This window comes from Pelobates fuscus, chromosome 8 (genome assembly GCF_036172605.1).
Source record: "Pelobates fuscus isolate aPelFus1 chromosome 8, aPelFus1.pri, whole genome shotgun sequence".
Classification (NCBI taxonomy): domain Eukaryota; kingdom Metazoa; phylum Chordata; class Amphibia; order Anura; family Pelobatidae; genus Pelobates; species Pelobates fuscus.
In genome coordinates this window covers 172482743-172612820 of record NC_086324.1, presented here as the reverse complement: position 1 = coordinate 172612820, position 130078 = coordinate 172482743, and the positions used below count along the sequence as shown (strand labels likewise).

The window sequence follows — 130078 nt, the reverse complement described above, 5'->3', positions numbered from 1 at the left end:
AGGAACATGCACACTGTGACCCTCTCTCTTTAATGTAAGGGACATGCACACTGTGAGCTACACTGTATCCTTGGCTGTCAGTCTCCTGTTTACCCCTTATTTAAAGGGGCAGTGCCTTGGCTCTATCTGTATAAGATCAGTCCCTTGAAGTATTACTTACCATTGTCCAGATTAAGTTTCCTATGGAGATCACGTAACAGTGTGATGTCGTGAGCTGTGTGTCTGTAGCCAATGTTTGCAGTTAATATGCCAAGTTCTGTTCATCGAAATTTAAGCTGAGTCTCTTCTCATTCGAGCCGCACCTCATCCAGGATTATTGAACTTGTATTATCTGGATATTCCGTGTGCTTACTCTGGGTGCTTACACTTTCAGTTTCAGAATTACGAAGAGCAGATCTGTTATTATTAACTGAGGCAGTCTGATAGTCTCACGGTGAATGCCCTGAGATAGTTAACAAGGAACTCCTCACCCAACTCAGAGCTCACGTGGTCTATGGACCTTAATGAAGTGATTACGGTTGCAAAGAACCTGTCCATTTCTATTTGACAACAATAAACATTGCTGTTTCTAAGAAATAACAAGTGATTACATTAAATCAAAACCATACCAAGCAGGGTGACAAACACCAGGGGTGACAACTGGCATCACATTTTTATTCTTTATTTACAGAGTTTTTTTGAAACTATTTATTATTTTTTTAAATAGACAGAACATCAGAAAAACATGATTAATTAGCGGAACTTAATGATTTCTTAAATTATGTAATATTGATTATTAGGAGAAATGTTCGCTTTTTGTCTGTCCTTATGTGAAGGACAAACTCACACATACACAACTTCACCTGCTCACTCCCATACAAACATACACAATCACACACATTCACATATACACACATACACAACTTCACCTGCACACTCCTATACAAACATACAGGTCCCCTACATTAGATATATACCCAGCGCTGTCTCAGCCTCTCCTGATAACGTGCAGTCAGATCCCCTACATTAGATATAAACCCAGCGCTGTCTGAGCCTGTCCTGATAACGTGCAGTCAGATCCCCTACATTAGATATAAAGCCAGCGCTGTCTGAGCCTGTCCTGATAATGTGCGGTCAGATCCCCTACATTAGATATAAGCCCAGCGCTGTCTGAGCCTGTCCTGATAACGTGCAGTCAGATCCCCTACATTACATATAAACCCAGCGCTGTCTGAGCCTGTCCTGATAACGTGCGATCTGATCCCCTACATTAGATATAATCCCAGCACTGTCTCAGCCTGTCCTGATAAGGTGCGGTCAGATCCCCTATATTAGATATAAACCCAACGCTCTCTAAGCCTGTCCTGATAACGTGCAGTCAGATCCCCTACATTAGATATAAACCCAGCGCTGTCTGAGCCTGTCCTGATAACGTGTGGTCTGATCCCCTACATTAGATATAAACCCAGCGCTGTCTGAGCCTGTCCTGATAACGTGCAGTCAGATCCCCTACATTAGATATAAACCCAGCGCTGTCTGAGCCTGTCCTGATAACGTGCAGTCAGATCCCCTACATTAGATATAAACCCAGCGCTGTCTGAGCCTGTCCTGATAACGTGCAGTCAGATCCCCTACATTAGATATAAAGCCAGCGCTGTCTGAGCCTGTCCTGATAACGTGCAGTCAGATCCCCTACATTAGATATAAGCCCAGCGCTGTCTGAGCCTGTCCTGATAATGTGCAGTCAGATCCCCTACATTAGATATAAACCCAGCGCTGTCTGAGCCTGTCCTGATAACGTGCAGTCAGATCCCCTACATTATATATAAACCCAGCGCTGTCTGAGCCTGTCCTGATAACGTGCAGTCAGATCCCCTACATTAGATATGAACCCAGCGCTGTCTGAGCCTGTCCTGATAATGTGCAGTCAGATCCCCTACATTAGAAATAAACCCAGCGCTGTCTGAGCCTGTCCTGATAACGTGCATTCAGATCCCCTACATTAGATATAAACCCAGCGCTGTCTGAGCCTGTCCTGATAACGTGCAGTCAGATCCCCTACCTTAGATATAAACCCAGCGCTGTCTGAGCCTGTCCTGATAACGTGCGGTCAGATCCCCTACATTAGATATAAACCCAACGCTGCCTGAGCCTGTCCTGATAACGTGCAGTCAGATCCCCTACATTAGATATAAACCCAGCGCTGACTGAGCCTGTCCTGATAACGTACAGTCAGATCCCCTACATTAGATATAAACCCAGCACTGTCTGAGCCTGTCCTGATAATATGCAATCAGATCCCCTACATTAGATATAAACCCAGCGCTGTCTAAGCCTGTCCTGATAACGTGCGGTCAGATCCCCTACATTAGATATAAACCCAGCGCTGTCTGAGCCTGTCCTGATAACGTGCGGTCAGATCCCCAACATTAGATATAAGCCCAGCACTGTCTGAGCCTGTCCTGATAACATGCAGTCAGATCCCCTACCTTAGATATAAACCCAGCACTGTCTGAGCCTGTCCTGATAACGTGCAGTCAGATCCCCTACATTAGATATGAACCAAGCGCTGTCTGAGCCTGTCCTGATAATGTGCGGTCAGATCCCCTACATTAGATATAAACCCAGCGCTGTCTGAGCCTGTCCTGATAACGTGCGGTCAGATCCCCTACATTAGATATAAACCCAGCGCTGTCTGAGTCTGTCCTGATAATGTACAGTCAGATCCCCTGCATTAGATATAAACCCACGGCTGTGTGAGCCTGTCCTGATAACGTGTGGTCAGATCCCCTACATTAGATATAAACCCAGCGCTGTCTGAGCCTGTCCTGATAACGTACAGTCAGATCCCCTACATTAGACATAAACCCAGCGCTGTCTGAGCCTGTCCTGATAACCTGTAGTCAGGTCCCCTACATTAGATATAAACCGAGCGCTGTCTGAGCCTGTCCTGATAACGTTCAGTCAGATCCCGTACATTAGCTATGATCCAGCATTGTCTGAGCCTGTCCTGATGTTCGCTTTTTGTCTGTCCTTATGTGAAGGACAAACTCACACATACACAACTTCACCTGCTCACTCCCATACAAACATACACAATCACACACATTCACATATATACACATACACAACTTCACCTGCACACTCCCATACAAACATACACAATCACACACATTCACAGATACACACACACACACACACAACTTCACCTGCACACTCCCATACAAACATACACAATCACACACATTCATAGATATACCTCAAAACAGAATGCAGCTGTCATGGTTGATGAATATTTCCTACCTGTTCCATGTTAAATTTTGTATATATTGTATATTAATATTGTTTTTGTATTTTATTGTACCCTATTGTATCAATACAATGTTTTGTGGACCCAGGACATACTTGAAAACGAGAGAAATCTCAATGTATCTTTCCTGGTAAAATATTTTATAAATAAATAAATAATATACACACACATACACAACATCACCTGCTCACTCCAATACAAACATACACAATCACACACATTCACAGATACACACATATACACAACTTCACCTGCTCACTCCCATACAAACATACACAATCACACACATTCACAGATACACACACACAGCTTCACCTGCTCACTCCCATACAAACATACACAATCACACACATTCACAGATACACACATATACACAACTTCACCTGCTCACTCCCATACAAACATACACAATCACACACATTCACAGATACACACAGCTTCACCTGCTCACTCCCATACAAACATACACAATCACACACATTCACAGATACATACACACAACTTCACCTGCTCGCTCATATACAAACATACACAATCACACACATTCACAGATACACACACACAGCTTCACCTGCTCACTCCCATACAAACATACATAATCACACACATTCACAGATACACACATATACACAACTTCACCTGCTCACTCCCATACAAACATACACAATCACACACATTCACATATACACACATATACACAACTTCACCTGCTCACTCCCATACAAACATACACAATCACACACATTCACAGATACACACAGCTTCACCTGCTCACTCCCATACAAACATACACAATCACACACATTCACAGATACATACACACAACTTCACCTGCTCGCTCATATACAAACATACACAATCACACACATTCACAGGTACACACACACACAGCTTCACCTGCTAACTCCCATACAAACATACACAATCACACACATTCACAGATACATACAATTTTATTAAAGACACGGAGGCTCATATTATGCATAACTCTTTCTTTATTTCCTCAGCAGCAAAGATAGAGGAATATAAATATTGTCAAAAATGAAAGAAAAACTGTATAGGCATAACGGGTAGCCAAACACATGGTAGAGGAAGTGGCTATATAAGTCCTGTGTCTCCCACAATCCCCCTCTTTCTTTGCTGCTTCCTCAGACAGATAAGTGCTTTTGCTTCTCTCTGACTCAATTTTGATAATCGTTTACTTGTATTGATTTTTCGTTTGTATACTGTTTATAGCTTGTACGGTTTTTTTACCTGTTACCGCTAGCGTTCCCCCTGGGACCCCTTAGTGCTCTTCTCCCTCCCGGGGAGTCCTGTAGCCTGCCCTTCCCTCCTCGTGCTTCCGCACGGCTCCCGGCTCTGTGCCTTGCCGCGACCGCTCTATTTTCGGCCGCGGCTGCACACACATTCTTCCCCGCTCGCGGGCGGGCTCGGCGGGTCGGGTGCACGAGCCCCTTCCCCCGCCGAGTGCCTGGTCGCGTGCGCCTTCCCTCACGTGCGGCGGCCATCTTGGGCGGACCTCGATCCTTCCCCTGTGCTGCCGTGCGGTCACCTTTGCTTTGCCGGGTCCCCTGGGAACGCTAGACGGTCTGTGTGTATCGCTTTCTGTGGGTTACTCAACCCTTTGCTATCCTTTATTCACCTTAGTGTCATTTAGCGGTTTATTTTCTTTAGCTGCCCACTACAGATTTGCATCATGCAGGATAGGGAGGATGGGCCTACAGGTCCCCCTGGGGATTTTCACTCAGACAGTGCTGAGGGTGCTATGGCCTCCCAAGAGTTTCAGGCCATGCTGGAAGCCACTATGGCCTCCTCCATTCAGAAGGCTATTGCCTCGGCCATGGGGGCTGTTACTACCTCTTTTTCGCAATCCATGCACTCCCTGGTTTTGCCTGCTCTGGCCTCCCCCGCCCCTACGGGTGTGGGGTCCCCCTCCCCTGCTCAGACTGTGCCTGGAGCCCGTAAGGCAAAGGCCAAGTCCAAACATGTCGGCTCCCACTCCTCGATGCAGGTTCTACCTGCCATGACTGACACGCTTGAGGCGGTCACAGATGGCGCGCACCCCACGCGCAAAAGAGCCCCTGGCCGGGCTAAAAAGGCTAGATTATGGAAACGGGCTAGAGCCCTTGATGATGGGTCGGATACCGACCGGAGTGTGGAGGAGGAATCCGACTATATGGAGTATGACTCCTTTGATGATGATGATGTATCTGGAGAGGATTTGCCCCTTACGGGCGTTAACCCATCAGAATCCTCCGCCAAGGCCCGGGGTCCAGTATTAGGCCCCTCTGGGGATGACAAAACGATCCTTGATCCTCAGGGTAATCCCCTGTTCGACCCAGACGACCTGCGTCACCCCCGGTCCGCTGAATGGGTTCCCCCGGATCATATTGCCCAGTATGTGGCCAAACGTATCCGCACACCCCTTTCCAGAGAAGGCCGCAATAAGCTACGGGCCGAATGCCCACGCCCTTCTCTCCCGGGCGCTGCGGGCAAAACCCCAGATATTGACCCACAGATTGCCCAGTTCCTGGGTAAGTCGGGCTGGAAGCCCAAAAAGGGTCTTGACAATTCCCTGAAGGGATGCCAGGACAAGATCCTGGATACACTGGGACCCCTCTCGAAACTCTATGAGCTTCTAGATGCTGCTAAAGCTGGGGATTCAGTTTTGGACGTAGACGTGGCCATAGGTTGGGTCCAACGGGCCATATGCTTGCTGGGGAATGCCAATACGGCGATGTCTGCGGAAAGGCGCAAGGCGATATTATTAAAAATAGACCCTAAGCTGGCCACTATGACTGTGGCGGAACCTGACCCGACAGAAGAGGGTTTACTGTTTGGTACCTCCTTCGTGAAAGACATGGGGTCGTATGTCAAGACCTTCACGGCAATTGACAAGGCGCAGGCGAGCATGAAACGCGTGTTCGCGCCTAAGGTTTTCGGAGGGGCCGGGCGTAGCAGGAACCGTCCACCCGGCCGGGGTTTCCGAGGCGCATTCCGCGCCACCAGAGGTTCCTTTTTTTCCCTCCCGGGGATTTCAAGACCAAAGGACCCCTCCCTTCTTCCCAGCCAGAGGTCGAGCTTGGGGCTCCAGATACCCCCGCAGTGGTATCACCAGCAGACGTCCTTACGGTGAGTACCCTTTCTTTCCCTCCCGTTCAGGTAGCAGGGAGGCTGGCCTTATTTTACCGAGAGTGGACGAAGCTCACCTCGGATGCTTGGGTTCTGCAGTGTGTAAAGGGGTATCGCCTAGATTTTGTTTCAGTGCCTGTCCAGTTTTATTCCCCCAGAGAACTGTCCCTTCCACGGGAACAAGACGAGATGATCTCCGCGGAGGTCGGAGAGATGCTCTCCAAGGGCGCTATAGAGGAACTGCCGTTCGCCGCCAAGGGCTTTACGAGCAATCTGTTCCTGGTGCCCAAGAAAGGAGGCGGAGTTCGCCCTGTAATAAATCTTCATCCCCTCAACGCCTTCCTGCGTTACCAGCACTTCCAGATGGAAGGTATACACTGCCTCAGGGACCTTCTGCGCCAGTCGGACTGGCTGGCCAAACTAGACCTGAAGGACGCTTACTTCACGGTCCCCATTGCTCTAGAATTCAGAGATTATCTCCATTTCACATGGCACGGGCGGCGTTGGCGTTTCCCCTGCCTGCCTTTCGGTCTCTCTTCGGCTCCCTGGTGCTTCACCAAGCTTCTGAAGCCTGTGGTGGCGTTCCTCCGTACCCGAGGGGTTCGCCTCATTGTTTACCTGGACAACATTCTGATTTTGTCCCAATCGAAGGAGGATCTCCTTCTACACCTGGAATGGACTACCGCCCTGCTACAGAAGTTGGGTTTTCTGATCAACTGGGACAAATCGGTCCTGGTTCCCGCCCAGTCCATAGAGTTCCTGGGGTTCAGAGTGGACTCCGTCCAACAGTTCCTGTTTCTACCGAGTTCCAAGGTGAAGGCCATTCAGAAGGAGATTCGAAGAGCTCTGCGTGTCGCAGACTTGTCCATCAGACAGCTGGCGAGAATAATTGGCCTTCTCGCGGCCTCTATTCAGGCGATCTTCCCGGGCCCACTACACTACCGGGCCCTCCAGCGACTCAAAGGGTCACACCTTCGGTCAGGTCACTCCTACGAGTCTCGGATACGCTTGGACGCAGAGTCCAGAGACGAGCTGGTGTGGTGGTTAGCACACATGGAGGCGTGGAATGGGAGAGCCATCTTCGGCTCCATCCCGGACGTAGTGATCGAATCAGATGCCAGCTTGCACGGCTGGGGTGCTCGTTGTGGCGACGTTTCCACAGGAGGCAGATGGTCCGACGTGGAGAAATCGTTGCACATCAACTGCCTGGAACTCCTGGCTGGGGCTTTCGCGATCCGCAGCCTTACCCCAGGACGGGCGAATTGCTGCGTTCTCCTCAAGATGGACAACGTATCAGCGGTCCGCTACATAAACCACCTGGGGGGTACGAAGTCCAAGATGTTGGCAATTCTGGCGAAAGATTTCTGGCAATTCTGCCTCTTCAACAACGTTTCGGTAACAGCGGAACACATTCCGGGACTAGACAATTCGGGAGCGGATTGGAATTCCAGACACTTAAGAGACTCTGGAGATTGGCGTCTACACACTTCGGTGTTCCAGAGCCTGGACATGCTGTGGGGAAAGTTCCAGATGGATCTGTTCGCATCTCGACTGAACACTCAACTGCCGAAGTTCTTCAGTTGGAGGCCGGATCCGGCAGCGGTGGCGACCGATGCCTTCCTTCAAGAATGGCCGCGGGGTCTGCTATACGCATTCCCTCCATTCAACATGATAGCGCGCACGATCTCGAAACTGGTTCGCCACGACTGTCGTGTAGCGCTAATCACCCCGCTTTGGAGATCTCGACCATGGTTTCCCCGCTTGATGGAGTTGTCGATCGATTATCCTCGGTTGATTCCAATCTTCCAGGACCTCCTTCTAGACCCGGATGGGAACCCACACGGGCTAGTATTACAACACCAGCTACCCCTGATAGCGTGGTTCCTTTCAGGGGACCTTGGATTGTCCCAGACGTTCCGCAGACAACTCTCCTACTCCTCGATAATGCCTGGGCCCCAGGCACACGAACTGCCTATCGAACTTCATGGAGATCGTGGTCTGGTTGGTGCATGGAACGGGCAGTGGATCCCGTATCTGCCCCTTTGCCTTTGATCCTGGAATTCCTCACGTCCCTGTTTGACTCAGGCAAGGCGTACCGCACGATTAACCTCTCCCGCTCGGCTATCTCGGCCGGACACAGGGGTTTGGATGGTTCCCCTGTCGGCAGGCATCCTTTTGTATGTCGTCTTCTCAAGGGTATCCGCCTTGCTCGTCTTCCTCTGCCTCGCTTCTCTGCCTTTTGGGACGTTAACATGATGTTGCAGTTCCTCTCCTCATGGTACCCTAATCAGGAGCTGACTTTGAAACGACTGTCATCCAAGTTGGTAATGTTACTCTGTTTGATCTCTTGCAAAAGGGTCTCTGACGTCAGGGCCATGGATTGGGACGCCGTTGCATTCACCCCAGAAGGTGTTACTTTTGATATATCCAGGAGGACTAAATCTGCATCCAAGTCTTTTTCGTATCCCAGGTTTTCTGGCTGTCCGGCGCTCTGTCCGGTGGATTGCCTCAGAGTTTATCTGGATGTCACGAGTTCCCTTCGCTCTGCCGATCTACACGATTTGTTCATATCTTTCAAGTCGCCTCATCGACCGGTTTCTACACCTACCCTGGCACGTTGGATACGTGAACTATTATCCTCTGCGGGTATAGACACCTCTGTGTTTACGCCCCATTCTGTACGAGGGGCGATGGCTTCTAAAGCCTCCTCAGTCGGGTGTCGTCTGGAGGATATCATGCGGGCGGCAGATTGGTCCAGAGAATCGACTTTTAGAGACTTCTATTTCAGACCTATTGAACACATCGCATCTCGAGTAGTTGCACAGCTTTGAACTTGCATAATATGAGCCTCCGTGTCTTTAATAAAATTCCTAGATTTTACTAGTAACATGACGTAAAGTCATGATTTTATTAAAGACACGGAGGCGAGTATTATTCCCTCCCGCCCTCCCGGTGTGGAATGGGGATACGAGATGCTTGAGACTCTACGGGTTTTTACTGTTCAATTAGGTATGTATTGATTATATATGTTTATTTATATGATTGGATGGTTTGGTACGTCTTATTATGTTTACTAATTATTTATCTTTTGTATTTCAGAATCCAGTTTATTGTTTGTGACTCCTTACAATGCTGTTTGGTAAGTCTACAGTTTTGAGTCTGGAAATTACCATATTTCTCTGTCTTTTTTAGCTTGATGTTGTCGCATTGTTCCTGTTTCCTGTGCTGATCAAGTAGGACATCGTTCTTCTTACCTGGTCTTCGGTTTTCGCAAGAAAGAGGGGGATTGTGGGAGACACAGGACTTATATAGCCACTTCCTCTACCATGTGATTGGCTACCCGTTATGCCTATACAGTTTTTCTTTCATTTTTGACAATATTTATATTCCTCTATCTTTGCTGCTGAGGAAATAAAGAAAGAGTTATGCATAATACTCGCCTCCGTGTCTTTAATAAAATCATGACTTTACGTCATGTTACTAGTAAAATCTGGGAATTTCACACCATCAGATGGAGCGATGGAAATATAAATAAACTTGGACCTATAAAGGCATCAGAATATATACAATCTCTGTGCTAAATATAGGGGAAAGGCAATATATATAGTGCAATATGTCCAATGAATGTGCTGGGGGAGAGAATAAATAGATCTCACATTGCTACGAGCCAAAAGCAGGACTGGCTCTGGGTATTACTGCTGGTTTTCCAACTAAAGGGGGCAAACATTTGTTCAGGAGATGGATGAAATGTGCAGCCAGAAGGACATGAAGGTCCCAATAGAGATCAGTTAATAAAAAAAAATAAAAAATAGAATAAAATACGATAATAAATGTCCACAGGCTTGCTTGCAGTGTTCGAGACGCTTTCGCCCAACACTTGGGCTTTCTCAATCAGTAATGTGTCTATATTACTCCTCCCCTTTAAATGCCAGATTTGCATTTGATTGGTTGCTGTGCCCGCTTTCCACCCAATTGCGATAGTGACACACACTAAGATTTACCCTAATATTATTATTTTATTATTTATATAGCGTCAGCAAATTCCGTAGCGCTGTACAATGGGTATAGACTGACACTTCCACACGCGCTCACTTTGTGGCCTCTGCCTCTATACAGAGAAACACGACTGAAATCAAGTTGGAGAAAAGAATATGTACAGAATATATAAATATATGTAAATCCACATTAGTAAGTACCCAAAGTACCTTGTGTTTTGTCAGGGGCCCCAACATTTCTGGTGGCGGCCCTGTGTGTCGGTGCATGTGGACAAGTGTACATGGTGTGTGTTGGTAGGTGGGGGAGGGGATCAGTGTGTATGGTGTGTGTTGGTAGGTGGGGGAGGGGATCAGTGTACATGGTGTATGTTGGTAGGTGGTGGAGAAGATCAGTGTGTATGGTGTATGTTGGTAGGTGTGGGAGGGGATCAGGGTACATGGTGTGTGTTGGTAGGTGGGAGAGGGGATCAGTGTACATGATGTGTGTTGGTAGGTGGGGGAGGGGATCATGGTACATGGTGTGTGTTGTTAGGTGGGGAGGGGATCATTGTGTATGGTGTGTGTTGGTAGGTGGGGGAGGGGATCAGTGTACATGGTGTGTGTTGGTAGGTGGGGGAGAGGATCAGTGTGTATGGTGTGTGTTGGTAGGTGGGGGAGGGGATCAGTGTGTATGGTGTGTGTTGGTAGGTGGGGGAGGGGATCAGTGTGTATGGTGTGTGTTGGTAGGTGGGGGAGGGGGTCAATGTGTATGGTGTGTATGTTGGTAGATGGGGGAGGGGATCAGTGTGTATGGTGTATGTTGGTAGGTGTGGGAGGGGATCAGGGTACATGGTGTATGTTGGTAGGTGGGAGAGGGGATCAGTGTGTATGGTGTGTTTTGGTAGGTGGGGGAGGGGATCAGTGTGTATGGGTGTGTGTTGGTAGGTGGGGAGGGGATCAGTGTGTATGGTGTGTGTTGGTAGGTGGGGGAGGGGGTCAGTGTGTAAGGTGTGTGTTGGTAGGTGGGGGAGGGGATCAGTGTACATGGTGTGTGTTGGTAGCTGGGGAGGGGATCAGTGTGTATGGTGTATGTTGGTGGGTGGGGAGGGGATCAGTGTGTATGGTGTGTGTTGGTAGCTGGGGGAGGGGATCAGTGTGTATAGTGTGTGTTGGTAGGTGTGGGAGGGGATCAGGGTACATGGTGTGTGTTGGTAGGTGGGGGAGGGGATCAGTGTGTATGGTGTGTGTTGGTAGGTGGGGGATGGGGTCAATGTGTATGGTGTGTGTGTTGGTAGGTGGGGGAGGGGATCAGTGTGTAAGGTGTGTGTTGGTAGGTGGGGGAGGGGATCCGTGTACATGGTGTGTGTTGGTAGCTGGGGGAGGGGATCAGTGTGTATGGTGGGAGAAGGGATCAGTGTGTATGGTGTGTGTTGGTAGGTGGGGGAGGGGATCAGTGTGTATGGTGTGTGTCAGTAGGTGGGGGGATCAGTGTGTATGGTGTGTGTTGGTAGGTGGGGGAGGGAGGGGATCAGTGTGTATGGTGTGTGTTGGTAGGTGGGGGAGAAGATCAGTGTGTATGGTGTGTGTTGGTAGGTGGTGGAGGTGGAGGACGGGTATGGTGTGTGTTGGTAGGTGGGGAGGGGATCAGTGTGTAGGTGGGGGAGAAGATCAGTGTGTATTGTGTGTGTTGGGAGGTGGGGGAGGGGATCAGTGTGTATGGTGTGTGTTGGTAGGTGGGGGGGATCAGTGTGTATGGTGTGTGTTGGTAGGTGGGGGATGGGGTCAATGTGTATGGTGTGTGTGTTGGTAGGTGGGGGAGGGGATCAGTGTGTAAGGTGTGTGTTGGTAGGTGGGGGAGGGGATCTGTGTACATGGTGTGTGTTGGTAGCTGGGGGAGGGGATCAGTGTGTATGGTGGGAGAGGGGATCAGTGTGTATGGTGTGTGTTGGTAGGTGGGGGAGGGGTTCAGTGTACATTGTGTGCGTTGGTAGGTGGGGGAGGGGTTCAGTGTACATGTGTGTGTTGGTAGGTGGGGGAGGGGATCAGTGTGTATGGTGGGAGAGGGGATCAGTGTGTATGGTGTGTGTTGGTAGGTGGGGGAGAAGATCAGTGTGTATGGTGTGTGTTGGTAGGTGGGGGAGGGGATCAGTGTACATGGTGTGTGTTGGTAGGTGGGGGAGGGCATCAGTGTGTATGGTGTGTGTTGCTACATACCTTTTTCGACTTCAGTTTATTTTTCAGTAATTTTAACTTTTCTTCCACCGTTGGATCTGATGATTTTCCATTTCTAATGGTTGATTTGTCCTGATTACTGAATAAGAGCGTGTCAGGTGCAAACTGTTGGATTTTTGGTTGAGTTCCTAAGATTCTCTCCTTTGCGTCAGAGCTACTGTCCTCCACATCATCAATCACCACGAGGACTCTGTTTCTTTCTGCCAGTATATACAAAACATAAAATGTTAAAAGGGAATTTAATAAATCAGGGATTACACAGGAAGATTTGATCTGTACCTATGAAGAAAAGGGAGATTTAATTTTGTTATGAAAAATGTTAAGGTTTTCGACATTACGTTTAGCCCACTGTAGCGCATATGGTGCCAGGAATGCCTTGGTGTCCTCTCCAGGTAAGTAATCAAACCTTCTGAGAATTGTTTGACAACTTACCTGGTGTCTGCTGGGTGGGGGTCACCTCCTAAGCCTGGCAGTGCTCCCAGTCATTGAGCCGGCCCTGCACAGTAAGGGCACAGTTAGCTCCATGGAATTAAAGGAAGCTCATTGTAGGATCTAATGGCTCTATGGGAGGAGGCGCCCACTGGACCTCAGGTAATTGTCAAACCATTCCTAAACAGTTTCACTACTTCCCTGGGAAGGTACAAGGGAACTCCAGGCTCATATCCACTACAGCATGTGGACCTTTCCGGTTATCTGCTCTCCACTATTTGTACTATTCTTAGTGTTAGAAAATTAATTGGGTGAGGCTAAACTAGTTCCTATTTCCTAAACCTAATTTTCTTTCTATTTTATTTCTCAAATGTTAACGGTTAGCTTCACTCAATGTTTATTGTAATCCTAGAAATAGTAGAAATAGCGTAGGGCATATAAGAGGACATATAGGGTTATGGTGCGGTTTACAATTAGGGTTACTAACTATTTTAGCCTCACTCAATCATTATTCTAACCCTCGAAATAGTATAAATAGTAGAGAGCACATAACAGGAAAGGCTTATTTAATAACGAAAACACAAAGTGTAAATTCTTAGATATTAACTGCTAAATGCAGCAAAGCTCATTGGGACGGATTCCCTATCACTGGATTACATGCTGGGATTTTGTTGCTTATGTGACGTGCTTCATAGTTCGGTATACGAACACCTAAGACCAATCTATTTCGTATACCGAACAAACCAACGAACGGCCAGACCTCCCAGGGCAGGCGTGTGCTGCTCGTTAACCTCTTTCACCTCTGTAAACAAAATTATAACAACATTATGAGCGGTCGGCTGGGTGGCCGCCGTTTGTATAGCCGAACTAAAATCGGGCACTCAACGGCGCGAACACCCGAACCAGAACTAAAAACTGACTGTATTCACAAACGGTTATGTTCGGTACTTTTACTGTATTCTATTTTGTCAACCCCGAAAGAGACCAACCGCACAGCCTGATTTCATGGAACTCTTTTGGCGCAGGAGACTCATGTGCGGTCGGTTAACTGGGACTTCCATGAGAACCCCTGAACCGATCTGAGTGATTTTTAGATAGGGGCTATGATTATATTTGGGTTCCCATGTGTTTTAGGGGTATTTTAATATGTTGTGAAAAAAATATTTTTTTTTGCCTGGAGATAATTGAGTTTAATACAGTGCTTGACTCAATTTTCTCCCAGGTACAGTGGAGGGATTGACCTACTTTGTATGTGTCCTGGACCTGAGAGCCAATAGGATGATGTGTATGTTTTTACTGTGGTTTACTCTCAGGTCCAGAGGGGAGTGCCCCTTGCATGGGGAGTGTCATAAAAAGGCCAGTGTGGCTACCAATAAATCAGTTCCTGCTTACCCTCAACATAGAGTCTCATCTCATGTTTGTAGGGAACCTCTATACCTGCTATAATCACCAGCTCTTGTAAGAGCTACATAGCTATACCGACCTTGGGATTTGGAAGGCATCACTCGGAATAGGGGCAAAGAACATCTCTGGCGGCGAAACCCCTCATCCTCTTGGGGTGGCCGCCACATTCATATTTTCAAAAACGCAGAATCTGGTAGAACTGCCTGAAAAGCCAAGTAGCCAGCCTTCCAACAGTCCCGGTTTCGGATTTCTGTCCGAATTTAGTTCTCTGGTGTCTAACGCCAAGGAGTTATTCCCGACAGCACAGCTTGAGCACATCTTTAGACGCACCCACGCTGTGCAGTGGGCACTAGGACCAAACAGAGAGTAATTTAGCAGCCCTCCTTGCATGGTCCTGTCAGTAAGGGACCAGACACACAGGCTGTCAGTCGTTACAGACGTCGATGACCTAAGTCACGTCACTGGCGAACCTCATTCACAGGGCCTGCTTCCCCTCCATAAGAGGTATAAACCAGGGTAGGGCCCATTTATTTCATATCACTGTAATACAGAAACCTTTGCAACATGGCTGGCTTTTCTCTGTCATTTTTCATATGAAATGTGGAGAGCAGAAGCATTTGGATGTGTCTATCAAAGGCCACATTTCAAATGTGAAATTTACAATGTCAAATTCCCCTGCTTTGTATAGAATTCCAACAATTTTATAGATACTTTTTAGCAGACCCTGAAATACACCAGATTGTGAATTTGTTCATTTCGAAATGTGTTCCCAGAAATTCTTTAGCCAATATCTGATTTACGATTTAGGATCAAATTACTCAATTTAATCTGTTTGAATCAACATTGGTAATCATTCCAATCAGTCAGAAAGAAAACTTTTTTTTTTATATATATTCTTTATTTTATCGTGCTCATGTAAAACATGGCGGTAGGCAACGCCACAACAGCTTTGCCAGTGATAAATATAAATTTTAAAAACAGTAATGGGCGTATATAAACATTGCACATTTTTGAATAAGGTTGCATTATTATAAACATACTTGATGCTCGTCTGTGGAAGCCTATGTGAGTGTGCTGTCAGGGTTGGGTGTTATATGTGTGTCTTTTACATAGGGGATCCACCCCTGCTTTGCCGTTTTGCGCTTATGCTTGTTCGAAAGGGCTCGTCTAGGAATCGGCGGGGGGAGGGGGGTTGGTATGGTTACTCGAGTGTGGTTGGGCTATAGCGATAAGAGCCCGGCTTTGGTCGCTTCAATAAGGGCTACTGCATGTGGGGGCTCATCGTCTGTCTGTTTGGTTGTCCACCTATGTGTCATGAGTCCCATTATCTGTACTTGGGTTTTGCAAAAAGTAAGACAGAGCAATTTTATGTCAGTGTAGGGAAGGATTTGCCGGGGTAATACTAAAGCTAACATCAGGTAAGTGTCAGGAGCGATCTGCAAAAACATCTTAACAAAACACAACAGAAGTTTGCGGAAGTCTCAAACTGTGTAAAACATGGTTATCGTTGGTGGTGGGTCAGAGGTGTCCCCTTGGAGTATATAGTCCCGAGTGTCTCAAGTCGGCGGGCTGGCCGGTGTTGGTCCCAGAGGTTACCTCGGGGTGAACTTCCGTATGGTAGCTACGTTGATCCTGGACAGTCCCGATCTTTTTGTGAGTGCAGCTTGGAGTATACCCGCAGATGTCAGGAGTGATTCAAATTCTTGGTAGCTCTGTGCTTTATGTGAGGTCCCGTTATAAGTGAATAATACCGCTCGCAGGGTCCCCCATCGGTAGGGCAGCTCTCTGGCGGGCAGGTATTGTAATAGCGGCTGCAGTGATTTCCGCCAGGTAAGCGTACTCTTGGGGATACCCTGGAAAAATGTTAGATTGCTGCCCTCAAACGACAAGGGAGTTTTGCCCCTCAGTGTAGTTAGGAGTGCCGCTTTGTCCGATATGCTCTGAAATCGTAAGATGAGGTCCGCGGATGCGGTTGCTGGAGCTCGGGTCAGCTTCGGTAGTCGGAACATCCCGTCGAGCCTCAGGGACTTCACCTGTTTTGGCAGGATAAGGGCACCCAGGAGGCGCCTGATGTAGTGGGGTAGCTCAGTGAGGCTCACCGAGTCAGGTATCCCTCGGATTTTTAGGTTGTGGCGCCTCCTTTGGTCCTCCAGTACATCCAGGCGGTCTGCTGTGGCATGTTGGGTGCTCGTACAGGCCTCCAGCTGGGTGATTTTTGACTTGGCCCCTTCTATGGCTGCTTTATAGTAGGCCATGTCTGCCGATAGGTCTTTGCGTAATTCAGCCAGCATTTCTTTAAGTTGGCTTACAGTGACCGGGTCTCTGGGTGTTTTAGACACTGTGCTGCGTTTTGGTGTCGGCCCGAAGGACGCTTCCTCCATCAGGTCAGTGTCAAAGTCCCCTGAGGAGTACGAGGCGATATCGTCCTCCAGTGCCATCTTGGACCATGCGGCCTGTTGCGTGTTCCGCAGCATTTCGACGATATCCCGTCCGGGAGGGCTTTTGTCAGCTTTTGTTTTCTTGGACTTTCTGCCCATGTTCTACCTTTCTTCCGTGGTCGGGTTTATAGGTAGTTTCGCGTGTAGATTCCACCATTTAGGGTTCTTTTAAGTTAAGTTGGAGTTGGAGCTCACTGAGATGCGACCGCTCCGTTGCACTGCTGGCTCCGCCCCCCCAGAAAGAAAACTTTTTAAAATGATTTGTCTACAAAAATCATAGAATTTAATGGTGACTTAGATAAACTATTTGACGGGGTTATTTTTTATAATAAATTGTGATAATATCTGACGCTGATTCAAATGAGTTAAGTCGAAGCCAAATTCAGGTATTTTCACAGAATTAAGCATTTTGTTAATGTCTTTTTATGTTAATTTCAATAAGCTTTTCATAGAGCATTCAGGAAATAACAGAAGTCCATCAAAATTAAACAAACACACAAAAAAACAGTTCAGACAGAAAGACATGATCACACAGTGAGATATCAGTACCAAAAAGCCAATTAACACAAGTCAAGATAATCATCTCTTATAGGAAACTGAAAATGAAATTTTCTATGACATTTTTAAGAAATATCGTAACATAGGTTGCGGTAAAAACATTGGTTTATATTCGGAAGCCTTAGGCTTCCTTCAGGGTAAATGGATATCTTTGCCACATTGAGAATGTTTAACAACTGACTGTATATACTTTGCAATAGAAATGTAAAGCTATATTTGTAGGTAGACGCTCAAGGAAATGACAAATGGCACGTTTTACAAAAAAGTTGTCATTCGGTCCACGTTAGTAGCCCTGTGAGTAAAGGGATGCCTTTGGCTACAAGAGTAAAAGATTAATGTTCTTGACATCTTAATTGAGAAAAAGATCAGTAAATTACAGACTAGCTAATATAGAAGACCCACAGATAGGAATATTTTGTTAAAATATAACACCTTTTACCAGCCTTCCATTTTTAAATCAGTACCAAAAAGCCAATTAATACAAGTCAAGATAATCATCTCTTTATGACATTTTTATAAAATATAGTATTCTTATTTTTGGCCACTAGATGGCAACTTTGCACATTATAGCAATTTATGATCATTCGTACAGTTTCTAATTCACAATAGCACTTTATTAATGTCGCTATTGCACTTTAAATACTCTACTTCCATGAAATAACTAATTGATCTTTTTCTCTTTTTTTTAAAAATGAGAAAAATATTATTATAATTTTTATTATTTGTTTTTTTCCAGCTTTTCTCTTATTTTTTCAGTGCTTGCTAGCTGGCCACCTCATTAAAAAAATAAATAAATAGGAAAGCAGTGGGGGTCAATAAGACCCCGTATTACTATAATGAAGGTTATAAAGCTCCATTTGCCCCAAATGAACAATCACAAAACAGAAAAGTGCTGGTGCGCATACATATGTATAGAACCCCTCAAGTGTTGAGAAGTATTTACAAACAGATGATACAGTGCAAACAAGTGTGATCCCTTATAGGGTGTCTACAAGCCCAGGTGTATATGTGTATATACTTATAGCCTGTTACACTGTACAGTTGATATCTGTAGTTTAAGGAGACAAAAGTAGGGGGAGGGAACAGAGAAAGCACTCCTAGTGCAATACAATTATTAAAATTTAAACTAAAATAAACTGTCTCTTTAAGAATGCAACTCACAAAGGTATGAGCCCCACTCTAAGCTATCTTGCCCAGGGAGGATCAGCTCCTTGGGTACGTGGGATCTGATAAATGCTCCTGTGACTCCAGTGTCAGGCAAAAAACATTTATTAAAAATAAAAACAACTGATAATCAGATAATAAAAAAGCACAGTCCAGCTGCAGCTCACCACACCATGGGGAGTTTGATAACAGTTCAGTGTAATCTCTCTCCTTCTGGGGCCGGTCCTGCTGGCTGGTGTGTGTATTCAGTTCACTTCGTTGTATCCTGATACCAGGTCACGTGACGCGTTTCGTCCCGCCTCTTGGGACTTTCTCAAACGAGCAAGACGTAAGACGTTGCGCATATGTGATGACTTGGGACGCCAAACACAAACACTAATTACATATGTTAGGTATATAAATGGGTATGTGGAACACTAACTTTGAGATCGCCCTTGAGAAAGGTCAAGGACTGAAACATTGGGGTTGTTTTGGTCTCCGAGATGTAGGTCAGTGTAGAATATTGCATATTCTATGTTTCTATTGATTATATATATATGGGTGTGTGGATTGACATAAGTAACAGATGTTATCAATAAGTCACAAGGCTTTCTTTATCCGAGAGCTCTGGAATGTGGATTCGGGGGTCTTGTCCTTATATGGCAAGAGTTATGCTGTGACGCCAGTATAGGCACATTTATAGTAACTGAACAAAGATACACGAGGTCTCTTCATTCTTGGCTCTTGGCTCTCTCTGGCTCTCTCTCGATGTAAGGGTGTAAAGAAGTCCAGCAATTACCATCTGCTGTTGAACATCCATTATCCTGTAACATCCTTTGTTGTTTTATTATGTATCAGTAACTAAGAATAAACCTGAAGAAACCGTAAGTCAGATTGCGTATTAGTACTTTTCAATAATATAGACATATATTGATGTAGAATTAATAAAAACCTTTTATTAATCATGTATTGAATTTTTGTACTAACTCCATTTTGTCTACATTACATGACAAATTTTCCTAACAGCATTTAGAATAATGAACAGAGACTGTAGTTTCTAGAAGGACATGACTAACACCGGAATTATCAAATTCCTGTAACAAGCAACAAAGTATATTATAGCTAGGCCATGAGAAACTGCCTGTATGAAATGTTCTCTCATAAAAAGACCCTGAACCTGACCTAGATTCTGACGTCACTAACTACCCAAAATGACGCCCAAGCCCCCCTTCCCACCGAGTAAGCCTCGTGTTGGGAAAGATGGCGCTTGAGCCATCTGTCCACACCCGTGTCCAGAATAACGCCACCTCCCGGTGGGAGGACACTTAGCTAACCACTTAGTGTTGGAGCCAATTCATAATATTGATGGGTGGACATTGACATAACCACTTAACACTTAATCCAATTAATGATGTTTATTTGTTGTTATCTTGATATCCAATGATGATGCAATTTCACTCTTAAAAGGGTCTGCGAACCCGCTTTTTAAGCAGATGCCAATAAATTTCCTCGAAGTTATTTTAACCTGAACTCCGTGTGTCAGTCTGAATTTACTTCTGCGTATACGCAATTTATTCATCTCAGATTTGGACAGGAACAGATAGACATTTAAACATATTTGTTTACTTAAAACAATCTAGAACAATATTATTGTGGCGAGCATTTGGCCCAAGACTATATATACCAAAAGACGTATATATATCAATCAACTGAAGACAAGAAGAAATTAAGAAGATTTAACATTAACTGTGACGATTCCAAACCAGTTTTTACAGTCAGTAAACCTTGTTTAGATTTCATGGATTTTTGGTAAAAGCACTTTATGTCTTAAGCACTTTAATACCATGCATGGCGTTCTTTACATTTTACGATATTTTTTGTGCTTCTGTTTTGCACAATTACACTTTTTTATTAAAGGGACGCTACAGTCACCTGAACAACTTCAGCTTCAGGAGGTTGTTCAGGTCAGAACTATCGCTCCCTGCAGCCTTCCTCACGTAAACACTGTATTTTCTGATTGGAGGGGAATTGCTATATTCACACTGGGGATTGCTATACTCTTTATACTCCCCTGGGTTCTAATCACTAGCTCTTGTAAGAGCTGTTCCTGTTACGCTCCCTTTCCCACACGGTCCTGGATATCCAAGGTTGGTCCAGGGCGGGAGGAAGATGGCGAAATCCCAGCTAAGCTACAGCGGTTGTGGAGTCTGCCTTGCTTGTGGTGTCTGGTGCGGTGCTTACGGTCCTCAGCGTCAGCTAGGAAGCATCTGTTGGCGGAGGTGCCCAGTCGGGGTGCCAGGTGATCCGTTACAGATGGATAGGGAGGGATGGATGGATTGGAGGCATGGATAGGGATGGATGGAGAGAGAGTGTGTTGATGTTTGCAATTTTTACTATGTGTGTGTTTGTATACAAACACTATATATAGAGAGATCTCTATATATAGTGTTTCTATGCAAACACACAAACTTTGGGCTGGAGGGTAGTGAAGGAGGGGGACAGGCATAGAAAGCGTGCTGAGCTGTCAGTCAGCTCAGCTCGCGAACGCGCTTACCGGGCACATGCGAGGTAGAGCGCTGAGTTCATTCATAGGACGGCATTCAATGCTGCTCTATGAAGAACGCGATTGGTGCAGCACAAAGCTGCGCATGCGCACCAGATCGCAATGACGCTTCTCTAAGAGAAGCGTCTGATTGTGATACCGGAGAAACTGACGGAAGCGAAGCACAGAGAGATGGACACAGGTTTCTTCAGGAAGGAAGAGATTCTTTATTGGATCACCGATCGGGACTCAGAGGGACTAACGTCACCAAACTACAACAAGTTCTGAGCCCCGGACAATAGTGCAGGCTCCTTATATAGGCACATAACTCCTCCCATATTAAGCTCCACCCGCACATTCTCTTGACCAATCAATACAAATAAGAATTAACTTCCTGCTTGACCGCATGGCTTGTCCAGCACAATGGAGGAGGGGAATACTACATCCTGTATTCTTGCACCTGCTCCGTACACTACTGATCGTATCTTGCCTCGTGCAACCAACTGATCGATACGTCAGCATATGCACGTACACATGCCACGTGGTAATCTCGGCCTACTAAATTAATTTTTACCGAGATTCCACCACATTCCCCCCTTTGATGCCTCTTGATATTTCACAATTACTTGAGGCATCACTTAACCTTAGTTTGCATACACCGCAAGTTACCTTGAACCAGACCAGACTTATCTTATGATGTGAATCTTCAACACTCATCTTCCTGCATTGGTTCTCCCTGATCTAGAGCCTCATATTTATAAATTGCCATTATCTGTGCAGCAGCCTTCCTCTCTGCTATATTTTCTATCAGGCTTTGCACAGACCTAACTACTAAGGGTATAAGACACGGCAGGAGTAGACACAACATTAAAATCAGTAGGACTCCACCTACCACTGCCTTAAGCCCTCCAAACCACTCATACCAGCTACCAAACCAACTACTTGGATTGTACCCTTTCCATACCTGAGTAGGCACATGCGCTAGTTTAACCATATGGCTAGTAAGCTCAGCTATTGCTTGCCCTTCGTCATCTATTTGAAGACAGCAATTGCTCAGGTTAAACTTCCCACATACACCTCCCTCTACTGCCAAAAGGTAATCCAAGGCTAATCTATTTTGGTAGACTGCTGTCCTCATCCTGGTATTATGCTTCGCTAGAAGATTGAGCGCTTGTGATGTCTCGTTAGTAATAATCTCAACCACCGCCTGTAATCTTATAATACGGTTGAGCATATAAATAGGGGTTCTATAACCAAAGGTACCATCTTCTGCCCACGTGGCTGGCCCATAATAATCTATAATACGCTGGGGAGGCCATTCATTATCTTCCCAGGCGCCTATCTCTATGGGTCCCCTTTTCTTCCTATGATTCACATCATACACTTTAACACCTAAAGTCTCACCTGTTTCAATCGGTAACAAGAAGAAGGATGGTTTGAGCATACCCAACACACATGCCCCTTCCCAGTCCTGTGGCAACTCCGAATAGGCTTTCTTACCACAGATCCAGTACAAATTTGCTGGGGCTCTCCAGGTAGATGTGATGGATAAATCAAACCACACATCCTTTAAATTGGCGTATCTAGCAAACGGGTTAGATGGTTCTGAGACATTTGAAGCCGACCACCAAGTTGTATTCTTTGTATCATCATCATAAGCTGTTTGCCCTAGACAAGTTAATTCTCCCACAGAAGTATTGTACATTATTCCTTTCCTTGCTATGCAAACATAACCTATGATGGAGGTCTTTAATCTCCACTCAGATTTACCTCTAACACTCATATGATAATCGGCTTGTGTAGATATTAATTGGTCAACTGCCTCAGAACCGGACATTACCTCCTTTGCTTCCCAAGGCCATTGGTCTCCCATGTTAGTACCTCCACACACATAGCAGTTGGTAACATTAAGACTACCGGCAATACTTTCGGCTAAATCAATGAACAGGTTTTTAGCATTATGGGGGATCTTATTATCTATGCTCATCTCTTCATAAAAGGAATGGTATACTTGATGAGTCTGGGAGGATACCGTATCAGTCTCTATCCCTATAAACAATACTGTCCCAGGATCTAAACCCGTCCCATATATTTGAAACCCAAATAAATTGCCATACTTGTCTAAGAACTTGTCGGGGTTATTTATAAGTATATGGACTGGATTACATTCCATAGACTTACAATATGGGCTGGTAGGCAACTTAGTCACTATCATGTCCTTGTCTACTGTCTGTCCCCAAGTTGCCCACCCCACACAAGACCAATATGGGCAAAAGTTATAATCTCTATTTGGGCATCTAGGACTCACATATTTATTTTTACTACTGGGACAAATATATTTATCATTAGACCCATACGTCCTCTCCCATCTAAGATCCCCACATACATTCCACGGCTTTCTACCACTTGATATCGCCTTACACGCATCAAATAGCAGAACACCCGAAGAATGTACGGATTCTAACACCGTCTTATTAATTAGGGTCCCCTGAGGATCTCCATTCCTGAGAGTCAACTAAATTGTACGAGGTTGATACTCCGGACTGAAGCACTTAGGTTCTCCTACTCCTAGATGGCACACACTATATTCTATATTTAGGTATCTACATCTCGATACATCTCCTTTACACTCGTATTGTGAATGCCAAATTAGGGTTTGGGAAATATGGTTACCTGTTCTTGTAGTCTTAATGCATACCTCACAGCTAGGAGTGTCGGTACCTCTACCTTCCTGAATATAAGAATACACATAAATAAACATTATCAAGAACACATCTTTCGCCGTCATCCTCAGTCTTCGTCCGTGCGAAGGCACCTCAGCTTCCAGGTGTAAGGGCTGCAGGGAATGGAGTTCTGCTCGTCTTCACAGGAGTCCCTTCGAGACTTTCCCTGGCTTATACACTATACGTTGGTGGGCGGACAGGCTTTATTATGGCCCTCTCACTCACGCACCAAATCCCTGAAACAATAAAATTTTGTAATCCACACAAGTTCCTCGTTACTCCGACTGAGTCGTGCGTTTTAACCGGATCTTGCAGGGATTCTCTGGATCTGCTGTAACTTGCCAAGAATCGACTGCTGCTGGTTTAACCCTGGAGTGATGTATCCACGGAGTCACTTCGGCTACTTTTATCGCTGTAGGGGTAGACAAAAGAACAACATAAGGACCTCTCCACTTGGGCCCTAACGGTACATTATTCCACTCTTTAATCCACACTTGGTCTCCTGGATGGTAACTATGAACTGGGGGATAAATATTCACAGGTAATCTATCTTGTACCCATTTCTGTACCTCCTCCATAGTCTTACCCAACTCTACAACCTGCTGCCGGGTAATTCCTTCTCCCAACTGACTCAAATCCCCCCTTAAGTTACCAAGTACGGGAGGTGGTCGCCCATACATGATTTCAAAAGGAGAGAGGCCCATCCTTCTGGTAGGGGTACTGCGGATTCGCAATAGAGCTATGGGTAAGAGAACGTTCCATTTAAGTTGGGTTTCCTGACACATTTTAGCCAACTGATTCTTAATAGTTCTATTCATTCTCTCTACCTTACCAGAACTCTGGGGTCTATATGCTGTATGAAGCCTCCACTTTATACCAAGCATATGAGTCAGTTGTTGTAGGCACTGATGAACAAAAGCTGGACCATTGTCCGATCCTATAGAGCAGGGTAGTCCATATCGGGGTATTATTTCTCGTAGCAGGAATCTCACAACTTCTCCTGCTTTCTCTGTACGAGTAGGACATGCTTCTACCCAGCCTGAATAGGTGCACACAATTACCAACAGGTAACGATGTCCACCCGATTTAGGCATCACTGTATAGTCAATTTGTAAATCGGACATGGGGAGTCCCCCCATAAACTGGACTCCTGGTGGCTTTACTGGTCCTTGTCTTGCATTATTTTTAGCACACGTTACACATCTTCGTACAATGGCCTGAGTCAAGTTGGACAATCTTGGTATGTAGAAATGTTTTCTGAGAGATTCTTCTGTGCTGTCTCTCCCAGAATGTGTCCCGTTGTGATAATTTTGGACAATTTCTACCGCTAGTGATGCTGGAATGACTATTCTTCCATCTTCTAACTGATACCATTTGTTCTCCAAATACTTTCCAGGTTCAGTCTTTAACCACTCCTCTTCTTGAGCTGTATAAACTGGAGTCCATTGAGACAGTGGAGTTGGTATAAGGGCAGCTATATGCCCCACATATTCTTGTCTTCCCGATTCAGCGGCACGCTTAGCTGCACTATCTGCCATCCGATTTCCTTTGGTTACATCACCATCTCCTCTCAGATGCGCTCGACAATGTATGATACCGACTTCTTTCGGCTCCCACACTGCTTCCAATAGTTGTAGGATTTCAGCTGCGTACTTGATTTCTTTGCCTTCTGAATTCAGTAGTCCTCTTTCTTTATACAAAGCTCCGTGGGCATGAGTGGTTAAAAACGCATACTTGGAGTCCGTGTAGATGTTCACTCTTAGACCTTCAGCCAATTGTAACGCTCGTGCTATCAATTCTGCCTTTTGTGCTGATGTTCCTTTCGCCAGTGGCCGAGCTTCTATCACCTTGTCTATTGTTGTTACTGCATATCCTGCATAGCGGATCCCTTCTTTCACATAACTACTGCCGTCGGTGTAATATTGAACATCGGGGTTCTGGATGGGAAAATCACGAAGATCTGGTCTACTTGAGAATACTTCATCCATTACTTCCAAACAATCATGTTGACTTTCAGTAGGTTGTGGCAAAAGGGTAGCTGGATTTAAGGTGTTTACAGTCTCTAAATGCACTCTTGGGTTTTCACACAACATTGCTTGATACTTGGTCATACGGCTGTTACTAAACCAATGATTTCCTTTGTAATCCAACAACGTCTGTACTGCATGTGGGACTCGTACATAAAGTTCTTGACCCAGAGTGAGTTTATCGGCTTCAGCTACTAGCAGGGCGGCTGCAGCTACGGCTCTTAGACAAGGTGGAAGTCCGCTGGCCACTGCATCCAATTGCTTAGACATGTAGGCAACAGGTCTTTGCCATGATCCCAAGTACTGTGTCAATACTCCCACAGCCATTCTTCTTTGCTCATGTACATACAGGTAGAATGGTCGTGTGTGATCAGGTAGACCTAATGCTGGGGCACTCATCAAAGCCTTCTTCACATCTTCAAATGCCGTTTGCTGTTCTTGAGTCCATAAGAAGGGGTCGTGCTCTGTACCTTTAATAGCTGCGTACAGAGGTTTTGCCAGTATCGCGTAGCTGGGAATCCATATCCTACAGAAGCCTGCTGCCCCCAAGAATTCTCGCACTTGTCTTCTATTCTTGGGTATCGGTATTTGGCACACAGCTTCTTTTCTCTCTGGCCCCATAATTCTTTGACCTTCAGAGATATGGAATCCCAGATATTTGACAGTTGGCAAACACAACTGAGCCTTCTTTCTAGACACCTTGTATCCTGCCTTCCAGAGAATGTGTAGTAGATCGTGCGTTGCTTGCTGACATATTTCTTTTGTAACTGCTGCTATCAACAAGTCATCTACATATTGTAACAATACACACTCTCCTGGGATGGACTCGAAATCCAGTAGATCTTGACTTAGAGCTGAACCAAATAGGGTAGGTGAATTTTTAAACCCTTGGGGCAGTCTTGTCCAGGTCATTTGGCGTTTTGAGCCCGTTACAGCGTTCTCCCATTGGAAAGCGAAGATACATTGACTTTCTGCGGCAATTCGGAGGCAAAAGAAGGCATCTTTGAGGTCTAAGACTGTAAAGTAAGTAGCCCCACCCGGAATTAAAGCAAGCAGGTTATATGGATTGGGTACAACTGGATGTATACTAACAACCGCATCATTGACTGCTCTCAAGTCCTGCACAGGTCGATACTCATCTGTACCGGGCTTTTGAACAGGCAGCAATGGGGTGTTCCAGGGGGAAGTACAGAATTTTAGGATACCATACCGTATGAACTTATCCAGATAAGATTGGATGTTCTTCTTAGCCTTCTGCGGGATGTGATATTGTCTTAGGCTTACTGGATAAACCCCAAGTTTTAGTTCAATTTTAATAGGTGGAATATTGTGGGCCAGTCCTGGTGGGTTGTTCTCTGCCCAAACTCCTGGTATGTTGAATAAGGATTCATCACTCCTAGGGTTTTGGCTAGTCAACGCTGTATAAAGTCGCCACTCTTCTTCCTTTGGTACGGATAGTGTCATAATACCTGAAGGTCCATTAAACTTTAAGGATGTTGTTCCATTTGGTAGGAACGTAATCTGTGCTTGTAATTTTGATAGCATATCACGTCCCAGCAATTGGACTGGACATTCAGGCATATAAAGGAATTGATGTTTTACTACGTGGCCTCCCAATGTACAGAGTCGACTTTTAAGAACCGGTTTTTCAGCACTTCTTCCAGTTGCTCCTATTACAGTAATAGTCCTTCCAGATGGAGGAGCAACTAGATTAGTCACCACTGAATGTTCAGCACCAGTGTCGATCATGAACGCACTCCTTTTTCCCCCTATTGATACATCGACCATAGGCTCCGCTCGACCAAGGGGGATGGAGCCCGGTCGGTATCAATAGTCCTCCATGACCGTGTCAGCCAATCCTACAAAGTCCCTGCCTTCTCTATCGCGGGACCTTTGCGCTGCTGGGAAATACCTATCTTCCCTAACACTTCCTCTGTTCCCATTGCTCCCTCTATTACCATTACTCCCTCCGGGGCCTCCTCTACCTCTCGCTCTGCCTCTAAAGTTTCCATAACCTGTCCTAGGTCTGTCTCTCTCACACTGTTCTCTTCGAGGACACTCATTTCTCCAATGCCCTTCTTCCCTACAGTATGCGCACTGATTTCTACTTAGAGGTTCCTCATTCCACTTACTATCGCCTCTATCTGGGCCCCGTCTATCTACGCCTGCGATCGCTACCGCTAGCATATCTGCCTTTCTACGCATCTTGCGCTCTTCCTCTTTCTTACTTTCTGTTTCCCTGTTCATATACACCTTATTCGCTACCTCCATTAGTTGGGTGATGGACATTCCTGCAAACCCTTCTAACTTCTGTAGCTTGCGCTTAATATCTCCGTAAGCTTGGCTGACAAAGGCGGAGTTCACCATTCGGGAATTATCTGCGTCTTCCGGATTAAAGGGGGTATACAAGCGGTATGCCTCCAATAATCGGTCATAAAAGACACTGGGCTCTTCATCACTTTTCTGAATCACCTCAACTGTCTTCGACATATTAATGGCTTTCTTTCCTCCGGCTTTCATGCCAGCAATTATAGCGTCTCTATAGGCTTTAAGTTGGACCATATCTGCGCCATTAACATTCCAATCGGGATCGGTGTTGGGATAATGTGTTGCGGCCCATGCTGATGGATTGGCTTGATTCAAAGTACGGGCTTTATCCTCTAGCGCTTTAATGGCCGCTTGATTAATTCTTGTCCTTTCCTCATTGTTAAACAAAGTCATTAATAACTGCTGGCAATCAGCCCATGTCGGGTTATGTGTCTGTACTATTGAGGTGAATAGATCAGTCATAGCTTGTGGTTTCTCAGTATACGAGGAATTGTGGGTCTTCCAATTCAAGAGATCGGTTGTCGTGAACGGGACATATACGAAGACTGGGTCAGCATGTGCCATTTGACCTGCGGCATCGATATAGGCTGACCCGGGATTCAGACGAAGAGGCATCTGATAATGTTTTAATTGTTGGGTACCAGTCAGTTCTCGGGTTAGTATGGGGCTACGTAGAGGGGCGTCAGTTAGAGGTTCCAGTCGGGGGGTATTAGAACATGAGGATGTGGGAGCTTGGTTTTGGGAAAAGGTAGTAAATAAAACACTTCGAGCCGAGCTAGAAGAAGCTTGACCGGAAGTCTGAAGTGGCGCCAAATCAGGATATTCGGATCTAATGGGGGTTGGCTCTGGTTCCGGAAGGGGAGATTTAGTACGAGAGGGGGTGGATTCTGTACTGGAGGAGGAAGCGGAAGTGGATGAGGGCAATGAGGGAGGGGGTGCAGGACTTCCTGCATTTGCGTCACTTCCTCTTAACGGAAAGTAAGGGGGCGGCAAAGGGATCTCAGACTCTGGGGGCGTGTCCAAAATGGGCCTAACACCAGTCCTAGTGGACAAACAAGTCCTAGCCACCATGAGGCGACATTGCTCCTCGTGGCATGTCTGAATCCATTTTGGCGAGTCATTTACGGCCTGTCTCCAACAATCAATATAAGGAAACTGCCCGTAAAGTTCAGGCCTACCTGATACAGCCACGTGTAAGCGCTGTACCAGAGTTGGATCCAAACTGCCACGTGGCGGCCATGCCGCAACCAAAGTAGGCCACTCCCTAGTACACAAAGTGACCAAACGTACAGGAGACATTTTAACCCCAAAATCACAAGTTTTGAATCCCTTTTTAAAATTCTTCACCATACAACCTAAGGGATCCGGAATCGTTGACTGCGACGCGCCCATACTTATCAATGGAACGTCGTTGACAACGAATACTATGCACGCGTACTATTCAACAGTCACACCCGTTTCCTCTGGCAACAGCACCACGTGGTACAGTTACCAAGTGAAACGTATACAATAACACAATAAACACTCAGGGAATTCCCGTATACACACAGCTGTTACACCAGTCACTAGATAATCAATATTATGCCCTTTGGCGAAACTATACAGTCACCCACGCTATAATTCTCTATATACGAATTACCCGTCTATAACACACCCCAGTAACATCGTCTTTTACAAATAGCGGTTACAGTACGGTTAGCATAGGTCAAAGCACAATTTAAGGTCACAATACAATTATTAGTGGTTATGGTGTTAAACATGCAATGGACGACAATGATTAGTATTTATATACAGTGTCAGTAAATATACAGGGTTATGGTACCGTGCACTATAATACAGCAACACACTATTAACACTCTCGCTAGACGGCTGAGCTCGCGCTATCTAACAAGATATACACTTTACTAAACAATCTTTATCACATTTACAATTCCCAACTAAACTATTGGCCAGTACCTTGAATGGACTACCAAAAACAATCTACATACGTTTTGGTTAGCCACACTGCCCAAGCACCACATATAGCGAGCTAGAGGACCGAATTTACACAGACGCCTCTTAGTCGATTACTATAAAAAATCTAGTGGGTTCCAAATTTACACGCCTTCCCACTTAGCCAAGATAGGTTGAGAGCTGGCGAACCGAATTTACACAGACGCCGCTTAGTCTCCCGGTCCCTCCGACCTAGCGAACAAAATATACACCCTAGAACGCTAGTCTAGACAAGACACCGGTGTCCGGCTAGGGCTATTTACACCAGAGCCCCGCCTGACTAACAAAATCAAACGGTCTGACTAAAGAGCGTTCGATCGAGCGGTGCGCCTTCGCTCCTTCCCTCCGACAGAGGGGGCAGATTCCATACACAATTCAAACCCCTGATGGGCCTACCGCACAATCGGTATACCCCTAGTGGGTCTGCCGTCTAAAACAGCAGTTGTCTTACCTCCTCGTTCCTGAACCTGAGTTCACACTCATCGACGGGGACACCCCAGCACTTCTCACGTAGAGGCCGATGATCTCCTGGACAACAGACCAGTGGCGCCGAGACGAAGGGAGGTCCACGCAGAAGTTCAGGGGTGCAGCCGTAGAGAACGTGGGCAAAGATAGACCGTCTCACGCCTCTGCCTCTCAGCTACCGTTGAACGATGAGCTTCCCGGCCAATGCACCAAATGATACCGGAGAAACTGACGGAAGCGAAGCACAGAGAGATGGACACAGGTTTCTTCAGGAAGGAAGAGATTCTTTATTGGATCACCGATCGGGACTCAGAGGGACTAACGTCACCAAAATACAACAAGTTCTGAGCCCCGGACAATAGTGCAGGCTCCTTATATAGGCACATAACTCCTCCCATATTAAGCTCCACCCGCACATTCTCTTGACCAATCAATACAAATAAGAATTAACTTCCTGCTTGACCGCATGGCTTGTCCAGCACAATGGAGGAGGGGAATACTACATCCTGTATTCTTGCACATGCTCCGTACACTACTGATCGTATCTTGCCTCGTGCAACCAACTGATCGATACGTCAGCATATGCACGTACACATGCCACGTGGTAATCTCGGCCTACTAAATTTATTTTTACCGAGATTCCACCACAATTGAGCCCTGTTACTTCATCATTTTGACGAAAAAGGGGGCACGGCCTGACGGGGATCTCGCGCTGGAACGAAGGAAAGTTTATATCATAAAAAGGAATCAAAAATTATTTTTAATAAGGGGAAGTTCATCTAAAAGCAAGGAAGAAGGCTAGGGGACCTGTCTTTCTTGCTTTTCTATGTAGACTATAGTGCTTCTTTAACTAGTTACCATAGTAAACTTTTGCTAATATTATTATGTGATCGGAGTTTGGTCACATGAGATATTGCGGATAGTTAAATGTGCATTTTTTTGCATGTGTGTTTTCATGATTAAGGCTTCTGGGCCGAACGTGCTATTTAGTAAGGGACCCCTAAGTTTCTATATTTGATAGATTCCACTAACAATGAATGGTTTTGGCGTTGTCTCCAGGAGGAGGGCACCGTCCTTCACTGGTGGTAGGACTCTCCCCTGATCCTGCCATTCTGACGCAGGTTACACAACATACTAAACACATTCTAGGCTACTCCTGCACCCATACTGTTACACCGCACGACCACAGCCACCTCCAGCAATAAAATGTCCCTTACAATTGGAATAGCCAAGCAATTGGTCCCACTGAAGACCCCTCTCCGTGCGATTATGGTTTGAGAGGATGGAGGGACTCTGTTTTATTGAGGAACTTCATTTCAGGGCAATTGATAAATATATCGCTGGGATATGTTCACACTGGGTTCTAATTACCAACTAATAATAATAATAATAATAATAATAAAAATTATAATAATAATAATTATAATAATACTAATACTAATAATATTTATAATAATACAGAATGAATGTTTCCACTGAGCTCTGTGTCTCAGTGTGTGGGTAATGGGATTTCATGTGTCATGCTTCTTGTCAGGACAGACATGTGTTAATAAAGCTTTATTGAAAGCAGAATACACGCGTTTGTTTGTAGCTGTCAGGGGCACCGCCCTATTAGGAGGAGCCGACCAATGAGGTGCATAGTTTCGTTTCTCTGTTTTGAACTGTTGCCATGGGAATGAGGCGCGCGTGTAGTGCGCGTGCGCGGTATGACAGCCCAGCTCGCGGCCAGAGTTCCGCAAGTCTTCGTCAGAGCGGCGCGAGGAGGCTGTGCTGGAATCCGCGTGACCTCTGTCTGCAGAGCAGCCAATCAGGAGCCGCCTTACCTCAGCCCCAGGTAAGACCGCGCGGCTCGGGCTCTGGCTGTGGGATCCACCAATCAGCGCACTGTAGTCTGCTGAGTGACAGCTCTCTGACCAATCATCTGTTAGAGTGGTCTCTCCCACCTGCCCTGTCAGAGGGATCGACCTGGGGGGGGGGGGGGATAGAGGGATCCGCCTCCATGGGGGGGGATAGAGGGATCCGCCTTCATGGGGGGGATAGAGGGATCCGCCTCCATGGGGGGGGGATAGAGGGATCCGCCTCCATGGAGGGGGGGGGATAGAGGGATCCGCCTCCATGGAGGGGGGGGGATAGAGGGATCCGCCTCCATGGGGGGGGGTAGAGGGATCCGCCTCCATGGGGGGGGGGGTAGAGGGATCCGCCTCCATGGGGGGGGGTAGAGGGATCCGCCTCCATGGGTGGGGGGATAGAGGGATCCGCCTCCATGGGGGGGGGTAGAGGGATCCGCCTCCATGGGGGGGGGTAGAGGGATCCGCCTCCATGGGGGGGGGAATAGAGGGGATCCGCCTCCATGGGTGGGGGGGATAGAGGGATCCGCCTCCATGGGGGGGGTAGAAGGATCCGCCTCCATGGGGGGGAATAGAGGGATCCGCCTCCATGGGGGGGGATAGAGGGATCCGCCTCCATGGGTGGGGGGATAGAGGGATCCGCCTCCATGGGTGGGGGGATAGAGGGATCCGCCTCCATGGGTGGGGGGAATAGAGGGATCCGCCTCCATGGGTGGGGGGATAGAGGGATCCGCCTCCATGGGTGGGGGGATAGAGGGATCCGCCTCCATGGGTGGGGGGGATAGAGGGATCCGCCTCCATGGGTGGGGGGGATAGAGGGATCAGCCTCCATGGGTGGGGGGGATAGAGGGATCAGCCTCCATGGGTGGGGGGATAGAGGGATCCGCCTCCATGGGTGGGGGGATAGAGGGATCCGCCTCCATGGGGGGGGTAGAGGGATCCGCCTCCATGGGTGGGGGGATAGAGGGATCCGCCTCCATGGGTGGGGGGATAGAGGGATCCGCCTCCATGGGTGGGGGAATAGAGGGATCCGCCTCCATGGGTGGGGGAATAGAGGGATCCGCCTCCATGGGTGGGGGAATAGAGGGATCCGCCTCCATGGGTGGGGGAATAGAGGGATCCGCCTCCATGGGTGGGGGAATAGAGGGATCCGCCTCCATGGGGGGGGGAATAGAGGGATCCGCCTCCATGGGGGGGAATAGAGGGATCCGCCTCCATGGGGGGGGAATAGAGGGATCCGCCTCCATGGGGGGGGGGGAATAGAGGGATCCGCCTCCATGGGGGGGAATAGAGGGATCCGCCTCCATGGGGGGGGAATAGATGGATCCGCCTCCATGGGGGGGGGAATAGATGGATCTGCCTCCGGGGGGGGATAGATGGATCCGTCTCCATGGAGGGGGGGATAGAGGGATCCGCCTCCATGGGTGGGGGGGATAGAGGGATCCGCCTCCATGGGGGGGGGGTAGAGGGATCCGCCTCCATGGGGGGGGGGATAGAGGGATCCGCCTCCATGGGGGGGGGGATAGAGGGATCCGCCTCCATGGGGGGGGGGATAGAGGGATCCGCCTCCATGGGGGGGGGGATAGAGGGATCCGCCTCCATGGGTGGGGGGGATAGAGGCATCCGCCTCCATGGGTGGGGGGGATAGAGGGATCCGCCTCCATGGGGGGGGGGGTAGAGGGATCCGCCTCCATGGGGGGGGGGTAGAAGGATCCGCCTCCATGGGGGGGAATAGAGGGATCCGCCTCCATGGGGGGGAATAGAGGGATCCGCTTCCATGGGTGGGGGGATAGAGGGATCCGCCTCCATGGGGGGTAGAGGGATCCGCCTCCATGGGGGGGGGGTAGAGGGATCCGCCTCCATGGGTGGGGGGTAGAGGGATCCGCCTCCATGGGTGGGGGGATAGAGGGATCCGCCTCCATGGGTGGGGGGATAGAGGGATCCGCCTCCATGGGTGGGGGGATAGAGGGATCCGCCTCCATGGGGGGGGAATAGAGGGATCCGCCTCCATGGGGGGGAATAGATGGATCCGCCTCCATGGGTGGGGGAATAGATGGATCCGCCTCCATGGGGGGGGGATAGATGGATCCGCCTCCATGGAGGGGGGGATAGATGGATCCGCCTCCATGGAGGGGGGGATAGAGGGATCCGCCTCCATGGGGGGGGGGGAATAGAGGGATCCGCCTCCATGGGGGGGAATAGAGGGATCTGCCTCCATGGGGGGGGAATAGATGGATCCGCCTCCATGGGTGGGGGAATAGATGGATCCGCTTCCGGGGGGGGATAGATGGATCCGTCTCCATCGAGGGTGGGATAGAGGGATCCGCCATGGGTGGGGGGGGATAGAGGGATCCGCCTCCATGGGTGGGGGGGATAGAGGGATCCGCCTCCATGGGTGGGGGGTAGAGGGATCCGCCTCCATGGGGGGGGGAATAGAGGGATCCGCCTCCATGGGGGGGGGGATAGAGGGATCCGCCTCCATGGGGGGGGGATAGAGGGATCCGCCTCCATGGGTGGGGGGGATAGAGGGATCCGCCTCCATGGGTGGGGGGGATAGAGGGATCCGCCTCCATGGGGGGGGGGGGGTAGAAGGATCCGCCTCCATGGGGGGGAATAGAGGGATCCGCCTCCATGGGGGGGAATAGAGGGATCCGCTTCCATGGGTGGGGGGATAGAGGGATCCGCCTCCATGGGGGGGTAGAGGGATCCGCCTCCATGGGGGGGGGGGTAGAGGGATCCGCCTCCATGGGTGGGGGGATAGAGGGATCCGCCTCCATGGGTGGGGGGATAGAGGGATCCGCCTCCATGGGTGGGGGGATAGAGGGATCCGCCTCCATGGGTGGGGGGATAGAGGGATCCGCCTCCATGGGGGGGGAATAGAGGGATCCGCCTCCATGGGGGGGAATAGATGGATCCGCCTCCATGGGTGGGGGAATAGATGGATCCGCCTCCATGGGGGGGGGGATAGATGGATCCGCCTCCATGGGGGGGGGGATAGATGGATCCGCCTCCATGGAGGGGGGGATAGATGGATCCGCCTCCATGGAGGGGGGGATAGAGGGATCCGCCTCCATGGAGTGGGGGATAGAGGGATCCGCCTCCATGGAGGGGGGGATAGAGGGATCCGCCTCCATGGGTGCGGGATAGAGGGATCCGCCTCCATCGGGGGGGGATAGAGGGATCCGCCTCCATCGGGGGGGGGATAGAGGGATCCGCCTCCATCGGGGGGGGATAGAGGGATCGGCCTCCATGGGTGGGGGGATAGAGGGATCGGCCTCCATGGGTGGGGGAATAGAGGGATCGGCCTCCATCGGGGGGGATAGAGGGATCGGCCTCCATGGGCGGGGGGATAGAGGGATCGGCCTCCATGGGCGGGGGGATAGAGGGATCGGCCTCCATCGGGGTGGGGGGATAGAGGGATCCGCCTCCATGGGTGGGGGGAATAGAGGGATCCGCCTCCATGGGTGGGGGGATAGAGGGATCCGCCTCCATGGGTGGGGGGGATAGAGGGATCCGCCTCCATGGGTGGGGGGGATAGAGGGATCCGCCTCCATGGGTGGGGGGATAGAGGGATCAGCCTCCATGGGTGGGGGGATAGAGGGATCCGCCTCCATGGGTGGGGGGATAGAGGGATCCGCCTCCATGGGGGGGGTAGAGGGATCCGCCTCCATGGGTGGGGGGATAGAGGGATCCGCCTCCATGGGTGGGGGGATAGAGGGATCCGCCTCCATGGGTGGGGGAATAGAGGGATCCGCCTCCATGGGTGGGGGAATAGAGGGATCCGCCTCCATGGGTGGGGGAATAGAGGGATCCGCCTCCATGGTGGGGGAATAGAGGGATCCGCCTCCATGGGGGGGGAATAGAGGGATCCGCCTCCATGGGGGGGAATAGAGGGATCCGCCTCCATGGGGGGGGAATAGAGGGATCCGCCTCCATGGGGGGGGAATAGATGGATCCGCCTCCATGGGTGGGGGAATAGATGGATCTGCCTCCGGGGGGGGGATAGATGGATCCGTCTCCATGGAGGGGGGGATAGAGGGATCCGCCTCCATGGGTGGGGGGGATAGAGGGATCCGCCTCCATGGGTGGGGGGGATAGAGGGATCCGTCTCCATGGAGGGGGGGATAGAGGGATCCGCCTCCATGGGTGGGGGGGATAGAGGGATCCGCCTCCATGGGGGGGGAATAGAGGGATCCGCCTCCATGGAGGGGGGGGGGAATAGAGGGATCCGCCTCCATGGGGGGGAATAGAGGGATCCGCCTCCATGGGGGGGGAATAGATGGATCCGCCTCCATGGGTGGGGGAATAGATGGATCTGCTTCCGGGGGGGGATAGATGGATCCGTCTCCATGGAGGGGGGGATAGAGGGATCCGCCTCCATGGGTGGGGGGGATAGAGGGATCCGCCTCCATGGGTGGGGGGATAGAGGGATCCGCCTCCATGGGTGGGGGGATAGAGGGATCCGCCTCCATGGGTGGGGGGATAGAGGGATCCGCCTCCATGGGGGGGGGGGATAGAGGGATCCGCCTCCATGGGGGGGGGTAGAGGGATCCGCCTCCATGGGGGGGAATAGAGGGATCCGCCTCCATGGGGGGGGGATAGAGGGATCCGCCTCCATGGGGGGGGGGATAGAGGGATCCGCCTCAATGGGTGGGGGGGATAGAGGGATCCGCCTCCATGGGTGGGGGGGATAGAGGGATCCGCCTCCATGGGTGGGGGGGATAGAGGGATCCGCCTCCATGGGTGGGGGGGATAGAGGGATCCGCCTCCATGGGTGGGGGGGATAGAGGGATCCGCCTCCATGGGGGGGAATAGAGGGATCCGCCTCCATGGGGGGGAATAGAGGGATCCGCTTCCATGGGTGGGGGGATAGAGGGATCCGCCTCCATGGGGGGTAGAGGGATCCGCCTCCATGGGGGGGGGGGTAGAGGGATCCGCCTCCATGGGTGGGGGGATAGAGGGATCCGCCTCCATGGGTGGGGGGATAGAGGGATCCGCCTCCATGGGTGGGGGGATAGAGGGATCCGCCTCCATGGGTGGGGGGATAGAGGGATCCGCCTCCATGGGGGGGGAATAGAGGGATCCGCCTCCATGGGGGGGAATAGATGGATCCGCCTCCATGGGTGGGGGAATAGATGGATCCGCCTCCATGGGGGGGGGGATAGATGGATCCGCCTCCATGGAGGGGGGGATAGATGGATCCGCCTCCATGGAGGGGGGGATAGAGGGATCCGCCTCCATGGGTGGGGGGGATAGAGGGATCCGCCTCCATGGAGGGGGGGATAGAGGGATCCGCCTCCATGGGTGCGGGATAGAGGGATCCGCCTCCATCGGGGGGGATAGAGGGATCCGCCTCCATCGGGGGGGGGATAGAGGGATCCGCCTCCATCGGGGGGGGGATAGAGGGATCGGCCTCCATGGGTGGGGGGATAGAGGGATCGGCCTCCATGGGCAGGGGGATAGAGGGATCGGCCTCCATGGGCGGGGGGATAGAGGGATCGGCCTCCATCGGGGTGGGGGGATAGAGAGATCGGCCTCCATGGGGGGGGGATAGAGGGATCGGCCTCCATGGGCGGGGGGATAGAGGGATCGGCCTCCATGGGCGGGGGGATAGAGGGATCGGCCTCCATGGGCGGGGGGATAGAGGGATCGGCCTCCATGGGCGGGGGGATAGAGGGATCGGCCTCCATGGGGGGGAATAGAGGGATCGGCCTCCATGGGGGGGAATAGAGGGATCGGCCTCCATGGGGGGGATAGAGCTCCATGGGGGGGGGGGATTAGAGGGATCCGCCTCCATAGGTGAGGGATAGAGCAATCCGCCTCCATGGGGGGGGGGGGTAGAGGGATCCGCCTCCATGGGGGGGGGAATAGAGGAATCCGCCTCCATGGGGGGGGGATAGAGGGATCCGCCTCCATGGGGGGGGGGGGATAGAGGGATCCGCCTCCATGGGGGGGGGGGATAGAGGGATCCGCCTCCATGGGGGGGGGGATAGAGGGATCCGCCTCCATGGGTGGGGGGGATAGAGGGATCCGCCTCCATGGGGGGGGGGGTAGAAGGATCCGCCTCCATGGGGGGGAATAGAGGGATCCGCCTCCATGGGGGGGAATAGAGGGATCCGCTTCCATGGGTGGGGGGATAGAGGGATCCGCCTCCATGGGGGGGTAGAGGGATCCGCCTCCATGGGGGGGGGGGTAGAGGGATCCGCCTCCATGGGTGGGGGGATAGAGGGATCCGCCTCCATGGGTGGGGGGATAGAGGGATCCGCCTCCATGGGTGGGGGGATAGAGGGATCCGCCTCCATGGGTGGGGGGATAGAGGGATCCGCCTCCATGGGGGGGGGAATAGAGGGATCCGCCTCCATGGGGGGAATAGATGGATCCGCCTCCATGGGTGGGGGAATAGATGGATCCGCCTCCATGGGGGGGGGATAGATGGATCCGCCTCCATGGGGGGGGGGGGATAGAGGGATCCGCCTCCATGGGTGGGGGGGATAGAGGGATCCGCCTCCATGGGTGGGGGGGATAGAGGGATCCGCCTCCATGGGGGGGGGTAGAAGGATCCGCCTCCATGGGGGGGAATAGAGGGATCCGCCTCCATGGGGGGGAATAGAGGGATCCGCTTCCATGGGTGGGGGGATAGAGGGATCCGCCTCCATGGGTGGGGGGATAGAGGGATCCGCCTCCATGGGGGGGGGATAGAGGGATCCGCCTCCATGGGTGGGGGGATAGAGGGATCCGCCTCCATGGGTGGGGGGATAGAGGGATCCGCCTCCATGGGTGGGGGGATAGAGGGATCCGCCTCTATGGGGGGGGGAATAGAGGGATCCGCCTCCATGGGGGGGAATAGATGGATCCGCCTCCATGGGTGGGGGAATAGATGGATCCGCCTCCATGGGGGGGGGGATAGATGGATCCGCCTCCATGGAGGGGGGGATAGATGGATCCGCCTCCATGGAGGGGGGGATAGAGGGATTTTTTTGTTAAATTGGAAATAAAATATTGTTTGACTTTTGTATATTGCAACTTTTAAAAAGATTAAAACTCTTAACAATTTTTACATTTACAGTAATTTGTCTTGAATTAACGATAACCTGTTAATTAAGTGTAAGCAGTGTTTAGGAGATACGGTCACAGTATGAGCAGTGTTTAGGAGATACGGTCACAGTATGAGTAGTGTTTAGGAGATACGGTCACAGTATGGGCAGTGTTTAGGCGATAGGGTCACAGTATGAGCAGTGTTTATGGGATACGGTCACAGTGTAAGCAGTCTATAGCAGATACGGTCACAGTGTAAGCCGTGTTTAGGAGATAAGGTCACAGTGTAAGCAGTGTGTAGGTGATACAGGCGTTTCATTCTCCACAATCACAGTACTTTTGGTTACCTTATAAGTATTACAGTGACTCACATTGGTTGAATTGGCACATGAATACACATGTGAGCAGTAACGCCACGTCAAGGCTTCAACCCTTGTTACTGACCATTCACACACACACCATACTTTTCATTCATACACATTCGGTATTCCAGATGTTTTGGACTACACCTCCCATAATGCTGGCAAAGATGTAATTCACAGCATGTGGACTGCCTACGGTTACCTACCTCTGATCACAGTACACAATGTTGAAGTCGCCGTGCAAACAGAAGAAACTTGTCACTTGTCAGATGGCACTTCAATAATACACCCTGGACGCGAGCCTCAAACGTGGACTTCTTCATTCCTCTTTATGTACTTCGTGCCCCATAGGAGAACATGCTTGGCAGAGTTGTGACACACACAAAAATATAATGGTTAGAGTAAAATGGCATAACAGACACCGTGCATGCAGACTTGCGTGCCACATATTTACAGCAGACAGACACAAAGATTGTGAGAGACACACCGTATTAAATATAAGAATTGGGAGTACCATACATACACAATGCACAATGTCACGGAGATTACAGAATTCAGTGACAGACAGTTTTGGTTGCAGATGTGGGGCAGTCCCTCTGGCTGGGGTGCAGTTTCTCATCCACCCCTGGTGAGTGACTAGATAGCTGGGCTTTCTTAGCAAAAAGCAGGCCATGGCGTCTGAGATTTCTGAAACAAAATGATTTGTAGTCAAACCAGGGCTGTACACATATAACACACAGGCCCCACAAACTGCTCAGCACAGCCCCCCCCCCCCCCCCCCCCCACATCTAACGCACAACCCCCCCACATCTAACGCACAGCCCCCTAATACACAGCACAGACAGCCCCAATATACAGCACAGACCGCCCCATACTGCACATACCCCCCCAATACTGTCCAGACCCCCCCAATACTGCACAGTCCCCCCCAATACTGTCCAGACCCCCCCAATACTGTCCAGTCCCCCCCAATACAGCACAGCCCCCCCAATACAGCAAAGTTCCCCCCAATACTGTCCAGACCCCCCCAATACTGCACAGTCCCCCCCAATACTGTCCAGTCCCCCCCCAATACAGCACAGCCCCCCCAATACAGCAAAGTTCCCCCCAATACTGTCCAGAACCCCCCCCCCCCCCATACTGCAAGTTACCCCCATACAGCACAGTCCCCCCTGATGGCTGAGAGTGTTGGGAGCGAGGCTTACCTGAGAGATGTCAGAATGCAGACACCGCGCATGCGCACTCGGGGTAGGAGATTTCTTAGCAGAAGATATGGCCATCAGATTTCTATACCCCCTCAGTGCGCATGCGCGGTGTCCGAGGCTGTCCTGGCTGGGTGGCGCGTGCGCAGTGTGGGGCAGGGAGATCGAATGAATATTCGGCAGAATCGATCTCCCTGCCCGCTGGTGCGCACGCGCGCTGTCCCATTAGATGTCCTACCTCCCCCCCCTTGTGGCTCCAAGCGCAGGCGCAGTGTGTTCTTCGCGCATGCGCAGTACGCGTCCTCATCTCTTTACCGTGATAAAAAAATAATCCTACCTGTTCTCTGCTCCTCCTTCTCCTGCTCCGAAACGTCAGGTCCGGTGCGGCTCCGTCACATCCGGTGCGGCCGCGTCACTTCCGGTATAGAAATCTGACGAGGTATAGTATTCTGACAGAACACCGGCATGAAAAGCATTGGTTTCATTTTTTATTACATGTAAATGGGACACTCCACAAACCTAAAGCAGTTTAGCTTGCTGAACCGCTTTGTGTGTCCTCTGTTTTTCATTTTAGAAAAAATGTAGATTTCAATAGAAGTTGGCTCTTTTATAAATGAACCTGGTTATAACCCTCCCCCCAGCTGCCAGTCAGAAATCTGGTCCTGTTACTTCCTGGTTTGTTTAGCTCAGTGTTACTTCCTGGTTTGTTTCACTCAGTGGAGATAAACTCAAGAGGCAGCAGTTGCCCAGAGCACCTGCCTTGCAAAGACTTCTCATTGAGCTGCTGTGATTGGACAGACACCGGAAGCCTGGGCGGTGGGTACTGATTTCTATTTATTTTATAAATAATTTGATGTGACAATATGGAGATTGTACATCCTGCTGGGTAACACAAGTCATGTCAGAGATTGATCCTAGGATATAGCTAGAATGTGCAGCCACATAGGGAAAATCAGAATGTGTCACCTTTCTCTAATGATTATATGGGGGTTTCTAGACTAACTACAAGATGCCGTTTCCCCGGAATGTGTGTATTTTGGGCTTCACCTGTATGCCGCTCCAGTGCTGAAATTCTCACAGTATGAATGACAGAAACATTAACCCCTTAAGGACCAAACTTCTGGAATAAAAGGGAATCATGACATGTCCTTAAGGGGTTAATAGGGCTTCAGTCATCAAACGCCAATAATTGATGCATTGCAACCACAAATATATACCCTGACTTTATCCCCCAGACCACCATGCGGAGTGACTGCCCCTAGTGTTAGTATGGCATGCCATCGCCTCAGGCCCGAGTAAGTGATGGCTGCTTTGAACCATTGAGTTTAGGTTTAGCAGGAAATATGGTAGGAACGAATAACTTAGCCGTATTACCCTATGCCATTGTTTGGTAATAAATAAAACTGTTGTGTGCTGGAACAGATCATGGGATAGCCGTGTGTGAGGGGTAACATTATTTATTTTAGGCCCCTCCGGTCAGCCTGGCACCCAGCCTTTCTTCAATAGAAGCATTGGGAAACTGCAGGTCGTTAATTCATTATATAAATGATATAAGACTTCGTTATTATACCATAAGCTTGCCATTGTCACTGGTTATTTATAGAGGATCTTACACACCTTTGAAATAGATATCTGTTCTTGTGCCCGTACCAAGCAAGAAATGGGCAGACTGGCGCTTCTTAAAGGCGAACTAATTGTATGTTTATAATGTTACCGTGTAACGTCATATCGTAGCTGGAGTGATCGCTAGACATGTGCATGTATGTTGAAGGAGCAGAGTCGGCTGCTTGGCCATGAGGATGAGGCGGGGCCTGACTTGCGCAGTTACTACAGTCACCATCACCGCTGCGCTAGCTGCCATGGGAAGGTGCGGACGTCTTGGCAATCACTTGCTGATGCATCGCTTGCCCTCATTGCTTAACATCTGGCTTTATAAATGTGTTGCCCTGCTGTGTTTAATAAGAATACTAAAAAAAAAAAAAAAAAAAGTGTTTTTTTTTTTAAAGTAAGATGTGTGTTCCTGTTTGGACACACTGTTAGATAACTCATCTATAGAAGAAGCTGGAAGCTCCTGTCCACCATAACTGCACCAGGATTTACTTTATATCTGGCTCGTTGTTCACACATACTCAGTGTTAATTATTAAATTACTCATGTGTTGGAGATTAATGCTTTAATTAAGGCTAAAATCGAGCCTCCGCAGACTGCTTAGGCCGTGTCTGTAGCATGCGTGCTTTCTGTGTTATTTTGACCCTTTCCTTTCCCCGTAGCTGTGCTTTATGTGTGACTTATTAATGATTGTAACGATGGTAAGAGTGTCCCATTTTATCCTACCCCCTGCAGCATCCTGTCCTCTTATTGGTTCCATACATCCAATTCTTGCCATTCCACCATGGCTGCGCATGTCAAGGCGTTAACGTCTCCATACCCAGGATCCCAGGTTAATCGGTGGCCAGTCCCTTCAGAAAAGGTCAGCTGGTCCATAGAATGGCCAGAGTATAAACCTGTTGAGTACACTGCCCCCTCTGTGCTCGCTCAGCCCCCCTGGGCAGACCCTCCACTCAGGTGAGAGACATTCTTTGCTGCAGTCTCTCTGTTTCCATGTTCCTTGTGAGTTCTACCTTTGCCCTCGTTGTGCGCCCGGTGTTTTATACATGCCCTTTGTACCCACCTTTTTATATCTTCATTCTGTGTCCACCTTTCAATAACCGCAGAAAGTAAACCCCCTTCAAATACCTCTTTCTACCAACCCTTCTATATCTTTATTTCTATATGACCGGCTCTTTATAGCCCTATTCCGTGCCCACTTTTGTACATTATAATTTTAGTTATACTGTATTTTAACCCCATTTGTAGCTTTCTGAATCTTCACCCTGTGCCCCCACTTTTATATCCTCATCCTGTAGCCATCTTTGTACATATTCACTTTGTAATCACCATTCCATATTCTCATTACTTATTTTCAATTTCCTAATTCCGAATCCCCCTTTCCTACCCTGTGCCCATCTTTGTATATTGTGACCTCCCTTCTAATTCCTCATCCTGAGCCATTTGTCAATATTCTCCACAGTGATGGCAAGTTCTCTCCACAATTCAATACCCTTGATGGAAAGGTGCAGAGAGAGAGTTTAGAAGGAACCTATCACACAGAGAATGGGGCGCCACGGTGAGTGTAGACAAAACAGGGCTCTGGGCTTTTACCCTGATCTGTGTAATATGTGTTGCTTTGTGTTTCGTAGGAACCCTGCAGGGCGTACAGGGATAATAGGAAGGGGCCTACTGGGAAGATGGGGACCCAACCACGCAGGTGACCCCATCATAACAAGGTGTGGCCTTTAGTTGTTTACATACTCCCTGTCCAGTCTGCCGCTCCATTCGCCCTCCATAACTCTCTTGTCCTTTAGGTGGAAGCGTGATGCCGCTGGTCAGAGAGTGGCCGACCCTGGCTCTGGCAAGCCCATCCTCCAGTTTGTAGCCATACAGAGGAAGGACTGTGGGCAGTGGGCAATCCCAGGGGTAAGTGCACCTAAACCCACTATTTCCTGTGACTCTGTGCCTTATCACCACATGTGACCACAGTTCTTCCAGTCCCTTGGCATCACGCTAAGTCTGTCCGCCATCCGTCTGTCTCTCTCCCTTTCTTCTATACAATGTTAGGACTGCTTTATGTAGCCACCAGCTAGTGCCAAGTAATATAGGTTCAGTTTAACAAACCCATACAACACGCTGCTCTGATAGAACTGGATATGTCTGTACACACGCTGCTCTGATAGAACTGGATATGTCTGTACACACGCTGCTCTGATAGAACTGGATATGTCTGTACACACACTGCTCTGATAGAACTGGATATGTCTGTACACACACTGCTCTGATAGAACTGGATATGTCTGTACACACACTGCTCTGATAGAACTGGATATGTCTGTACACACACTGCTCTGATAGAACTGGATATGTCTGTACACACACTGCTCTGATAGAACTGGATGTGTCTGTACACACACTGCTCTGATAGAACTGGATATGTCTGTACACACGCTGCTCTGATAGAACTGGATATGTCTGTACACACACTGCTCTGATAGAACTGGATATGTCTGTACACACACTGCTCTGATAGAACTGGATATGTCTGTACACACACTGCTCTGATAGAACTGGATATGTCTGTACACACACTGCTCTGATAGAACTGGATATGTCTGTACACACACTGCTCTGATAGAACTGGATATGTCTGTACACACACTGCTCTGATAGAACTGGATGTGTCTGTACACACACTGCTCTGATAGAACTGGATATGTCTGTACACACGCTGCTCTGATAGAACTGGATATGTCTGTACACACACTGCTCTGATAGAACTGGATATGTCTGTACACACACTGCTCTGATAGAACTGGATATGTCTGTACACACGCTGCTCTGATAGAACTGGATATGTCTGTACACACGCTGCTCTGATAGAACTGGATATGTCTGTACACACACTGCTCTGATAGAACTGGATATGTCTGTACACACACTGCTCTGATAGAACTGGATGTCTGTACACACACTGCTCTGATAGAACTGGATATGTCTGTACACACACTGCTCTGATAGAACTGGATATGTCTGTACACACGCTGTTCTGATAGAACTGGATGTCTGTACACACACTGCTCTGATAGAACTGGATATGTCTGTACACACACTGCTCTGATAGAACTGGATGTGTCTGTACACACGCTGCTCTGATAGAACTGGATATGTCTGTACACACACTGCTCTGATAGAACTGGATATGTCTGTACACACGCTGTTCTGATAGAACTGGATATGTCTGTACACACGCTGCTCTGATAGAACTGGATATGTCTGTACACACTCTGCTCTGATAGAACTGGATATGTCTGTACACACACTGCTCTGATAGAACTGGATATGTCTGTACACACACTGCTCTGATAGAACTGGATATGTCTGTACACACACTGCTCTGATAGAACTGGATGTCTGTACACACACTGCTCTGATAGAACTGGATATGTCTGTACACACACTGCTCTGATAGAACTGGATGTGTCTGTACACACACTGCTCTGATAGAACTGGATGTGTCTGTACACACGCTGCTCTGATAGAACTGGATATGTCTGTACACACACTGCTCTGATAGAACTGGATATGTCTGTACACACACTGCTCTGATAGAACTGGATATGTCTGTACACACACTGCTCTGATAGAACTGGATATGTCTGTACACACACTGCTCTGATAGAACTGGATATGTCTGTACACACACTGCTCTGATAGAACTGGATATGTCTGTACACACGCTGTTCTGATCTAAACTGGATATGTCTGTACACACGCTGTTCTGATCTAAACTGGATATGTCCATATACACACACTGCACAGGTCTTAGAGCATTCACAGCCTGAGCTGTGTGTTTCCTGTCTCTCAGGGCATGGTGGATCCCGGTGAGCTGGTGACGGCTACACTTCGCAGGGAATTCTGCGAGGAGGCTCTCAACTCTCTGGAGAAAGAAGGAGACGAGAAAGAGACAAAGGACAAAATCCAGACTCTATTCTCTCAAAAATCGTTACCGGTAGGAAGTGCAATATTATCCTATATGTACGATCTGACAGATTAATATCCAATATATCGCTCCTCACTTCATTCAGGAATTGTGTTAAGATTAGCCACAGAAACACATTTTAACCAAAAGGAACCGTGCAGTTTAAGAATTGTACCAGTTTCCAAATGTATACAAACAGATTGGTTTACATTTTAGCCATCCAGAACTGTTTACATTTAAATGGTGCAGCTTGCTCAAACACGTTGTTCAAGTCTGTCCATCTACATCCTCACTTGAACTGGCAAATAGATTGTGTCCCGGGCGCGCTGAGACTTGTGATCACATCAGAGCAATTCCATCTGTTTCTATAACGATGGTCTGTATGTGGGATCGCTTGTCATGTTTTCCCAGTGACTGTATTCCCAGCCCAGCAATGTGGGAGCTAACCAGAAACGTGATTTTCTCAAGATAGTTGTAGGACAATAGATTGCACTGCTCCTCGCCAGCTATAACCGAAACTAAGCACCGCTTGTCAACATTCCTTTATATTTGTTTTGTTACTGAGTTCATCCCTTGTTCTCACTTCGGTTTTGGTTTTATTTCAAAAAGAAGCTGTACTTTAATCATCTCCCTCTTTAGTTTTATCCCAGGGATAAGAGATGTCCCCAGGAAACCTACCGATTCATATAAGGCAGGTTTCCCTGCTATGCTATGTGTAACCCGTGCGCAGCTCTGACTGATCAGAGAACATGCCAGATATCCACTACCCTCCATTATGTGTGTCCTCTGTCACAGGTGTATAAAGGCTATGTAGATGATCCCCGTAACACGGATAATTCTTGGATGGAGACTCAGGCTGTTAATTATCATGATGAAACAGGTGAGGCACGGAGCAAAGTCTAATTAATTCTTCCTTTTTTTTTTTTTTTTGTTGCTATGATTGTACTCACTAACGTGTCTTTGTCTGTGTCCCCCGAAAGGTGATTTGCTGGACTTGCTGCCGCTCCAGGCTGGTGACGATGCAGGGAAGGTGCAGTGGGTGGATGTAAGCAGTAGTTGCAGCCTGTATGCCAGTCATTCCAATTTTATCAAGCTGGTAGCAGAGAAGCATGATGCCAACTGGTAGGAGAAGAGCCTGACACTCCCATCAGACAAGCCGCACTATTCCTGCACTAAATGACTGCGTACACGCTGTGTGTTCGTCTGTTACACTCTGGTTGCTGCCTGGTGGACATTCCTTGGCTTTGTGAGAAAGCTCAGCCCTAGACGGTGTGGGCCCTGCCCTTGGAGTGGTTATTCTGTATAAAAGCATTTAATGGCTGTACTTGGCAGGATTTGAAGGATTTCTTTTATAACCTTTGGAATATGACATGTAATAAAAGAATAATTCAAACATTTCTGTGTGCACAGTATTCTGCTCTGCTATTCCTTGTATTCCTCTCCCTACGTGTCATTCTACTACTCCAGCACGTCGCTACACACTCTACTAAACCAGCATATCTTTACTCCCACCGATATTCTATCATGACAAATCGTTACTACACACCACTCTACTACTCCATCTTCTCACTACACACCATTCTACTACTCCATCTTCTCACTACACACCATTCTACTACTCCATCTTCTCACTACACACCACTCTACTACTCCATCTTCTCACTACACACCACTCTACTACTCCATCTTCTCACTACACACCACTCTACTACTCCATCTTCTCACTACACACCATTCTACTACTCCATCTTCTCACTACACACCACTCTACTACTCCATCTTCTCACCTCACACCACTCTACTACTCCATCTTCTCACTACACACCACTCTACTACTCCATCTTCTCACACCACTCTACTACTCCATCTTCTCACTACACACCATTCTACTACTCCATCTTCTCACTACACACCATTCTACTACTCCATCTTCTCACTACACACCATTCTACTACTCCATCTTCTCACTACACACCATTCTACTACTCCATCTTCTCACTACACACCATTCTACTACTCCATCTTCTCACCTCACACCATTCTACTACTCCATCTTCTCACAACACACCACTCTACTACTCCATCTTCTCACTACACACCACTCTACTACTCCATCTTCTCACTACACACCACTCTACTACTCCATCTAACCACTACACACCACTCTACTACTCCATCTAACCACTACACACCACTCTACTACTCCATCTTCTCACTACACACCACTCTACTACTCCATCTTCTCACTACACACCACTCTACTACTCCATCTTCTCACACCACTCTACTACTCCATCTTCTCACACCACTCTACTACTCCATCTTCTCACACCACTCTACTACTCCATCATCTCACACCACTCTACTACTCCATCTTCTCACCTCACACCATTCTACTACTCCATCTTCTCACTACACACCATTCTACTACTCCATCTTCTCACTACACACCTTTCTACTACTCCATCTTCTCACTACACACCACTCTACTACTCCATCTTCTCACTACACACCATTCTACTACTCCATCTTCTCACTACACACCATTCTACTACTCCATCTTCTCACTACACACCATTCTACTACTCCATCTTCTCACTACACACCATTCTACTACTCCATCTTCTCACCTCACACCATTCTACTACTCCATCTTCTCACCTCACACCATTCTACTACTCCATCTTCTCACAACACACCACTCTACTACTCCATCTTCTCACTACACACCACTCTACTACTCACTACACACCACTCTACTACTCCATCTAACCACTACACACCACTCTACTACTCCATCTTCTCACTACACACCACTCTACTACTCCATCTTCTCACTACACACCACTCTACTACTCCATCTTCTCACCTCACACCACTCTACTACTCCATCTTCTCACCTCACACCACTCTACTACTCCATCATCTCACACCACTCTACTACTCCATCTTCTCACCTCACACCATTCTACTCCTCCATCTTTTCATTACACACCACTCTACTACTCCATCTTTTCATTACACACCACTCTACTACTCCATCTTCTCACTACACACCACTCTACTACTCCATCTTCTCACTACACACCACTCTACTACTCCATCTTCTCACTACACACCACTTTACTACTCCATCTTACCCCTAGACACCACTCTACTACTCCAGCCTGATATTAATTGCCCCTGTACTATTTCTTGATATCCATCCAGTCAGTCTCTTCCTCTGTACCCGTATACAGCTACACACCACTGTGCAACTACTTTTAACTGCCCTACTATTCCACCCACTACTCCAGTATTCACTTACACATCACTCTGCACCCAACTACTATTCCTGCATTCCCCAGTCTGTCTTTCCTGTGTGGCTAACTCTGCTATTCTAGCAATTAACCCTGTCACTAGCTTTTACTGCTATTCCTGTATTAGATTTATGTTGTTGTTGTTGTTATTATCGCCATTTATATAGCGCCAACAGATTCCGTAGCGCGATTTAACTATAAATACGACATTTACAAGAAAACTTACAGGAACAATAGGTTGAAGAGGACCCTGCCCAAACAAGCTTACAGTCTATAGGAGGTGGGGTATAACCCACATTAGGACAGGACTAGCCCTCACTGCTATTTAAATACTGAACATGTGTCACTAGCCCTCACTGCTATTCCAATACTGAACCTGTGTCACTAGCCCTCACTGCTATTTAAATACTGAACATGTGTCACTAGCCCTCACTGCTATTCCAATACTGAACATGTGTCACTAGCCCTCACTGCTATTTCAATACTGAACATGTGTCACTAGCCCTCACTGCTATTCCAATACTGAACATGTGTCACTAGCCCTCACTGCTATTCCAATACTGAACATGTGTCACTAGCCCCCACTGCTATTCCAATACTGAACCTGTGTCACTAGCCCTCACTGCTATTCCAATACTTAACCTGTGTCACTAGCCCTCACTACTATTCCAATACTGAACCTGTGTCACTAGCTCTCACTGCTATTCCTGTATTAGTGTTGTATCCATAGCCCTCACTGCTATTCCAATACCGAACCTGTGTCACTAGCTTACTCTGCTATTTCAATACTGAACCTGTGTCTATAGCCCTAACCGCTATTCCACTACTGAACCTGTGTCACTAGCCCTCACTGCTATTCCAATACTGATCCTGTGTCCATAGCCCTAACCGCTATTCCACTACTGAACCTGTGTCACTAGCCCTCACTGCTACTCCAATACTGAACCTGTGTCACTAGCCCTCACTGCTATTCCAATACTGAACCTGTGTCACTAGCCCTCACTGCTATTCCTATATTAGTGTTGTATCCATAGCCCTCACTGCTATTCCAATACTGAACCTGTGTCACTAGCCCTCACTGCTATTCCTGTATTAGTGTTGTATCCATAGCCCTCACTGCTATTCCAATACTGAACCTGTGTCACTAGCCCTCACTGCTATTCCTGTATTAGTGTTGTATCCATAGCCCTCACTGCTATTCCTGTATTAGAGCTGTGGCCATAGCCCTCACTACTATTCCAATACTGAACCTGTGTCACTAGCCCTCACTGCTATTCCTATATTAGTGTTGTATCCATAGCCCTCACTACTATTCCAATACTGAACCTGTGTCACTAGCCCTCACTGCTATTCCTGTATTAGTGTTGTATCCATAGCCCTCACTGCTATTCCTGTATTAGAGCTGTGGCCATAGCCCTCATACTATTCCAATACTGAACCTGTGTCACTAGCCCTCACTGATATTCCTTAATTAGTGTTGTATCCATAGCCCTCACTGCTATTCCACTATTGAACCTGTGTCACTAGCTCACTCTGCTATTCCAGTAAGGGACTTGTGTCTCCACCACTCTGCTGTTCCAAGGCCCCCATTACCGCTGCTAATGCGTTCTTGGTGCTGATTATTGTTTGACTGGAGGGCAGTGGGTGGGAGGAAAGGTAGGGAGGGTCAGGCATCTGCCCAAACTGGTTCTGTGTCCTGTGTGTGTACAGGAGGGGAGCGGGTATGTACCTGTCCTGGAATGTACAGGGGTGTGTTATTGAGATAACGATTAACCCTTCACTGTCTGAGATACAAGGACATACTACTTAATCGTTATTCAAAGTGTGGGCATCTTTTAATTGAGCTTGTCCAATGACTCATGTAAAGGGATGGAATTACTATATCTGTCATTGTATCAGCAAGTGACAAAATAGTCAAGAGATGATACTGCACCTCCGTATTGTCATTACCAGAGAAACTAGACGAGACCTCGTGGGCAGAGAGGGCCTTGTTTTCCTGAAAATGAGACCTGACCGATGAGGTTGGCCACATTCTGTCTCAGATCCCGTGGTCAGTCACAAGCTGCTGACAGTCAGCTCTGCAGTTCGCTGACTCTGCATTAATTTCCACATCACAGAGCTAAGCGAGAGTCACTGACTGCCAGACTGTGCCAGCGACAGGTGTGCAAGCTGAGAGAGTGCCAAGGATCGGATAGATTGGAGAGCACACCTTTTGCCAAGGTGAGGGATGCAGACTCAGTGCCAGCATAAAGCAGGGAACCAGACTCACCGTGGCAAGATAAAGCACTGTACCAGACACCATGCCAGGGTAACGCAGGGTACCAGAATCACTATGCCAAGATAAAACACTGTACCAGACTCAGTCCCAGGGTAAAGCAGGGTATTAGAATCACAGTACCAGCATAAAGCACTGTACCAGACACAGTGCCAGGGTAACGCAGGGTACCAGAATCAGTACCAGCGTAAAGCAGGGAACCTGACTCACAGTGCCAGGGTAAAGCAGGGTACCAGAATCACTATGCCAAGATAAAGCACTGTACCAGACACAGTGCAAGGGTAACGCAGGGTACCAGAATCACAGTACCAGCATAAAGCAGGGAACCAGACTCACAGTGCCAGGGTAACGCAGGGTACCAGAATCACAGTACCAGCATAAAGCAGGGAACCAGAATCACAGTACCAGCGTAAAGCAGGGAATCTGACTCACAGTGCCAGGGTAACGCAGGGTACCAGAATCACTATGCCAAGATAAAACACTGTACCAGACTCAGTGCCAGGGTAAAGCAGGGTATTAGAATCACAGTGCCAGGGTAAAGCAGGGTACCAGACTCACAGTGCCAGGGTAACAGAATCGCAGGGTACCAGACTCAGTGCCAGGGAAAGGTAGGGGATAAAACTTGTACTGGTATAAGGAAAACAAAGCAGGAATCCAGGCTCTGTAGACTCTCATTTTCAGGATTAGTCAGAGAATCCATCTCACTGGGCCAGATTAAAAGGGCATCTAATGCACTGTGCCAGGCTTGCAGTGCCAGGGCTAACTCAGGCGGAGGTGATGAGCTGTAGCACAGGCTGTGTCGGATCAACATTTTTCCATAATCAGAGAGCAGCAGTGATTGTCCCTGTGCAGCGGCTGTGATGATGTGGAGATACAGGGAATAATTCCGCAGCTAGGAGACCAGAGCAACGAGACAGCCAGTGATATGTGCCAAGAGCCAGAGCTGGGCTAATAGATGCAGAGGGAGCATGGTGCAGCAGGGGGTAGTGTGTCAGTGCTGGGAGGCAGGGTGTCAGCTATTCCTGGCAGCTCTAACCTGCTATTCCTATGTCTCTCACTCACAGTGCTCCTCTCCGCCCTTAACATCCAGCTGCACCCAGTCGCTCTCCATTACTGATTAATCCCAAACTCTCCATTCTCTGTGATTTACACCCTCTGTCCTGTACAGCTTGGATCTGCTTGTTTTACCTTTTTAAATTTTCCCACCCTTCACCTGTATTCGCTTATTTCCTGCTCTACCCCAAAACTGAACCCTGTGCTCTACTGCCCCCACTTACCTGCATCCTGATCTCTCCTGCCCCCACCTTAACTCACACCCCTGTCTGTCCTTTATCCACCCAAACTTACCCCCCATCCTACCTGCCATCTCACCTGCATGCTTTATCTCCTATGCCAATCTTACCTGCACCCCATCTCTCCTGCACACAGTTTAGTTTTTACCCCATTTCTGCTACTCCCACCCCAACCTGCTACCACTTTGATTTTTGACCCATAGTTTCCTCTATTCCAATCACTCATTCCCCCAAATCTCACCCCATCTGTTTCATTCCCTTTTACCCCTTCTGTTCCTACAATCATGTTTCCTTCATTGTACTACCTGGTCCCAGTATTGGGGGGCTATGCTGTCACCTCATATTATCTGCTGAAAAACCCCCATATCCTGCACAAGAAAAAGAGGCTTCCCTTCTACTGCCGACACATTTCTCACCGTGGGGGTAAGTCATCAATTTATTTATATATTAACCTTTTCATGTCAGGAAGGCCCATTAAACAGCAAAATGGGAGTGTAGGGTTTAAACAACATTATATGCTGCCTACAAGGAGCAAAGAGCTTGCAATCTAACTGATACTGGTATAACATCATTGCAGGGATGTATAAACTACCAATCTGCTCCCTGTTCTGATAAAATGTATAGTATTACTCCGAGTGCCACTCACAGAGTCCTTCCTCCTCTCTGTGCTCTGATTGGGTGTTCTATTAGGGGTCCATCCTTTAATGTATGGGTATATCTGGGTGTATGCACACATTACGCTGCTCATTAATGGGGTTTATTCATTAAGCTGTAGTGAATGTAACTGCGGCGTTTAAACAACAACAACTTCCAAACCAGCTACATTCTCAACAGAATTTTGCAGTTTTATTTTCAATCGATTACAATTCAAAGTGAAATGATTAAACGTCATTGTGTGTTAGTTTTGGCTTGGTTAGTACCTGACCTTACCTGACCGTATTAATGTGTGTTGGATTGTCACTGTGTATTTACATGATATAGTTAGAAGGAAAGACTCCGTCCATAATACAGAATTCAATCTTTCACACATATTTCTGCTATTAATTCAAAAGAAGGTGTATTACTGCCTATTGTGTCAGTCAGGGTGTATTAATGCCTATGGGGCCGGTCGGGGTGTATTAATGCCTATGGGGCCGGTCAGGGTGTATTACTGCCTGCTGTGTCAGTCAGGGTGTATTACTGCCTATTGTGTCAGTCAGGGTGTATTAATGCCTATGGGGCCAGTCAGGGTGTATTAATGCCTATGGGGCCGGTCGGGGTGTATTACTGCCTGCTGTGTCAGTCAGGGTGTATTACTGCCTATGGGGCCGGTCAGGGTGTATTACTGCCTATTGTGTCAGTCAGGGTGTATTACTGCCTATGGAGCCAGTCAGGGAGTATTACTGCCTCTGGGGGCAGTCAGGGTGTATTACTATCAATGGGACCGGTCAGGGTGTATTACTGCCTATGGGGCCAGTCAGGGTGTATTACTACCTATGGGACCGGTCAGGGTGTATTACTACCTATGGGACCGGTCAGGGTGTATTACTACCTATGGGACCGGTCAGGGTGTATTACTACCTATGGGACCGGTCAGGGTGTATTACTGCCTATGGGACCGGTCAGGGTGTATTACTGCCTATGGGGCCGGTCAGGGTGTATTACTGCCTATGGGACCGGTCAGGGTGTATTACTGCCTATGGAGCCAGTCAGGGAGTATTACTGCCTCTGGGGGCAGTCAGGGTGTATTACTATCTATGGGACCGGTCAGGGTGTATTACTGCCTATGGGGCCAGTCAGGGTGTATTACTATCTATGGGACCGGTCAGGGTGTATTACTGCCTATGGGGCCAGTCAGGGTGTATTACTGCCTATTGTGTCAGTCAGGGTGTATTACTGCCTATGGAGCCGGTCAGGGTGTATTACTGCCTATGGGGCGGTCAGGGTGTATTACTGCCTATTGTGTCAGTCAGGGTGTATTACTGCCTATGGGGCCGGTCAGGGTGTATTACTGCCTATTGTGTCAGTCAGGGTGTATTACTGCCTATGGAGCCGGTCAGGGTGTATTACTGCCTATTGTGTCAGTCAGGGTGTATTACTGCCTATGGAGCCGGTCAGGGTGTATTACTTCCTATTGTGTCAGTCAGGGTGTATTACTGCCTATTGTGTCAGTCAGGGTGTATTACTGCCTATGGAGCCAGTCAGGGTGTATTACTGCCTATTGTGTCAGTCAGGGTGTATTACTGCCTATGGGGCCGGTCAGGGTGTATTACTGCCTATTGTGTCAGTCAGGGTGTATTACTGCCTATGGAGCCGGTCAGGGTGTATTACTGCCTATGGGGCCAGTCAGGGTGTATTACTGCCTATGGGGCCTGTCAGGGTGTATAACTGCCTATTTTGCCAGTCAGGGTGTATTACTGCCTATGGAGCCGGTCAGGGTGTATTACTGCCTATGGGGCCGGTCAGGGTGTATAACTGCCTATTTTGCCAGTCAGGGTGTATTACTGCCTATGGGGCCAGTCAGGGCGTATAACTGCCTATTGTGCCAGTCAGGGTGTATTACCACACCTTACAGGTTACAAAACATTGTGGTCTTACTCTTTATAGGTGTAAATGCTCCATCCATTTTATTACAATTTATTATGGTATTTTTGTTTTGCCATTCTCTTATAGCTAGACCTGAAGATTTCATTAGAAAGAAAGGCTTGCCATTGGTGTGTGCAAATCGTGGGTTCACACAGGTCCTTGGATTTTAGTAAATAGCCAGCCCCCTGTATATGGAGATTCTTAATATTATTACAGTTTATATGTAAAATTATTCTTGTTTCTGTCTCAGGAGCTGGGGAGAGAATTGAAAATACTCTGGAAGCCTTTGACAAGTAAGTACAGGAAATAGCGTTTAGTTCTGTATGACAAGGGGACAAACTCAGGACAGATAGTAATAAGTTGTATCCCATACATAACATTCTGAGCACATGGCTCATGTCGTGAGCTTCAGCTCACTGATTGGTTAATGTATCTCTCCTTTGGCAGCGCTGTGGCCAATCAGACTCACCTCCTGGAGTTAGACTGTCAGCTGACCAAGGATGGCCAGGTCGTGGTGTCACATGACCAGAACTTAAACAGACAGACTGGACATGATGTCAACATCCGTGATGTCACATATCGGGTAATCATAAACTGACCTCATAGCGTTCATCAAAGTGGCACATTTATAGGACAGTATTAATCCACTGGTGTGTCTTGTTATAATCTGTTCTTTCTGGTTTTAGGAGCTGCCTCTGTACAAAAATACCTTGGAGGTCACCTTCTTTCCAGGTGAGCAAGGACATTGCTTATTGAAGAACTTGGTGTATTTTTGTTGAAACCCACGCAACCTTTAAAGCAGTCCTCGTAAAAATTGACTTTTTAGATTTCCTGCATTGTATGCCTTAAACATTTTTCAACTAAAATTTGGATAATTTTTAAAGAAAAATTATTTTTATAGATCACATCAGATATAATGACATTTACTGCTAATTATCTTAATACCCACAGAGGTGATTAAACTGCTAGCACGATGTACAGAGACATTCAATAGAAATCTTCCACGGGACAATGTGTCCGGCAGTGGAAAAGTAATAAAAAAGCTAACTCTGATCACAAGGTTTTTTAGATTGTAAGCTTGTTTGAGAAGGCCCATCTTCTTCTATGGTTCCAGTATGTCAATCGTGTTTTTTATTACAATTGAGTGTTTGTTTAGTTTACCTATTGTGCAGTGGAATATGTCTGCGCTATATAAATAACTGTAATTGTCCTCATACAGGTCATGTCTCGTCCGGCAGTGACCAACGGATGCCCCTCCTGGAGGAAGTGTTCCAGAGATATCCAGATATGCCGATCAATGTGGAGATCAAGGAGGATAACAATGAGCTTATTAAAAAGGTGATGAGATGAGAGTCCATGGTGATGAGATGGGCGGTATTTGGTGATGAGATGGGAGTCCATGGTGATGAGATGAAAGTCCATGGTGATGAGATGGGAGTCCATGATGATGAGAGTCTATGGTGATGAGATGAGAGTCCATGGTTATGAGATGGGAGTCCATGGTGATGAGATGGGAGTCCATGGTGATGAGATGGGAGTCCATGGTGATGAGATGGGAGTCCATGGTGATGAGATGGGAGTCCATGGTGATGAGATGGGAGTCCATGGTGATGAGATGGGAGTCCATGGTGATGAGATGGGCGGTATTTGGTGATGAGATGGGAGTCCATGGTGATGAGATGAGAGTCCATGGTGATGAGATGAGAGTCCATGGTGATGAGATGGGAGTCCATGGTGATGAGATGGGAGTCTATGGTGATGAGATGGGAGTCTATGGTGATGAGATGAGAGTCCATGGTGATGAGATGAGAGTCCATGGTGATGAGATGAGAGTCCATGGTGATGAGATGAGAGTCCATGGTGATGTGATGAGAGTCCATGGTGATGATGATGAGATGGGCGGTATGTGGTAATGAGATGGGAGTCGATGGTGATTAGATGGGAGTTGATGGTGATGAGATAGGAGTCCATAATGAGGAGAGTCCTTGGTGATGAGATGAGAGTCCATGGTGATGAGATGGGAGTCCATGGTGATGAGATGAGAGTCCATGGTGATGAGATGAGAGTCCATGGTGATGAGATGGGAGTCCATGGTGATGAGATGGGAGTCCATGGTGATGAGATGAGAGTCTATGGTGATGAGATGGGAGTCTATGGTGATGAGATGGGAGTCTATGGTGATGAGATGGGAGTCTATGGTGATGAGATGGGAGTCTATGGTGATGAGATGGGAGTCTATGGTGATGAGATGGGAGTCTATGGTGATGAGATGGGAGTCCATGATGATGAGATGGGAGTCTTTGGTGATGAGATGGGAGTCTTTGGTGATGAGATGGGAGTCCATGGTGATGAGATGGGAGTCCATGGTGATGGGATGGGAGTGCAGATAAGCCCAGGGCTCTGGTGCAGTCTATAAACTCTGCCTATTGTGCCCTGTAGGTGTCTGACTTGGTCAGACGGTACCACCGCACGAACATGACAATCTGGGCCAGTATGAGCGACCGCATTATGAAGAAATGCCAGGCTGAGGTAAGTGGACCCAGAATCACTGCCACAGATTTATCCCTTTACCTGGCTGTGTCAGCTTGTTATATTACAGTAGGAATCTGCAGTTTATATCCTGGAGAGAGATTTGTTACTGGGTAATAATGGGACGTTCTTATAAGGTGCCGGGACAGCTTTAGTTCACAGACCTCCTCCTCTAGAATCCTTTCCTCGCACTCTCTCTGTGAGCCAGGCAGTGTCTCTCTCTCTCTCTCTGTGTGCCAGGCAGTGTCTCTCTCTCTCTCTCTCTCTCTCTCTCTCTCTCTCTGTGTGTGCCAGGCAGTGTCTCTCTCTCTCTCTCTCTCTCTCTCTGTGTGTGCCAGGCAGTGTCTCTCTCTCTCTCTCTCTCTCTGTGTACCAGGCAGTCTCTCTCTCTCTCTCTCTCTCTCTCTCTCTGTGTACCAGGCAGAGTCTGTCTCTCTCTCTCTCTGTGTAATCCAGACAGCCTCTCTCTCTGTGAACCAGGCAGTGTATCTCTCTAAAGTGTCAGTGCTCCCCTATTATTTAATACACTCTCTTTCTCTCCCAGAATCCAGACATGCCAATCATGTTCACACCGCGCAGGGGGCTGATCCTACTGCTTCTCTACTACACCGGCCTGCTCCCTTTCGTGCCTCTACGAGAGTCTGTTGTGGAAACCTATATGCCGTCTCTTATAAACAGGTCAGTGTCTTATACAGAGTTACTGTGCCGTCTCTTATAAACAGGTCAGTTTCTTATACAGAGTTACTGTACCGTCTCTTATAAGCAGGTCAGTGTCTTATACAGAGTTACTGTGCCGTCTCTTATAAGCAGGTCAGTGTCTTATACAACATTTCTTTATATTCAGAATATTGAATATTAATTATTCTTAGACTTGTCCTGGTATTTTCTTATTATCCACAAGGGGGCACCTGACTAACATTAAATGATCGCCCTATAGAACAACATATATTATTGTGGCTGTAGTTCGATTCAGGCTGTATATCTACTCTGCGCTGTCTGTGGATGATAAATTCTCTGTTTAATGCTAACAGTTGCTCTTCTCCCTCTATTTCCGTTACAGGACCTATTTCCCTCACAACCGGCTAATGAGCAATCCTTTTCTGGTTTCGCTACAAGATAAGTGAGTGGCAGCAGCACATACCTAAATATCCCTAGCTCTCTGCACTACACCTATAAATCCCTAGCTCTCTGCACTACCCCTATACATCCCTAGCTCTCTGCACTACCCCTATGCATCCCTAGCTCTCTACCCCTATACATCCCTAGCTCTCTACACTACCCCTATGCATCCCTAGCTCTCTACCCCTATACATCTCTAGCTCTCTGCACTACACCTATACATCCCTAGCTCTCTGCACTACACCTATACATCCCTAGCTCTCTGCACTACACCTATACATCCCTAGCTCTCTGCACTACACCTATACATCCCTAGCTCTCTGCACTACACCTATACATCCCTAGCTCTCTACACCTATACATCCCTAGCTCTCTGCACTACCCCTATACATCCCTAGCTCTCTACACCTATACATCCCTAGCTCTCTACACCTATACATCCCTAGCTCTCTACACCTTTACATCCCTAGCTCTCTGCACTACACCTATACATCCCTAGCTCTCTACACCTATACATCCCTAGCTCTCTACACCTATACATCCCTAGCTCTCTACACCTTTACATCCCTAGCTCACTGCACTACCCCTATGCATCCCTAGCTCTCTACCCCTATACATCCCTAGCTCTCTACACTACCCCTATACATCTCTAGCTCTCTGCACTACCCCTATACATCCCTAGCTCTCTACACCTATACATCTCTAGCTCTCTGCACTACCCCTATACATCCCTAGCTCTCTACACCTATACATCTCTAGCTCTCTGCACTACCCCTATACATCCCTAGCTCTCTACCCCTATACATCTCTAGCTCTCTGCACTACCCCTATACATCCCTAGCTCTCTACACCTATACATCCCAAGCTCTCTACACCTATACATCCCTAGCTCTCTACCCCTATACATCTCTAGCTCTCTGCACTACCCCTATACATCCCTAGCTCTCTACACCTATACATCTCTAGCTCTCTGCACTACCCCTATACATCCCTAGCTCTCTACACCTATACATCTCTAGCTCTCTGCACTACCCCTATACATCCCTAGCTCTCTACACCTATACATCCCTAGCTCTCTGCACTACCCCTATGCATCCCTAGCTCTCTACCCCTATACATCCCTAGCTCTCTACACCTATACATCCCTAGCTCTCTGCACTACACCTATACATCCCTATCTCTCTGCACTACCCCTATACATCCCTAGCTCTCTGCACTACACCTATAAATTCCTAGCTCTCTGCACTCGTCCTATACATCCCTAGCTCTCTACACCTATACATCCCTAGCTCTCTGCACTACCCCTATACATCCCTAGCTCTCTACCCCTATACATCTCTAGCTCTCTGCACTACCCCTATACATCCCTAGCTCTCTACACCTATACATCCCAAGCTCTCTACACCTATACATCCCTAGCTCTCTACCCCTATACATCTCTAGCTCTCTGCACTACCCCTATACATCCCTAGCTCTCTACACCTATACATCTCTAGCTCTCTGCACTACCCCTATACACCCCTAGCTCTCTACACCTATACATCTCTAGCTCTCTGCACTACCCCTATACATCCCTAGCTCTCTACACCTATACATCCCTAGCTCTCTGCACTACCCCTATGCATCCCTAGCTCTCTACCCCTATACATCCCTAGCTCTCTACACCTATACATCCCTAGCTCTCTGCACTACCCCTATGCATCCCTAGCTCTCTACCCCTATACATCCCTAGCTCTCTACACCTATACATCCCTAGCTCTCTGCACTACACCTATACATCCCTAGCTCTCTGCACTACCCCTATACATCCCTAGCTCTCTGCACTACACCTATACATTCCTAGCTCTCTGCACTCGTCCTATACATCCCTAGCTCTCTACACCTATACATCCCTAGCTCTCTGCACTACCCCTATACATTCCTAGCTCTCTACACCTATACATCTCTAGCTCTCTGCACTACCCCTATACATCCCTAGCTCTCTACACCCATACATCTCTAGCTCTCTGCACTACCCTTATACATCCCTAGCTCTCTACACCTATACATCCCTAGCTCTCTGCACTACCCCTATGCATCCCTAGCTCTCTACCCCTATACATCCCTAGCTCTCTACACTACACCTATACATCCCTAGCTCTCTGTACTACCCCTATACATCCCTAGCTCTCTGCACTACACCTATACATCCCTAGCTCTCTGCACTACCCCTATACATCCCTAGCTCTCTGCACTACACCTATACATCCCTAGCTCTCTACACCTATACATCTCTATCTCTCTACACTACACCTATACATCCCTAGCTCTCTACACTACACCTATACAGCCCTAGCTCTCTCTCTACACCTATACATCCCTAGCTCTCTGCACTACACCTATACATCCCTAGATCTCTACACCTATACATCCCTAGCTCTCTGCACCTATACATCTCTAGCTCTCTACACTACACCTATACATCCCTAGCTCTCTACAATACACCTATACATCTCTATCTCTCTACACCTATACATCCCTAGCTCTCTACACCTATACATCACTAGCTCTCTACACTACACCTATACATCACTAGCTCTCTACACCTATACATCCATAGCTCTCTACACCTATACATCCATAGCTCTCTGCACTACACCTATACATCTCTAGCTCTCTACACTACACCTATACATCCCTAGCTCTCTACACCTATACATCCCTAGCTCTCTGCACTACACCTATACATCTCTAGCTCTCTACACTACACCTATACATCCCTAGCTCTCTACACCTATACATCCCTAGCTCTCTGCACTACACCTATACATCCCTAGCTCTCTACCCCTATACATCCCTAGCTCTCTACCCCTATACATTTCTAGCTCTCTACACCTATACATCTCTATCTCTCTACCCCATACATCTCTATCTCTCTACCCCTATACATCTCTAGTTCTCTACACTACACCTATACACCCCTAGCTCTCTGCACTACACCTACACATCTCTAGCTCTCTACACTACCCCTATACATCCCTAGCGCTCTACACCTTTACATCCCTAGCTCACTGCACTACCCCTATACATCCCTAGCTCTCTACCCCTATACATCTCTAGCTCTCTGCACTACCCCTATACATCCCTAGCTCTCTACACCTATACATCCCAAGCTCTCTCTACATTCCTAGCTCTCTGCACTCGTCCTATACATCCCTAGCTCTCTACACCTATACATCCCTAGCTCTCTACCCCTTTACATCCCTAGCTCTCTGCACTACCCCTATACATCCCTAGCTCTCTGCACTACCCCTATACATCCCTAGCTCTCTACACCTATACATCTCTAGCTCTCTGCACTACCCCTATACATCCCTAGCTCTCTACACCTATACATCTCTAGCTCTCTGCACTACCCCTATACATCCCTAGCTCTCTACACCTATACATCCCTAGCTCTCTGCACTACCCCTATGCATCCCTAGCTCTCTACCCCTATACATCTCTAGCTCTCTGCACTACACCTATACATCCCTAGCTCTCTGCACTACACCTATACATCCCTAGCTCTCTACACCTATACATCCCTAGCTCTCTGCACTACCCCTATACATCCCTAGCTCTCTGCACTACACCTATACATCCCTAGCTCTCTACACCTATACATCTCTATCTCTCTACACTACACCTATACATCCCTAGCTCTCTACACTACACCTATACATCCCTAGCTCTCTACACCTATACATCCATAGCTCTCTACACTACACCTATACATCTCTAGCTCTCTACACTACACCTATACATCCCTAGCTCTCTACCCCTATACATCCCTAGCTCTCTACACCTATACATCTCTATCTCTCTACCCCTATACATCTCTATCTCTCTACCCCTATACATCCCTAGCTCTCTGCACTACACCTAAATATCTCTAGCTCTCTACACTACACCTATACATCCCTAGCTCTCTACACTACCCCTATACATCTCTAGTTCTCTACACTACACCTATACATCCCTAGCTCTCTACACTACCCCTATACATCTCTAGTTCTCTACACTACACCTATACATCCCTAGCTCTCTACACTACACCTATACATCTCTAGTTCTCTACACTACAACTATACATCCCTAGCTCTCTGCACTACACCTATACATCCCTAGCTCTCTACCCCTATACATTTCTAGCTCTCTACACCTATACATCCCTAGCTCTCTACCCCTATACATTTCTAGCTCTCTACACCTATACATATCTATCTCTCTACCCCTATACATCCCTAGCTCTCTGCACTACACCTAAATATCTCTAGCTCTCTACACTACACCTATACATCCCTAGCTCTCTACACTACCCCTATACATCTCTAGTTCTCTACATTACACCTATACATCTCTAGCTCTCTGCACTACACCTACACATCCCTAGCTCTCTACACTACACCTATACATCTCTAGTTCTCTACACTACAACTATACATCCCTAGCTCTCTGCACTACACCTATACATCCCTAGCTCTCTACCCCTATACATCCGTAGCTCTCTGCACTACACCTATACATCTCTAGCTCTCTGCACTACACCTATAAATCCCTAGCTCTCTACCCCTATACATCCGTAGCTCTCGGCACTACACCTATACATCCCTAGCTCTCTACACTACACCTATACATCTCTAGCTCTCTGCACTACAGCTATAAATCCCTAGCTCTCTACCCCTATATATCTCTAGCTCTCTACCCCTATAGATCTCTAGCTCTCTACCCCTATACATCCCTAGCTCTCTACCCCTATACATCTCTAGCTCTCTGCACTACACCTATATATCTCTAGCTCTCTGCACTACACCTATACATCTATTGCTCTCTGCACTACAGTGCTCTCTGCACTACCCCTATACATCTCTAGCTCTCTGCACTACCCCTATGCATCCCTAGCTTTCTGCACTACAGTGCTCTCTGCACTACCCCTATACATCGCTAGCTCTCTGCACTACACCTATACATCCCTAGCTCTCTACACCTATACATCCCTAGCTCTCTACACCTATACATCCCTAGCTCTCTGCACTGCAGTGCTCTCTGCACTACCCCTATACATCCCTAGCTCTCTGCACTACACCTATACATCCCTAGCTCTGTGCACTACACCTATACATCCCTAGCTCTCTGCACTACACCTATACATCCCTAGCTCTCTACACTACACCTATACATCTCTAGCTCTCTGCACTACCCCTATACATCCCTAGCTCTCTGCACTACACCTATACATCCCTAGCTCTCTACACTACACCTATACATCTCTAGCTCTCTGCACTACACCTATACATCCCTAGCTCTCTACACCTTTACATCCCTAGCTCACTGCACTACCCCTATACATCCCTAGCTCTCTACCCCTATACATCTCTAGCTCTCTGCACTACACCTATACATCCCTAGCTCTCTGCACTACAGTGCTCTCTGCACTACCCCTATACATCCCTAGCTCTCTGCACTACACCTATACATCCCTAGCTCTGTGCACTACACCTATACATCCCTAGCTCTCTGGCTCTGCACTACACCTATACATCCCTAGCTCTCTACACTACACCTATACATCTCTAGCTCTCTGCACTACACCTATACATCCCTAGCTCTCTGCTCTACAGTGCTCTCTGAACTGCCCCTATACATCCCTAGCTCTCTGCACTACACCTATACATCCCTAGCTCTCTACACTACACCTATACATCTCTAGCTCTCTGCACTACACCTATACATCCCTAGCTCTCTACACCTTTACATCCCTAGCTCACTGCACTACCCCTATACACCCCTAGCTCTCTACCCCTATACATCTCTAGCTCTCTGCACTACACCTATACATCCCTAGCTCTCTGCACTACAGTGCTCTCTGCACTACCCCTATACATCCCTAGCTCTCTGCACTACACCTATACATCTCTAGCTCTCTGCACTACACCTACACATCCCTAGCTCTCTACACCTATACATCCCTAGCTCTCTACACTACACCTATACATCCCTAGCTCTCTGCACTACACCTATACATCTCTAGCTCTCTGCACTACCCCTATGCATCCCTAGCTTTCTGCACTACAGTGCTCTCTGCACTACCCCTATGCATCGCTAGCTCTCTGCACTACACCTATACATCCCTAGCTCTCTACACCTATACATCTCTAGCTCTCTACACTACACCTATACATCCCTAGCTCTCTGCACTACCCCTATACATCCCTAGCTCTCTACCCCTATACACCCCTAGCTCTCTACACCTATGCATCTCTAGCTCTCTGCACTACAGTGCTCTCTGCACTACCCCTATACATCCCTAGCTCTCTACACTACACCTATACATCTCTAGCTCTCTGCACTACACCTACACATCCCTAGCTCTCTACACCTATACATCCCTAGCTCTCTACCTCTATACATCTCTAGCACTTTACTTTCCATTCGGTATTACAACCTGAGATTTGTAATGACTGCATTACTTGATAGCGAGTGTAGACAGCTAGATTGACAGTTCTAGTTTTGCTGGTGTCACTGATGCTCAGATACAGGTTTAAACTAAACTGCAGATCAAGCCAAACTTGTCAGCTGTGCAGCTGAGAACTGGTACAAAAGCTAGAAAGAAACATTATTCAAATCATACTTGTCCCACAGCCAGGATTCCTTCGGTCCGTGAGCAGAATGTGCTTGGATTTAACTGAGAGAAATGAGACGAGTCGTATCCCAAGGCAGGTATCTGCTGGGCGTAAAGGCTGCAGAGCCACCGATACGGATATGAAGAAGCAGAGATTAGTGTGAATTCGATCAGTACTTTCACAGTCAATCCTAACACAGGAAAATCTGTTTGCTCTTTTCCAGGCTTTTTATGCAAAAAGGTTTATTCCAGCATCTAAAAGACAGAGGGATCCAGGTAATCAGACTGTCTGTTCGTGATTGATGTTCTGTTACAGTTTATGTCTGTATGGGAAAGGTTCTAGGTAAAGACTGTGAGGAAACCTTTAAAGACTGCCACCCTTACAATGTTATGTAGATAATGCATTAAAAATTAAGCAAAATTTGTAAATAGAAAAGAAAAATGATTAATCTCTTAAAGATCCTTCACCTATGGCATTTCCACAGCGAGTGTAGGAGGCAGAATAAGCTAGAGAATCACATTTCACCAATCCGGAGGCTGTCCTGTCTGTAGGGTCAGTTCATATTCCATAAGCACCTGGCTAGTTTATTCCCCTTCCCAGCCCTTGTTCCCCTGTCCCAGTCCTAGTTTCCCTGCTCCAGCTCTTGTTTTACTGCCCCAGCCCTTGTTCCTCTGCCCCAGCCCTTGTTCCTCTGCCCCAGCCCTATGTTCCCATGTCCCAGCCCTTGTTCCCCTGCCCCAGCCCTCGTTCCCCTGCCCCAGCCCTCGTTCCCCTGCCCCAGCCCTCGTTCCCCTGCCCCAGCCCTTGTTCCTCTGCCCCAGCCCTATGTTCCCCTGCCCCAGCCCTCGTTCCCCTGCCCCAGCCCTCGTTCCCCTGCCCCAGCCCTCGTTCCCCTGCCCCAGCCCTCGTTCCCCTGCCCCAGCCCTCGTTCCCCTGCCCCAGCCCTCGTTCCCCTGCCCCAGCCCTCGTTCCCCTGCCCCAGCCCTCGTTCCCCTGCCCCAGCCCTCGTTCCCCTGCCCAAGCCCTCGTTCCCCTGCCCCAGCCCTCGTTCCCCTGCCCCAGCCCTCGTTCCCCTGCCCCAGCCCTCGTTCCCCTGCCCCAGCCCTCGTTCCCCTGCCCCAGCCCTCGTTCCCATGCCCCAGCCCTCGTTCCCCTGCCCCAGCCCTCGTTCCCCTGCCCAAGCCCTCGTTCCCCTGCCCCAGCCCTCGTTCCCCTGCCCCAGCCCTCGTTCCCCTGCCCCAGCCCTCGTTCCCCTGCCCCAGCCCTCGTTCCCCTGCCCCAGCCCTCGTTCCCCTGCCCCAGCCCTCGTTCCCCTGCCCCAGCCCTCGTTCCCCTGCCCCAGCCCTTGTTCCCCTGCCCAAGCCCTCGTTCCCCTGCCCCAGCCCTTGTTCCCATCATCACATATGATTAGCCGAACTCCTCAATAGTCATAATAAAAACATTATAATGATCATACCACCATAACTACTACGGTTTATTTACATCCTGGTTCACAGATTTGTGAACCAACCTGTCTGTTTCCATGTTGGCGGTTGCGGCTCAGCTCTCTCTGAAACAGAACAGTCAGTGTTGTCCAAATTGGACAGAATTAACACAGGCACCACTGAACTGGAAATTACAGCTGCCTGATTGACAGCTTTGAGGGGCTGTATTACAACTGTGTGATTTTGCAAATGCTTGCATATTCTAAGTCACACTCTAAGTCTGGGTAAGAGGGATGTTCTGCTATAACGATATATGTGTAGGAAACGTTGTGGGTGAGAGTTTCTGCATTAACCCATGTTTTACCTCCTCTGCAGGTTTACCTCTGGGTTCTGAATCAGGACTCTGATTATCAGAGAGCTTTAGACTATGGGGTAACAGGGATCATGACTGATTTCCCCTCCAAATTAAAAGCTTTCCTGCAGCGATATGAGGAGGAGCAGAGAACGAGAGGGGGGATGCAGCATGATGTTACAGGAGATGGAGTGCAGAGAAACAGACACTAAGGTGCCAAGGAATGGAAAATAAATTACAGTCAATTAAAAATAATCTGTTAAGAATGTCAAAATGCTTAATAAAGCAATATAATTTTGTAGTAAAATTATCATTGTCTGAGCCTGTCCTGATAATGTGCAGCCAGTTATAAACCCAGCACTGTCTGAGCCTGTCCTGATAATGTGTAGTCAGATCCCCTACATTAGATATAAACCCAGCGCTGTCTGAGCCTGTCCTGATAACGTGCAGTCAGATCCCCTACATTAGATATAAACCCAGTGCTGTCTGAGCCTGTCCTGATAATGTGCTGTCAGATCCCATACATTAGATATAAATCCAGCGCTGTCTGAGCCTGTCCTGATAACGTGCAGTCAGATCCCCTACATTAGATATAAACCCAGCGCTGTCTGACCCTGTCCTGATAACGTGCGGTCAGATCCCCTACATTAGATATACACCCAGCACTGTCTGAGCCTGTCCTGATAACGTGCTGTCAGATCCCCTACATTAGATATAAACCCAGCGCTGTCTGAGCCTGTCCTGATAACGTGCGGTCAGATCCCCTACATTAGATATAAACCCAGCACTGTCTGAGCCTGTCCTGATAACGTGCAGTCAGATCCCCTACATTAGATGTAAACCCAGCACTGTCTTAGCCTGTCCTGTTAACGTACTGTCAGATCCCCTACATTAGATATAAACCCAGCGCTGTCTGAGCCTGTCCTGATAACGTGCAGTCAGATCCCCTACATTAGATATAAACCCAGCGCTGTCTGAGCCTGTCCTGATAACGTGCTGTCAGATCCCCTACATTAGATATAAACCCAGCGCTGTCTGAGCCTGTCCTGATAACGTGCGGTCAGATCCCCTACATTAGATATAAACCCAGCGCTGTCTGAGCCTGTCCTGATAACGTGCAGTCTGATCCCCCTACATTAGATATAAACCCAGTGCTGTCTGAGCCTGTCCTGATAATGTGCTGTCAGATCCCATACATTAGATATAAACCCAGCGCTGTATGAGCCTGTCCTGATAACATGCAGTCAGATCCCCTACATTAGATATAAACCCAGCTCTGTCTGAGCCTGTCCTGGTAACGTTCAGTCAGAACCCATACATTAGATATAAACCCAGCGCTGTCTGAGCCTGTCCTGATAACATGCGGTCAGATCCCCTACATTAGATATAAACCCAGCGTTGTCTGAGCCTGTCCTGTTAACGTACAGTCAGATCCCCTACAATATATATAAACCCAGCACTGTGTGAGCCTGTCCTGATAACGTGCAGTCAGTTCCCCTACATTATATATAATACCAGTGCTGTCTCAGCCTGTCCTGATAACATGCAGTCAGATCCCCTACATTAGATATAAACCCAGCTCTGTCTGAGCCTGTCCTGGTAAGGTTCAGTCAGAACCCATACATTAGATATAAACCCAGCGCTGTCTGAGCCTGTCCTGATATTGTGCAGTCAGATCCCCTACATTAGATATAAACCCAGAGCTGTCTGAGCCTGTCCTGATAACGTGCAGTCAGTTCCCCTACATTATAAATAAAACCAGTGCTGTCTCAGCCTGTCCTGATAACATACAGTCAGATCCCCTACATTAGATATAAACCCAGCACTGTCTGAGCCTGTCCTGATAACATGCGGTCAGATCTCTACATTAGATATAAACCCAGAGATGTTTGGTTTTGATATAAATTAAGGTAAATTAGACATTTTCTTAATATTTATAGAAACATTAATAAACACATTTTTTCATGCTATAGACAATTATAATCAGTCCGAGTGGCTGTGAACCTGCCATAACCCATGTACACACAGTGTGAGCATGTAGTGTGCAGTGCCTTCTGGTTCCAGCAGCATGAGGGGCTGGAGCCATTGTATGTCCATCGGTTCTGTGTGTGCTTGCTCTGTGATCCATTACTGTGCTCCTTGGACACACCTAGCGGTGCAGGTTCATCAGTGCCATTCATTGACAGCACATTACAGTCTGTTTTCTTTCTGGGACATCACAGGCCCCTGCAGGCTGGGTGTGGGGGAAAGAACCAGGATGGGGGGATCAGCTCCTGGAAGACTGGGGGGTGAAGTGCAGAAAGATTTGAGCTTAGTCTAATGGGAGGAGGAGTCCATGGACTGAACAGAAATGGGCTGCTGGGAGACAATTGTGGCATACTGGAGACTGGGGCAGCAAAACCGGTGTGGTATGGAAAGGCAAATCTGTGAAGAGAAATTATAAGAGAGTCACACAAAAAGCACTGACACAGCCAGGGATATAGACACTGACACACACAGCCAGGGATATAGACACTGACACACACAGCCAGAAATATAGACACTGACACACACAGCCAGGGATATAGACACTGACACACACAGCCAGGGATATAGACACTGACACACACAGCCAGGGATATAGACACTGACACACACAACCAGGTATATAGACACTGACACACACAGCCAGGGATATAGACACTGACACACACAGCCAGGGATATAGACACTGACACACACAGCCAGGGATATAGACACTGACACACACAGCCAGGGATATAGACACTGACACACACAGCCAGGGATATAGACACTGACACACACAGCCAGAAATATAGACACTGACACACACAGCCAGGGATATAGACACTGACACACACAGCCAGGGATATAGACACTGACACACACAGCCAGAAATATAGACACTGACACACACAGCCAGAAATATAGACACTGACACACACAGCCAGGGATATAGACACTGACACACACAGCCAGGGATATAGACACTGACACACACAGCCAGGGATATAGACACTGACACACACAGCCAGGGATATAGACACTGACACACACAGCCAGGGATATAGACACTGACACACACAGCCAGGAATATAGACACTGACACACACAGCCAGGGATATAGACACTGACACACACAGCCAGGGATATAGACACTGACACACACAGCCAGGAATATAGACACTGACACACACAGCCAGGGATATAGACACTGACACACACAGCCAGGGATATAGACACTGACACACACAGCCAGGGATATAGAAACTGACACACACAGCCAGGGATATAGACACTGACACACACAGCCAGGGATATAGACACTGACACACACAGCCAGGGATATAGACACTGACACACACAGCCAGGAATATAGACACTGACACACACCGCCAGTGATTATAGAGACACACACAGCAAGGAATATAGACACAGTGTGGGTACAGTATACAGTCAGACACAGTCTGGGTACAGTTGGCAGACACAGTGTGGGTACAGTTGGCAGACATAGTGTGGGTACAGTTGGTACACACAGTGTTAGTACATTTGGCAGACAGTGTGGGTACAGTTGGCAGACACAGTGTTGGTACAGTTGGCAGACACAGTGTTGGTACAGTTGGCAGACATAGTGTGGGTACAGTTGGCAGACATAGTGGTCGTACAGTTGGCAGACACAGTGTTGGTACAGTTGGCAGACACAGTGTTGGTACAGTTGGCAGACATAGTGTGGGTACAGTTGGTACACACAGTGTTAGTACATTTGGCAGACAGTGTGGGTACAGTTGGCAGACACAGTGTTCGTACAGTTGGCAGACACAGTGTGGGTACAGTTGGCAGACACAGTGTTGGTACAGTTGGTACACACAGTGTTAGTACATTTGGCAGACAGCGTGGGTACAGTTGGCAGACACAGTGTTAGTACATTTGGCAGACAGCGTGGGTACAGTTGGCAGACATAGTGTGGGTACAGTTGGTACACACAGTGTTAGTACATTTGGCAGACAGTGTGGGTACAGTTGGCAGACACAGTGTTCGTACAGTTGGCAGACACAGTGTTCGTACAGTTGGCAGACACAGTGTGGGTACAGTTGGCAGACAGTGTTGGTACAGTTGGTACACACAGTGTTAGTACATTTGGCAGACAGTGTGGGTACAGTTGGCAGACACAGTGTTCGTACAGTTGGCAGACACAGTGTGGGTACTGACCTCTGGCCCATCACACAGTGGGATGGAGAGTAGGGTGGTGTTGGCGTTGGGGACCCCCAAAGCTGTCTGTGTGTTGGTGGTGCGTGCTGCACAGCTCTATCCAATCCTGGTGACCATTCTACCTTTGTTGAAAAACTTTTATTTGCCATCAAATCTCTGGCGTCTCCAGTATCTGTGGAATCCACTGCGGGAGCACTCACGTCTTTACTCTGTGACTCCTGCCTCTTGTCTCCAAGATTCAGCTGTCTGTCCTGCCTACTGTCTCTCAGTTCTGTCTGTCTCTTTTTGGTGTCTCCCATTTCTAGCTGTCTCTCTTGCCTGCTGTGTAGTGATTGTAGCTGTCTTTTATGTCTGATGTCTCCTGTATCTAGCTGTCTCTCCCACCTGCTGTCTGTGTCAAGCTGTCTCTCATGGCTGCTCACTCCCAAGTCTTGCTGTCTCTCCTGCTTGCTACCTGTGTCTATTTGTCTCTCACGATTGCTGTCTGTGTCTAACTCTCTCTCCTGCCTGCTGTCTGTGTGTAGCTGTCTCTCCTGCCTGATGTCTGTGTGTAGATGTCTCTCGTGCCTGCTGTCTGTGTCTATCTGTCTCTCCTGCAGGCTGTCTGTGTCTATCTGTCTCGCCTGCCTGCTGTCTGTGTATTGCTGTCTCTCCTGCTGGCTGGCTGTGTCTAGCTGTCTCTCCTGCAGGCTGTCTGTGTCTAGCTGCCTCGCCTGCCTGCTGTCTGTGTATTGCTGTCTCTCCTGCTGGCTGGCTGTGTCTACCTGTCTCTCCTGCCTGCTGTCTGTGTCTAGCTGTCTCTCCTGCCGGCTGTCTGTGTCTAGCTGTCTCTCCTGCCGGCTGTCTGTGTCTAGCTGAATCGCCTGCCTGCTGTCTGTGTCTAGCTGTCTCTCCTGCCGGCTGTCTGTGTCTAGCTGAATCGCCTGCCTGCTGTCTGTGTGTAGCTGTCTCTCCTGCCTGCTGTCTGTGTCTAGATGTCTCTCCTGCCTGCTGTCTGTGTCTAGCTGTCTCTCCTGCCGGCTGTCTGTGTCTAGTTGTTTTGCCTGCCTGCTGTCTGTGTGTAGCTGTCTCTCCTGCCTGCTGTCTGTGTCTAGCTGTCTCTCCTGCCTGCTGTCTGTGTCTAGCTGTCTCTCCTGCTGGCTGTCTGTGTCTAGCTGTCTCTCCTGCCTGCTGTCTGTGTATAGCTGTCTCTCCTGCTGGCTGTCTGTGTCTAGCTGTCTCGCCTGCCTGCTGTCTGTGTCTAGCTGTCTCTCCTGCCGGCTGTCTGTGTCTAGCTGAATCGCCTGCCTGCTGTCTGTGTGTAGCTGTCTCTCCTGCCTGCTGTCTGTGTCTAGCTGTCTCTCCTGCCTGCTGTCTGTGTCTAGCTGTCTCTCCTGCCGGCTGTCTGTGTCTAGTTGTTTTGCCTGCCTGCTGTCTGTGTGTAGCTGTCTCTCCTGCCTGCTGTCTGTGTCTAGCTGTCTCTCCTGCCTGCTGTCTGTGTCTAGCTGTCTCTCCTGCTGGCTGTCTGTGTCTAGCTGTCTCTCCTGCCTGCTGTCTGTGTATAGCTGTCTCTCCTGCTGGCTGTCTGTGTCTAGCTGTCTCTCCTGCCTGCTGTCTGTGTATAGCTGTCTCACCTGCTGGCTGTCTGTGTCTAGCTGTCTCTCCTGCCTGCTGTCTGTGTATAGCTGTCTCTCCTGCTGGCTGTCTGTGTCTAGCTGTCTCTCCTGCCTGCTGTCTGTGTATAGCTGTCTCACCTGCTGGCTGTCTGTGTCTAGCTGTCTCTCCTGCCTGCTGTCTGTGTATAGCTGTCTCTCCTGCTGGCTGTCTGTGTCTAGCTGTCTCTCCTGCCTGCTGTCTGTGTATAGCTGTCTCACCTGCTGGCTGTCTGTGTCTAGCTGTCTCACCTGCCTGCTGTCTCCACAGATGGTTAAGCAGTCCTGTGTACTCTCTTTAACTCGTTTGCTCTCTAAAACACAGAAGAAAAACTCTTGTCAGAAATAGAAAATGAAGAAATATAGACCCCGCTATAGAGAAAGTATAAATGACGGGAGTTATTGGGGCAAATGGCAATTTATTCAGAAAAAAAACAGCTGAATCAGGAAAATTCACTTAATTTTCTATTTTGGTCCAAAACTTGGATTTCTCTTGTAAGATTGTAGGTGATAAATAGACATTTATACTTTGTGAGGTAATTACATGCAATACATGGGGATTGTATCTACATTGGGATAATAAAGATTAATATAAGGGAAATATACTGGGGTATATAGACATATATAACATGGGTGTACAGAGAGACACAGTGGGGTAAATACAGAGTTATATAATGTGAGGGGTACATGGCATTACACCGGGGTAAATAATAGAATGGGGGGGTACATGGCATTACACCGGGGTAAATAATAGAATGGGGGGGTACGTGGCATTACACCAGGGTAAATAATAGAATGGGGGGTACAGGGCATTACACCGGGGTAAATAATAGAATGGGGGGGTACGTGGCATTACACCAGGGTAAATAATAGAATGGGGGGTACAGGGCATTACACCGGGGTAAATAATAGAATGGGGCGGTACATGGCATTACACCAGGGTAAATAATAGAATGGGGCGGTACATGGCATTACACCAGGGTAAATAATAGAATGGGGGTACAGGGCATTACACCGGGGTAAATAATAGAATGGGGGGGTACGTGGCATTACACCGGGGTAAATAATAGAATGGGGGGGGTACATGGCATTACACCGGGGTAAATAATAGAATGGGGGGGTACATGGCATTACACCGGGGTAAATAATAGAATGGGGGGGTACATGGCATTACACCGGGGTAAATAATAGAATGGGGGGGTACATGGCATTACACCAGGGTAAATAATAGAATGGGGGGGTACGTGGCATTACACCAGGGTAAATAATAGAATGGGGCGGTACATGGCATTACACCGGGGTAAATAATAGAATGGGGGGGTATGTGGCATTACACCAGGGTAAATAATAGAATGGGGCGGTACAGGGCATTAGATGGGGTAAATAATAGAATGGGGGGTACATGGCATTACACCGGGGTAAATAATAGAATGGGGGGTACAGGGCATTACATGGGGTAAATAATAGAATGGGGGGTACAGGGCATTACATGGGGTAAATAATAGAATGGGGGCACAGGGCATTACATGGGGTAAGTAATAGAATGGGGGCACAGGGCATTACATGGGGTAAATAATAGAATGGGGGCACAGGGCATTACATGGGGTAAGTAATAGAATGGGGGTACATGGCATTACACCGGGGTAAATAATAGAATGGGGGCACAGGGCATTACATGGGGTAAGTAATAGAATGGGGGTACAGGGCATTACATGGGGTAAATAATAGAATGGGGGGTACAGGGCATTACACCAGGGTAAATAATAGAGTGGGGGGGGGTAGATGGGGTAAATGATAGAATAGGGATTATATGGGGTAAATGATAGAATGGGGGTACAGGGCAATACATGGGGTAAATAATAGAATGGGGGTACAGGGCATTACATGGGGTAAATAATAGAATGGGGGTACAGGACATTACATGGGGTAAATAATAGAATGGGGGTACAGGACATTACATGGGGTAAATAATAGAATGGGGGGTACAGGACATTACATGGGGTAAATAATAGAATGGGGGTACAGGGCAATACATGGGGTAAATAATAGAATGGGGGTACAGGACATTACATGGGGTAAATAATAGAATGGGGGTACAGGACATTACATGGGGTAAATAATAGAATGGGGGGTACAGGACATTACATGGGGTAAATAATAGAATGGGGGTACAGGGCAATACATGGGGTAAATAATAGAATGGGGGTACAGGACATTACATGGGGTAAATAATAGAATGGGGGGTACAGGACATTACATGGGGTAAATAATAGAATGGGGGTACAGGGCATTACATGGGGTAAATAATAGAATGGGGGTACAGGACATTACATGGGGTAAATAATAGAATGGGGGGTACAGGACATTACATGGGGTAAATAATAGAATGGGGGTACAGGGCAATACATGGGGTAAATAATAGAATGGGGGTACAGGGCAATACATGGGGTAAATAATAGAATGGGGGTACAGGACATTACGTGGGGTAAATAATAGAATGGGGGTACAGGACATTACGTGGGGTAAATAATAGAATGGGGGTACAGGACATTGCGTGGGGTAAGTAATAGAGTGGGGGGGTAGATGGGGTAAATGATAGAATGGGGATTACATGGGGTAATAGGATGGGGGGTGGGGGTACAGACCATTTGTGCTTTCTCCGCAGTCCTGCCATGAACAGAAAGGTCTCTTGTTTGCAGCTCTGTTAAAATGAAAGGAAATAAATCTGATTCTTCATGGGGATATTTTAAAGTCCTGACAACCATAAACACTAAATATGAACCCCCTTCTCCTCTCCATTTAAACACACGTACCTCTCCTGCTGGTTTTTAAAATATTTTATTCCTTTTGCAAATGGATTCTCCTCGATTTTCAGCACAGACAGCTGTTTGAAAGAGACAAGTCATGATCATCGTGTATATAAAATGATCTAATGTTAGAAGTACTAGCCAGTCTCTAGGGTGTCTGTATACAGAAATGGGATTTGTGCACCCTCTTTACAAAATTTTGAGAAAAAGAAAAAGTTGAAAACATTTTTGACACAGTCAGATTGGATTTTGTTCCCCAACTTCTAACGGGGCCTGCTTTTGCAAACTGGTTGCATTTTCCAACTCCCTATGAACCCCTGGAGTAAATCCAATCTTGTAGAAAATATTTGACTCTTACCCTGGGGTTCTGGTAGCTGGTGACCGCGATGAAGGATGTTTGCGGGAAAGAGACACTGGATACGGAATGTGAATGAGACCCACGGCACGAGATGGGGACAATGAACAGACGCAGGGAGTATCGGTGCATAGACTGGAGTACAATCTGTGGGGTAAACAAAGATTTAATGGAACAATGTGTTGTAAGGAGTGTGTAGGATACGGCTAGAATGGGGAATTCTGGGAGATACGTTATAAGGAGCATGTACGGTACGGCTAGAAGGGAATTCTGGGAGATACGATGCGTTATAAGGAGCGTGTATGGTACGGCTAGAGGGGAATTCTGGGAGATGCGTTAAAATGAGCGTGTACGATACGACTAGAAGGGAATTCTGGGAGATACGTTTAAAGGCGCGTGTACGTTGCGGCTAGAATTGGGAATTCTGGGAGATACGTTATAAGGAGTGTGTACGTTACGGCTAGAATCGGGAATTCTGGGAGATACGTTATAAGGAGCGTGTATCATCCGGCAAGAAGGGAATTCTGGGAGATACGTTATAAGGAGCATGTATCATCCGGCTAGAAGGGAATTCTGGGAGATACGTTATAAAGAGCGTGTACGATCCGGCTAGAATGGGGAATTCTGGGAGATACGTTATAAAGAGCGTGTACGATCCGGCTGGAATGGGGAATTCTGGGAGATACGTTATAAGGAGCGTGTCCGATACGGCTAGAATGGGGAATTCTGGGAGATACAATTTGTTATAAGAGATACAATACGTTATAAGGAGCGAGTAGGATACAGCTAGAATGGGGAATTCTGGGAGATATGATGCATTATGGGAAATACATTATAAGGAGTGTGTAGGATACAGCTAGAATGGTAATTTTTAAGTAACTACATCAGAGGAACCAATGAAGGAACCTTTTTTAGTAACAGGTGTGAGTTTAGAATTAATTGGAGGTGATACTGTTTATAACCAGCATTATAAATAGTAGTTTGCAGAGTTGAATGTGGAAGTTTGGTAAAAGGGAGCCATTTATTGGTTCTCACCTGCCCGTTCTGGCTCAGGGTATTGTTAGTCAGCCTGATTTTACTGAAATTGACAGGTTTATCCATCCAGCGATGACCAGGAGCAGGGGATTCTGGGTGAATGTAGAGATGTGTTGGTGGTCCCGGCTCAGAACGACCACTCGGACTCCATGTCCCGTTACGCCACTTGTAGCGGCTTTCGCCCTCAGGAACGGCCTGGACACAGAGAGAGTAGAGACAGTGCGGTTCCAGGCCTGAGAGGGAGACAGCGAATTCGGGGAACATGCGTCTGTAGAAAGGAGGAGATTAGAAAGGATCTGCCAGGGGTTCTCACTAAATTGTCAGGAATTTCAAAAGAGCTGAGAAATTTTCCAATTTGCCTATTTTGTCCTAAAATATAAAAATTTACTTCAAATTCCTGACAATTCACTCTATACTAAATAACGCTGCGATGACAGTAAATACATGACACCTCCGTTTTATTTAATCTGATCACTTTAACTGTGCGACTGGCACTCCTGTGATTCAAGGGACCTGACTTTATTTACCGTAATCTCCCAGCCGTGCGGAAAACATTACAAATAATCCCCTCAATCTAGCCATGCGTTTACCCCTGCTTTGTGTGTGGGGGGGTTGTATAGTTTCTCTATAAGTCATTAGTGGGGATAATGGACAGATTTACATTCTACCCCATTCCGGATCCCGCTACTTACCTTCCACTTTTAGTAAGTATCATTTCAGTTCCTACAGAGTAAAATTTCTCCCACAATTCCTTATTCTCCAGTTCGGCAATAATCTTAGGAGGAGAGGGTGATGATGCAATAGGATATTGGTGGGGCAAGTAAAAGTTCCCCTGGGGGTGAAATGGAGCGCCTGGGGGGCAGGTGGAAAAATAAAATTGTTAGTTATGGTCATGTATCACGGTAAAAGCATTACAGAATGTTTGGGATGTGTAGAAGGCTAACACTGTAAAGGAATTGAAGAATGCTCAGGATGTGTAGAAGGCTAACACTGTAAAGGAATTGAAGAATGCTCAGGATGTGTATAAGGCTAACACAGTAAAGGAATTGAAGAATACTCAGGATGTGTATAAGGCTAACACAGTAAAGGAATTGAAGAATGCTCAGGATGTGTATAAGGCTAACACAGTAAAGGAATTGAAGAATGCTCAGGATGTGTATAAGGCTAACACAGTAAAGGAATTGAAGAATGCTCAGGATGTGTATAAGGCTAACACAGTAAAGGAATTGAAGAATGCTCAGGATGTGTATAAGGCTAACACAGTAAAGGAATTGAAGAATGCTCAGGATGTGTAGAAGGCTAACACTGTAAATGAATTGAAGAATGCTCAGGATGTGTATAAGGCTAACACAGTAAAGGAATTGAAGAATGCTCAGGATGTGTATAAGGCTAACACAGTAAAGGAATTGAAGAATGCTCAGGATGTGTATAAGGCTAACACAGTAAAGGAATTGAAGAATGCTCAGGATGTGTATAAGGCTAACACAGTAAAGGAATTGAAGAATGCTCAGGATGTGTATAAGGCTAACACAGTAAAGGAATTGAAGAATGCTCAGGATGTGTATAAGGCTAACACAGTAAAGGAATCGAAGAATGCTCAGGATGTGTGTAAGACTAACACAGTAAAGGAATTAAAGAATGCTCAGGATGTGTATAAGGCTAACACAGTAAAGGAATTAAAGAATGCTCAGGATGTGTATAAGGCTAACACAGTAAAGGAATTGAAGAATGCTCAGGATGTGTATAAGGCTAACACAGTAAAGGAATTGAAGAATGCTCAGGATGTGTATAAGGCTAATGCAGTAAAGGAATTAAAGAAGGCTCAGGATGTGTATAAGGCTAACACAGTAAAGGAATTAAAGAATGCTCAGGATGTGTATAAGGCTAATGCAGTAAAGGAATTAAAGAAGGCTCAGGATGTGTATAAGGCTAACACAGCAAAGGAATTAAAGAATGCTCAGGATGTGTATAAGGATAATAAAGAATTCATTTTAGAATATTCAGGATGTGTATAAGGCTAACACAGTTAAGGAATTGAAGAATGCTCAGGATGTGTATAAGGCTAACACAGTAAAGGAATTAAAGAATGCTCAGGATGTGTATAAGGCTAACACAGTAAAGGAATTGAAGAAAGCTCAGGATGTGTATATGGCTGACACAGTAAAGGAATGGAAGGATGCTCAGGATGTGTATAAGGCTAACACAGTAAAGGAATTGAAGAATCCAGTTTATGACTCGACTCGTTTGTTGTCCGGTTATTGCTAAATTGCGTCATGATTCCATAGTGAATTTCACATTTTTAGCCAAAATATCTGAATCTGGAAAAAGTCTGCTATGGACTGAAATACAAAATTCACTTTGAATTTCCAGCAAAGCCTCATTTCATGAATAAATCTGTCACAGCAACGCGTCAGCAGCCTTGAAACAGAGCGGGATTATTTGTGACAAACTTTCAAATTTCCTGAAATGTTCCAAATAAATGAAATATTAGAGATCTACGGCTCAGCATGCTGAAATCCCCAATCCGCTAATCGATCACATATTGATAGACTCTGTGTGAGTGAGGACAGTCTGCTCAGTGATTACTCACCCATCTCTCTGCTTAGTGTGGGGGGCTCGGGGGCCGATAGGCAGTATCCTAGCGTCTCTCTGCTCTGCATGCTTCTATCCCAGGCAAGCCAGGGGGGAGAGCTTTATACAGGGGGAGGGGACAGCCAGACAACGGGAGGGGGTAACATTAATGGACAAGTAAAGAATATCACACTTAGATTGCAAGTTCTTGCGGCAAGTTAGTAATGGATCCATCCTTCTAGCTCTCTATCTCTATCTGTCCCTCATGCATCCCTCCTTCTCTCCATCCGTCCATCTATATTTCTATCTCTCCAGCCCTATCAATCCCTCTTTCTCTCCATCTCTATCCATCGTTCCAGTGTCCGTCTCTCCTTGTATCCATCTTTTATTCTATAAATCTTTCCTGTTCTGAACTTCTCTCTAGAGCTCATATAATTTATTCCAGTGATAATCCATTAACTACCCGTCTTACTCAGAAATTATTATTTAATTGGAATTATTCATCTTTTAGATAATTATTGTGTTTATTGGTTAAACTGGCAATTCTGGAGAACTGGCAAGAACATAGTAATTGTTATCTTTGGCCAAACCTCAGAAAATTATCCATTCCTAGTTCAGCAAACAATGATAAAAGGGTCAACATGCCTGGAAGAACCTTCCAATTGGATCAGTGAGGCTAACAGTGATATAGAAAGGGTAGTAGATACCTGGAATAGCCTTCCAGTGGGAGCGGTAACAGTGATATAGAAAGGGCAGTAGATACCTGGAATAGCCTTCCAGTGGGAGCAGTAACAGTGATATAGAAAGGGTAGTAGATACCTGGAATAGCCTTCCAATGGGAGCAGTAACAGTGATATAGAAAGGGTAGTAGATACCTGGGATAGCCTTCCAGAGGGGGCAGTAACAGAGATATAGAAAGGGTAGTAGATACCTGGAATAGCCTTCCAGTGGGAGCAGTAACAGTGATATAGAAAGGGTAGTAGATACCTGGAATAGCCTTCCAGTGGGAGCAGTAACAGTGATATAGAAAGGGTAGTAGATACCTGGAATAGCCTTCCAGTGGGAGCAGTAACAGTGATATAGAAAGGGTAGTAGATACCTGGAATAGCCTTCCAGTGGGAGCAGTAACAGTGATATAGAAAGGGTAGTAGATACCTGGAATAGCCTTCCAATGGGAGCAGTAACAGTGATATAGAAAGTGTAGTAGATACCTGGAATAGCCTTCCAGTGGGAGCAGTAACAGTGATATAGAAAGGGTAGTAGATACCTGGAACAGCCTTCCAGTGGGAGCAGTAACAGTGATATAGAAAGGGTAGTAGATACCTGGAATAGCCTTCCAGTGGGAGCAGTAAAGGCTAACAGTGATATAGAAAGGGTAGTAGATACCTGGAACAACCTTCCAGTGGGAGCAGTAACAGTGATATATAAAGGGTAGTAGATACCTGGAATAGCCTTCCAGTGAGAGCAGTAACAGTGATATAGAAAGGGTAGTAGATACCTGGAATAGCCTTCCAGTGGGAGCAGTAACAGTGATATAGAAAGGGTAGTAGATACCTGGAACAGCCTTGCAGTGTGAGCAGTAACAGTGATATAGAAAGGGTAGTAGATACCTGGAATAGCCTTCCAGTGGGAGCAGTAACAGTGATATAGAAAGGGTAGTAGATACCTGGAACAGCCTTGCAGTGGGAGCAGTAACAGTGATATAGAAAGGGTAGTAGATACTTGGAATAGCCTTCCAGTGGGAGCAGTAACAGTGATATAGAAAGGGTAGTAGATACCTGGAATAGCCTACCAGTGGGAGCAGTAACAGTGATATAGATAGGGTAGTAGATACCTGGAATAGCCTTCCAGTGGGAGCAGTAAAAGCTAACAGTGATATAGAAAGGGTAGTAGATAACTGGAATAGCCTTACAGTGGAAGCAGTAACATTGATATAGAAAGGGTAGTAGATATCTGGAATATCCTTCCAGTAGGAGCAGTAACAGTAATATAGAAAGGGTAGTAGATACCTGGAATAGCCTTCCAGTGGGAGCAGTAACAGTGCTATAGAAAGGGTAGTAGATACCTGGAATAGCCTCCCAGTGGGAGCAGTAACAGTGATATAGAAAGGGTAGTAGATACCTGGAATAGCCTTCCAGTGGGAGCAGTAACAGTGATATAGCAAGGGTAGTAGATACCTGGAATAGCCTTCCAGTGGGAGCAGTTAGGGCAGAGCTCTCTATGTACCTCATTAAGGCCATTATGTGTATATAGGCTGGTAATGAACTCTCGCCATACACACAATGTATACACAGAGCTTGTCATTCTTGGTGTATATTTACCTAATCTCCTTCATTATCCTTCTAACACCTTGTCCCACGCAGGTTCCCTCCTCCTTGCACGGCTAATGTTATTTTTCTTTTTAACTTTTTCTGAGACTTCGCAGCTGCTACAACATCTGTTCAAATCATCCAATGTTTGTCTGAGCTGTATCTCTATATAACATTATCTCTATATAACATTATCTCTATATAACAGTATCTCTATATAACATTATCTCTATATAACAGTATCTCTATATAACACTATCTCTATATAACAGTATCTCTATATAACAGTATCTCTATATAACATTATCTCTATATAACATTATCTCTATATAACAGTATCTCTATATAACATTATCTCTATATAACATTATCTCTATATAACAGTATCTCTATATAACAGTATCTCTATATAACATTATCTCTATATAACAGTATCTCTATATAACAGTATCTCTATATAACAGTATCTCTATATAACATTATCTCTATATAACAGTATCTCTATATAACATTATCTCTATATAACAGTATCTCTATATAACATTATCTCTATATAACAGTATCTCTATATAACATTATCTCTATATAACATTATCTCTATATAACATTATCTCTATATAACAGTATCTCTATATAACATTATCTCTATATAACAGTATCTCTATATAACAGTATCTCTATATAACAGTATCTCTATATAACATTATCTCTATATAACAGTATCTCTATATAACATTATCTCTATATAACAGTATCTCTATATAACATTATCTCTATATAACAGTATCTCTATATAACATTATCTCTATATAACATTATCTCTATATAACATTATCTCTATATAACAGTATCTCTATATAACATTATCTCTATATAACAGTATCTCTATATAACATTATCTCTATATAACAGTATCTCTATATAACATTATCTCTATATAACAGTATCTCTATATAACATTATCTCTATATAACATTATCTCTATATAACAGTATCTCTATATAACAGTATCTCTATATAACATTATCTCTATATAACATTATCTCTATATAACATTATCTCTATATAACAGTATCTCTATATAACATTATCTCTATATAACATTATCTCTATATAACAGTATCTCTATATAACAGTATCTCTATATAACATTATCTCTATATAACATTATCTCTATATAACATTATCTCTATATAACACAGGCTGATACATGTATCTCTATATAACATTATAACCGAATGTCACTCTCTGTAATTAGAATGCCGTGTACCTCACACAGAATGTCACTTTATATGATTAGAATGCCGTGTACCTCACACAGAATGTCACTTTATATGATTAGAATGCCGTGTCCCTCACACAGAATGTCACTTTATATGATTAGAATGCTGTGTACCTCACACAGAATGTCACTCTATATGATTAGAATGCCGTGTACCTCACACAGAATGTCACTTTATATGATTAGAATGCCGTGTACCTCACACAGAATGTCACTTTATATGATTAGAATGCCGTGTACCTCACACAGAATGTCACTTTATATGATTAGAATGCTGTGTACCTCACACAGAATGTCACTTTATATGATTAGAATGCCGTGTACCTCACACAGAATGTCACTTTATATCATTAGAATGCCGTGTCCCTCACACAGAATGTCACTTTATATTATTAGAATGCCGTGTACCTGACACAGAATGTCACTTTATATGATTAGAATGCCGTGTACCTCACACAGAATGTCACTTTATATGATTAGAATGCCGTGTACCTCACACAGAATGTCACTTTATATGATTAGAATGCCGTGTCCCTCACACAGAATGTCACTTTATATGATTAGAATGCCGTGTACCTCACACAGAATGTCACTTTATATGATTAGAATGCCGTGTACCTCACACAGAATGTCACTTTATATGATTAGAATGCCGTGTCCCTCACACAGAATGTCACTTTATATGATTAGAATGCCGTGTACCTCACACAGAATGTCACTTTATATGATTAGAATGCTGTGTACCTCACACAGAATGTAACTTTATATGATTAGAATGCCGTGTCCCTCACACAGAATGTCACTTTATATTATTAGAATGCCGTGTACCTCACACAGAATGTCACTTTATATGATTAGAATGCTGTGTACCTCACACAGAATGTCACTTTATATGATTAGAATGCCGTGTCCCTCACACAGAATGTCACTTTATATGATTAGAATGCAGTGTACCTCACACAGAATGTCACTTTATATGATTAGAATGCCGTGTACCTCACACAGAATGTCACTTTATATGATTAGAATGCCGTGTACCTCACACAGAATGTCACTCTTTGTGATTAGAATGCAGTGTACCTCACACAAAATGTCACTTTATATGATTAGAATGCTGTGTACCTCACACAGAATGTCACTTTATATGATTAGAATGCAGTGTACCTCACACAGAATGTCACTTTATATGATTAGAATGCTGTGTACCTCACACAGAATGTCACTTTATATGATTAGAATGCCGTGTACCTCACACAGAATGTCACTTTATATGATTAGAATGCCGTGTACCTCACACAGAATGTCACTTTATATGATTAGAATGCCGTGTACCTCACACCGAATGTCACTTTATATGATTAGAATGCCGTGTACCTCACACAGAATGTTACTTTATATGATTAGAATGCCGTGTACCTCACACAGAATGTCACTCTCTGTGATTAGAATGCTGTGTACCTTACATAGAATGTCACTTTATATGATTAGAATGCCGTGTACCTCACACAGAATGTCACTTTATATGATTAGAATGCCGTGTACCTGACACAGAATGTCACTTTATATGATTAGAATGCCGTGTACCTCACACAGAATGTCACTTTATATGATTAGAATGCTGTGTACCTCACACAGAATGTCACTTTATATGATTAGAATGCCGTGTACCTGACACAGAATGTCACTTTATATGATTAGAATGCCGTGTCCCTCACACAGAATGTCACTTTATATGATTAGAATGCCGTGTACCTCACACAGAATGTCACTTTATATGATTAGAATGCCGTGTACCTCACACAGAATGTCACTTTATATGATTAGAATGCCATGTACCTCACACAGAATGTCACTTTATATGATTAGAATGCCGTGTACCTCACACAGAATGTCACTTTATATGATTAGAATGCCGTGTACCTCACACAGAATGTCACTTTATATTATTAGAATGCTGTGTACCTCACACAGAATGTCACTTTATATGATTAGAATGCAGTGTACCTCACACAGAATGTCACTTTATATGATTAGAATGCTGTGTACCTCACACAGAATGTCACTTTATATGACTAGAATGCTGTGTACCTCACACATAATGTCACTTTATATGATTAGAATGCCATGTACCTCACACAGAATGTCACTTTATATGATTAGAATGCTGTGTACCTCACACAGAATGTCACTTTATATGATTAGAATGCCGTGTACCTCACACAGAATGTCACTTTATATGATTAGAATGCGGTGTACCTCACACAGAATGTTACTTTATATGATTAGAATGCTGTGTACCTCACACAGAATGTCACTTTATATGATTAGAATGCCGTGTACCTCACACAGAATGTTACTTTATATGATTAGAATGCCGTGTACCTCACACAGAATGTCACTCTCTGTGATTAGAATGCTGTGTACCTTACATAGAATGTCACTTTATATGATTAGAATGCCGTGTACCTGACACAGAATGTCACTCTCTGTGATTAGAATGCCGTGTACATCACACAGAATGTCACTCTCTGTGATTAGAATGCCGTGTACCTCACACAGAATGTCACTCTCTGTGATTAGAATGCCGTGTACCTCACACAGAATGTCACTTTATATGATTAGAATGCTGTGTACATCACACAGAATGTCACTCTCTGTGATTAGAATGCCTGTACCTCACACAGAATGTCACTCTCTGTGATTAGAATGCCGTGTACCTCACACAGAATGTCACTCTCTGTGATTAGAATGCCGTGTACCTCACACAGAATGTCACTCTCTGTGATTAGAATGCCGTGTACTTCACACATAATGTCACTCTCTGTGATTAGAATGCCGTGTACCTCACACAGAATGTCACTCTCTGTGATTAGAATGCCGTGTACCTCACACAGAATGTCACTCTCTGTGATTAGAATGCAGTGTACTTTACACGTATTATATGCTTACCTGACAGAAATTCACAAATCTTAGGTTAAAGTAGGAAAAATGTATGTGTGAATATTGCCATTCTGTGGTAAATTTTGTCAATTTACGGTTTATTTAATAGTCCTGATTAGAATGCAGAATAAGAATGTGGTGAAAGTCACAGAATACAGTTTTAGTCTCTGGTTGGGATAGACTGACAGAAAGTCATTGTATCAGTTAAGGTGTTCGTACAGATACACCCCGGCCAGCTGCAGCAGGTCTTTGGCAGTAAATATGAAGCCTGGGTAAATAAACATGTTTTCCATCTGTCCAGCTCTCCCCTATAACATCTCCTTCACTTCCTCTCTATGTTTTGCTTTCTCTCTGCCTCATGTTTTCTCTCCCTCTGATCAGAGAGTCCTCTCCCCCCTGGGCATTGCTGGGTGCTTAGTCTCCTTTAATCTACCTCACACCCTGCGCGTCACATTCACCGCCTGCCCATCATAGTGTGGAAACGTAAAGTGCCCCAATCCAGCAGCCCTAACACCAGCTAGCTGCCTCTTACTAGGATAAAAGTACCCCCCCCTCCCAGACCTGGCCCGGGGAGTCCGGCATGGAAGCACACTGCAGGCTGGGAATCTCCCAGAATCCTCCATGGCAGCCATTGTTTTGGGGAATGGCCTACACTGGTGACAGAGTCATGACATTACTACGGCAGATTTTATATCTCATTAAATGCGATATTATTGGGATATATTAGGAATGCCAGTAAAATCATACAGACGTTGTGGTGTATTCGTGCTATTTGTGATACATAACCCCCAATATTAGAAGATATTAAAACAATTTACAAAATACATAAAGGGAATCAACACAGTAAAGGAGGAGACTATATTTAAAAGAAGAAAAACGACCACAACAAGAGGACATAGTCTAAAATTAGAGGGACAAAGGTTTAAAAATAATATCAGGAAGTATTACTTTACTGAGAGGGTAGTGGATGCATGGAATAGCCTTCCAGCTGAAGTGGTAGAGGTTAACACAGTGAGGGAGTTTAAGCATGCGTGGGATAGGCATAAGGCTATCCTAATTATAAGATAAGGCCAGGGACTAATGAAAGTATTTAGAAAATTGGGCAGACTAGATGGGCCGAATGGTTCTTATCTGCCGTCACGTTCTGTGTTTCTATGTTCTACTGCCTTAATAAAAGCAAAGCACCATGGGCATCAGATGGGGTCCACCTTTGACGCCTGTTAATTTGGCCTCTGTTAGGGGCAGAGAGTTAATCAGACGGGATCAACCTGTGCGTTACAGCCATACTTGGGGCTGATTCACTAAACAGCTGTGGTGAGCTGACAACTAACTTATTACATTTAACCAAAATAGAGTTTAAAAAAGTGAATCTCAGTGAAAATTTCGAAATGCAATATCATTTTTCTTACTGACAATATATTTACATATTATTTAACAATCTTTATAAATGTACAATCTGGATTAATAGTCTATCACGCCATTTATTGGCTCCGAGCCTGAAGGCAAACAGCCTGTTAGGGGTTAATCCTTGTTATCTATAGTTTGGATCAGGGCTGTGATACACACTGTTAGGATGTTATATGTGTTATATATATTCACAGAAAGATCATGGCCTGTTTATAAGATCAGTGTGGACATAACACTCTGTATTTACGAAGGCTCGCTACCCTCAGGCCTAACTATTTAAATACTCGTTTAAAGCCTCTTATTGGTTCAGAATGGGAGCCCATCTTTCCTCACTCCTGGGACAATGAAATCTTGCCGGAGGTGACAGAATTGGGTGTTTGACTAGTTAGCATATGGCTGTAAATGAATTACCGAGCAAGTACAAGACATTCCCCACTAATACTATAAATTCCATAACACCTAACGCCACATGTGCTCAGTCTGACCCAAGCAATAGACTAATAAGGGGTTAACGTACAGTGCTAATCACTTGACCCTCTGGCACGTCTATCCTGGCACGAATGCCAGAACTCCAAATCAACTTTCTACAAGTGAGATTGAATGGAAAAATACAACACGTTTGCCATGGGGATTGGACGTAGTAAAGGGAATGAGTGGGGGTGAGGGGTGTTGGCACTAACTAGTGACATGCGCAGCATGGCATATAAGTTGGCGGGTGGCAATTGGCAGAGTTATTATGCCCAAGGACTGGACATCCCGAGCTGGGCATGTGAGACCGGCTTACTGTTAAGGTTGCAGCAAGCTGACCCACTCCGTTATTATTATAATTGGCAGTTATATAGCGCCAACATGTGCTACAGCGCATTAATAAAGTGTGATATATAACTACAAGAAATGCAGGGCCCTGCTCCAACAAGCTCCGCCACCTGAATTTACACCCCATCACGCGTGGTTTGTGAGGACTCGCTCACTCCTGGCTGATATGGAGTCCCCAGAGTTATTTATTAACCCCATAACTGCCAAGCCAGAACATTGAACAGGTCCCCCAGCAGACACTGGGGTTCCCTAGACCCCTGATGTGCTTAATTACTCACCACCTGCATCATCATACGCCTATATCGGTGAATGTATGGGGACCCCCAGATTTATTTCTTTTAACCATTTCCTACCGGCTGGAATTTTAGGACAGTTTGGGAATTGATCCCGGAGCGGTTCTGAGCTCTTTTTGTGCCAGGTAGACAGGTTCTAATGAGCGCCGATTTGAAGCACGCTGAAATTATGTCAAAGGTGTTTAGTACATTTCCCTTATTTGGCCCTAATATGTCTCAGATGATTTCCCCCGATCTTACTCCTGCAGATTCAGGGATTAGTAAGTAAAACAAGTTGCACATTTGCAGATTTACCAAGAAACACGTGGTGCCATGTTAAACCATTGTGTTTATCTTTCTGAATCGGCGTAGATCAGAATGCCGGCCTGCATCATACAGCCCACTCTAAGCGCAGGTGTGGATACATTAGAACATACAGACGTCCTGCTCACAGGTAGGCCTGGGCCTGGACAGCTCTATGATCCTGCACTAACGTACAGCCTTTATGGGGCCTTTACTCCTGATTGCACAATGAATTATCCCAAACTGTGTACGGTGGTCACTTGATGGCCGGACCATCTGCAGATTATTATTGGTATTTATATAGCGCCAACATGTTCTGCAGCATTGTACAATATTATAAAACGTGCAATTTTACAATAAATGAGACAATTACAAAATGTTACAGGAACAATAGGTTGATAAGGACCCTGCTCAGACGAGTTTACAGTCTAGAGGAGATTAAATCCCTATTTTAAAGTAATATGATGGCAATGAATGGACACACCATGATAGATGGATAGCGTATATATCACAGGGTGAATCTGTCTTCCTCCACCCCTGGGTGATGTAACTTTATTCCTTAGGTGGAAGCAATGTATTATTTATTTATTAAGCCAATCAGGAATACAGTAACTCTCACTCTATTACCCAGGAGCCAGGGCAAATGGCTACCTTAACCACCAGGGGGAGCTGATCAAATGTATCTGATCATTTACCCAAAAAGTCCCCAACTAATTTGGGTTCTCATAGTGTACATTTCTGAACAATAATATGATATTACTTTTATTTATTTATTGTTAATATGACAAAACACATTAAAATGCTTTATTTGTAATAACGTCAAAAGAACAAGAAAAATAAAAAAGCAATTTAAACAAACGCAATGCGGTGTAAAACTAAAGATATAATAATATATTGCAAAACATATAAAGATAAAGCACTAGCAGGAGGCAGGATGAAAAAATACCATCTAAACTTTGATTGATTTAAACCTGAGATACAAAGTCTAATTATTTTACACCAGTGACCGGTGTATGCCCAGATGGTCAGGACTGGTTTTCAAAAACCTAAACAAGCAAATCTTAATTTAGACCCACAGCAATATGAACGGGAGGAGGGGGGAAGGCCCGGGCTCACTCGGTACACCCAACAAACATGCCGAAAAGAAAAAACATAAAAATGCCTTTATTTCATGGTGATTGTTGAAATTGAAAGATGTAACATTAGACTGGGACACGGTGCTACGGGCAGCACAGATAAAAGATGTTAACGCGTTTCGTGTCATAGCAGCTCTTCAGCACTCGTTCGGCACTCCGGTGATTATGGTAACTCTCTCTAACAGGAACAAGCTTCATTCCATAATCCTCAATATGTTATACCATTCTTTCATATTCCTAACTATGTCTGACATTAATTACATCACAACTTCCCCATAGTCACAACCCGCACTATCTCCATGTACAATCTTGGGAAAAGTAAAGTCCACCATCTCTGAATTCTATGGTCTTGCATATCAGGACATAATAACAATCATTGTTTCATTAGAAAGTCCTAAAATTAGGTAAATACGACCTCAGATGAACACATTACATATTACACCGCGTCATGATTTATTTAACAAGAATAAAATCTAAATGGAGAAACCTTAGGAATTGAGAGGCTAAGTAGCAGACAGGTGCAGCTAATTCAATAGCCTTGATTAACTGACCATCAGCAAGTGGGACCATCTCTATAAAAGGTGAGGTTTTAGCAGTTTGCTGGACTGGGGTATTCAGGTATCTGTTAACACAATGCCAAGCAGGAAAGACATCAGCAATGATCTCAGAGAAGCCATTGTAGCTGCCCATCAAACTGGGAAGGGTTATAAGGCCATTTCCAAGTCCGTCATTCTACAGTGAGAAATATTATTAAAATGTGGAAAACATTCAGTTTGCCAATCAGTTGCCAATCATCCCAGGCGTATACGTCCCAGCAGATTCACCCCAAGGTCAGACTGTGCAATGCTCAGAGAAACGGCAAAATACCCAAGAGTTACATCTCAGACTCTACAGGGCTCAGGTAGAATGTTAAATGACTGTACAATTAGAAAAAGACCGAACCAGTATGGTTTGTTTGGAAGGTTTGTCAGGATAAATCCTCTTCTCTCGAAAAAGAACATGACAGCACGGCTTAGGTTTGCAAAGCTGACTCCGAACAAACCACAAGACTTCTAGAACAATGTCCTTTGTACAGACAAGACCAAAGTGAAGGTGTGTGGCCATAATGCACAGCGCCACGATTTGGGTTTGTTTTGCAGCCACAGGACCTGGGCACCTTGCCGTCATCTAGAGTCAAATGTGCGGCCATCTGTCTGACAGCTAGAGCTTGGCTGACATTGGGTCATGCAACAAGACAAGGATCCCAAGCACCCCAGCAAATCTACAACCGAATGGGTGGAAAATAGAGTCTAGACCTGGACCCGATTACACTGCTGTGGCGGGACCTTAAGAGATCTGTGCTTAAACAAATGCCAGCAAACCGCAATGAACTGAAGCATGGTTCTAAAACAGCATGCGGGAGATTGATGAAGTCAGACAGAAAATGATTACTGCATGTTATAGCTGATGCAAAGCGCTGCGGAATTTGTTAGCGCCAAATAAATAATAACATAATAATAATAATAATAATAAAGGTTCTATGAGTTATTGAATGATGAGGTGTACTTAGTTTTACACACATGGATTCTTCATTTTGGTTTATTTTTGATGAATAAATCATGACGTGGTGTGATATGTCGTGTTGATCATCTGAGGTTGTAGTTACCTAGTTTAAGGCCGGCTGAGGAACAGATTGTTATTATGTCCTGATATGTAAAACCATAGAATTCAGAGAGGGTGGACTTTCTTTCTCCCATGACGATAGCTAAATACAAAGGGCGCCTCATGGTCAATGTCTTTCTCATTCATTCCCAATTGGCACAGCTGGCTGTTCCCATCCCAAGTTTAACCACACTCTCTATACCTAACTCCCATAACCCCCAACCTAATCCTACACTCTATTCCTAACTCCCATAACCCCTAACCTAATCCTACACTCTATTCCTAACTCCCATAACCCCTAACCTAATCCTACACTCTATTCCTAACTCCCATAACCCCTAACCTAATCCTACACTCTATTCCTAACTCCCATAACCCCTAACCTAATCCTACACTCTATTCCTAACTCCCATAACCTCTAACCTAATCCTACACTCTATTCCTAACTCCCATAACCCCTAACCTAATCCTACACTCTCTATTCCTAACTCCCATAACCCCTAACCTAATCCTACTCTCTATTCCTAACTCCCATAACCCCTAACCTAATCCTACTCTCTATTCCTAACTCCCATAACCCCTAACCTAATCCTACTCTCTATTCTTAACTCCCATAATCCTTATCCTAACCTTACTTTCTATTCCTAACTCCCATAATCCCTAGCCTTACCTTACCCTCTATTACTAACTCCCATAACCCTTAGCCTAACCTTATCCTACTCTCTTTGCCTAACTCCCATAACCCCTAACCTTACTCTCTATTCCTAACTTCCATAATCCTTAGCCTAACCTTACTTTCTATTCTTAACTCCCATAATCCTTAGCCTAACCTTACCCTCTATTCCTAACTCCCATAACCCCTAGTCTTACCTTACCCTCTATTCCTAACTCCCATAACCCCTAGTCTTACCTTACCCTCTATTCCTAACTCCCATAACCCCTAGTCTTACCTTACCCTCTATTCCTAACTCCCATAACCCCTAGTCTTACCTTACCCTCTATTCCTAACTCCCATAACCCCTAGTCTTACCTTACCCTCTATTCCTAACTCCCATAACCCCTAGAACCTTACTTTCTATTCCTAACTCCCATAACCCCTAGTCTTACCTTACCCTCTATTCCTAACTCCCATAACCCCTAGAACCTTACTTTCTATTCCTAACTCCCATAACCCCTAGTCTTACCTTACCCTCTATTCCTAACTCCCATAACCCCTAGTCTTACCTTACCCTCTATTCCTAACTCCCATAACCCCTAGTCTTACCTTACCCTCTATTCCTAACTCCCATAACCCCTAGTCTTACCTTACCCTCTATTCCTAACTCCCATAACCCCTAGTCTTACCTTACCCTCTATTCCTAACTCCCATAACCCCTAGGCTTACCTTACCCTCTATTCCTAACTCCCATAACCCCTAGAACCTTACTTTCTATTCCTAACTCCCATAACCCCTAGTCTTACCTTACCCTCTATTCCTAACTCCCATAACCCCTAGAACCTTACTTTCTATTCCTAACTCCCATAACCCCTAGTCTTACCTTACCCTCTATTCCTAACTCCCATAACCCCTAGAACCTTACTTTCTATTCCTAACTCCCATAACCCCTAGTCTTACCTTACCCTCTATTCCTAACTCCCATAACCCCTAGAACCTTACTTTCCATTCCTAACTCCCATAACCCCTAGTCTTACCTTACCCTCTATTCCTAACTCCCATAACCCCTAGTCTATGTGTAATCACATATTCACACACAGCACGCCATATTACACAGAACATTTATATTATGTGTCTGGAGACTCACTGTAATGCTGTGACTACCTGCCTTTCTTTTAATCCATTTATTGCTTTGATCTACCCTTAAACTAAACATTCAGCATATAAACAGAACTTTACAAGATACACGTTGTATCAGGGTGTTTTGTTTCTAAAATGGAAGGTGTGCCCTGTAATGCGAGTCCTCCAAAGTAAGGTAATTATTGACCAAGTCGCAGGTTATAATAAGTTTTGGCATCGCTCACAAAGGTTTCAATACTGGATACAGCTTTTATTTTTTCCTGTGTAGTTCAATGTGTTGCTAAATTATAACTTTGTTTGAGCTGAGCCTCGTCCCCTCTCTATCTGTCGATTATATGTCCGGTCGGCCCATTAATTGCTGTATTATGCGCACTGTATAATTGTAAAGCCCTGCGCAATATGTTATAGCCATATAAATACTACATAATCCCACACTGGGAGAACGTTTATTTAAGTATTTTTGAATGACGCGTAGTTAACGGCGTGCCCTAAGCCCTGCGTTGCGCTGTATTTGCGCAACGCCAAAATAACACGCATTTTTAGTTACGCTAGCAGTCACATGACACAAGAGAAGGGCATTCATTGGTTGGACGCCTACAAAAATCTCATAGTGAAAAACCTACTTGAAATTTAAGCATTTTTTTTCTGCATTTTAAGCTGTTGAATAATAATAGCTCGGCTTTATAGACAGGGCGCTACGATAATATGAGGGTTAATCACCTCCAAATCTCATTGTTACAGGTGTTCATTTACTAAACCTGTGCAGGTCAAACAGGTGCAACATCCTTTCTCTGTCTACTCCATTAACAATCCCTCTTTATTTTTCCACCTTGTGTACGTGTGAACCCCGCTCATACCAAGGTTCCAATCCCCTCCATAAATTGAATATCACTGTAAAGTGAATCACAGACATTTGTTTGTTAGTTAACCTTAAATTCTGCTTGATCCCTTTCACTGAGCGCAGCTCTGAACTGGGCACTCTCTGGCGTTTATTCAGTAAACATTGAATTGTAGTTATATTAAAACTGAATAATAAAATAAAGGCTAGAGTAGCTGATCGGTAAAAATTCTCCAATCAGCAGTAGTCACCGATTGTCTATTTTAGCCTGAAATTTGCCATTCGAAATTCTTTATATTCTTCTACCAGTGATCCCACTCCGGAGCAATACAATCAGCTGTGTGTTTAATTATTTTCTGCCTTTACATTTATTTAATTACGCATGAGAGTAATATTACGTGAAATGTTAAAATAACCCGGATATTTCCCACGATTCCCTATATAGATAATATCCACTGGGATTATTTTAAGTGGGAATTTGTGGGAATTCAAAGTAACGCTCAGATTTTAGGTTGAATTAGCCAAATCTCTCTCTCTCCAAAAGTCAAAGGGTTAAGCAAGTTTGATAAATGAGAATATTCAATAAAATCAAAGCCAGGGTTAGGGGTGGGGGAGGAATGGGGATTCGGGGGTGGGAGGGTTCCAGGGAGTTTAATAGGATAGCACTAGATATTAGATATGATGACAAGAGTACCCAGGCCTGAAACAAAGAAGTATTAGTAAAACTATACAAGGCAGGTACACGGATGAAATATCATTTTATTTTTTTAAATAATCGCCAAATTAGAAAAGTTTTTCCATTTTGAACTTAAATTTGAAATGCACTCTTTAGTAGAAAAAAATACCTAAAAGATTCGAATGGAAATTTTGTTTAAAATTAGAAAATATGGAGGAAATGCAAATTATAAACATACTCAGCTTCTATTTTTGCCTAAATTTGTCAAGTTTTGTTTTCGGGTTAAAAAAAATAAAGAAAAAACGATGGGGAACTGGCAAAGAAATTAGATTTTTTTTTAGCCCCAAATAACTGCGAGTGGGATAAATGACTTAATATTGTGATTTCCCTGTCGGTTCTTCTCTGTTTAGTGACTGCACCCCATGGTGTCGTGATGGTCCAGTGAGAGCCTGGCAGCTCCTGTGGGAGTCCAGCACTTAGTGGGTTAACCCGTTCACACCTAGCTGGGAAGTGACTACAAAGTGCAGCTCTGTGTCTGCACCCACATGTGATCTCACTGCCTGAGCCACATCTGAGGCCTGACCTGCTCCCAGGACATCTGCCATGTTTTTATAGGGGGGAGGATTGGGGTGATTTTATATGAGGGGCAGTAATGGGGAGAGGGTAATAAATACAGGGGTCCAAGGGGAAGCACAGACACCTGTACTGAACATTACACACACACACACACACACATAGATTGTCAGCTTGTCTGGACAAGTCAATCATGACCTCTTATTATAATTTATTTGCTATTTTCATATAAGAAATATACAGCGCTGCAGAATATGTTGGTATTATATAGATAAGCTGAAGAAATATAAAACTATTGACATGTGATCTGTCTCACTTAGATGCTCAGATCTATAATGTAGACACACATGAATGCACTGCGCTGCGGAATACGTTGGCGCTTTATAAATTATTGTAATTGTGTGCTGTACACAGGGTTTATTTACTAAACTCTGAATTGCAGTGAGATAACAATGGCATCCTCTCTGTGGCCCCCATAATATAAACTGCATTCTGTCTGTCACCGCTGCACATCTTCCAGACTCTCTACATTGACTTATAAGAAGGTGAGATAGCTCAGGTGGTTAATGCACCAACAGTGGAGTTTTTTCTAGCCCGAGTGTCACTGCCCTGACCTATAATCAGATCACTGATCAGGGTCAGAGTAAAATCTGCTAATCAGTTAGAACATGTGATAATGCACTGTGAATAAATGAATGAAATAATCAGTTGTTAGTTTACATTATATGATTTTCTCATTGTGATCCTGTATGTAGAATATATATAAATACATTGTATCCCGGCTCCCACCCCCCCCCCCCCCCCCCCCCCCTGTTTGTGTCCCCTCTCTCCCACTATGTGCATTTCCTGACAACTGGACAAACGGAGTCTCAGTGCTGTCATAAAGACCCTTAATAAAGTTTAATTCAGTCCTAATGTGTGAAGTGACCTCCCCCAGCCCCACTCTCTCACCTAACAGGAGGGTCTCACATCAAAAGGTGTAGGATGGACTTTAAGGGTCACACAGTGTCTTCCTCTCAGAACTAATCTGTGTCCTGAGCTGACAAGGTGTCCCCAGACCTCCTGCCCCCCATGCTCTAAACTGTCCACCATGTATCACTCAGATATCTTCCAGCAATATGGGCCTTCCTATGGAGTGAGACCCCCACGCAGCCTGCCACCCAACTACCCCACAGCCACGGGCCACCACGAGGCATACAGGTACCCAGGTAAGAGCAAACTTACCTTCTCCCCAGGGCTTTTAGCAGTCCAAGGAAGTCATAGATACAATGATTGTCAACTGGCCCTTCTGGTCTGTAAGATAAAAAAAACATCTTAGCCTTCGCTGCTTCTACTGGAAGGCTATTCCAGGTATCTACTACCCTATCTATATCGCTGTTACTGGTCCCACTGGAAGGCTATTCCAAGTATCTACTACGCTTTCTATATCACTGTTACTGCTCCCACTGGAAGACTATTCCTGGTATTTACTACCCTTTCTATATCACTGTTACTGCTCCCACTGGAAGACTATTCCAGGTATCTACTACCCTTTCTATATCACTGTTACTGCTCCCACTGGAAGGCTATTCCAGGTTCCACTACCCTTTCTATATCACTGTTATTGCTTCCACTGGAAGGTTATTCCAGGTATCTACTACCCTTTCTATATCACTGTTACTGCTTCCACTGGATGGTTAATCCAGCTATCTCCTATAGAATGTAAGCTTGTTTGAACAGGGTCCTCTTCAACCTATCGTTTCTGTAAGATTTTTTTTTGTAATTGTCTTATTGTTAAATCTCCCCCTCTGATAACATTGTAAACCGCTACTGAATATGCTGGTGCTATATACACGGCAATAATAATAATATTAATAATAATAATCTACTACCCTTTCTATATCGCTGTTGGCCTTTACTGCTCCCACTGGAAGGCTATTCCAGGTATCTACTACCTTTTCTATATCACTGTTACTGCTCCCACTGGAAGGCTATTCCTGGTATCTACTACCCTTTCTATATCACTGTTACTGCTCCCACTGGAAGGCTATTCCAGGTATCTACTACCCTTTCTATATCACTGTTACTGCTTCCACTGGAAGGCTTTTCCTGGTATCTACTACCCTTTCTATATCACTGTTACTGCTCCCACTAGAAGGCTATTCCAGGTATCTACTACCCTTTCTATATCACTGTTACTGCTCCCACTGGAAGGCTATTCCAGGTATCTACTACCCTTTCTATATCACTGTTACTGCTCCCACTGGAAGGCTATTCCTGGTATCTACTACCCTTTCTATATCACTGTTACTGCTCCCACTGGAAGGCTATTCCAGGTATCTACTACCCTTTCTATATCACTGTTACTGCTCCCACTGGAAGGCTTTTCCTGGTATCTACTACCCTTTCTATATCACTGTTACTGCTCCCACTAGAAGGCTATTCCAGGTATCTACTACCCTTTCTATATCACTGTTACTGCTCCCACTGGAAGGCTATTCCAGGTATCTACTACCCTTTCTATATCACTGTTACTGCTCCCACTGGAAGACTATTCCAGGTATCTACTATCCTTTCTATATCACTGTTACTGCTCCCACTGGAAGACTATTCCAGGTATCTACTACCCTTTCTATATGGTTTCTCATGGTTGACATACATTTTGGTGCTGAGATTGAGGTTGCAGTGTATGGGTGCATTAAAGGTTCTATTATTGGATTGGATTGGAGGTTCTGTTGTAACTTTTGATCTGTAGTGTTTGTGATATTCTGTTGAGTGTGGGTCTCCAAGATTGTGAGGTATGGGACTTCTGATATATTTGGGTCTGTGAAGTTCTGATTTGGTTCCTCGATTTGGTGTGGATCTGGTTCTGGTTGGATCCATAGGTTCTGTGATGATACCTGAGTTTTTCCATTTAATAAGTATTTGTGTTTTTGTGCTAAGATACCTACATCTGAAGGACGTCATACATGGCGATTCTGATGTATCTGGTCCTACACTGATGGGATGTATCCGAGAGGGTACAGTGTATCAAGTCTTGGAGATTCTGATATCTTGGTGAAAGTTTCTGGCAATGTTTTACAGTTTTACAATATAACTAAGTCTTTGGTTCAGATGTCTCTGTAAAGTTGATTAATATTGGTTATCGAAGCTTTTGGTTTATGTGGGTGAGTTTTCATGTAATTCTAGATTTGGAGGACCTGAGAACCTGGTTATGTGAGGTTCTGGTGGTTCTGGGTTTATTAGGAACTGATGTATCTGTACTCCGCTGTTTGGAAATCCCACAGTAATGGAGATCTGAGAATCTGGACCAATGAGGAGGATCTGAAGTCTGGTTTTGTGACAAGGCTGTAATAAATCTGGTTCTGGATAGCAGTGATTATGTGGTTCTGGTAGACCATGACACTATGATATATCTTTTTCTGGAATGCTGTGATAAATCTGGTTCTGGAATGTGGTGATATATCTGGTTCTGAAAGGCTGTGGTATATTTGGTTCTGGGAGGTTCTGATGTTTCTGGTACTGGAAGGCTGTGAGCCGTCTGGTTCTGGAAAGCTGTGGTATATGTTGTTAAGTTCTGTGGTATAAGTTGAATTTGGGTCTATGAAGTTCTAGAGGATCTGGGTCTGAGGCTTTGATGTGTAGGAATCTCAAGCAGGGTGTCTGTTTATTGGGTGGGTGGGGGAATGCTCCTATCTCATTACCATATTACCCACCAGGGTTCCAATTAACAGAACTTGTCTGTCATTTAGCACATACATGCCAATAAGCCAATATGTCACTGAGTCATGTCCCAGTGCAGATTGCAAGGACAGGATTAACCATGAAAGGACTAGAAAGGATGAGAAACACAGTGCCTGGCACTGAAATGGCTAAATACTGGCCCCGTTAACTCTTTCCCTGCTGCAGGACACTGTGTACTGACATCCTCTCTCTCTGTTACAGAACTGGATGTTCCCGGCCAAAGGTATGATGGCCTATTCTCAACACTGGATCCTTCCCAAAGGATTCTGGGAGCAGCTCCCCTCACGCCTCTCTCCTTGCCCCCCGGACCAACCTTGGGCTTTGGGCAACCACATCCACCGTGTGAAGCCCCCCGTCTTCCGGGGAATGTGAAGATGACTCTGGAGAACAAGGAGCTGTGGAAGCAGTTTCATGCGATAGGAACAGAGATGATTATAACCAAGTCTGGAAGGTAAGTAGAGGACGACAGGTCTAGAGGCTCTTCGAATGGAACATTATTACCCTCTTGTTTACTGGTTGACTGGTGCTTCATTAAATGCAACATTGTTATCACTTCTGAATCCAATGTACAACGCAACAGATTATGTTGGCTCTTTATAAAGAATTACAGGCACTAGCTTAGCAAATCTTAAATATCACATTAATCCGCTATGAAGGCGCCTAGACGAACACTCTTGGTTTCTCAAACTTGCCCCACCAGAGCCAGACTAGTAGGATATTCGTGGATTTTTCACCATCAGGGATGTCCTGATTGCCCCCGAGTGCATGTAATCACTAATAATATTTCATCTTTTACCTACTGCCATGGAGCAAGACCCTAATAGAAGCGCTGGGGCTAGGACTCCAGGGCAACCAGCACCATGTTAACCCAGAGTTGGAGAATTAGCCCTGTGTGTAGAATTCCTAGATCCCCCCATTATTAGTAGAAGATCCAAACAGGGCCACCATGTGCTAATATATGTTTTGCTCAACATGTCCCTTTGCTGTCTGACAATTTACCTGATGCGGTTCTTTAAGTATTAGTTACTTTTTCTCCCACATTGATAGTTTTGTAAATAAAATTATGATTTAAAATAAAATTGGCCTCACTATAATACTGCTGCTCGGATCGTAATGTTATTAAGGAGCCCCTTGTGTAAACCTAGGAAGGTTAGATGTGAAGGCATCCACCCATTGACCTCGCTCGTTTCTACTCCAGGCGGATGTTCCCGCAGTGTAAGATCAGTGTGACCGGGCTGGAGCCGGATGGGAAGTACCTCCTTCTCGCGGACATTGTTCCGGTGGATAATTCTCGCTACAAGTGGCAGGAAGACCACTGGGAAGAGAGTGGGAGAGCAGAGCCGCGTCTACCGGAGAGGGTCTACATCCACCCAGACTCACCGGCCCCTGGGTCCCACTGGATGAAGCAGCCAATATCCTTCCACAAGATCAAACTCACCAACAACACGCTTGACCAGATGGGACATGTAAGTAGCTATGGCTGGGGACCTGTGACCAATGTGACGGGAACTTTCTCATAATAGAGGGACCACTTGCTGTATGGGATGGGTTCTAGAAACAGCAAGACACAGTAGATAAAGATACGAACATCAAAATTTGTACTTGATCTAGATTGACAAGGAAGCTGTAATGGTATTAAGATTCAGGTTTCTGATCCCCTGAAAGAAGCTGCATTAGACGGGTACACAGCTCTCTAGCTCCTAGAGAAGTGATCCAAGATGTCACCTCAGTCCCTCGTAATCCTCAGAACAAAGCACGCCTTCACCTGGTAGAAGGACAAGGTGACACAGGTGGGAGAAGCTGGGGGTCCTCGTTACCACAATTATGAGATATGTGAGTTATTGTCCCCCAGCTGACAATACAGAGAGGAGTTTATCCAGAAACAGCAGAGAGTCCTGTAGTGGGATACAAGGGATGTGGAAACACAGGCTGTATGTGTCTGCCCTAAATAACTAGCCATGTGGTGTAACCCACTAAGAATGGACCATAATAATGTGTTAACAGAGTCATTTCTCCCCGTCCTCCTCAGATTATCCTGCATTCCATGCACCGTTACCAGCCACGATTCCACATCGTACGAGCTCAAGATGTCTTCAGCCGGAGGTGGGGTGGGTGCTCCTCCTTCACCTTCCCAGAGACCCTGTTCCTGACCGTCACTGCCTATCAGAACGAGAAGGTAAGAGAGAGGGGCATATTCACAGGAAATATGGGGCACATTAGAAAGAGAAGGTAGATTCTCAGAGTGAATGGTCAGATTCTCATAGTGAATGGTCAGATTCTCATAGTGAATGGTCAGATTCTCAGAGTGAATGCGCAGATTCTCAGAGTGAATGCGCAGATTCTCAGGGTCTTGGAGTGACCAGGCTGGTTACCAGGGTGGGCAATCTATTCCTAACAAACACTGTGTGCATCACCCCCAGAATACAGTGTGTGAGTAATAACAAGCAGTGAGTAACGGTATGGGGTGTATAAATGAGGTCGTGAATGCTGGCGTAGAAGCTGAGTATGAGTGTAATTAGTAGCCAGGCCTGTGCCTAACAAGATCCCTCTTTTACAGATAACGCAACTTAAAATCCAGACCAACCCTTTTGCCAAAGGATTTCGGGAGGACGGGCTGAAGAAGAAGAGGTGAGCGCGAACATGTTTTAATGCTCCTTTTTGGGGACTATTTACTAAACAGTGAAACTCTCCACATTCCAATGGGACGTATTTCCAAGTCAGCGAATAATAAGGAGTCTCCCACTGTCACTCCACTTTCTTTTAGAATTTAGCGCAATATTTTTCATAGTAAATAATCACATATTCTGCTACTTGATTGCAAAACCAGAATAACGCACAGCTCAGTAAATAAATCTCGGTTAGTCTGATTGGTTGGATCTGACACAAATGGTTAGATTTATTTTACAAATTCAAAATTAAAAGTATAAGGAAACCTCATTCCAAACATTTCAAATAGACAAAGAGGTTTTCATTAATTTTAGGGGTGTAAGTGGGGGTGTGGCCAGGGGCGGGGCTGTTCCTACTGTGAGTGTGGCTGTGTCGCCAGGGGCGGGGCTGTTCTGCTTGTGAGTGGGGGTGTGGTCAGGGCGGGGCTGAGACATTTTAGGTGACTTACTAATAACAATTTTTAAAGCTAAAATATAATTTAGAACAAGAACCATGTATGGAGGTACTGGATTTAGTGAAAACCGGAATTCAAAATGTGCAATCTTTATTGTACTAGTTTTAAGAGCAAAAACATGCACTGAGCTACTATAGGGAGAATGTAATTAGGTACAAACTGTTACTTTATCGACCTCTTCCGTGTCCCCCCGACCTTTCTAATGCCTAATCCCTCCCACTTTTCTACACAGAGATCGAATCACGCGAGTGAAAAGGAAAGCGCCAAGCGCAGATCATGAGCAAGACTCGTTTCAGGCCGGTAGGTGATACTCAATACTACTATACAGCGGAGACCAGCAATGCTCCTTGCAATCGATTGGCTCCTGCTCTGGCAATGTAGGTGTTAAACATGTTAATTCCTAATGTGACTGGCACAGTCCATGGATTTAACCCCTTAAGTACACATGACATGTGTGACATGTCATGATTCCCTTTTATTCCAGACGTTTGGTCCTTAAGGGGTTAAGGACCAATGTTGTCATATTAGCAGTCTGGTCTGTAAAGATGCCGTTTCAGAGTGGAGTGTCCCACTCAGGTAGCAGTAGTGAGGGGCTGATTTGTGGAGCTCGCAGGGCTCGATAAACAGGTCTTTTTTTGCTGGTTCCAGATTGAGTTGAGAGAGAAAACGTTGTTAAACATAGTATTTGGATACATGTGGCCACCGGCCCTTTCATTTTAGAGATGAGATGACTGTTGCATTTTGTATATAGACTATAGATTACAGCATTCTATATTTGAATACAGTATTAATGTATGGAATCTGGTCCCCCCAGCAGAGTGCAAGCGCCCACTTTATGGAGGACCGTGTGACTCTACACTGGGAGAAGAGCTGGATATTGGGGGGAATCTCGCTATCCCTCTCCCCAGTCCTGATTGTGCTTTCCACCCCATCACCCCCCCAACCCCAGCACCCCCAGCCAGTGAAGTCCCTGATCCCTCTTCAATCCCACCAATGACAGCTAATCAGGACCAAGGGACCATCCTCGAGGTACCCCAGCAAAACACAGAGCCCTTCCTGGAGACGGGGGGACAGTCCTACCCGGAGCAGCCTGCGGACAGGGCGAGCAGCATCTTCTCATGGTGAGTGCAGGGTCCATCGCCCTATTTATATATTAACTATTGACGTACAGCGTGCATGGTCAGATATTGGGGTGCACAGCGGCGTTTGGGGAGACGGACCTGTCCAGCTTCCACCATGATGGCAGTAACGTTACTTTGCTGCAATGTAAATAATAATAACAGAATGTTGAATTTTTACAATGAGATCCTGTCCTCCCTAATATCTCACAGACTGATGGTATGAATGTGTTTTTATGCTGTGGGTTGCCAGATTGCCATGGTTTTTACTTTTTTTTTGTAACACATGTATAAACTCTTCAAGCTGTGGGGCTGCTCGCACAGTGTGCTCTTGGCTGTATGTAGCATTCATGTGCCGTGGACATGAAAGACGTTGATAATACAGAGGGGTATAGAAACGAAAAACTGCTCTCTACAGCCAGGAGTACTTTTGATGTCTAACCCCACAGATTGAAGACATGATACGAGTCTTGAAAAATCAAACAGAATAAAACATGGCACTCTGTCAGCCCAGGATAAGAATGTACTCATTAAAAGACTGAGTACTGATTACAGTCAGTGACTCATAATATATTCATCAATAGTCTGTATGTAAACACAGTCATGACTGTACATCAGTACAGAATATACCTGTGCTTTGCAAGGATTAATAATATAATGTATATTAACATTAATTAAACAAACTAAAGAGTGAAACTTGAAATTTTGGCGATTTTTTTTAACCATTTTCCTATTTCCCCGCACCTTTAGCCCTCCTGAATCGCCAGTTTCCCAGCTCCAGACTGTCTGCGTACCACGTTCGCTGCATCGGTTCCCCCCCTCGTTCGCAGTCCCACTGGACTCCCCCCAACTCACTGACAGCCAATCAGATTTCAGGCTGTATGGGCCGGACCGCCCCTGCGGAGCAGAATTTGCACCCTCGGCATGCGCGGTTGCACCGACTGGAAGAAGTGAGGATGTAAGTGCCCGAGGTTACCACATGAACTCTGAAATTCGATTTCCTCACTTCCTGGCCAACACGGGTCCAAAGTTGGGCCTGCAATTTTCAGGTCCACAATTACAGCGCCTATATACAGGGGGTGGCTGGATGTAAGTGTTCTATTCACACAGTGAAAATAATAGTGGGAGACGATCAAGACCCCCATTACCAGAAAAATATTGCAGATTTCTGGTTGTAAATATGTTCGATAAGTCTATAATAAGGAATCTGCTCCCAATCAGACATAAAAATAAAAATCAATCCCAATCAGCTGTTTAATGAAAGAACCTGTTTGTGGGATATTTCTTATTTTTCTATATTCATAATACACTTGTGATAATCCTTAAATAATGGACACCCAGTTCATGAATAACTTGTACACTCAATCCAGCCACGAATATACTCCATCACAGGCCCCTCACCTTGGAATTTAATCTCAGATTCTCCCAGGTTCGGCCTGCTGAGAGCTGCTGGGTTTGGAATAGACCGCTGAGTTCCGTAGAGACCCTCGTGGGAGGGATCATTTATAGGAGCTCTGCGGGGTTTGTACTCACACATTGCTGATTACGGCTGAGATCCGGAGGGTTTAGGGAGTTGCTTTAGAAATGAGTGATGGGTGAATATCTGCAGAGATTCCAATACCTTGCTGCTGAGTTCACGAGAATCAGCGACAGGGCTAATGCCAGGAAAACCATTTATTTGGACTCGGCCGAGTATTGAAGAGTTTTACTTTCTATCTGAAGTTTAATTTGGTTTATGCCAGACAAATAGCTAATGAGTGTCTAGCACCCTCCAATTTGTGCTCCTGCCATGTCCCATTCTGGGAATTCTGAAAGCTAAGGTGTTGGCTCATTATTACTCTGCCATAGATGGTTTATGGGTAAAAAATGGCTTACCCCTCTGACATGCAAAGGGTTAAGGATACCCCGATAACCCGGCTGTGACACACAGTGAGAATTCAAAGTATTTCAAATTTAAGGTCGATTCTCTAAATCAGTGATGCTCTCGGTTTGTCTACTTTGGCCTTAAATTTGAATTCACTGTGAATTCCCATTTTACTGACTAACCCGGTTCTGGTTCTGCAGAGGCCTGCAAGTGGTTTATACTCTGTTGTTTTTCCATAGAGAGGCCTGGTGGAGGGGATTACACTAACGAAGAGATGATAATTAGCGTTGTCCCCAATTATACTGCATCCTGTTCAATTATTTTATTTCTCTGTTCTGCTCTTTGACTTTGTAATTATTTATCAAACACTTACTGTTTACTTGTTTTGTACAAAAAAAAAAATTATGTTTTGCAATAAAAGAAACAAAAATGAGTTGTTGGATTCTGATGTGGTTGCTAAAGGAGGGGAGGGTGGGGATAAGCATTGGTGAGGTTGTTAAGGGGGATACACAGGGGTGAGTATTATAAGATCTCCAAGCTCGGAGGATATAACATATTGTGTGAGTTAATCACTAAATAGGGAGTTGTTACGAATTGACCTGACAATTGCAAAATTCAAAGTTGCAAAAATTGTTGAGATGGATGTTGCTGATTTAATGAATAAATAAAGATGTAGATGCAGGTAGTATACAGCACACCCATAGGCTATATATGATTCTTCAGATTTAACAATTCCTAACGGGATCAGTCTGTGTGTGGATGATGGGCATTACAGTTGCAGGGTGTCTGACTTGGCAGCTGTGCCCATATAAAGTATGATGGCTAGCTATTTGCACCTGCAATCCTCCCCCCAAAGCTCAGACACCATTTGTCTCCCCCACCTCCTGTTCTAGCGCCTGTTTTCACACCTTGCTTACAATCCCCGGCCCAGCCCCAAACATCTGCCTGACACACAGACTTCCCGGCTCTCTGGGATCATGTCAATCATCAGACTTTCCCATTCACTCACAAGTACAGAAACACCGAATGTAAAGATCGGGGCCCCAGAAATCTATCCACAAAATCTTGTTAGTATTGACCCGCAGTCACATACCAGAAAGACCTGCTTTAATTGCACTTGATTTCCTGATAATTCACATGTTCGTGAATAGGCCTGAATTAAATCCTCTCCTCCTTATTGAAGCTCAGAGGATGTTTACTCCTGGGAATGTTTCTAATTTGGCCATTTAAGACTTAATTTGGAAAGTCTGTCATCTCCCATTAACTCACTGTTATGGACAAACACCTCTTTATTTTCCACTCAGTGCTCATTAGTTTAACCAGTTTATTTACTACAGTGAGAATTTCTGGGAATTCAAATTTTAAAATGTAGGGCAAAATAGCCAAATTAGAAAAAAATTCTCAAAAGCACCTGGGTTTTCATTACGGCTATTTTGACCTTTCATTTCAAATTCCCTGCAATGCCCACTATAGTAAATGCCCCCTCTGCCCCCCACCTATTAGGTTTAGTGTCATTGATGTGTGAATTATTGGGAATTTCAAGTGAATTCAAAATTTAAAGTTCTGGACCAGGACAGCCTCAATGAAAGCATAGCAAAATGTTTCCAGCTATTTAAAAAAATAAATCCCACTGAATTCCCACTTTAATGAATTATCCTGGCTGTCATCTTATTAATGAACTCCTCAGTGGGAATGGGCAGTTGCTTAGAGCTAACAAATTGTAGAATTGGAGTTTGGTTTTCAAATCACTACAATTCGCTGCATAGTGCATAAACCCCTCAATGTCTTTCTCAAGATAGTTTGTTTTCTTTAGCAAAAAAGCTAAAAAAAAAAAAAAACACAACTCTGCAGTATTACATGTGATTAACATAAATCTGATCATCACACAAAAACATAGCCACTATTTTGGTATATTTATCCACTAGGGCAGCAGCTCCCAAACTGTGTGCTGCAGCGCCCCAGGGGGCACAGGGGAGCCACATGATTTTTTTTCCCCGGTGCTATGACCTGGGAGGGAACTACTGGCACCATTATTATCGCCATTTATATAGCACTTTACAATATTATGAGAGGGGATTTAACTATAAATAGGACAATTACAAATAAACTTACAGGAACAATAGGTTGAAGAGGACCCTGCTCAATCGAGCTTACATTCATTAGGAGGTGGGGTGTAAAACACATTAGGACAGGAATTTGCAGTCAAATAATATAGTGGTTATTGTGCCTGGATAGTTTCTTTAAATAATGTACTAGTGCCACTCCCAAGATTAGGGACTCAGTATATGCCGCATCTCTGTACATACATACATGTATATATATATATATATACACAACCTAGAAAATAGTTTTGACTTGGGGTGCCTTGGAAAAATATTGAAATATTAAGGGAGCCTTAAACCTAAAAAGCTTAAGGATCACTGCACTAGGGTTTATACCGCCACCTTGTGTAGAAAAGTCATAATGCAGCTTCACCTCAAACACCATAACCACTTCAAATCACTTTTTTTATAAACACTGCACATGTCGAGTTTAACCCCTTGTTGTAACATCACCCTGCACCAGTGTCATAGGGGTGTGATTAGGCAGTCTGGAATAATGTCAGTTCTGTGCGGTCAGCTGATGCTCTCTGCCAATGAATGGCGGGTGTGTTGGCCGCCAGCTTGTGTTGCTTTGCCCAATTAAAACTACTATATTGACAACTCTCTACATTAGATAGCATAGATTGAAGATAGAAGCCAAAGACTCCAAGACAAATAACGGACATTGAACCGCATAAACAATACAATAAAGAAATCAATGTGGATTCAAAGTGAATTTTACATTTTTTTTTATCAAAATAGCAATATTGGAAAATCCTCCAAGCCAATTATGTTTTCAGTTCAGCTATTTCGGTCCAATATTTAAAAAATTTACCTTGAATTCTTAGCAATTCATATTTCACAGCACAATTTGCCCATTTGGGGACAAATTGTGAAATTGTCTTTACAATTCTCCACAATACAAATGCTATTTATCTACCACAATGCGACATGTTGCAGTATATCTGAACACATTTATATTCTCATTAAAAGAGGAGCTAAAAAAATACATGATATGCTCTGCAGCAGACCTGGTAACACAAAGCAATTAAGGAGGCACTGTGAGAGATGCACTGTGCAAATCAATAAAAAGTTAAAAATAGTATAGACAAATCCAAGTGAAGGAAAGAGAAAAAAAATAGATTTCACTTTTTTCCAGTTGAGGAAAGAACTCTTACTCCCCCTCCTGGGAAAGGACATAATTGCAAGTACTTGAGAAATACTTGTTTACCAGTGAAATCACAGCAGGAGCCCAAATTATCCTCAGGCAGAGTACTGTGACCTTCAAGCTCACAGCCCATTGTTAGACCAAAGCTCTGCAAATACAGAACACCATAACAGACAGATCTGTTCTGACAGCCCAACTGGGTAATTTAACACTATAACAGACAGATCTGCTCTATGACAGCCTAAATGGGTAATTTAACATGTTATGTAACTTTTCAATTTATCAATGCATTAAGAGAATGACAATATAAGACTGAACACAGAGGTCATGACAGGAGCCGATTTAGGGAAGACAATACAGAAATATTAACATTCTAATAACATAGGTTTGCAGATTTCTAAACGTCATAAAATCCTGGTCTACCCATGAAGTCATGACACGTCTCTTTTCAGCTATGTAACTATGTGACAAATTATATAAAACAAAAATACACCAGGAGTGAGAGAAACAGATTGAACCGAAGTACATATGATCTCGTGTGGATAAACATCGCTGTTCTGGAAAGGAACTCGCACAGTCTTGATTTGGAGGTAACATTTTTATAGGCAGTTTATGTTAAATTGAGGTCCCTGGTTTGGTGAGGTTATCCATAGAAACCTAATAACCAGTTAGAACACCGATTTCAAAATCTTAATATAATCTGTTACAATATACTGTACTATTGCATTTTATTAAATCTCTGGTCTACCTTTACCTCTCCCTCTTTCTGGCAGCCATCTTCATGCACCGTTTGTCAGATTTTTGAGTTATCTGACCCAATGCTCAGTATTTTGCCACCATCGCTTTCTATCTAGATATATAAAAATAGTTATAGTCACTGTTCCTTTAATAAGGAGAGAAATGTGAAATGGGGCCCCCCAAAAAATAATGAATAAAAAGTGCAATCCAGTCTTTACAACTGTATTGATTCAACTCTATGGACCCAATGATTATAATTTTTTTTCCACCAAAATGTGGTGTTAAGAGATCTGCTGGCACAGCTTGATGCCATTTTGTAAGTTTTAATTGCGAGTTCTGCAGGGCTGATAACATTTATATAAAAAAAAAAGGCACTTATCATGAACTTAAAAGTAGATCTATATTCTATTAGCAGCTATAGAACTCTATGGGTCCTCCTATTAATCCCACAAAATACAAACGGTGAATAACAAGTGTTTTACATGGTTTAGGTGATACCACCCTCCTTTTTACAAAACAGAAGTTTATTGCCAGAAGGTGAGTGACTGAAGCCATGATTGTTAGTCACGGAGTTCATAATGCAAGGACACTTTGACTCCATAAACGAAACGCTGAGCACAGCACATGTCCAACAGTTCTAGGGTTGAGGTGGTAACAACTGGGGTAGTTTGTGGGGTGTCATGTACCAAAGGGTAAGACAGAGCTGGATTTGACGGTTTCTATGAATAAAATATCTGTCAATGGATATCGAAACAAAATCAATTCCCAATATCTTACCTGTAGACTGCACCTGTAAAATGATTCAGAGTTTATTCAATCATAGATTTTATTAAGAGGTACTGGTACTAACAAATTTTTGTACAAGTCTAGCGTGATATGTTCGCAAAAAATATTGGAGCAGTCTTGGTATGGCCTACGACTGTGTCGCCAGTCCAGTCAACAATTGCGAAAGCAGTCACGATGTATGTTTGTTGGGTATACCAAGAACGTCTGTTTTTATGCCTGGTCAGTCTGGGTCTTACATGCAGAGGCATCAAAAAACAAAAACAAAAAAAAACACAGACCAGGAAGAAATTAGGTGGGGCTTCAATACAGATGGTGAAAAGCACTCTTGGAGTCCACTGATATTCAGATTAGCTCACTTTTCTTTCCTATTTTAGTTTGTATGCCTTATAGGCAATAACAAAAGGAGAAAAAAAAAAAAAAAAAATATAGAGGAAAGGACAATACCGACACTGGCCTCCCTTGGATTGGCTGAATTCATCCATGGAGACGGGGCCGGTTATTGCAATATTAGCACCATGATGGAGGAAAGATAAGTAAAATACATTTAATCCCCACAAAGAAGAGGGCCTAATCAAGTATTTCAACGTTATAGTGTTATCAATACGTTTTTGTATTTCTGACACTATAGAGCTCCTCTATACAGGCACAAAAGGTGGCAATAAGACCAAATAAATTATCTGTGAAGAGGTCTAAAAGGTGATGTACAAGAAAAGGCTCAGCTGCCATCTTGATAAAGGATGGAAAATAAATCCAGTGCAATAGACAGATGTACTACAAGGGACAACTTTGGGTTTGATTTATTAAGTCATTTACAAAAACTGCATATAGGTACGTTTAAGACACACAGCATCTTATCTCTAACAAGACATTTACACATAGCAGACAGTTACTGCAGCTTTGGGTAATCTCGGCTATGCATATCCCTCACTGGGCTCAGCAGTTATTTTCCTATATAAAATTTACTCACTTTTTTTTGCTTTTGCATCCGCAAATATACTACAAATATGGCAACCATGGATAGCTGGGCCACCAAGTGACAAGGCAGCATCCCACAATTACTAGGCATCTATTCACTAAGCTCTCAACTGTATCAAATTTCAATGTTTAAACTGGACTCCAATAAATGTCTGAGGATTGTTCCATTAAATCTCTTTCCATTATTATTAATTGGAGAACAAAAAAACTAAACTTTGCAAAAAAGGCTTTAAATGTTCCAAACAGAATGTTGGCATAACAGCCACAAAGCTTGGCTTCCTGGCTACAAACAAGCATATACGGCATCAAAGGCAGTTATTACAGCCTGCAAATAACAGACCTTTCAGAATCGCTCACCTGCCAAAATGCACCATTTTTTCCTGGATATGAAAGCGTTGACAATATTCTTTTAATGGCCAGTTATAACATTTAAGAAGTGTGACCAACTCTAGTTTGGAGTGTCCCTTTAAAACAGATGTTCTGATACAGCACCGTCATTCACCTGTTGGCTGTGAGGATCCTTGTGCTGATCCTGCAGTAGGGCACTCATTTCACATACAGTAACTAGATACACCATCTTCATATTGAAGGCCATAGGATGTGTGTCTTACAAAGCACTTACACAAAACTCACCATCATGAGTTCTGACTGAAGTAGGAACTGCACACACACATTTGGACAATAGTCAAGCAAACCACAAATTAAAATTTTCCATTTTTTTTTTTATTGCATTTTCTTGTTTTATTAGCAGATTTCCATAGCTGTATCTACCAAAAAGTCAAATAAAAATAGAAATGGTTGTCTGGTGAAAGCAGGACAGGGGTGTGGGAGAGATGGGAAAGTACACAACCACATTTTACCTACAAGTGACAGAAAGGAAAGGGGAGGGGGGGTATTTATTTAAAAAAAGGCCAAGAATTAGGGAGAATCAATCCAGTGTAGGTTGCGGAAATATGTTACAAACATTTCAACCACGCCAGTCACCAGTGACTGCTTCCATCATATAGCCAAGACATGGTTATAGGGGGAGAGGGAAGGGTGGGGTGATAAAAAAAAACCTTGGTCTTAATACCGCTGCTGGAAGAATACAAAAACACCACTCCTTCAGTTGGTAGAACCATAGCACCATGCAATGCGCCCCATCTCTGTGACAGCGCTTGCAGGGCATCTTACGGGTGTTCTCAAAACATTAAGATTATACCACCTTATCCTGGAACCTGTTGGGGCCATTAGACCCAGTACATGAGCACTAAGGCACTCCAAGCTGACAATTCCTAAAAGAATAGGACCATAAGCAGATAGTACAGAGACTGGGGCTCAGGGTAGAACAGAAAGGAATGACTGGAGCTGGGTTTTAGGAATCTTATAAAAATTGAGGAAGAAACTCCTGAAAATGCCTAAAAAGACAAAAAAAAAAATTGGTTTCTTTGCATACCATTGCCAAAACCCACCACCCCTGAATGCATCTCTCCTTTACACCTTCTTTGAAGTTCTGCAGAGAATCAGCACATCTTCATTTCTGAGATGCAGCACATCCATTGTAGGGTTTGATTCAGTTACTTTTATCCTTGCTAAAGAAACCTGCAGAGCATTACTGTCTCCCCTCCCTCCCACACCCCTACATAAGACATGAAAGCCCATCATTCCGTTTAAAGGCTTCATTGACACCCTTTTCACACAGGAAAGGTCCTCACTCCACTTCCAATCACAGCGCCCCCTTCTGGAGATCTGCAGCACATTATTCTAAAGAGACATTTAAAAAAAGAAAAAAGAACAAAAAAGGGGGAGGTGCAAAGAGCAATGTTCTGCAAAGGTGACACCAGCAAACTCCCTCCCTCGTAAGGTTGTGCTGGTCCCACAGAGTAAGAGGGTGAAAGAAAAAAAAGGTGGCGCGGGGAGACGTTATAAAGACACCAGGAGGAGATCATGGAGGCGACAAGCTTGGTGAAGCAGGTCACAGGAAGTAGTCCGCCACAGGTTTCTTGGAGGGAATGCCTCTAGTCTCCTGGGGTGCAGCCTCAAAAATGATGAACTCTTTCTGTAGGTGTTCATCCAGCTCCAGTATGGCAGCTACATTTCCACATCTAGAGTAAGAAGAAGAGTGTGAGAGCAGCCCAGTAGAGGAGCCATTGAAGGTAGTTACTAGGATAGGGAAGACCATACCTGTAACAGTAGTTTGGAGCAGACCACACTGTTAAGACAGTCTCATTGAAGTGCCACTTGTAACCCTCCATGACAAGCTGATGCGCCCGGCAAATCATATCTATGTTATTTGCCGCATTGAACTGTGCTACCACGTCACTGCCAAACAGGTATCCTGCTCCACGCGGGCTGACCCCCCAGCCAGTCGTATCTGTGTAAAACAAAATATGATAAAATCACTACAGCCATCTGGTTATTGCAAAAGAAGATAAATCCAGTGTATATGCCAGTAAAGCAATAAATGGTATCTAAATAAGTTTTAATTTTTTTTACCTTCTGGGTCAGACCACAGCAAGTCACACATGGGTCCATCATGAGGCACTTCTTGCTTGCGGTCAATGGTGCGGATCTGATCCAGGGTTTGGATGGAAGGTGAGAGACCACCATGTACACAAAAGATCTGATGGGAGAAAGGAGGTAACAAGTTACAAATTGCATCCACTCACCAGTCAAGCATTTAATATGAGAAACCAAGTGCACTGGTAAAAACAGGAAACAGAAAATTATTATTTTGGGAGAGCAGTTAGGCTTAAAAAGTTTACAGGGTCTGTAACCCATGGACTTATGCGGTTAACACATCCTGCTTTCCTTAATCTTTTTGCATGTTCATGGCAGAAAACGATTAATGTACACCAGTCATGAGGAAGTTCAAGAATATATTAAGTGCAAAAAGTAGCATTCATATAACATCACACATTACAGGAAATCTACTGCGCATGTCTAGCACGTCTTCTCTAACCTATGCGGGGTCAGTTTCTCTGTGTCAGCTTGCGCTGTGAAAAAACAGGCTGCTGCTTTAGCAAATTGTAGCCATGAGAAATTCTTGCCTTTAACCCCTACAGACATGGAAAGACTTAACAATAACTGATGTACATGACAGCCTTTGATTTAGGAACACAAAAGTTTCAGGTGCTTAGAGAGAATGTTATGTTTTCCAACGGCAGGATGTTTATACACGATAGTGGAATCTAGTGTCAGGCTCTCAACAGAAAAATATGGTATGTTTAAAGAATGCGCGTTTAACCCTTTATTTACCTGTATCTATGACAAGTCCACTTTTCTCTGGTACTGCAGGTGAGAGTTAGGCAAGGTATCTCCAGATGTATTTATTACATCTGTGGGCCTTTAATTAGCGCTTCACTTCTATTCCCTTTGACCCCCTCCCACCACAAACCATCGGGGAAGACCTACCCCGGTATTTGTAGATACAGGATAATAGATGTTATTATGCAATACATCTATAGGTTAATGCATATATTTATAGCTCTGTATGTCTAGGGGAATATTCACTAAGCATTGTATAGGTAAAAATTAATTTTCCATCAAGAGCCTTCCCCCAAAACCATTTTATATTCTCCACTGTGTTGACATTAACCACTTCAACATATATATATATATATATATATGTTATTTCAGATCTTAAACAGTTTCCTCACAATACTCATTTTATTCCAGTTACCTCCCTGTCGATAATCCTCACCTTCCCATCAATAATTGCTGAAAGACTGAGGTAGTCAAAGATCTCTGTACAATACCGCCAGACTGTCACCGAGCCATACTTGCGAAGACACTCATCATAGAAGCCGTACACCTGAGTGATCTGCCGACTCTCATGGTTCCCTCGGATTAATGTAATACGATCAGGGTAGCGGACCTGTAAAAACAGCACCATGGTGAGCTTGGAAATCATTTCATAAAAATACGGAGACCAATCCCTGTATCCCCAAAACGGTCTCAAGTCTCACCAGAAGAATTTACTGCTCTGTTTTCCTTAAGGCAGATCTCAGACACATGCTCAGTGGCCCAATACCCACCTTTAATGCTAGGAGTAGAAGGAATGTTTCGACGCTGTAAAATCCTCGGTCAACAAAGTCACCCATGAACAGGTAATTTGTTTCTGGCACATCGCCTCCCACCTATGATAAGGAGACTTGAGTAGTTAAAACGACTTTACTAACATTTAAGTAAGACATACTATACATAGCAGCTACACAATTACATAAAAGTACAAAAGGATAGTTCTATTTAGACACAAAAATATAAAAATGGAGGAAAAAAATCAAAATAAGAATTCTTCCCTTTTCTGCCGCTTGCCTCTGGCATAAGGAGAGGATAGAGAGATGGAATACGATATTAATACAGGAGCTGGCTGCGATAGACAGTTCTAGGATCCACTCTCTGCTCTCCTGTACAGCATCTTCCTTGGCGGGCTTGGAATCAGGACCCCATGAATCGGCACGTAGATATGGGGAAGGTCATTAAAGAGGCAGGATCTTCACTGGCCAACAAGGAGACACTTCTCTATGCCATGTGTCATGGGTTGCAGTGGCAACCTGGATTTGACAAGCGCTTGAACAAAAGCTCCCTCACATAAATATTGGTTAATAAGCAACATTATTTAGCAGGCATTCACGCTTTCAAACCTGAAGGGAGGGTTATAGTAACAATGCAGGTAGAATAATATGGCGTGTATTTTTTAAGATCTTATTTTGCAGCTACCTTTTTGGTTTCTTCTTTGAACAAAGGAATCCTAATATTGTAAACATAAAGACAAAAACACGAGTACTCACCCTGAACAATTCCTTGAGGTCATAGAACTGGCCATGGATATCCCCACACACCTAGCGGAAAGCAGAACACACAGTGAACACACATCTCATCTATAGTATGAAGAAACAATATGCTTTTCGGCGCTGTAGGTCAAGCATCTCCACAACCAAAGGAGCCAACAATTCAGTGTCTCCGGGAAGAAGCTTTTAAAGGACAATGATCTGCCGTTTTGTCCTTCATGCAATTTGTATTTGCAATAATTGGATCAGAGTAGAACCTGTATATTTCAGCAAACACTTTAGAGTGATGGAAACCGGATAGGGCAGCATAAGAATGATATTTTGTTACCGTTTTATTTTCCTTTTTGACATCTTTGACTATTCACCGTCTGTGACCATACAAGGTACTAGATGTCAAACACACCCTACCAACCTGCAACTTATGGTGTGACTCAAATGTACAACTGTATGATGCTCAATAAACGTTTTAAGAAACACTATATAGGAGTAAGGAATACAAACATGTATTCCTAATACTATACCGTCCTGGTGGCTTGTTAGATTATTGGGCAACCCTAAATGAAGTAAAGCCATGGTCTCAGTCCACTCCATCTCCTTGGAAACTATCAATCTTGCTGATTTCAGCCAACCCAATGCTTTATCATAGTTAAATGTTGCGAGACTAGTGCGAATGTGTAGCAAAACGCCACACTTCAATCAATTCCTCTTAATAATCAGCATTTGATTGAGAACGGAGTCTGACTTTTCAGAAGGAAAGTGCTACAAGTGGCTGTCAGGAAGACCAGAACAAGAAGTTACTGCTGTATGCACTAAAGGACAATTTGTTTTATATTGCAGGGTTAAAACTAAAGAGCCACTGTAACCAGACCACTTCATTGAAAGGAAGCAGTCGCTTTAACCCCTTAAGGACCAAACTTCTGGAATAAAAGGGAATCATGACATGTCACACATGTCATGTGTCCTTAAGGGGTTAAAGAGGAGGAAAATGAAAAAAAAAAAATATATATATACACACACACACACACACACACACACACACCCTAAAAATCACGTGGAAAACAGCAAATGCATTAGCCAGGACAAAGGGAATCTCAAATTTTAAATTGTTACAAGTGCATTTGAGCAGCCAACGTACCGTAACAGGAGAATCAACCCTCTGGACGTTACTTTCTTCCACTAAAATTTCACTGAGAGAAAAAGAGGGGGGGGGGGGGGGGGGGGGGGAGAAACTGTAAGAAACTGACAGACTGCACAGCATTCAGATGTTACAAACAGTGATACATGCCACATTTCTGAAATAACATGACCCAGGCTTGTTAATAAAGGGTTAATGGTTCGGCACTCACCGGGCCTTGGCACAAAGAGCTTTCACTTCACTTTCCTTGATGAGCTCGCAGCGTCTCAGCTGCTCAATCTGACGGTCCAGGTCACTAATTTCTGTCATGGCTCCTCGTTGATGAGCCTCTAACCTGAGGGAACAAGTTTTTAATAGCTTTAGCTTCAATTCCTCAGACACCATTAAGCTCACAGTAAAGGAAATCGCCTGGAGACTTATGAAGCTTTAAACTGCCTTAAGACCCTTCCAATAATGTACTCCATGATAATGGCAGCTTAACCCCGTAGCACCTGTACTGGTTTTAGGGTATTTTGGTAGGTTCTGTGACAGGTGCAGGTTTATGTACAGTTACCCTGTTTTATGAAGAGGTATCCAAGCAAACAACTGCTGCCATGGCAATTAAGCATGTGCTATTTATGAGCAAGTAAACGCAGTATTCACATACTGGCATGGTAAAATTAGAGTAGGTATTCAGTTAGAGATATACACATATTTTTACTTTTTAAAGCAAACTATTCTCAAAATTGTCATGACAATTAGATTGGCCTATCAATCCCTTAGAGAAGTAGATTGTTTTTTTTTGGAATTTAAAAAAAAGTTTTTAAATAATTCAAAACGTTCTATACCCCTAACAGCCAGTATTGCAGAGACACGTGGTCACTACAGTAAATAAGCTTTATCGTTTTATGATTGAAATTCCAATCCAAAACAAAGATTGTGTCGCATTATCGGGAGGAAAAAAAATAAAACTAAAATAAAAAATACTTTAATAAGCTTATACTTTCTGTACAATCAGGACTCCTGAAGGGCAGAGCCAGATTGTTACAGGACTGTGGTAGGACGGTGCGGTTTTAATGTGGTCACACCATACATTCCTCAAGATGGACATTAAAGGCAGCTCTATCTACTGATACAGTAACAGACTAAGGCCTTCGCTGGCTACTTAAACACAGAATACTGCAGCAGAATCCATTCAGTCCACGAAAAGGCCACAGAGTCCCCAAGTATAATTTACAAGCGCTGAAGACTTGAGGTTTAGCGAATAAGCTGGTAAGTGTTTTATCAGAAAGGACACATTCAGTTTCTCCTAAGTATATACAAAGTAACACCACTAAAGACCATACCTTCAGCACTTCAGATGTTGTGGACTAAATCTTCCATGATGCTTTGCCAGCAATATGGCTGTATGAGCATTAAGGAGATGTGGTCCATAGCCTTTGGAGTATGGAAGTTTGCCTATCCCGGTGACAATGAAATGCCATGTTCAATACCATAACCAGCATTCCACATATAGAAGACAAACTGTATACTGGCATTACTTCCTAGTGGAACACAACAAGCCACCACTTACATAGAATCGCCCAGGAACAAGCCACAACGACAATCAGTAGAATATAATTTTACAGAGGAAAGCTCATTTAAAACAAGACAAATAAGGCAGAGGTTTCAATGTCACTTCACAACAGATTCTGCTTCTGCAATACAATGCCATAAGATAAAATTCTTTATTCCTCTACATGGAAAGCAGATGCTTTGTATTCCAGATGAGGAAATAGTCTGGATATAGTGTAATTTACAGTGTTGACATGTTAAAATTAACAAGAGACTCCAAGATAAGAGCATGGAGAGAGGTTAGAAGTCAGGAAAAAGCCAGAGAGGAGACAGAAGCAGATAACTGCAGCACAAAAATCGCATGGTGTAATAATCCCTGTTCCTACAGCAAAAAAATCAGCCCGACAAGAATTAATCCAGAGCAGTCTCGTAATAACAGGTCTTGGGAGCAATCTGCTACTTTCCCAAACTAAATCACTACATAGAACTCTGTGCTACACAACCCTTCCTGGGAATGTAGTGAAATACTGGAGATTACTTCCTACCAAAACAAGACCTCAAACATATGTAATGGCGTGCACAGATAACGTGTAGTATCCAAGACACTGAAGCCACATGTATGTATCCCATATATGCAGAACAAATCCATAAGGTACTGGTGGATGGCTATCCGACATCAAAGTATTTTAATGCAATCAAATTCCAAAGCAGAGAAAATGAACACTGGAATAATTGGCCAGACGATCCATCCTCAATGCTTTGACACATTGTTCCTCAGGATGCAACAAAAACAGGAAAAGGGTCTTCATGATGTGTATGTATGAAGGTGGGCTTTAGAGAGAAATCAAGTCCAAAATTGCAGAACTGCCATGAAAAGGGTGAAGAGGTGCAAACTATATAAGCCATCCTGAACGTAGGGAATCAAATCTAAACTGCCCCAACAGGTTTTATAGAGGAAAAGTGACCGTACCAGTTAGCGATGAGAGAGAGCTAGGTCTGCACGCGCACACTGTGTTACAAATCGCAAACCACACACAGTCATGGAGTTAAGCTGTGACGCCTGAGCGTACACAATGCCTCTAGCAGCTGACATTATCAGCAATCCTGTCTCTGGCCTCCAGCTAAGAAAACTGCACTTTCAACAACATTGGGACTCCGCACACCTCAGCCTGTGCAAGTCCAAAACATGCTTCTAGTGTAGTTAGCATATTGTCCTCGTGGAACAAACATTGACACCCGGTTCATTTTAAAGGGGTATGCCAAACACTGGCAATCTCAGTGGTCATGTTGTCTGTATCTGCACTGGTTCACCCTGCATATACAAAGTTTAACCCATTTGCTGCTGGAGGTGTAGCTCCACCTACAGCATTAGCCAGCCAGGACCACGGCCATAGTGGCCAATATGGATTTGTGCATATTTCTTTGAATGAATGGCTGGCGGGTCGACTTCTAGCTTCTGAAGTAACCACATGTCATTGGCCACTGAAGGACACTCAGCACCCAGGGGCATTACAACAAAATTTACTTCTACAGGAAAATCCCTGAATTTGTCCAGGAGGAACCGTAGACCTCTCCAATCCAAATGTAATACAACTGGCATCCTACTATTGAGATCTTCACAAGACATATGAAGGAAGCTACAAAGACCAATTAACTGTAGCATTGGGGGAGCGGAGCTGTAAGCAGTTTGGAGTTTCTTGAACATACATACATCACGTAATTAATGATTAAATCTGTATCATTCGTTACATGGTGCTTTCTTCTATTTTACATGTTTGGAATGTGTCCCTTTAAAAAGAACCTGTCACGGGTCGGTTTACTTACATTACAGAAACATTCCATTTCAAATTAATAGGAATACTCACGCACATCAGGTAATTCCACCCTGTAATGACAGCTCCAGGAGGATAAAACCATACCTTGTGTATGTCTCTACATGCAAGGAACCGATGCAGTGTATTTGTACAAGTAAAAGGTAACTGGGGTGGGGGAATTTTATTTTTTATCACAAATGGAAAGATTAGGGTAGACAATAAGGTACACCATTTCCATAGAAATGTATCACCCCAAATAACAGGAACTTCTTAATGCTAAATGAGGCAAAAATCTCAGAGCACTACTTTAAGGTTAATGAGTAATAATATCAGCATAAGCAGTGATTTAATCAGGGAACACATTATGTACAGGTCCACACTGAACTTTGTGTTCCTGAGGCCATGTTAATTCAGAAAAACTTTGAAAATCTAAACCAAAAGACTAGCTGTGGCTATAGTGGAGTTGGAGATTAAAATAAATAAAGTACCAGCCTAAATCTGCAAGAAGAAAAAATCTCACACCATAGGAAACAAAAAAAAATATATATAGATATCGAATACACACACACACACACACACACACACACACACACACACACGTTGAGCGACAGCGTGAATATTGGCAATACCTTGAACTGTCATGTTCCTCAAACCATTCCCCAAAAATGTTAGTGTGTGGCAAAGTGCATTATACTGCCATCAAGACCATTGCCATGAAGGGGCATAAGTGGTCTGCAGCAATCTCTAGGTAGATGCTATGCGTCAAAGTAACATCCGCAAAACCTGATTCATCAGACCAGGTAACCTTTCATTGCTGCATGGTCCAGTACTGATGCTTACGTCACCATTGAAAGTGCTTTGGCAGTTTACAGGGGCCATCACAGGCACTCAGACCAGTCTCTGCTATGCAGCAAACTGTAATGCACGGTGTATTCTGAACCCTTTCCATCATTGCCAGCATTAATCTGTACAGCAATTTGAGCTACAGTTTATATTCTGTGTGACTGGACCAGACTGGTTAGTTTTCTCTCCCCATGTGCATCAGCCTTGAGGGCCAGTGTCCTTGCACCACTTTTGGTAGGTACTAACCACTGCATACCAGGAACATCCCACAAGACTTGCTGTTTTGGAGATGCTTTGATCATCCTAGCCATCACCATTTGACCCATGTCAAAGTCACTCAGACTTTTTCGCTTGCCCATGAAATGCAAGAACTGACTGTTTACTTGCTGCCTACTATATCCCACCCTATTAGCAATGTTATACACTCACCTGGCAGTAGTGACTGAAACACACACAAATACATACTACAGCTGCCTAAACAAAAAGTTATTTCAGTCCAAAATGGCCTAGACCTGAGCAGCGAGATTGCAGTGGCATGATCTATACACCAAGCCTGCTTCATTAAGTTAAAGTTGTTTTGGTGCATTTTGTTTAGCTTTAAAGCAGATTAATGGTTCCTGGCCACCCACAGAATGGCCTCCTCAGAGATTACACTCTTACATGCTTCCTCAATGGCCTAATCTGTACAGAAGAGATGAGCTGTTGGGGTTCGTTTAGCATTAAACAATTATAAATTGTTTAACGGTAAAAAGGACTGCACCAGGTGACTTCAACCACTTCAATAAGATGAAGCAGTTAACAGTGTCCCTTTAACTGGATAGATTTGTCACGTATTTGTCCTGCCCAAGCAGGAAACAAGCTGCCCCCTGCTAAAGGAATATTAACAGTAGCACATGCACTGTAGTTACTGTCACAATGCAGTAGAAATGGCGGCAAGAGTTCTTCTGACCTCCCTTTGTAACGGAGTTCATAGAATAATCCACTGAGACTTGACAAGAAACCATATCTTTCTATGGACTTTTCTGGAAGTCTGCACATTTTGCAACACGTTTACATGAAATTTTATGATCAGTCCACTTTAATCTTCCAGGTTTGCATACATTCTGAGGGCCTCAGTCTGACAGTCCAGTGTATATATCAGATCCATAATGTGAGGGTCCAAGCCTGGCCGTACCATATTATATTACCTACAGCGTAAGGGCCCCAGCATGGCCGTACCGTGTATATGTTACCAACAGCGTAAGGGCCCCCGCATAGTCGTACCGTGTATATATTACCTACAGCGTGAGGCCCCCAGCGTGGCCGTACTGTGTATATATTAACTACATTGTGAAAGCCCCGGCTTGGCCGTACTGTGTATATATTACCTACTGCGTGAGGGCCCCAGCATGGCCGTACTGTGTATATATTACCTACATTGTGAAGGCCCCAGCATGGCCGTACTGTGCATATGTTACCCACATCGTGAGGCCCCCAGCATGGCCGTACTGTGTATATATTACCTACAGCGTGAGGGCCCCAGCATGGCCGTACTGTGTATATATTACCTACATTGTGAAGGCCCCAGCATGGCCATACGGTGTATATATTACCTACAGCGTGAGGGCCCCCAGCATGGCCGTACTGTGTATATATTACCTACATTGTGAAGGCCCCAGCATGGCCGTACTGTGTATATATTACCTACATTGTGAAGGCCCCCGCATGGCCATACTGTGTATATATTACCTACATTGTGAAGGCCCCAGCATGGCCGTACTGTGTATATATTACCTACAGCGCGAGGGCCCCAGCATGGCCGTACTGTGTATATATTACCTACAGCGTGAGGGCCCCAGCATGGCCATACTGTGTATATATTACCTACAGCGTGAGGGCCCCAGCATGGCCGTACTGTGTATATATTACCTACATTGTGAGGGCCCCAGCATGGCCGTACTGTGTATATATTACCTACATTGTGAGGGCCCCAGCATGGCCGTACTGTGTATATGTTACCTACATTGTGAAGGCCCCAGCATGGCCGTACTGTGTATATATTACCTACATTGTGAGGGCCCCAGCATGGCCGTACTGTGTATATATTACCTACAGCGTGAGGGCCCCAGCATGGCCATACTGTGTATATATTACCTACAGCGTGAGGGCTCCCAGCATGGCCATACTGTGTATATATTACCTACAGCGTGAGGCCCCCAGCATGGCCGTACTGTGTATATATTACCTACATTGTGAAGGCCCCAGCATGGCCGTACTGTGTATATATTACCTACAGCGTGAGGGCCCCAGCATGGCCGTACTGTGTATATATTACCTACATTGTGAGGGCCCCAGCATGGCCGTACTGTGTATATGTTACCTACATTGTGAAGGCCCCAGCATGGCCGTACGGTGTATATATTACCTACATTGTGAGGGCCCCAGCATGGCCGTACTGTGTATATATTACCTACAGCGTGAGGGCCCCAGCATGGCCATACTGTGTATATATTACCTACATTGTGAAGGCCCCAGCATGGCCGTACTGTGTATATATTACCTACAGCGTGAGGGCCCCCAGCATGGCCGTACTGTGTATATATTACCTACAGCGTGAGGGCCCCAGCATGGCCGTACTGTGTATATATTACCTACAGCATGAGGGCCCCAGCATGGCCATACTGTGTATTTATATTACCTACAGCGTGAGGGCCCCAGCCTGCCCGTGCTGTGTATATATTACCTACAGCGTGAGGCCCCCAGCATGGCCGTACTGTGTATATATTACCTACATTGTGAAGGCCCCAGCATGGCCGTACTGTGTATATATTACCTACATTGTGAGGGCCCCAGCATGGCCGTACTGTGTATATATTACCTACAGCGTGAGGGCCCCAGCATGGCCATACTGTGTATATATTACCTACATTGTGAAGGCCCCAGCATGGCCGTACTGTGTATATATTACCTACAGCGTGAGGGCCCCCAGCATGGCCATACTGTGTATATATTACCTACAGCGTGAGGGCCCCAGCATGGCCGTACTGTGTATATATTACCTACAGCATGAGGGCCCCAGCATGGCCGTACTGTGTATATATTACCTACAGCGTGAGGGCCCCAGCATGGCCGTACTGTGTATATATTACCTACAGCGTGAGGGCCCCAGCATGGCCGTACTGTGTATATATTACCTACAGCGTGAGGGCCCCAGCATGGCCATACTGTGTATATATTACCTACAGCGTGAGGGCCCCAGCATGGCCGTACTGTGTATATATTACCTACAGCGTGAGGGCCCCAGCATGGCCGTACTGTGTATATATTACCTACATTGTGAGGGCCCCAGCATGGCCGTACTGTGTATATATTACCTACAGCGTGAGGGCCCCAGCATGGCCGTACTGTGTATATATTACCTACAGCGTGAGGGCCCCAGCATGGCCGTACTGTGTATATATTACCTACAGCGTGAGGGCCCCAGCATGGCCGTACTGTGTATATATTACCTACAGCGTGAGGGCCCCAGCATGGCCATACTGTGTATATATTACCTACAGCGTGAGGGCCCCAGCATGGCCGTACTGTGTATATATTACCTACAGCGTGAGGGCCCCAGCATGGCCATACTGTGTATTTATATTACCTACAGCGTGAGGGCCCCAGCCTGCCCGTGCTGTGTATATACACACACTATACAGACAAAAGTTTTGGGACACCTGACAATTACACGAACAGGGACCTTTAGGAGGTCCCATTCTAAATACAAAAAGAGATTACTACGTGGTTGGTCCACCCTTTACAGAAATAACAGCTTCCACAAAATTCTGCAATGCTACGCACTGATGTAGACAAGAAGCCCTGGCTCACAATCGCCATTCAAAAGGTGGTCAATGAGGGTGAAGCTAGGGCTCTTTGCGGGCGAGTTCTTCCACAACAAACGCATCCAACAAGGTCTTTATGGACCGTGCATTGTGCACAGTCGTGCTGGAATAAAAGATCCTTCCCCAAACTGTTCCCACAAAGTTGGAAGCATAGCATTGTCCAAAATGCCTTGGTATGCTAACTCATTAAGATTTTTCCTTCATTGGAAGTGTCCTAGCCCAAGTCTTGAAAAACAGCCCTATACCATTATCCCTCCTACAACAAACTGTACAGTTGGCACACTGTAAGTCAGGTAGGTAACGTTCTCCTGACATTCACAAAATCCAGACTCTCCCATTAGACTGCCAGAGAAGAGTGATTCTTCACTCCACAGAAGACGTTTCCACTGCTCGTGTTCTTTACACTACCTAATCCGAAGCCTGACATTGTACTGGACAGTGAGGCTTGAACACAGCTGCTCAGCCATGGAAATGCATTCCATGAAGCTCCCACCTCACAGGTTTTTCTGCAGATAATGAAAAAGGAAGTTTGGAATCTTTCAGCTATGGAATCAGCCGAGCATTGGCGACTTTTACGCACCATGCACCTCAGCATTATGTGACCCCGCTCTGGCTTTACGTTACTTTTATTTCTAAAAGCTTCCACACACCAGTGAGGGCCCCCAGCCTGGCTGTGGTTACAGTGAGGGCCCCCAGCCTGGCTGTGGTTACAGTGAGGGCCCCCAGCCTGGCTGTGGTTACAGTGAGGGCCCCCAGCCTGGCTGTGGTTACAGTGAGGGCCCCCAGCCTGGCTGTGGTTACAGTGAGGGCCCCCAGCCTGGCTGTGGTTACAGTGAGGGCCCCCAGCCTGGCTGTGGTTACAGTGAGGGCCCCCAGCCTGGCTGTGGTTACAGTGAGGGCCCCCAGCCTGGCTGTGGTTACAGTGAGGGCCCCCAGCCTGGCTGTGGTTACAGTGAGGGCCCCCAGCCTGGCTGTGGTTACAGTGAGGGCCCCCAGCCTGGCTGTGGTTACAGTGAGGGCCCCCAGCCTGGCTGTGGTTACAGTGAGGGCCCCCAGCCTGGCTGTGGTTACAGTGAGGGCCCCCAGCCTGGCTGTGGTTACAGTGAGGGCCCCCAGCCTGGCTGTGGTTACAGTGAGGGCCCCCAGCCTGGCTGTGGTTACAGTGAGGGCCCCCAGCCTGGCTGTGGTTACAGTGAGGGCCCCCAGCCTGGCTGTGGTTACAGTGAGGGCCCCCAGCCTGGCTGTGGTTACAGTGAGGGCCCCCAGCCTGGCTGTGGTTACAGTGAGGGCCCCCAGCCTGGCTGTGGTTACAGTGAGGGCCCCCAGCCTGGCTGTGGTTACAGTGAGGGCCCCCAGCCTGGCTGTGGTTACAGTGAGGGCCCCCAGCCTGGCTGTGGTTACAGTGAGGGCCCCCAGCCTGGCTGTGGTTACAGTGAGGGCCCCCAGCCTGGCTGTGGTTACAGTGAGGGCCCTCAGCCTGGCTGTGGTTACAGTGAGGGCCCTCAGCCTGGCTGTGGTAACAGTGAGGGCCCCCAGCCTGGCTGTGGTAACAGTGAGGGCCCCCAGCCTGGCTGTGGTTACAGTGAGGGCCCTCAGCCTGGCTGTGGTTACAGTGAGGGCCCTCAGCCTGGCTGTGGTTACAGTGAGGGCCCTCAGCCTGGCTGTGGTTACAGTGAGGGCCCCTGGCTGTGGTTACAGTGAGGGCCCCTGGCTGTGGTTACAGTGAGGGCCCCTGGCTGTGGTTACAGTGAGGGCCCCCAGCCTGGCTGTGGTTATAGTGAGGGCCCCTGGCTGTGGTTATAGTGAGGGCCCCAGCCTGTGGTTATAGTGAGGGCCCCAGCCTGGCTGTGGTTACAGTGAGGGCCCCAGCCTGGCTGTGGTTACAGTGAGGGCCCCAGCCTGGCTGTGGTTACAGTGAGGGCCCCAGCCTGGCTGTGGTTACAGTGAGGGCCCCAGCCTGGCTGTGGTTACAGTGAGGGCCCCAGCCTGGCTGTGGTTACAGTGAGGGCCCCAGCCTGGCTGTGGTTACAGTGAGGGCCCCAGCCTGGCTGTGGTTACAGTGAGGGCCCCAGCCTGGCTGTGGTTACAGTGAGGGCCCCAGCCTGGCTGTGGTTACAGTGAGGGCCCCAGCCTGGCTGTGGTTATAGTGAGGGCCCTCAGCCTGGCTGTGGTTACAGTGAGGGCCCCCGGCTCGGTGTATAATACCCGGCTATGACGTGGTTCCGGACCCCAGGTCGGTACATTACCGGAAGCTGTGACGTGGTTCCGGGGCCCCGGCCTCACACGGTGTCTCCCTCACCTGGCGCGGTGTCGGGCGGTCCCTGGGCAGCGGGGAGATCGCTCTGTGCCCGGCCTCGTGTTCGGTGTTTCCCCCGCTCCTCCCTCCGGTGTCTCCCGCTTCCTCCTCCTGACACCGAGAGCCAAGCACCGCGAGAGGATGACGTCAACACGATCCACGCAACTCCCAGCGGTCTCTGGGCGCGCTCCCTCCCTGCCTAGCAACGGGCCGTGCGCTTCCTGCCTAGCAACGGGGCCGCGCGCGAGCTCGTGGCGGGAAAAGAGCGCGGAAGGCTTGGATTTTGAATAGGAGAACTTTATCAGCAAAGTAACAATCAGAGGGAGTCACGTGACTGGAGAGTCTGGCACTCACTGCTGCTCCAATATGGAGGGTGCCCACCTAGTGTTACCATGGCAACTTGTATAGACTGCAAGGCCCATCAGTCTGAGGCTGTCAGTGGATGGTTTAGTCTCCCTGGGATAGAGGCTGCAGGACACACAGGGCTATTCACAGCTATGCTGTCACTGCAGCTTGTCTGAGAATAACCCTGACTGTCCTGCATGGGGATGGGGATGGGCATGGCCCCCCCTACACACCATTTCATTATTATTATTTATAAAGCACCAACAGAGTCTGCAGCGCAGTACAATTCATCAATGATCCCCTCCTGCAGCATAAACCACACAGCGAGAACGTGTCATAGATTGCAATATATATCAATAAAAATAATACAGTTACCACAGCGCATGAGGAGAGCGTTATTAATAAACATACCCCCCAAATACACTCAGAACCGAATTACTATATACTTAATACACTCAGTATGGGTTACGGTCACTGAATTACTATATACTTAATACACTCAGAATGGGTTACGGTCACCGAATTACTATATACTTAATACACTCAGAATGGGTTACGGTCTCCGAATTACTATATGCTTAATATACTCAGAATGGGTTACGGTCACTGAATTACTATATACTTAATACACTCAGAATGGGTTACGGTCACTGAATTACTATATACTTAATACACTCAGAATGGGTTACGGTCACTGAATTACTATATACTTAATACACTCAGAATGGGTTACGGTCACTGAATTACTATATACTTAATACACTCAGAATGGGTTACGGTCACTGAATTACTATATACTTAATACACTCAGAATGGGTTACGGTCTCCGAATTACTATATACTTAATACACTCAGAATGGGTTACGGTCACTGAATTACTATATACTTAATACACTCAGAATGGGTTACGGTCCCCGAATTACTATATACGTAATACACTCAGAATGGGTTACGGTCACTGAATTACTATATACTTAATACACTCAGAATGGGTTACGGTCTCTGAATTACTATATACTTAATACACTCAGAATGGGTTACGGTCACTGAATTACTATATACTTAATACACTCAGTATGGGTTACGGTCACTGAATTACTATATACTTAATACA

The 130078-nt window shown here is 45.7% G+C and overlaps 4 protein-coding genes across 9 annotated transcripts; 3 read left to right on the top strand and 1 right to left on the bottom strand.

Annotated features, from left to right (window-relative positions):
- Positions 1-32352: 32352 nt before the first annotated feature.
- On the top strand, positions 32353-48089 carry NUDT9 (nudix hydrolase 9). 5 transcript variants are annotated; one of them, XM_063430849.1, is made up of 9 exons: positions 32353-32510; positions 42894-42989; positions 43466-43687; positions 44193-44288; positions 44362-44448; positions 44527-44638; positions 46581-46724; positions 47490-47574; positions 47675-48089. In XM_063430849.1, exons 1-9 carry the CDS (start codon positions 32383-32385, stop codon positions 47818-47820), a joined length of 1116 nt encoding a protein of 371 aa, XP_063286919.1. In that variant the 5' UTR covers positions 32353-32382; the 3' UTR covers positions 47821-48089. The 5 variants fall into 5 exon arrangements, with proteins under 5 accessions (XP_063286919.1, XP_063286920.1, XP_063286922.1 ...); XM_063430852.1 differs by lacking the exon at positions 32353-32510 and adding an exon at positions 41647-41938; XM_063430851.1 differs by lacking the exon at positions 32353-32510 and adding an exon at positions 42308-42417.
- A 3825-nt stretch (positions 48090-51914) lies between these two features.
- On the top strand, positions 51915-68500 carry GDPD3 (glycerophosphodiester phosphodiesterase domain containing 3). The gene is made up of 11 exons (XM_063430855.1): positions 51915-52213; positions 53333-53983; positions 56376-56418; positions 56573-56708; positions 56812-56857; positions 57345-57463; positions 58565-58654; positions 59199-59332; positions 59715-59774; positions 66641-66692; positions 68217-68500. The coding sequence occupies exons 2-11, from the start codon at positions 53845-53847 to the stop codon at positions 68403-68405; spliced, it is 1008 nt and encodes a 335-aa protein (XP_063286925.1). The 5' UTR covers positions 51915-52213; positions 53333-53844; the 3' UTR covers positions 68406-68500.
- Positions 68501-97628: 29128 nt separating this feature from the next.
- TBX6 (T-box transcription factor 6) lies at positions 97629-106405 on the top strand. Its single transcript, XM_063429073.1, has 8 exons — positions 97629-97997; positions 100714-100963; positions 101711-101978; positions 102542-102688; positions 103070-103140; positions 103866-103933; positions 104448-104754; positions 105502-106405. The coding sequence occupies exons 1-8, from the start codon at positions 97880-97882 to the stop codon at positions 105842-105844; spliced, it is 1572 nt and encodes a 523-aa protein (XP_063285143.1). The 5' UTR covers positions 97629-97879; the 3' UTR covers positions 105845-106405.
- Positions 106406-113068: 6663 nt separating this feature from the next.
- Positions 113069-128868, bottom strand: PPP4C (protein phosphatase 4 catalytic subunit). Of its 2 annotated transcripts, none has more exons than XM_063430847.1 (9): positions 128570-128868; positions 118482-118604; positions 118271-118322; positions 117136-117186; positions 116380-116481; positions 116046-116219; positions 114839-114965; positions 114527-114716; positions 113069-114447 (listed from the first exon to the last, which is right to left on the bottom strand). In XM_063430847.1, exons 2-9 carry the CDS (start codon positions 118577-118579, stop codon positions 114318-114320), a joined length of 924 nt encoding a protein of 307 aa, XP_063286917.1. In that variant the 5' UTR covers positions 118580-118604; positions 128570-128868; the 3' UTR covers positions 113069-114317. The 2 variants fall into 2 exon arrangements, with proteins under 2 accessions (XP_063286917.1, XP_063286918.1); XM_063430848.1 differs by having other exon boundaries at positions 128623-128868.
- Positions 128869-130078: the final 1210 nt, after the last annotated feature.

Bases quoted from the DNA above. Each gene is read 5' to 3' on its own strand.
- NUDT9 (XM_063430849.1), top strand. From the start codon at position 32,383: ATGACAGCCCAGCTCGCGGCCAGAGTTCCGCAAGTCTTCGTCAGAGCG. The intron at 32,511-42,893 runs GTAAGACCGCGC...TGTATGTTGAAG, and splicing joins CCGCCTTACCTCAGCCCCAG to GAGCAGAGTCGGCTGCTTGG. The intron at 44,639-46,580 runs GTAAGTGCACCT...CCTGTCTCTCAG, and splicing joins GGCAGTGGGCAATCCCAGGG to GGCATGGTGGATCCCGGTGA.
- TBX6 (XM_063429073.1), top strand. From the start codon at position 97,880: ATGTATCACTCAGATATCTTCCAGCAATATGGGCCTTCCTATGGAGTG. The intron at 102,689-103,069 runs GTAAGAGAGAGG...CCTCTTTTACAG, and splicing joins CTGCCTATCAGAACGAGAAG to ATAACGCAACTTAAAATCCA. The intron at 104,755-105,501 runs GTGAGTGCAGGG...CCGCACCTTTAG, and splicing joins GCGAGCAGCATCTTCTCATG to CCCTCCTGAATCGCCAGTTT.
- PPP4C (XM_063430847.1), bottom strand. From the start codon at position 118,579: ATGACAGAAATTAGTGACCTGGACCGTCAGATTGAGCAGCTGAGACGC. The intron at 117,187-118,270 runs GTACGTTGGCTG...GCTTTCCGCTAG, and splicing joins GGGTTGATTCTCCTGTTACG to GTGTGTGGGGATATCCATGG. The intron at 116,482-117,135 runs GTGAGTACTCGT...TCCTTATCATAG, and splicing joins ACCTCAAGGAATTGTTCAGG to GTGGGAGGCGATGTGCCAGA.
- GDPD3 (XM_063430855.1), top strand. From the start codon at position 53,845: ATGTTTCCTTCATTGTACTACCTGGTCCCAGTATTGGGGGGCTATGCT. The intron at 56,858-57,344 runs GTGAGCAAGGAC...GTCCTCATACAG, and splicing joins GGAGGTCACCTTCTTTCCAG to GTCATGTCTCGTCCGGCAGT. The intron at 57,464-58,564 runs GTGATGAGATGA...TGTGCCCTGTAG, and splicing joins ACAATGAGCTTATTAAAAAG to GTGTCTGACTTGGTCAGACG.